The sequence below is a fragment of the Myzus persicae genome, unplaced genomic scaffold (genome assembly GCF_001856785.1).
Source record: "Myzus persicae strain clone G006 unplaced genomic scaffold, MPER_G0061.0, whole genome shotgun sequence".
NCBI classification, from domain to species: domain Eukaryota; kingdom Metazoa; phylum Arthropoda; class Insecta; order Hemiptera; family Aphididae; genus Myzus; species Myzus persicae.
In genome coordinates, this window is record NW_019103915.1 from 42,851 (window position 1) to 187,029 (window position 144,179).

Below are 144,179 nucleotides of genomic sequence, written 5' to 3' on the forward strand. Positions count from 1 at the left end.
AAATATCTAGAGTTATTTTTAAACTACAATCAAATAAGAAAATCGCTCCGTGACAAACGCGCTCATAAAAATTTAATTTGAGTTTCCGGTAGACATTTTTTTTTATAAAGGAAGACAAATTTAGAAAAATCTTGTATTACATTTTCAAGTAAATTTTCACATTAAGTTTTCGAACTTTTGGGCCCAATGAATACAATTTTATTGACATTTATAGAATAAAATACAACAAAAAAATTCAATTTAAAATAACTTTATGTGAGTCAAACATTTTGAAAATGTTATCATGTATAGAAAATGATAAAATAATAATTATTAATGAAAATTAGTTAGTTATACCTATGGTGAATAGTTATTAAATATCAAAATAATAAGAAAATCATTATATGATAAATTGTTAATTTACTTGTGGACGCTCGACGCTCGTAAAAAGTTATTTTGACTTTGCAGTAAACTTATTCTTGTATACAAATTTTAATTTTTAGATTTACATAGAACCATTTTTATGATTTTCTAATTAAATGATTTGCAAATTTTTGTGGTTTTGATGAATTTTGTCAAAATGTTAACTACAGACACTCTTAAAAATTATTGTAGATTTATTTACAGATTTATACTCAATTTATTTTTTAATAAACAATTATAAGGTTTTATTACATTTTCAAGTTTTTGGTCTAGCGAAAATTTTTTTATCGACAATAATTTAAAAACTAATGATTTTCAAAAGCGTCTCTTTCCTGTAAATAACTCTAAAAATATTGCAATATTTCTAAAATTGTATGGTGCATAGAAATTACGAATATTAACATTCAGTGAAAATTTCAGTGCATCAGTTACAATTACACTGAAAAACAAAATAGATTTTTTTAAAAACTGGTTTTGTGTAAGAATGTCAGTTTTCCTGACGCTTTTCAAAACTATAGGGAAGTTTTTGCTTTTTACCCCCCTCCCCCTCCCACAATGTAGCAACTAGATTCACTTTCTTTCCACCAAAAATGTTGTCAAAGAATATTGTCTCCCAAAACGTGATAACCTGAACAGACACAAAAAAAACTCATTTCATTGTAAAATCAATACCTCCTCCATATTGCCCTGCTCAGAATCTAAAACATACTTTATTGTAATATCAATACATTCATTACTCTGCTTAAAATCCAAAACATATTATGAAACATACTTTTTAATGTAGAATGACATATATGTACCGGCATCGTTCAGAATCGTTTTTTGTATGCAGCGATTGATTTTAATTTAATTCAAATGTAACATAGTAAATATAGTATACATTACAGTGACTTAATAGTCATAGTGGTGTAACTTGGACTCTATTTACGTGGAGCCAAAACATAATTTTTGAGAATCCCTACTCATTTACATAAACTAATTTAAATTTAATATTTATTATAAAACTATTTTATCATTTTTACAACCATTTTTCATTCAACTCATTTTAAGAAATCATTTTTTTTTATATACTAATATACTGAAGTTTTATATCAAACAATTATTACTTTTTTTATTAAACCATAATTTATATTAATAATTATATAAAAATGTCAAATTATTTTTATAGAAAACAACTATTTTGAAACATAAATTTGAAGCCAAAATTATTTTATTTTCAATCGTCTTCCTCGAATTATTGATTGTGCATCGAATTGGTCAATAATTACACCGAAATTTGGTTAAAATTTTGTTACTATACTTAATAAAGTCAAATCCTTTAGCTTTTCTTGGCCAATACTATTTCGAGTATAAGTTTTAAGACGGCGTAACGACGAAAATAAACGCTCTGATGAAGCCGCAGAGGCGGATTTAAGAATTTTTACGCCCTGGGAAAATATTAAAATTACTCCCAATCATAGACCAAGATTGAAAATATATCATTCCCTTTAATTGTTTTCTAATAAATGGAACTAAAATTACAAACATACTTTATGCTTTATACTCTATAATCTATAATATGTACTTTCGACAGTCGACGTACGCCGCCGATCGCGCAGCTACGCGATCTAATAATAGAATGATTAATTATTTTACGTCATGTATGATTTTATGTTTGTTTTTCATTATTAAGTGAAATAAAAATATTGTACCTAATAATACCTATTGTTTGAGTATAGATTGTAATTATATTTTAATAAAAAAAAAAATAATAAAAATTAAAAAAAAGAACTTCTAAAACCAAACATTAATTTAAATATACCCACAAAAAAATTATGCCCGGGGATCAATCCCCGGCTTCCCCCTCCCTAGTTCCACCTCTGTGAAGCTGAACTCATAAGAATTGATAAAAAAAGTTTGAATAGTTTATATAAATTATCAAATTATCTCGACAGATCTTGAAGCATAAAGTAATTAAGACGATCTTCAAGTTATCAAATACTTGTTCTCAAAACACATTTTACCAAACAACTTTAACTCTGCCTGTAACTCTTTAATTTCTATGTTATATGTGTTAAAAGCTTCTAAAATATTTTCATATTTGCAAATTTTGTAAAGTTAAAACATTTTGCACAGCATTTAATGTTTTTGAATTATTTTCAGAAAATTTAGTTTCTATATGTCAAGAATTATAATATCAAGGACAGTGAAGTAAATATTTAGCAGAAATTTTTCTTTTTCTTGGAACTAAAGGCAATGGGCAGTTTTCTTTAGTTGTTACTGTGTTTGTTTAAGACCACAATTTTTTAAAACTATTTTCACTCCGCAATGATTTTAGCTGAGCTACAGTAGCATTTGTTAAGCTTTTAACAGTAGAAAAATTTATATTTTTTTTTGAAAATAAAGGGTTTAGTCAGCTCTAAGACTAGTTAGGTTTTCATCAGATTTAAACATAATATAAACTCAAAATCTTTAGTATTCTTTAGAATGGAATTTGCTTCAGATTCATGTAAAGAATCTATGTGAGAAATACGCTCTTAATGGTTTAAAAAATCAAAAGAACGATTCGAATTTCGAAGTTAAAAAAAATTGTCAAAACATCTATACGACCGTCGTCACTTTAAAATTCTTACACGTGTGATGTTAATGTGAATAACTGATGAGATATTAGGGAATATCATATCACAACCAAAGTACCTCTACATAAATCACAGTATCTGTATCTATAAGCCATGGACACTATGTACAAATATATATGTATATATTTATATTATAGATGTGTTCTAGAAATTTTAAATGTTTATACCACTTAGCCTTAGAATTTAAGCCACAAAAGAAATATTAATATACTATTATATTTAGCTGAATATGTAGAGCAAATGAATATAATATTAGGTACGAATGTACTATGCGCCTCAGAACAGGATGCAATTAACTAATAGTATAGGGACAATGTCTCCCGAAAATTTCTGGTCGTGGAGGCAGCTGCTTCCATTCGCCCCCGCCAAGTTACGCCTATGCTACTAGTTACTCGGACTTACTCTTCAATGATGAGGTACGCTCGACATCTACAACTGTAGCTACAGCAAAGCGGCTACCGACTTTCTACCTTTTTAAGTCTTATAATAGAGCTATTTTTTTTTTTTAATATAGAATAATAATAAGTTATCTCAATAATTATAATTATTCTTGTAATCCTATAAACAATAAATTTTGTTTTCTACATTTATCGCTACTTATGCATAACGTATGATTTCAGCCTCCTAGCCACCTTAGAGTCTTGGGTTAAAGGATTATATAAGTTATAACTATATATGGCTACATAATCAACTCATGCAAAATATAATAAATGTTTAAATATATGAATATCAGTATTTATTAGAGGGTGAATAGGAATATTTGAACCCACACAAAAAAAAATTATGGATACCTACGCGACCACGCTACTGAAAATAACTGTAGCGTAAATGAAAATATGAGTAGTAAGCTTATACGTGTACGTACATATATATAGTGTGGTGGGAAAATTGTTTTTCCCTCTGGTTACACAAAGCAAGGGAGGCGTAGGTTAAAATCAAATTATGTAACGCTTCGTTAGATTTTATTTTGTTTCTTGAGCTCAGTGCCAAGTTGCGTATCATCATTCCAAAATGGCGGCTTCGTAATGAGACTTCTTTTTTTCTGCCGATCACGAATCGTTTTTATATTGAATTGTTTTATATACATCAAGCGAATATTATAGTATCACGCCTTCGTTTATAAATAACTTGTTATAGAGCTAATATTTCCTATTGGATCCTCAAAGATCGTAAAACATTTATGGTTTTACTATGTAATTGGAAAAAATAATGTTGTGTTAGTAAAAGTTATTTCAAGTTTAAGCATGATATTAATCAAATAGAAATGGTTCGCAGCTAATAAATATTTCTATCAAAAATGAACGATTGTTATTGTTTTTTCGATAATGCTCTTTAACCTATAAACTTTATAAGATGTTTATTAGATACATATATGTATTTACATAATGTATAAGTATTTAACAATATGTTCCTTAAATATTATATACAAATGAAAAAATATGATGTAATTTTAGTATATCTTATGTATTATACAGGTATAGCATATTATAATAATGTATATTGTATGCATATTATACCGTTACTACTATTCTAAAACAATTTTGAGAAAGGTAATTTAATACTATTATACATATAATAAATTCATATTATAATAGTAAATCATACTTAACATTTTTACTGTATTGTACTAACTTAAATAAAGTTATATCATACGTGATCATTAGGCTTAGGGACTTATATGCTCTATAAAACACACAAATATACATACAGACATGGACCGAAAAATGTGCAAACGTTTCACTAAAAATACCAAATATGCTCCGAGATTTTTTTATTTCGGAGTGTAAAACAAAAAATTGTTGAATTATTATAATTTGTACTTTATATTTATTTATATTATTATTATCCTGTTTTTGTATTTCAGATTTCTATATCAATATCTTCCGGTTCTTTAATAAAAACAAATTTATAAGTTAGTATTTTATCAATGGCGAGTGTACAAAGCTTGGAAAGCAAACAATATATGTTCACATAGGTACCTATATTATAAAAATATCGATAAAATATAGGAGTTTTAATTTTTAAATTATATTTTTACGAACGATTTTTTTTCCGTAGTAGATATGGTTAAAGAAAAAGCAATAATAAGTAGGTACCTACCTCGATCACAGTACTCTGTGTTAATTCAAAAGTGTAGCTGCCAATATTGTGCATACAAATATGTGTAGTATATACATTATACAATACATATATTCCAAGTTGAACGTTAAAACAATATTAATTTTACATTAATTTATTATTTTTATTATTACATCATTAGTACGGTACCTATAGGTACTATTATATGGATTTGATTGCTTAAGGTGGGGCTAAGTGCTAAGTTCGTACACCTTAAAATTTAAATTAACGACGTCATTATTCAGTTTCAGTACCTATACGCACTAACCTAAATAAAACGTTTACATTTATTTAGCTCATTCGCAACTTACTTAGTTTGAGAAATCTTTGATATAAGTTTTTATTATGAACATTTACAGAGAGAATTATTATATGATTATAATTTTTTTTTAATTTACCTTATATATATATGGATATTATAGATATAATTAGACTTAACATTAAAAAAAAAGATATTATTAAATTCTAATACTTTAAAATATTTAAATAAAAAATAAATCGATAACATTTTTTTAAAATTAGTATTCACTATATATTTATATGTATATGTTTATACGACGAACGAACTTATTAATTGAACAAAAATAATGATAGGTAACATACATATACCTAAATTATTTTTAGAAAAGATTAATATTTTAGTTTTTAAGAATTTATTTTAATAAATAAACATTTAAAGGGGTGATTTTTTGTAGAATAATATAGTTTATACTTTATAGTTTATCTTAATCTGTTTCAAAAATTATAACATACTATCATTGTACTTTTTTATAGGTCTTCTTAAAATTATTTTTAAATTGTTGAATTTAAATATCAGTTCCCCATTACTTAGAATTTAAAAATAAATTTTGACAGATCAATGAGCATTATAAGTAGGTACGAATAAAAAAAATCAGTGTCATTTTTTTCTTTTAAATTGATAATGTTTCCAAATATTTATATTGTTTTATAAATGATGTGAATTGTATTATATGATTTCAATATTATAATATAATAATATAAATTATAATCTTAATGAGTGTATGTGTACCTATTTTTAGACACGATAATGACCTACACACAACAGTGACTTAGTGACACCATATTATGATGTACACATATAATTCAATATATATATTATATATATTCGTTTTTTCTCATAATCCATTATTGCTGCAGTTTTTTTTTTGTAAGCAAAATATTTAGTTTATTTAAACATATTATTAACCATCAAACAACGATTTAACCATCAGCTGTAGGTACCTACATACACAAGCAATCAATATACCTACACGTCAATACGTGTATCTGTATATTAAAGCTAACCATAACGCAACAATTCAATTACACGCCGTTAAGCGATAGTATTGAAATTGAATTCGAAAAAGAAAATTATTGTCGATTTCAAAACAGCCGTTTATATTAGTCTCGAACGGAACAACTTATTCAGTTCAAACAGTTGTAATATTTCATTCGAACGATCACAATGGAGAATTCGTATACATTATCATGCGCAAACGACGCAAAACTTAACTATAAGTCGTCGTGGAAAACGATAAATAGCTTAATACTCGCACGCCAGCCTTCCCATTCGTACGTGACTGGAATTACGAGAACTATGTTTGTTTTTCGGCAGACCGTGCGGACTCTGATTAGATCAGATCCGCCGCTTATTACCCGTAGTCCCTGCAGGGTATATTAGAGCTTGATGTTCGCCAACAAGGCACAAATACACTTATTTACTCAACATATAGTTTCATAAAGTAAAAAAATAGAACGTAAGCCTCAAAATGGGTAAGTAGGTATCCAATAGCGGAAAAACATTCGTCTTTTAAAACATATATACGCATGACGACTATTATGGTGCAATAAAAGAAAATTTAATTGTAAATCAACATAGTAGATTGTATATTATAATATTAATGCCAATATAGCCAGTTGACAGTAACTATTTGGTCCAAGCAGTAGATACAATATCAATAAAGTTTTAATTTTTTTTTTTGTTTTGTAAAGTTGCTTAGTAAAATACCTTATACGTCCATACAATGACTGAGAAAATGAGGATAAAGCTTTTATTTGTACCGCAAAGCCACATTTACGTGGATCAATAAAAGTGTATTTATAATATTATGTTTTTACGTAGGTACACGCAATAACAATAATTTTAATCAGTAATACAAAGCATTTAATTCATTCGGATTAAAATGCGGAATAAAGTGGCAATACAGAGGGAAATTATAAAAAAATGTGTAAATTAAAAAGATAAATGTGCATTTTAATATTGTAATATAAGAGCTATAAAAGTATTTATATAAACATATACCAATAGTTACACAACAGTAATTTATTATAAACCAACTAGGTTTAATATATATAATGGCTATTAATAAATTACTATTATAAAATTATATATTGTATAAGTGTAGGCATATCACAAACGTATAATATTTGTACAAATTATGGTTATTTCTTAAAGCGAGTATAAAAAAATCCTTAACACGAGAGCATTGTTGTTCGTAATTTGGTTACTCATATTTTTGGCTACTCGAATAATGTTTGTTAGATTTATAAGCGTGACAAAAAAAAGGAAGAAAAAAACATATAAATAATGCGATATAAAATCACATCGTTCTCGTGAACAGAAATGAATAAGCCAAATAATACGACCAGTGCGTTTGGTAAAGATACTAACAAGTTGTTAAAAGCCCGTAACCCCGCATATATGCCAACTACTAAAGAATAAGAGATAGAGGCGTGGCCCTCTATACAAAACGGCAACCAATAAGGTCGTTCCGTTCGCTTCCCTTTTCTCACCCCATGTACTGGTAGCTGTATCGCCAACCCTCGTCCCCTTGTTAAGTAGCCGAATGGTTTTTACAATCGTTCTCTGTATGATCAACTCCATCTCGTAACAGTCGACCACATGTGCGCTGTAGAAACACATCAATTGATACTGCATTAAAGTGTTATTTCGCATAAAACAAATCAAATTAATTAATCATATTAATTATCTATATAATATAGTTGCTGAAAACGCGAAGCGTTCAATTATGTCACGGTCTGATGTTGAAGAAGACTCGTGTCCCAGAGTACGGTATTCGGCGAGTCCATTAGATTTGAAACAGAAACCCATAAGTGATTCTCCATCAAAGTCGAAGAAAACTTCGTTTTGTATAGAAGCGTTGCTAGGCCACCGTGAAGTTTCACGCAAGACATCATTGACAGCGTCATCAGACTGTTCGTCTACTCCTTGTTCAAGTCGTAGTGCTTCAATATCTCCTGGGCCGGAACAACAATTCGGATACGAAGGTAAACACAGCGACGAGAACGATGCAATTTCGACCTCGACAATGCGATCATTGACTTATAATTCCAACTACTTGAAGTCCGACTTCCCAATCACTTCATCTGCTACCGAACTTTTAACCCGCGACCATAGACGGAATGGTGGTTTTGGATTTATTCACGGATCTTCAGCATTTCAGCCATTACCTCGCATAGATACGAATACCAATAATTCTCCAAGCTCAACAATCGCAACAGTTTCAGCCACAGCTGCCAATCCCAATCGCTCAAATGTATCTGCTGGTCAATTGCAACAGATGCAACTTGAGTGGTTTGCTAGAGCAGGAATGTTTTACGCTGGACCTAGATTGCACGATTTAACAGGTAAAATATATTTTTAAGCTATGTTGTACGTTATTTAAATAAGCTCAGTGACTGAAATGCAATTCAAACTATCATAATATATTTTTATTTTCACGCGGAATAAAGATTGATTGAGTTTAATAAATATAATAATATTTCAAATGCATATAGGTATCTATATCGTAAATAAAAATAAAAGAATTTATTATTTTAAATACCTGCGTAACAAAATATCTTCATAATAGCGCTATTTCGTTATTAGATTCTAAAAACCAAAAAAAATTCTAAAAACTTCTTCTCTTCATTATTTAATATTTAATATCGATTTCAGTGTAATTACGCCTACAATTTGTGAAGATTTCATTTAAAAATGTAGTTATTATAATAATTTATGTTTTAATATATTATACATAATTATTTAAGTCATAATTAACATAACAACATTAATATAGTTATAATTTTTCCAAATATTTGGAAGTTAAATGTCTAATGAAACAAAAAAATAAGACCAAAGTTAGTTATTAAAGTAAGATATTTTAATAAAATATTTTTTTTAGTTCGAATAAAAAAGGATCACAGTTAAGGTTTATCATATTATGTAATTTAATAGGTATCAGTGGTATCACTAAATCAATTTTAATAGTCTTTCTAAAACCTACAATTTTATCATTAATATGTTTTGTAATAATGTTTTAGAATTGTTAACATTAGTATGAAAATAAAATATATTATACTTTGGATTTTGAAATGTTGAATTGTCCTATAAAAGTAGATTCCCTGCATACTTAGAAACAAACGTATTACTTAACAATATTATATACATTAATTAATTTTTATGTTTCATACTTTTTTTGGACGTTTTACCTTCTTAAAAATCAATACAATACATTTATGTACGACCTATAATAATTGTTATTAAATAAAATCCATTGATAATATTAAATATTCTTGAAATAGTGATAGATTCATTCACCATTTTTATTTCTAAATTGTATTCATTACAACTTTAAGTTATTGTAGTTACTTGATTCAAAATCGAACAGGTCTTTCTATCTTAATGTGTATGGACCAAATGAAACGAGTCTAATCAAATAAATTTGTCTCAAAAATAAGAAAATAATTTACTTTATTTATTTATCTGCAATTTCGAATAATTTAAAAAAAAATATTTTAAACACACATTTGTTTTTATTTTTACTAATATACTGAAGATTGTTTTAAAACAACTTTTATTTAAAAGCTTACAACATTAATAATTAGTGAAAAAGATAGAACTTCCATTGGAATTATAAAAATATATCCTTACTTTACCTACATAAAGCTGAATATACAAAACTGATATACTTCAAAGTCGAAGAGATATAAGCACTATATGCAATTATGCAAACCAGTGTAAGCAGATAATATTATTTCGATTATCCATAAACAAATCCAAATCCGAAATCTTAGACACACATCATTCTCAAGTATGGACCTACTTAGGTCAATGTATGTTATCTGTATTGATGGTTTTTTCTGTTTATATAATGAAATTGAATTAATTCGGACAATTCTAAACATGTATTGTATGGTACCACATTTTAATAATTTATTATTTTATCTACGTTCAGCTATCGATGGACAATGATTATAATATAATCAAATTGTCGATTGCTAATAAATCAACAATTGAAAACAATAGCAGGTTCAAATAAAATATGATGTTTAGTGTCTGAATATATCTGTAACATGACGCACTTATGTATTCATCATCCATCCGTATTCTATCCATTTCGACGTGGTTTGCTCATCAGTTAGAATATGGATTGCATTTTAACTCTATGATATCTTAACTGATAAACGAATTTTCTATGAATTGCAAAAGAACAAACTATATAATTTTTAATTGGGTTCTTTTAACGTTAGATATAAAAATGCCAACTCACGATAAGCGAAAATAGGTAATCAAATGGCTGTAGATCTCTATATGGTCTTAAAAATTTACCTATACATAATATATGTCATTCTGTGTGGTGGTTCACGAACATAATTGCGTCTAAAAATTTATTATAGGTAACCGCTAAACGAAAATAGGCAATCGACTTGGAATCCACATTAACCGAAACGAGTCGGTATCAATTCGGGAGTGTGTGAACTCTGAATATACAAGTATGCTTCAGCTATTTCATTCCTGAGGAATGATTCCTTCAAATCCCTTGTTCAAACATCTTATTCGTGCTCCGCTTTTATTTATTTATGTATTATTTCAGTCAACGTCAAGCGAACGTGTAAACAAACGCATTCCTCGGGTTTTTTTTCATGAAGTTCTTTTCAGTGTAAACGATACGACAAAATTCGAACCTGATAGTGATATTTTGCAAAATGGCGATTGTATTGATTCCACCGATTTTCTAGTCATATTCTGTAGGTATTGTAGTTGGAGAACGGTCAACCGGTCGGCGGACAACGGCTCCGTCTTTACTCGATTTCAGATTTGAACTAAGTTTGTTCCTATAGGTATTACATACACGGATGAGTAATGAGTATATTGAATGTATTTAATTATTTATTATATTTTTTCGTCTTTTATGTTCACAATCAATTGCACATATACATGCGTGCGATATAGACCAGAGGTCTGACAATTATTATTTGCATAAGTATGAACTTATTTTTACATTTTTGCTTTCAGTCGGGAGTATTCTTTGAGTTTTGAACTAATTGCAGCCCTTGGGCCTTAATATACCAAGGCCGCTTTGATTTGACTGTTCAGATAGGCTATGTGTAGGTATAGGTAAATACATTTGTTTGTTGCACCGTGGTCCGTAACCTGTTATAAGTTATAACCTTTCTGGATTGATCGAAAGTTTGGTTGGTTTGTAATTTACACAGCTCATTTCCAGTAGATACCTAGGTATTGATTTCAACATAACATCTGTAATTGCAAAACTTTTCTCCAAACTCAATATCGCACCTGACGTCTGATCTATGTAATACTACAATTAACTTGTTTTTCTTATCAGTTTATTGCATACGATTTAGAGTAAACAAAAGATAAAATGCACAAATAAAACATTATTAAGTTATGGAATGATAAACAGTACAGATAATACATTTTGATGTGCTGAGCTTTTATTTATTGATTTTGTATGTATGATTTGCTTCAATTAAACAACTGTTGTTAATGAGCTTTAAAAGTATAAAAACGTGTTCTTTTGTATGAACCATGTACCCAAACACATACATACATGCATTACATTTTGTTACAATGATAAAAAATTAAATGTAAAATATGTGATAATTGTCCATTATAACATGTTATTTTCAATAACATACTAAAAATATTATCTAGAGGGACCTTAACCTATTCAATTTTACTCGGTTACACAATTATATAATATCTTTTATACGATTACAGTTTATTAAGTAAAATGTATCAAATATAATATTATTTAAAAAAAAATTTTAAATCATTACTTCTTCCTCTTAGTGCTTTAGTTAATATGTACCTATTGGTTTACATGAAATTCGGTATTTTCAATAATAATTTGGTGGAACCTATACTAATTTTATTCTTTTAAATGCTTGATTATACAGGGTAAGTTTGAGGGAATAAAAGATTTTGGTTTGTTTTTATGTCTATTAATAACATTTTATTAATTTAACTACTGCCTTTATAAGTATTAAAAGTCCAATGTATGTAGATTGTCGACAGGCCTACATAAAATTGCTATATGTATGCTAGACTGGTGTAATAAATGGTTGTGGTGCTGATTTGGATGGTGAAATCGGGCAAAAATTATACAGAGTTGAATATTATTATGCAGGGCTACCAGTTCAAGCATTAAAAAAATCTTAAAAAAATACACTTAAAATCTCGAAAAATATATTTCACAATTAACTAATAGTAGGTGCACCAAAATCATAAATCAAACTCTATCAAGTGTAAAATATTTCTAGTTAAAGATATTATTACTTCAGTATTTAAGAACGTGCTAAACGTGTAAAATATTTATATGATGAAAATAAAAAAAACAATTAATGCGTGTAAGAAGTTTCATTTGACTGAGATTATTAAAAATATTTAAAAAAGTAATAATAAATGAAAATTTAACCTAAAAGTATCTAATAAATCAATAATGACAAAAATGTCTATTTTAAACTTTGCGTTAAGAAAGCTGTGTCTCACGGTAAACTAAAAATAATCCATTTTTCTAAAAATTTCTTTAAAATAAGTACTTCTAAAAATTGGAAACGAATACAATTTGGTATCATTTTTGATGTGTTTATTATTCGAAGTTTTCTAATTTTGAGTAAATCTAGGTAAAAAAGCAGTGAGATTAATCCATATTTAACAATCTTGTAATCATTTTTAGATAAGATAAACTGCTCTTAATCGTTATTCGAATAATACAAATTAAGTTTTTTTTCAAATCTAAAGAAACGATAACAATACCCCGATAACCTAAAGATGCTCTAGTAAAATTGTATACAATTGATAATTTTCTGAATTTAAATTGTATGTCTCTTTAATATATTTAAATTTTATACTCATACTTTGGTTGTAAATGTAATGTTTAATTGTTTTTGAAAGAACGAAAATCTTGCTATGGTTCATATATGGATTTTTATTAATAATGTGCCAAATAAAACTTAAGTTGCTTTGATGGTATCTGCATAAAGCGTTTACAAGAAAATAGACAAAATTAAATATATTATAACAGAAGCTATCTCAGTTTTGTACTATAAATACTGCCGTTATTTTTATATTTTATTCACACAATTTTCACTACTTCCGTGAAGAATATATAAGTATAGAGATATTTGCAATTTTAACAATAATTCTAAAGCAAAGCTAAACTTTGTGAAATGTCCATACACGAAGCCAAAATAGGTACGTTGTAAATAACTGCATTACCTACACTCTAATACCTACCTTATTATTTTTATTATATAAAATAAGGATAAATAAATACCAATGTTAACTTTCATTATTTGTTTTATGTTCGTTACTTTGTAATGTTCTGCATTACAATTTATTACAAATTTATTATGAAGAGTCAAAAGTTCATTAATAAATCCTTAACGCTGTCTTTTAAAAGACAATATTGCTGAAAAGTGAATAATTACTTTGTCTGGAAAATAAAGATACTATTGGCCGACAAAGTAAATGAACTTAAATATTAAATTGTACTTTATTAAAACATCATAAACAAGTTATACTAACATGTTTCTCAAAAACATTTTTAATTATTGATTATTGCGTATAAATTACGAATGGTATCAACAAGAATACAGATTATTATTATTCCTACATTTCAATTATTTGTTAGTTTGTTACTATCACTCTATATTTCAAATTACGAATTGCCTTTATTTAATTATTTACGTAAACCTTCCAAATTGTTCATAATACCGAGTTTGAAAATGGAATCTAGTTAGTTATCAAAACTAATAATCTGATACTAACAATCCAAAAGCAAATTTGGTGTTTGTTTTAAAGTAATATTATTGGTTTTGTCGTCTGGTTCCGCCGCCATGACTGCGAGAACTGCAGGGTTGCTATGGTAATAATTATATTTTCCTCCCTTTGACCATTTGTCCCTTCGCATTCCAGAATATAACACCGAGAGGTGTATCAAGCCATTCATTGAAATAACGTCTGAAATTATCATAAATAATGGTAAATAAATTAGGTACATAAGCTTATATTCTTTAATCATTTTTATTATGAAAATTTAAAAATACAATATTTTTATTATGCTATAAAATATGTATTATACCACCCGTTATAATAGATACAATTAATTTATAATTGCAATTATGTTTTAATTTCAAAGCAAATAAAAATGTATTGCAAGTTATTTAGAGTTATTCACTAATATGTTGTAAGTAATAGGTGGTAGACATAAAATGACTAATGACTAACCTACAAAAGTATATATTACAAAAAATACAAGTAAAGTTAAAATTGTATTAATTTGAGATGGTAAAACAAAACTTTAAATATATTTTACGTGCATACTATTATATTAAACAAGAAATCGATATGATACTAGAGGTAAATCACAATTTTAAGACCCGAGTCTGTGAAATGTCTGCTATGTTGTGAAAGCGCATAGACATTTGTCATAGGTTCCATTATTTAATGTAAAGTTATAATGAAAAATTATCTACTCATGATCCAGAATTATTTATACACAATAAATTTATTTAATAAATCATAGTTCAGCTAACATAATATTTAATGATAAGTACAACTTTCACAATTCTTAATTGAAGCTTGTTAATGAAACATAGCTCTCGATTTAAATTAAGTAATCGTACACATTTAAGCAAAATAACTTAAATAAAATACTTAAGAAGTTATATTACTGAAACTAGGCAAGTGCGTAGTGTACTTAACTCTTGAATTAAGAAAAAATACTTTTTGTTTGTTCAAATAGTTACACTTAAGTGACACATTCTGTCATGGGATTGATATTAATCTGTGCATATTTAAATAGAACACGCATTGAACATAAACAAATAATACGCCAATATTTAAAATATTACCTTAGATCAAATGAAGTACTCAGTTTTCTTACAATTGTTATAAAAACATGTCATACCCAATCAAGTTCATTATTAAATTAATATGAGACTTATTGAGACAATTACACCACGATAACTTAGACGTACAAGAGTAAAGAATAATATTAGATTACGTTTTGAGAAAACGTTTAAAAGAACACGGCAAAGTATTTCAAGACAATCAATTTCGTTATTGACTAGTTTCTAACCAAAGCACGTCATATTATACTTCCGACTGATAGCAAAAGGTTTCAATATAAATACTCTTCAACTAAATTAGTTTAATCAATAAGTACTTTGTGCATTTGTCAGTGATATACCTAAGTAAATACTCAGAAGGTAGTTTAAAAAATAAAATCCTCAGGGTATTCTCAATTTTGTTCATTGATCGAATATAATGTGAATTCCGTTATCCGTTACCTGTACCCAGCTATAATATGTTCTCTTCTAAAAAAATATTAGTTTAATTCTCTGCATAAAATGCATGCTGTATACAGTATACCTAGTGTGTATAAATGTATAATAATATGTTATTACTTATTAAATGTAGTATATATAGGTACACTTATTAAATATAAAAATAATATTAACTAAATTATTATTTCTACAAAAAAAAAATGGTAGAGCCCTTCATTTTATTATGTTGTTAAATAAAATTTATCAGCAGCAAATTTTAATGAAATTACCGTTTACAATACTTACTTAATTTAATTATTTTCGTTTATTCGAGTTATAAGTTCGGCAATTATTTTATTGCAAAGATAATAAAAGGATAACTACTTACATATTTTTGGATATAATTTTCACATATGGAAATGATGTTTAAAATTACATATACATTAATAGTACAATTTACATTTTACATAATAATCTACTTATGAGTTCAGACGTTTATTACCCAATAATTATAAGCTCTATGTATATTTTATTCTCACAAGTAAGAGTAATGTCGACAATGGTCTAAATTGTAAGTATTAAGTAAGTTTTAAATTTTAACTAAATGCAATTTTAAATTAGTATAGTTATCTACTAAGTTAATTATCAGTCATATGCCTTTCATTATTTATTATATATTACACCAACAAAAGTGTAGATTTCATCATTTAAAAATCAAAGGACAAATTATAAATAGAATTTAACTCAGTTAAATACTGAAGGTAACTGAATAGAGTATATTGGCAACGGTTAGAATTATTATGCAGATGGTGAAAAGCATTAGACTGTATAACCAGTCGACCAACGTCAGTTTTCAATTCTTGATGAGGGTACGAACCTACGACAGCGCTGCTTTGTCTTTAATTAGAAATGATAATGAATGTGTATACTTCAAATAAAAACTTTCATTATGCAATTCTGACTTGTCGTCATTATTTATACAACAGTTGAGGTAATCTTAACCGGGAGTAGTATTATAATTTTAATCGTGTTAATTAAAAAAGAAAAACGTTTGCACTACAAAACGAGACACAGATTGTATATCAGGTATAAATGTATTATGATATATTTGAAATACTATATTGTCATAAAATATATTTTATCAGTACTGAATTATGGCTTATAGTTAATGCGCTAATGAATAATGAATCTTTAAAACTATTTTTTTTTTAATTATCAATTGCATGATATAATAATTATGCTCAATACCTACGAGTAAAGAAAAAAATGGATTGAGATACTTACAATAATTAATTTTAAGTAAAAAAACATCGAACTGAAAACTGGTCGGACCTCTGATCTTTGAATTGAAAGATAATTTTAAAAACGATCAATATTTTTTTAGAAATGCTATTTTATAGAAAAAAAACTGTTATATAGATACTTAGATTTATTATTTATACTATATTTATATTCACCTTCGTAAAATCTGATAAAACTGTTTATTTTGTAAAAATAATACGTTTCATTCAAGTACGTTCCGGTGTCGTACTTACATAAACAGTAAATTATATTTAATTACTTTTCTGATGATTCAAAAGTTCTATTGTCAATTTACTATTAAGTGCATTATTATACATTAACTATTCAGTGACTTGTTTTTACAACTTAATATATAATCTTGATATCTTATATTCGGTGATGAATAAAATGTATGATATAGGTGCCCCTATTAAAATGATGAAGTAATCATACTTTTTTTCAAACATATATTTAATATCACTAATACCCCAAAACTAAAACAATGCAATTTTACATAATTTAATTAATCATTTACATCCTGCAAATGTAACTATATATATTTAATGTTGAAATATGTAAAACACTTATATTTATACCTTGAACACTGTATGATCATCAAAATGTAGGTACCTATAGATTGTAGGTAACACTACTAAAACCAGTACTACAAATATTCAGTTTAAGTCAAATTATGACTTGTATAGTTATATCTTATTAATTACACAAACGATATGCATTCTTCAGAGTCGAAAATTAAAATACTAAAAATTTGTTTTTAAAGACAATTAAAAAATAATTATAAAGTAAGGAAAAATACAATTTCTATCAAATTAAAATAATATTTAACATACATATACTTAAAGCATATATATATAATATATATATATTGATTACTATTATATTTATATATATAACAGATTTTTCCTGATTACAAACTGCAACTGGAAATGTACTAGTACATTTCGAATTATTCCATTAAATTATTTAAATTGGTTCTTTTAAATACAGTTAGAAAACAGGAAAGTACATACCACCTGCGTATAGATTTTCATTACGATAATTTAAAGTGCTTCGTAATTTTCACAACATGTTTTCCGCCATTCTTTGTTCTAAACAGTTTTACAAGTCAAAAATCTTAACTATAATTCCGTTAAGCTTTCTCAAAGGTTTGTTTATGAAGATTTTCAAATTATTATTAAAATATAAAAGACACTAAATGTCTACTGAATATTATAGAAAATCGTTATGACGACACAAACATTTTAAAGTTTATACAAAAAGTTAATCTTTTTTTCTGATTACTGCTAGCATAACTGAGTAGTTTGTGTAGTTTTGAAACATGTATTCTGTACAATAGGGGAAAAATGTACGAGATTTCATATGCCAGACTATTTGGAATTGCAGATTTTTTTTCCACGGCAGTTGCAACAGGGACGATAAAACGACTGAGCTGAAGAGAAAACATCTCGAGGGATTTTCATGTAAAATTTATAGCCATTATGCTAAGTATACCGAAAAACCCTAACAGTGACAGATAAACAGTTAACAAAGCTTAACTACAAAACATATACAATCAAAGACGATCAGTTTTTCAGCAGTTCAAAATGTTCTTAAATTCCCTTTACCGTTTCTTCTATTATAAAATGCAGTTAATGGTAATAGATTACATTATAATACCTAAAATCTTTTCTAATAATAATATATCAAAATGTAAAATAGCAATAAAAACTATTCTTAGGCAATAATTAAATTAATTTATACCTATAGGTATAATATTCTTACTTAAAGTGTATGGCTAGATAACCTTTTCTGTGGTTTCGTTAGGTTTTTATACCATTTGGCATTTACAAATACGTATTTTTAATTCTAAATATTCATACGGATTTATTCTCAATAAATAGATACTTCTCAATTCTCACTGTACTCAACGAAATACAAATCTGTGGAAATAATGGTGACAGATGGCGCGGATGCATGGCGCACAGACATGATAATATATAATATATATATATACTAATTTATTAGCAGGAGGTTAGAGTAATACGCAATTATTATATAAAATCACTGCTTGTATTTATTTACGTTCAATAATTGGATAATGTGATATAGGAAAAATATTATTAAATTGTTATAATATGGTGAAGTATAGTGAGCAAATAAATATCAATAAAAGACTGAAATCGCGTCCAATAAAAATGTACATTGATGGATAAGATGTTTCCTAAATTGAATTTACTTAAGTAATAAAATAAAATAAACTCAAGAAAGTAATATTACATTTTAATCTTATAAAAACCAAAAACCTTCGAACGTGGTGAGCAATCCAAATGCTTGCTATACGCTGCACCATACCTAACTATATACATTTTATTACTTAAAACCAATTTTCAACAAGTTCTAAAAAATATCTGAATGGAGTTTAGCGTGTGACATTTTAATTTAGTTCAAGAAAAAAGAACGGAGTCAAGTTGCAATTTTACCACATAGGCGTGTGCTGTGTATGTTTTTTATAATGACTGTTCCCAAAAATAATAAAGACTTGGTACCTGAGGCGTTATATTTACTAATTTATTTTCACGTTTGAAACGCTAGGAAAATATTTAAATGTTTATAAAAGATGTACCGTCAGTGACATATTATATTATTATTATGACGTACTATAGTTTTATTTTTATTGGAAACTTTGTAACAATGTATGGACTTGTGTAATATATAGAATGTCTTAGATACAACTTGAAATATATATGTATATATCATTACAGTAAAAAGTATTCCCATAAAAAAAGAAAAAACATATTATTTTAAGCTTTAACCAATAACTTTCCCACCATCAGATTGTAATAACATATAAAAGATATAAAAATATTTGTTTATGGGAATTGTACAATACATGGACCATATGAAATGTATTTATTTTTACTTTTTACTTTTGAAATCGTTTTATGATAATAATAAGGAAAAAAAACACAAAGTTTCGTAGGTATTATAAATACATTTTTCATGGTATTGGTTTAATGTGATTTAATAAATGAAAGACCATTTTAATATTAATATTCTAAAATAAAGTTAGATAGTTAATGTATTGAAATATATTTTTTGTTTTTATTATTTCTAATCATAAATAAGATACCAGAAAAAGTTAACTTTGAGTAAGAAACATTATTTCTCTTTCCAGAACTAGCCATTTCAACACGTTTATATATATAATAATAATAATTTCTAATATGTTGTTTGATGTGGATTGTATTGGAAATTTTTGAATTTCTTTCCCTTCAATTCGTGTTGTGATGGTCCGCAGCAAAGGCTAAGTGATTAAATTAAGTAGGCAATCCCGCCGTCCGGATTCGCTCCTCCCCCCCCCCTCGTCTTCTAAATGGCTTTTGGCTCGACAGAGTGCTACGCAGCGACCAGTTTTATTTGTTCTCTCCCGGGCGTCGTCCCTTTTTATATTGCTTTGAAACCCTGGTAGAAAAAAACGTTCAACAGATGCGGACAATTTGCTCTTTGTAAACATTCGGCAAACGTCCTAAATTACATCCCCAAAAGCGTCTATCAATTATGCCATCATTCTTCTATATTTAATCTGTATAGGCAAGAGCCAAAATTACCACAATTAAATTAGAAATTAGAAATTGAAATGTGTAGTTCAACACTCGTTATAGCGTGATTGTTATTAACAATAAATATAAAACAAATCGTTTAAGCTACAATTTAGTTTGTAGAATCGCATATTCGCATTACCGGGTTGTTAAAAATAATGCGTGAAAAGAACATTACACTTAGTCAATAATCATATATTACATTAAACAGGTACCTTAAACATTGTATTCATTCAAAAACAAAAAATTAACACGGTACATCGTTTTATTTTATTTTTATGAACAAATAAAATCATATAATATTAGATGTCGTCAGTAATCTCAGGCATGATATAAACGCAATAGTGGGAATAGGTATATAGTGAGTAAAATAAAATACATAGTAAAAAATTAATTATTACTCATAAGTAACAAAGTTATAAATGTAAATACAACGTATATAATTTTATCATAATATTATATAAGTATAATATTATAGTTTTAAATTTTTATATGTGTAGCCGTGTAGGCATTACAGTCACATTATTTGAGGCCTAAACCATATTACTGTATCTTAACTGTGAGTATACATTTGTTAAGGTTTATTTTCACTAGACAGGGTATTTTTTTTAAATTATTTTTTAAGTTGTTTTAATTTCTAACTACATATTTCCAAACTATTTTACTAAGAAATTATGATTGAATATATTTTTGTCTGAGTGTAATGCATTAAAATGTCGCCAAATACAAATTTTTAATTTATTGAATTTATTTATTATTTCCCAGGTATATAAATATATAATAGGTTTCTCATTGTTGTAACTTCTTTCAATTACCATTTTAAAATTGTTTAACTGACCGTTACTTGTGTTGGGTATTTCAAGGTAATAAATTTATAGTAAACTATGCACAGTGATTTTAACATTATGCTGAATAGGTTCAGATAAAAATATTATGTAGTCGAATCGAGTTGATTGTTGCAGACAATATAACAAGTATCAATATTCTTACGAATAAATCAATTAGTCAATGTACCAACAATCATTATAATTAGGTACCTACCTCTTTAATTTTTTTATGATCTTCGGGTTTTTGAAGTTTTAATTTAGCAAAGTTTTTTCCGTAGTGCAAATAACTTAGACGCCCTTTTTTTATCAAAATTTCTGTCTTCATTCATTTTGAAATTAATAAATCGAATAATCCCTCATAAAGAGAAAACCAGAAAATTTAAAACTTTATGAGTTAAGTATGTGTACCTATTTAGACATTTATTATTATACACTTCAACAGTACACATTATACTGAACATGGTGGTTATACGTAAAACGTTTGTGTAAATACAATTAAATATGATGTGCGCTTATTATTGACTTTTAAACTTTCCTGATTCAAGACGTATACATACAAAAAAGGATATTTTTTTTATTACCGCTCATAAATTATTTTTTTATCACAAATTTGTCATATGTACGAAATCCTGAGTATTTAATTGATTTATTTTCATTATAATATTACCCCAGTTTTAAATGACATTTAATAATTCAATGAAAAACTATTCAATGGATTATGGTAATTTAATTTAAAGTACAATTTATGTTACCTAAAAATATCAAAATCAAAATATTTTGATATAGGCATAGTAAGTGCGCTACAGTATGTTTGTACGCACTACAAATATGAAATAAACGATAGTAAAAATAATTTAAATTAGAGACAATAATAAACTGATATCCTCACGATTGAATAATAATTATAATAAGAAATGTTTAAAGTAATTGTATATTTTGGTTTTTTCAGTGTAGATATTTAAAATAATTCGTTTGATCCCAAAAAAAATTATGAAAGTTATAGTTATAGTGCTTAACTAAGCTATTAATCTACAGGTAAGTACTAAATACAGTAAAATCGATCACATCTTGATATAATTTTAACGGACGAAAGAATTGTTTTTAGCCTGAGCCTCTAGGTAGCATAAATTATAATTTATAGTTTATCTGAACTGGCTGTTATCTGTATACTGTTATAATATGAAGTAGGTATATTGAATATTGCAATAGCCAATAACAGTAGTTATATGAAATTGGTTTCTGCGGCAATCATCGGTTAAACTACCAATGTAAATACATAATTCAAATCCGATAAAAACAAATTTTAACTAAACTAAATTGTATGATTATCGTAATATGCATTTATTACTTATTATTATTAAATTACATTGTATTGTCTATTTGTACTCAATTAAATTAAATTTTCGTTATATTTCAAACTTTTGCTACTACAATAATTGTATTACTTAGACATGCAAGACAATTAAAAGTTTAGAATAATATCCTGTTGGCTGCTTAATACGTACAATATTCATGTATGTGTACTTACAAACATACATATATTATGGGAGTATTTATATATATATATATATATCAATTAAAAAGGGTAAAGCTACGACTAAAAGTATGCGATATAGGTACAAACATCATACATATTATGCTACTCTTAAAAGTACCTATATAAGGCTACCGCATACCTATACCGATCGCACGATGTGCTACGCAAATGTCCGTTTGATTTAAATTGAATTATCAAAGCGTATGTACCTATACCTACTACCAGCGCTATTATAATAGTTAACTATATTATACAAACATCGTCAGCACTCGAGTTTAAATGGAACCGAAAGTCAAATGTACGCCGCGCGCTCCAGGTATAGTCTTTACACGAGGATGGCGTTTTATATTATTGTGTGTGCTCGTGTGTACACGTATACCATGTCACCACAAGATTATAATATACTTTATCACTGACTCATATAGGTGCATGTATACATACATCCATATATATATATATATATACATACAAGTAAATGCGTATATATATATATGTGTGTGTGTGTGTGTGTGTGTGTATATAAACACGCGTGTAGCGTTCCCTCGTTGCAATTAGGAGGAGCGTCCAATTAATCGCGAGAGGGTCACGAGAGTAGCTTAAAACGGACAAGAACCATCACCGGTATAAAAGTGTGGGCGGGGGTGGGGGGTGGTTAATAGATAACGACAACATTGACTAAACGTTTAACCATTGTTCGCGACAGTTGCCATTGTTATGATAATTTAATTCTCGGATAAACACAAATCATATATAAAGGGTGCGATTAGAAAAGGCCAACCGCCCCATAATAAGCAGAATCACACACACACACACACACACACACACACGGCGGCGTACGAATATTATATTATATTATATCCACCGGGGCCACAATGGGACGTCATTTGGCGTGATCTTGTGTTTACTCGCGGCATGTGGTTCACGGCTATCGTGTCGGCCCGCCGCCGCCGCCGCCGGCTGACCCCATCGCGCACTTCTCATTATCGATTGTTCCGGCGCGGTGTACAAGCGGACGACAAAACTCTTTTCCAACGATGATAATAATAATAAACAATAATGCAATAATAATAATACGATCGTATTCCGCGTATAATGTATTGTGTACACACCGCCGCACTGCAGCAGTGACAAATTTGTCAACACAACTAATTAAGATCGTATTTTAAGCGAGCAGACGACGCGCGTGCTTCTCCAATACAATACTACGATTGTGATGTATATATTATATTATACTGTAAATATTTTTTGAAAATATATACCATGTTACGTATAACGGGAGGACGCTGGCAAACGGTTGATCTCTGATGGTTTCAAGTCGATTATCGGGCCTTTTTTAAAGTAGGTATTCTTATTTTTTACGTTTTTTGTTACAAAACCGTACAACTATTAATACATCTAAATAGGTACCGACTGCACATAAAGTGATATCATTTAGAAAAGCGTCATCGATTAGCTGCAGCGATCGACTGTCATCCAGATTTTCATCTACCATTAACAAGTGATGTTGTGCTCTTCGACTAAACATCAGCTCATCATATCATTATACTTAATCTCAATAATGTTATTACATATTATATTTAAATGGATAATGTTTATGTATTGATACTAGTTAATAATAACTTACACGGACGTATAAATCGATCTCCTGAAATGGAAAAGTATACACTCGGTAGATCTTTTACAAATAAAAATAATTTAACCACCCCACGTGTTGGCTGTTATACTCATTATACAACACCGGTAGGTACATGCTGAAATGTCTAATGGCGGCTGAAATGACCAAATATCACTCTCACTGTATAATATTATGATCTCCACTCGTATCACTTTCAACTATTTCCATTTGTTTTAATGTACCTACCCACTTATTTTTAAACCTATTCATAATAAAAATAAATGATTCGCGATCAACGATCGTACGATGAGCTTTGAGCGCCCAGTCAAATTAATAATCACATGTCTTGCACTCTTCCTGAGTACTTACCTAGGTACATTTATTAAGGATATGATTTTAAATATTCGTAACGCACATTGAAATAATAATTATATCTTAATCATATCTAATAATATTTATTTATTATTGTTTCAATATTATTTTAATTAGGTATATCTTTAAATTAACTGTAAAAAGAACATTTTCATCTAACTTGCATGACACATGTGTTACAAATATAAATAGGTATAACATATGCGTGCTTTTGGATTATTGGATTTATCACTAGGTAAACTATTCCATGACTTTACAAATGAAATATCATAGTTTATCTATAGATTTTTTAGTGAATATTATCTAATTTTAATACCTATTTGGTGATATTAGTACAATTCTTTATAACGATATAATATTATACGAGATTCTTATAGTACCTATAAATAATTATATATTATGCAGATTAAAAAAATTGAACAGTTAAAAATAATGACGTTCGTTATAGATATTTTAATCTTACATTAACCAATAATTTATTTTATAATTTGATTCATATTAATAATTGTTTTGTAATACGATACCCTATGCCCATATTATGATTTAAATTGATTTTACGAATGTAAAATGTAGAGAATCATATTAATATTTTATTTTATTTGTATAAAATGTATAACTTGATAGTAAAATAAAATTGGTAAAATAATAATGTATCATTACCTATATGTTATACAACATGCAACTCATACAGCCTGTAATATAATATTATGTAAGGCATTCTCGATTTCTGTTTTGTGCCATCATTAAAACATTTTTATTGGATTAAGTATTATTTTTAGGACTATATTATTATAATATTAAAAAATAATAATATTACATAGTATTTAAATTTATAATTCCTGATCGCTTGTTCAGCGCTGTATACACCTTGCAATGTTAGCAATCCGATGGGAAATAAAATAATAAACGATGAAAATTGTTGGCAATGGTGACATAGGTTTGGTATGTATTATACAGAGCAAATCTTTTATCATAAACTTTGAAATTAAAAAAAACTAATATTAGGTATTAGGTTGTCATCCAGCCTAGGGTTTATTTTTTTATTAGCTTGCAATATTTAAATTATCATAGCTCAACCATTACAACAATATGTATACATTTAAAGAAAAAAACAATAAAAAATGCCTAAGATGATCTGTAATAAAACGAAAGAAGAAGTCTTTTCCACCGAAATGTATACAGATTGTTTATTTATGAAATAGCTTGCAACAGAATTTTGGTTAATACCATACAGAGAAATAATCTAAAAATATGGATTTTGTTTGTAAACTTCGTGATTATAGTTGTAAATCCCAGAAATACATGTATATTAAGTTAATTATATAAAGAACTACGACGATTTTATCAAGCTTTTTATATAAAATATTAAAATGTACAATTTTGATTTTTGAGTTTTAATTGTTTTAAGAATTATGTACAAAATTCTATATAGACTATATTATTGAAATAATATTATAATCATATGCATATTGTACATATACAATTAAATTATGAAATATACATTAAATAGTTAATTATACTCGTTAATATATTGGTACAAATGAAAAACAGTCAGATTAGACATTTCATGTTTAATTTATTCACTAAAAAGTTATAAAAGTATAATGATTGTTCAAAATTACGAAGTCGTTTTACTGAGCTCAACTTCAGCACAATGTAACATAATAATATTGCAGTACTACAGTACGTACAAACAATGTTAATAAAATAAATAATAACATTTTTGAGGTTGCACATTATAGTCTCGTTTCTTTAGATTCAAACATGATGCTTGAAATTAGAAAAATGAGAAAATTAACGATTGCGAGATGAACTTTATAAAATGTTAATATTATTACCCGATGTAGTGCGTTACTTAAATTATTCTTAGTGATTACTAATTAAATTTTGTTCTTGCGTTTGCTAAAGGCACACTCGTATAATTGTGTTCAAACTAATAAATATTATGTGTTCATTCAAAACGAATAAGTCCTAGTATAATCTTATTCAAAAATTATTATATTTTATAATTATCTAATACTATTAGTCTATACTACGCATAAATAATTCAAGCAATATAGTAAATGAACAGTTTTTAAAAAGGGGGAAAGTAGGTGACCACTAACCAATCTGCTGCATAGTAGATGTCGTGTGTACCTCGTTATTGAGTAAGTCATTGTAATGTGTGTGTTAAATTTGAATTCAATGAAAAATCCGAAAAGCGATTCTGAACGAAGGTCTGTCAGCATATATTTTATTATACTAAGAATTTTTTGTAATATATTTATATTGCTTCTGTAGTAATTTATTTTACTAAAAGTATTTGGCACTAAATTGATATAATTTTTTCCGAAAATATTAAATGTATTGTATGATTAATATTTAATTATTATTATAGAATATATTTATAAGTTATACCATTGATCTTTTGAGTCAATACCGATTTACTGTTGGATGGTGTGAATAGGTTCATGGTATAAATAGTCGATAGGTAGCATAAGATTTATCTAAATTATTTATCATTGTGTATAATATATATTATATTATAATTATAAATTATGAGGAACCTTCCGTTTTCAAGCTTTTTTTAAAAATGTTTTATTGATTTTTATAGAAAAAAAATCGAGAAATTTTTTAACGTAACACGCTATCTAAGTAGTAGTTTTCCTCTGAAAAATCTATGAATCATAAATATGTTTTTGATGGAAAGGGACACTGAACTTTGACTATAAGCTAGTTAAAAAAATACCAATCACAAATAATTAAGAAATAAAGTCAAAAAATATAATTTTATTGAATTCATTGTTTAATTTATTGTATAATTTACATCATTATACTTAACACCGATCTATGATAAGGAAAATATGAAACGTGATTCATTGTAGTTAATATCGTAGCCACTGCTTGACATTTAATTTTGTTACTTCTCCAGATGTATTTACTGATTTGTTTTTCTGATGACGCTTAATATTGATTTAATTTTTTTTTGTTTTATTGTTATATATTTGTATGACAATAAACAAATCGTTACAAAAATTGGCTTCTCGAAATCTGTCAGAAAAAAATGCAGCCATCTCAAAAATATTTGTGGAATTACGCTCAACTCAGAATCTAAAAGAACTCTATTTACATTAACTATTATAAGATTAAGATATATAACTTATTATACGTATTATAGAGCAAGAAAACAGATTAGTCCCAGAGAAGTTTTGAAAAAGTTATGAATATTGTATAGATAGTCATTAATTGAATATTAAGTATTACGAATTAATAATTAATATAATGGTAAAAAAAGTTCTGTAATTTAAAAAAAAAATGTTGGTCCCTCATCGATTTGTTAGTAATACTTACTTGAACATTTTATAAATACAAAATGATATTGTAAATTCAGAATGTATAATGTAATAAATTCAAAGCTGGTATTTTAATGCTATGAAAATATTTTCGTTGTGTTTGAATCGAATAATATTTATTTAGTTTTTTGACAAAATCACAAATGCTTCACTAAATAAATATTTTAATGCGAGTCTTCAAAATATCAAATGAACCGATGATTTCAATATTCAGCGCATTCATATTAAATGCAAAAGGTTATGTATTATTATCAGAATCCGTTTTGGTTTTTTAAACTTTAATTAAAATGACTAGTTTTTATTATTATTTGTTTATTTATGACCATTTTAATGTTATTAATACTACAATATGTTATGCATGTTACCTTATATATTTTATACACTTTGCATACTATCTAGTTAGGTAGTCAGGTAAGGTTCCTGTTAGTTTAAAATTAAAGCTTTGGCTTGTTAATAAGGAATATATAATTTTGGAAGGAATTCAAAATTATTTAGATTAATTAAATTTACAATTATCGTATGATAATGCTTCAATATTTAAAGTTTACACTTTATAATTAACGTTGTAATACAAAATTTTACCTAAATTATAATCATATACTTATCATTTATCATATTATAAAATAATTACCTATAAGATGATATACATTAATAAATATTTCATAAATAAAAATTAACTATGTATATATTTGAATATTTGAAGTTTGATTTAGCAAATTTAGTAAATTTATTCACATCACAACAATATTAACTATATCAACAATCAACATACACAAACTTAGTTTCAGTATTATCGATTACCTACTTTAATCATACGTAATGTTGTCAATGTTAACATGACCCTCATAAATTGGTATGCAAATTTGGTTTATGATCACTTTAAGTTGGAAAAACGACAAGCACTTTAATAAACCGATCTTCCCTCAGTTTTATGTTTTCTACTCGATGATTCATCATTGCTTTCCAATCAAAAATTATCATCAGGACAATCGAAGCGTGATAAATTCTTAACACCCACTGTTTGTATATGTGATGGTTTTTTTTAAAAATAAATAATAATAATGAAATGTATACAAGCAACAAGAATACATGAATTTCACATTCTGGTTAGTGAAGGTTTCACAATCGATTTCCGTGTTTTCATCTCAAATGTGGTCACATACTATAGTACTATAATATGGGTTTCCTAACTAACATATTCCTACACCAACCATCTAACTTAAATGGCTGTCGGTAAATACATTTCAACAAATCAACATGGAACATTAATTATCCGTTGTACTTATGACATATTAAAAAATATGCACACCTACTTTTTAAATATATAACATTTATAAGCAGACAATTTCATGTTTACAGGCCCACACCCGCACGCTTTACTGGGGAAGACAAGACGGCCAAGAACTGCATTCACTAGTCAGCAGCTTCTAGAGTTGGAAAAACAATTCAGACAAAACAAATATTTATCCAGACCTAAAAGATTCGAGGTGGCTACAAATTTAATGCTCACTGAAACTCAAGTAAGAATATTTAAATAATTATCACTACTATAGGTAAAACCATAAGTAGGCAATCATATTGTTGAATGTTTAGTTCGTAATTAAAAATATATGAATCATTGAAAATGTATTTTTTCCACCATTTATCGGTAATTTTTAAGCTTTTGAAATATCAATAAAAACGCATTAAAATAATCTATATGAGAATATATACTTTTATAAATGGGTACCTACATTATAATTTTGAATCGACACTTTTTAGAAAAAAATTTAAATACATTTGTCTTTATAAATGTTTTTACACTGATTGTCTGTTTATAGTTGAACTTACGCACTTTGTTTTAATACATAAATTTAGGTTTCACCATATTTTATGAAAAACAACAAACTAACACTTTATTACATATAGGAACTAAAGTTTAACACTAAAATAAAACAAACTAAATGAGTTATTTCTTATTATTTACTATTTGTTTAAAGTATAAATTGTAAATTCACTAATATGGATATACAAATTACATAATAGATCATTAAACAATGAATAATAACAGTAATAATAATAATTTAGTTGTAAACGCATAGCGTGCGTTGTAGGGGCTTATAATTAACCCATTTATTGCAGAGCCACTGGGATTTTAGACTCGAGTATAGGTACACGGTGAAGAATAATACCTATTATTTAGGAATAAAACAACGATGATTTCATTTTTTGTTTTAGTTTTTTTTTGATATCAGTTTAACCTTCTTCTGAAAAATTTGAAATCAAACCATTTTTTTATACATAAGTATACATGTTTGTATATATATGTAAAATTCAGCCTATAAAGCTATGCATTTTAAATTAACGATTTTCATAGTAAACTTTCTTTAAGTCATGTAAATATGGTTTTAATATTTTGAATTCAAAACACTTTAATATTTTAATCTTATTAGTTATTACATATAGTTATTACCTACCTACACACATTCTAATTGATATTTATATCATAGCATGATCAAAAATCTTTACTAAATATGTTTTTTTTTCATTTCCTTATTTGAAAATTTAAATATAGTATCTTGGAATAGGTACTTTAGATATAAGTACGTTTATGCTCCAAGGTATATTAATAAATAAAAATTTTTCCGAAATTTTTCCGAAATTTGAAAGTATTTGAGTTATTTTATTATAAAGGTTGTTTTGGATAAAACGTATAAGAAAGTATCGAACTCCATAATCACTCATTAATGCAAACTAAAATGACATGAACACTCACTTATTCCACTGTAAATCTAAAAAAAAGTTAGCATGTTTACCGTGACTTTTATTCATTTTATAAAATAACTTCAACGTCAATAAATTATTAATAATTTATGTATTATACTATCATTAATAATTTCACAGTTTTCTCATACTATATAATATTTATATCAATATAATATTATATCATAAGTTATTTTACCTAATAATTATCACTTGATGTTTATGGTTTGAAGTTTAAACTTATAATATCTTCAATTTGATTAAATGTGGCAACAAAAAAATGCATCATTTATTCATTTCAGACTAGTTATATTTAATTAGGTTTATGCATAAAACAGAAACTTAGCACGTTCGTAGAACTTTCTTCATCTTATACTTGTATTTTTATAATTATATACACATCTAAATATTTATGGGTACCTCCTATATGTACACAGTGCGTACATACATTCGCACTACGGAGTCCCCTTTCAGACATAATCCTTATTCTGCTAAATTTCCTGAAATGTATATATTATACAAATGCTAATTGAAGCAGCAGTTAGGTGTAGAGACTATAGAGATACGTTGGGCGTTATATACTTTCACCGCGCTCCTCCGCGGCTTCAGAAAGTACCAACCTATTCATCCGTGTACAGTGTACGTATAAAAATATTATAAACCATCGACAGATATGAGGTAATTAAGAGAGAAGATTTAAGCTATAATATCTCAGTAGCTCATGCGGTCACACACATCATGACCTTTAAGTAAATATAATTTATAAAAACGTGTATAAATGTATTGTGTATAATTTAGTTGTTCGTATAACACAATAAGTGTTTGTTATTTATTAATAGATAAATCATCCTTCTCATTAATACCTATAGGTAGCTTATTAAGTAGTAAATAGTTAGAAGGTACTTTTCGATAGCTGTAGCCTGTAGGTAAGCCCAGGACCACGTCACCCATCAAAATAAGTTATCATAATTCATAGTTGAGAAAACATATCATTTTGGCAAAAAATAAACCTATAATATTTACCTGGATTATTATCGATTAGATGTACAGTTAGTAAAATTATTAAACATAATTATAAATCAAAACTTAATTATTTTCTAAGCTTTTCATCGCATGTCTTTAAATATTAAGAATAACATGGTTCTATGCTCTAAAAACTCATTCAAATATTCTTGTATACATGTATAAATACTGGTGTCTATCCACCTCCATTCCTCTATTGGTTTTAAATTTAGGAAAAGGTATTTTGCATTATTGAAAATCAAAATGGTTTATTTCACAAATTTAACGGTTCACAAAACATCGATTTGAATTTGATTAGGTCTTAGTAGTAAAAATCAGACTATATAAAAAAATAACGATAATATATTCATAAAATATTTTGTTACACAATGTAGGTATTCTTCAAAACGAACATTTTTATGGTGTTGCAAATAATATTGTGTATTTACTTATTCAAGGTGAATAAAAACTTATCTATTTTATGGTGTATGTATGGTCTCAGTAAAAACATGTAATTATGAAACTTCTTACTGAATCTCATCTACTTACTTGAATACTTAAAATGTGTATTATTATGAAGGATAATAGAACCATACGACTAATATATGTATTATTTGAAACTTATAAAAAGTTATTATTTTATAAATTAATGGAAACAATTTTTTAATTTATATTAAATATTATGACTTAGTCTCCGCGTGTCCGGGTAAACGGGGCACACTTAATTACTCATTAGATTTGCCTGTAAATATTTTTCAATTCTATTTGAGGGACATTAATTTAAATTTTAAACTAATGGATTATAAACAGAATTTAAAAAAATATTTACAGGATACTAAGTGATGAAGTGTACCCTGTTTTCGTAGACACGTGGCATAACTAAGTCATAATATCTATTATAAATTAAACACCGTGATACAATAAACTTACTATTATTAAAGTAGGTAATACATGATTTACTATTTAAGAAATACTACATTATTTTATTCTTACACATTATGAAACTATATAATTTATTATAAAAACATGTAGTTTCAGAAAAGACCTACCTTATTAGTAATTTAATACTAAGCTAATTATTTATTTTAAATATTAATTTTTATTCTGTTCGACTGTATTTCTGTACTAACGAAAATAACTTGATTACCCATCAGCATAATTACAGATAATAGTTTAATCCTAATATTTCATATTTTAGGTAAAAATTTGGTTTCAAAACCGCCGGATGAAATGGAAACGCAGTAAAAAAGCTCAGCAAGAAGCTAAAATATCTTCGAGGGATGATACGGCGTTGGAAAAACGAGGAACCGTAAATATTCGAACATGCGGTACAGGGAGTAATGATCTACAAAGTAACTCCAACATTAGATCTCCTGAAGAATCCCGCATAAAAATAGACTGCCCGACATCTTCCGCTGCCACAACCATTCAAACTCAATCTCATCACAATTCTACTGCTCAACTAAGCCATAATTATCACACTATAAACAATATTCGATCGCACGAGCAAGACGGAAATTGCGAGTCATTATACAGACCGTACGTATCATAACAGACTTTTGAGTAAATTTATTTTGTGTATAAAGTTCCGATCAAATAATAACAACATTGGTCAGTTTGTATTATAGACATTATTATCTGGTTTTAATTATTTTATAACATAATTATAAGATGATATATTGATATCGATGTACATTACACATACTATTATATTGTTTTTTATATGTCATAATATTGTACTATTATATGAAATAATAATTTAATATCATGATTATTTATTAACAAGACAATTAATAAGTAATGTATTCAACTAAACACATTTCTAAGCGTTTAGAAATTATTTGGAAAGCATTATATTAAATAAAACAAGTATAACTACCCAAATATTTTTAATTTTATGTAATGAATATTAATCTGGGTTTCCAGTAACTGGGTTTCCAGTAAAATATTTGTTTAAAATAATCGTCTGAACTAGTATATTATTATGATTCATGGTTCATAATATGATAAACACATCGTGCATTGTGCATACTTGTATTTTAGTAAAATATTGTTATTTACCGAGTATATTTACTTTTACATACATTTAATGTTCTTTAACGATATTGTAAAATATTTATTTTAGTTTTACGAGAGAGATAATTGTATGTTTTTGTGTGACTGTTTTTATTCGTACTTACTACCTACTAATTTAATATTATTATGAAATATTTTAATAATAGATAATATGAAACATATTTAATGAATAAATGATAGTACTCAATCAAAATCTGGAAATTGTATAAGTGCACGCTTTATTCATGTGAATTTTAAATAACTTCATGATATGTGAATGTTTAATAAAAATAAAATTACATATTATATAAAACAAAATGACTTAAATTTCTCATCAAAATCTGATGTAGGTACCTAACTGTAATAGATCCTATTGCAATATTAATTTATTGTTTACTCGTTTGCTTTAAATGACCTATGCCTTAGACTAAACCCGAATAGATTATTACAATTATCCGTGTGATTGAATCAATAGGTAGCTATTATAAATAATAGCTATAAATCTTCATAAAATGTATTTAGAATTCGCATTATGCATGTTGAATGGGTAAAATACTTTATCTTGTCGGAAGACTACATAATATGTTATGTGGGTCTCCATTCTTTCAATACATCATAATTGAGTGGGCATTATTGGTAATTTATTTTTAATAACTTTACTACAGTCGAATTGTATTAAAATGCAATATCTATTAATAGAGTGATTAGGTGTGGCTCAACTGAAGTTCGATTAGAGGAATGACCAATATAGATTTAATACAATTATACTTTGATACCTACCAGCTTTTTATACCTAGTTTTTTTACCTTGATCGACTTCTTGAATTTTAATTTTTAATTTTATTGAAATAAACCTCTATTCGAAAATGTTCAGTTATAGATACAATTATTATAATTGTAAATGTAGATACTTATTATAAGTATTTACATAAAAAGGCGATCTATCTCACAAAGGGGAAGGTTAACATATCGCCCGCTTAAATACACCAATGGGTGTTAAGATGTTTTAATCAAATGTGATCACAGTGACTTGAACTAATCAGTTACAGTTTTATACTTTTATAAGGCACATCTTTCTACATAAATGTACATCAATGTACATAATATATAGTTTATAATAGTAGGTATAGTAATTATTATAGGGTTAGTATAATATGTTTATAAATTTTTCATATTTTTTCTTTTACTCATGTAAATTGCAAAACAATTGTCATAAATTCGCTTTGTATGATATAGAATCAGATGCATTCAATTTCACTTTGTATATTTATGAATTAATAGGAAAAATAAATTTACAACACAAAAAAAAAAAGTGAACAAGCTACTACTTCAACGAAAAAAAAATTTTAAATAAAAAAAAAAACGAATTTATTGATAAATTGATAAATTTCAATGTAGGTACACACAAAAATTCCGTAGAATTTTTCATCATACAAAAATTTGCTATCTAACAACTGAAGCAAGTTGTTGTTGGAAAACCTCAAAAACATTCTCGTAATTCAAATCAATTTAGATTGTGTATAACAGCTAACCAAAAATAATACTCAAATAAATTGAATTTTTGTTTTCAACTAAATTAAAACATGTAGCCAACTTTTGTTGACGGGAACCAGAATAATACTATATTTTTCAATGCATTTTATGTTATGTTTGATTGTTTTATGGACATATTTTGATTTTGTTGTGCATTTTATGGTATTTTTAGTTCATTAACATCATAACCCTAATAATAAATTTAAATTTATTGAATGTATGATATACCTATTAATATATTAAGCGTGTCTTGAGAATTTGAGAATTTTATATTGAGTTTAATATAGTTACATTTAAATGAGGAGTGTTTACTAGTTTCACCATAATATATAATATGTAATATCTACAGTTATACATCATACAATAAGCACCTACCTAACATTACCAAAGGTACTATACTATGCAATACAAACACCTAACTACAATTATGGTACAGATATTGCGAAATCACTGTTCAATTAATTTAACTAGGTAGATTATTATAGTCCAGTAAGCCAGAGTTTAATAATTTGAATAAATTATATTTTATGTAATATAGATGTAGGTATACGCAACTACCACTGGGCATGTATAACCGTTAAAAAGTGTAACAATATATTAATAAATAGTAATAATATAAATTGTAATACAAATACAGAATTATTTCGTCTTTATTAACCTCATATATTTTAATAAACAAAAATCAAATTTTCATTAAAAGAAAAATTACGCTATTGATACGTCCATGTATGCATTAAACTGGCTTACGGAACACCAACAATGTGAAAATTATAATATGAGGTGAATTCAATTACTAAAATTGTGTTATTAATAACATATTTTACAAGATCAAAATATGTTCTCGTTAATTACAGTATAAACGCATTAATTCAATAAGTTAAATGTGTGACGTTGATCCTAAATACATACGAACGATGGCCCCGTTAAAGAAAACAAATGAGCTAGGGCGAGTTTACAATTTCCTTCAGAGATTAAAAAGTGGTTTTATGTTAGGCGGAGCAAGCAAGCAGCGGTCCACCAACGTGCCAATGTGAACAGGCGGCGTTTAGGGAGGAGGAGAGTTTTCGCCGCAGCTCTAATTAGCTCCAGATTAAAGTAATGTCGAGGGAGCTATTAGAGACATTTAGCTGTTAATTAAAACTGTTTTCCAGCCGGTCCAACTGCGGGCAAACGTGGTAGACACAGGGGAAAACGCTCGTAAAAACTTGTGATTAATGATCAACGAGAGAGGAATAAAACTATATTCTACTGGCTGGCCATTTGATGAAAACGACTATGGTATTGCTCTTCTTCTTCATTTTCACCCTCGTATAGTTTACATACACTACTCTAATTGAAAAAAACCCAAAAAGTATATTATTCAAATTCGATTTTTTCCCCTATAGGTAGGTATAGGTGTACCTATACTAATTTTACAGACAAATTTAAACAGACACGTGCTTTTACATTGTTTATAACTGTTAACATAACTTGTTTATAATTTTTTCGATTTTATGTAAGAATTTATTATTTTCATTTTTATAGATTAGTATTAAATGGTAAAAAAGAAATAAAAATCGATTCATGATGAGACCTAAAAAACGGAAAAATAATTACTGTCTTGTGGGTATATGTAATATGTTGTATGTAGTATATGTATGATGTTGTCTTAAATATAATTATTCAGTACTTATATAAATACTAACCACGAATACAAATGCCACTCAGAAAGTCATTATAAAATAATAATAATAAATATTTATTATTAATATTATATTAATTAATCATTATTTAAGTAGGTATATTAAAATATTATGTCACATATTCGTTTATATTTTATTACTAATTCAAAATAACTTATAACTTATAAATTATCACTATACAGTACCATCAATAGTTGTTGCTTAATTACTAAATTATTTAGAAAAACGGTTTTGTGAAAGAAAGAATCATAAAAGGCTACCATTTGATTTGTAGACAGTTTATATATATATATGTATATTATATCCTTATGAATAAAACCAAATTTTCACTAAACAAAAAAAGAACTTGTATAGGGTGCGATAATGTTTTTATTTTTTCGATATTACGTTTAGCGTATATTATTAGTGTATACGTTATTGTGTAAATTCGAATCGTTTAGTTCTTATCCGTGTGGAATGGATTTGAGTAGGAAATGTATGGACGCGCATCTTAGTGATATTCATAGGATTGTGAAAAAAAAATTAAATAATTTTAGATTTAAATGTTGTAATATAATTCAATTACATATTTTAGGCATTTAAGTGACACATAATTATACTTAAAGTTACTTCATAATTTTAAATGTAATTTGTGACACGAAATGCTAATAATGGAATTGTTGACTGAAGGTCTGAATAAATTCCAACAATAATTCTTATTTATTTATTTCTATAGGTACAATAGTACAATACATGAGGAGGGGGGAATGAAATAAGGAAATATGGTCTCGTAACAACTTATGAGGAACATTATAAAACACTTTCAACATTTTTGACTGAGCAAAAAAGTATTTATTGACAATAATTATTAAAAAAACTAAATAATCAAAAATTTACCATGCTTCTAAATAGTTTAAAAATAATCAACATATTTTGAAAATATTATCATAGATAGAATGTGGTTAAAAAATTCTTGGACTACTGTATGACTGAGTACATTAATAAGAAACTCAATTGAATATTTGAAATAAAATTGCTTCAAATTTGCAAATCAACAATTTAAAATTGTATGTATTATTTTTTTAACACACATAACAGCACAATTTTTATCAAGCTTAATGTGGTCAATACTAAGCCTGTAAAATCGAGAAGAAACATATAAGTAATTAAACGGGAACCAATTCGGATTACCTTAATAACGTATTTTTCAAACGGGAATCAATTCGACATATGGATTTGGGGCTCGGGAATCAATTCAGTTTTAGCCGAATAAAAAGGTACCCATCAGGTAATTTAAAAGCTTACAGCTAACATTTTTTTTTTTTAGTTTTTTTGTAACTAAAATCTAATGTAATTACTCCTGTGTGTATAATAACCGTAAAATATAAAATAAATTATATTTATGATGATAAACCTACAAAACTGAAGAGATTTATGTATAGTACATACTTAAACTTTAAAGGCTAAGTGTTTGGTACTCGTATCGCTTCACTCATCTTGGTTCAAACCAGTGTTGTTTTATTATTTTACATTTTAAGACTATGGTAAATTGCAAATTTCGTAAAGAAAAAAATTAGAAATAACTTCACATTTTCTATCGTTTTATTGCTTGCTAAATAAAGGTTAAATATTGTTTAAAAAATATGTTTTCATACAAACATTATAGGTATAATAGAGTAATTAATCGGTACTAATTTCAGGTTTTTGATTAATTCAAAAAATTTAAAATCAATATTAAGTTAGAAGTATTCCATTAAAAAACTAGAGTAAGGAACATTTTAATTTGGTGTAAATTTCAGTTTAGTAATTATCACTTGTCAGCATAGTTCTTATATAGTCATATCTGGACACCCATAATTTTTTTCTTGTGTAGAGTAGAAAGAGTTAAAACAAAATACGGACTGACGGACAAATTATTTAACCCGACACATGAGTAAAGTGTGCAAAGGAGTTCAGTTACCCATAAGTAACATAAACAATTTAAGAAATTATGTGTGCGTAAAACAGTTGTCCAATTACAATTTAATTTATTGCATTATTTGCAAATTAATTACCTACTGCAACTCACCGGGTTAGACAGAAAGCTTAAGCATGAGTTAAATTGTCCATTTTGGGCTAAAATATTGTACATAATTATTTCAATGAGGTATTAAATAATTTAGTTCAAATATTTTATTTAGTAACGTCGAACCTTTTCTTATTGCATGGATACTTTGTGAGCTTGTGACAATAAATTTATAATGGAGACACTTTTTTCGATGACTCTAATATCCACCTCATGTTATAAAAATAAAGAATTTTATAATTTTAAAATATTCAAATAATATTTCGTATACTATTATTCTTTAAAATATTTCAATATGATTCACACATAGACCATGTATAATGTATATCTACTATTTATGTATGAAATGTATATATTATGTTATTTAAAAACTTATTAAATAATCAAATATGAGAAACAGTTACCTACCTACTATTGTATTTAAAAATAGATAGATATGTTGTAACATTAATAGATATGGTTTTTTCACTTTTTTAAACATAGTATAACATTATAACATTATTGAATCATTGTTGAAAATAATATTATTTTCAAAATACAGCTTAATTTATATAAACTAAAGTTTTTATGGGTATTCTATAAATAATTGTAAAATTAAATATTTATAAATTATATTTTGGCAATAATAAAATATGAAAGCACAAGTAGTTACATATATAAATATGGGTAATACCTGCATTCTACATATATATATATATACATATATATGAAGTAAAGACCTTCTATAAAAGTAAACCATCGTACACTAGGTAATTGTTTTCAAAAATTGTAACGGTATTGCATTGTGCCAAAGAACCATAACATAAAAAGTAGAGCCATATTATAATCTTTGCGTTTCAGGCCGATAAACATTTGCAGGAAATTACATTTCCTGTTATTAAAATATTGAAGGCACAGCTCTTCTTAACATAAATTGTCTAAAATAAAAAATTACAAACTGTCAACTCGTGTTTACTGTCACAAAGGTAATTAATGTACAAAATATTATCGTTTCGTCGCTCTCAAATGTATATTATAATAATAATATGCGACGCATTAACCGTATATATTATATTGCGCTAGTGAGCGAATAGCGAGACGGCTCGTGTCCTGCTCAGTCGTCAGTCACATAAAGCCATACAGGTAGCCTGTAGATACATACCATTGGCGCGGGGGGGGGGGGGGGGTAGTAGGAAACCCTAGCTATAACGGGGTTCGACATTTTCGGTGATACACGACTGCGGACGGTTCTTATCGGGGCGACCTTTTTATTGACACGATTGCGAACGATTATAGTTTATCAGCGGACCCCCGAATATTACACTATTGCGGACACATGTTGCCCAATTTATAAATAATACTTCGATAATGTGGGTATGTGGAAATTCTGAGAGTGATCAGAACGTGGTAAAGAGTTAGTTCTACACAAAACGAATAAATATGGATTTAGGCGACTGCGGAAAGATGGAATTTTGAAATGGTTATGTACAAATTAATAAAGTCTGTAGTGCAAGTATTTTGACGGCATCGGTGGCAAAAAAAGATTTAGATAGAATCAACCTAACTATTCAGAGCTATAATGATAACAAAAATCACCAAAACGTGATACAATATTTAAAAAAAATTAGTTGTCATTACAGAGGGAAAAAATATAAATTTAATTAATTTATTATTATATTGAGCTCTTGACTTTAAATGTGTATATTATATTATTATATTGAGCTCTTGTTTTTTACTTTTTTTGATTTTCAATTTTTAACTGTGTTATTAAGAACTTTTATAAAATTGATAATATTTGGGCTTGGTAGACCGCGTCGCACAACTTGGCAACGTTTCATTAAATTTCGACCGCAGTCGTGTCATTTTTCGGATGCAACATAAGACCTTTTGTTCTATAATGATCGTCCGCAATCGTGTTGCAAAAAAGGTAAAGCGTCCGCAATCGTGTTTCACCCGACATTTTCTCGTTTATATTGAAACTCAATCAGATAAATAATTGTTATTCGATCTAATGTCAAATTAGCAGTAATATGAAGGTGCCTACTGGGAATATTATAAATTATAATGCCTAAACATTGCCATAAATCTAGTTTAGCGATCAGGTGAATTTTTGAATTTTGAATTTTTTGGAACCTAGGTAAATCAACGCTTTAAAAATAATAATGCAAAAAAAAAAAATTGGTGGAAATCAATAGTTCTTGAGTTATAACTCAAATCGAAGTTTTCAGATTATATTATAATAATTAAATACCCAGTATGCGATATCACGAATTACTTCAAGTGTGGAGCAGTGGTACTTTCATACCATGTGCCGGGTTCGATACTCTCTCTCAACTCTTACAGGATAAAATTATTTTATTAATAATTATTTTCTTCTTCTTTTTCAAACTTTGAAAACCATACGGGTCACACCATCAAAAAATAAAATCAATTTTAATATCTAATCAGTTTATTCAATTTATTTTATAACTAACAAAAATCTGTTTCGTATTCTGCTCCAACCTCTATCTGCTCAGGTCCATCGATAAAGCCTAAATGCAGTTTTTGACCTTGTGGCTTACTTGGGGTGGTGCTGCATAGCAAATCGAGGGTTATTTTTATTTTTAATTGTTTTTCTTTTTTTTTAAGTGAAAAAAAATCCATTATTCTTATGAAGGTTTCCATCTGACCCACAGAATAAGAGATGTATAAGGTATGAACACAAATAATTTGAAATATCGCATTCTGGGTAAGCAGGTACTTATTTAAGGATTATAATAATATGAACTGAAAACTTCGATTAGCTATAAGTCTATAACTAAAAAACTATTGATTTCCATCAATTTTATTTTTTGCATTATCATTTTTAAAACGTTGCTTTACCTAGGTTTCAAAATAAAAAATAAAAAATGTGCTTGGGAGCTAAACTAGATTTGTTCCAATTCTTAAATTGTAGAATGTGTATCTGTGGTACATTAGATAAATGATTCACAGGTATTCGTGGTTAATGCATTTGATGCTAAGGCTACTGACCAGGTAAGTGGTGTAAATATTGAATTGTATGAATGTATTTACCAGTCAAATTATCAGCGTACATTTGACATTTAACACCTTGAGGAATTGTTGACACTTAACATTAAATCATCGACAGAACACAAACAAACTTCATTAGGTATAGGCATTTGTATAAATTCTAAAATTCAATATTTTGTATTTTTCTATACCAACGCTGCGCAAATTAAAACAACCATCAAAAATATTAACTACCTACAACTTGTAATAGACATCACTAACTTTTCTTATTGCAACACCATAAGACTCTTTAAGAGACACATACTATTATACATAGATGTATTTATGTATAAAGTTTTATTAATATGAATATATGATTAACCAAACATTTGATATTAAAAAATAAAATGTTTAATAGTAATATCTCATTCAGGAAGGAGGAAATACCCGAATACCGTAATATAAGCATTAAGGGTGCACACGAAGTTCGTACGTTTTATTAGATTTAATTTTATGCCTCAGAAAATGCCATTAATGTCAGTACAGCGTTATCCGTAGACCATATCTAGTTGTAAAAATGTGAAATCGATTTTAGTTTAGTCCTCTGCGATCCAAAAGAATGTCAACTTGTCAAAACAATGTTCTCGCCGTCTCCATTATAACAGTCATGTGGCATGTACTGCGATCAACTAGTAGACAACTAGTTGAAACTATAAATGTATTACTCGTCAAGAGTAATACCTACTTACTTAATCATTTCACTTCATACAGTAGCATTGGTACCTGCGACATACGTATATAATTATTGTAATATGGTTTGCTTACAGAGGATGATCGATTATGCAACTATAATATAGCCACTGTATATTAATTTATATTCAATCCAGAGTAAAGATCTAAGGATGTATTTAAAACGCATTTAAAACGTTAGCTACTACGAAAAATATTTTTTTGCAGGTTAAGTTTTGGTTATAAACGTAACACATAATATCTTATTAAATTTCTCTATTAATTTTTTGTATATAATTTATTTAATAACTGCAATTCGGATAAACCATCGATATAGTAGGTATTCGATCATTGGATTAATATTATGTTTCTTTGAACAAATGAGGAAATGTGTGACTGGACTCTGCAATGGTATGGTCTCGTGGCTCTTACCAACCCCTTCACAACTGCATTCGCCACTGATTCAATCGAAAGAACTGATTTTTAAGTACATATGGGTACACAACGATTGGGTACCTACTATCAGCACGATAGTGCAAATGACGAATATTCAAAAAACGGAACCTCCAACGCATATAAAATTATTACTGTTTTAATTGAATTTCAAGTGTAATTTTCACTCTGGCAGCACTCTGTTGTCCATATCGAGTACATATTTGATATTTACACATTAAACATTATATCTAATGAAACAAAATAAAAGTAGTTAGGTATGAACTTTACAAAAATGTTTTTTTGAAAGTGGGTATTTTTTTAAGGTAAGTAACTGTAGTTTCCTTTAAAATATGAAATGCTATTGTTATTGTCTAACGTTTATAATTAAAACATCAAAATCTTTAATTTGTAACAAATAAATGGGACATGCCGTTAATAACCATCAAATAGTAAATAGACAAGCTTTAATAATTGTTTTAATGCACACTCGTACAAAATACCTATTAAAATTATGTTTCTCGGTAAATAATATGATTTATGAATCTTTATCGAATCAAAAATAAAATAACAATTGTTACTTCCAAAATAAATAAAATGAGTGGCGAGATTGTTTTTATTTTTATTAACTATTGTTGTATATCAGTGATAACCCAATTGTTTGCAATTACCATAATTTATTATGATGGTGAAAGTAACGCGGGCCAACTGGAACTGGTTTGCCCGAGCTTTACGTTTCATATAACATTGATCTTTTGGAAGTACAATAATTTCACCAGTATTATTTGAATTATTGTTCTAAACATAGATATTATTTATGTGTCGTCTTGGAATAGATATTTACTAAAGTAAATTGACTATAATTTAACTTGTTAATCAATGTTTTATTATTACAGCCTAACACATATTTAAATCAATAAAATATGTTTTCAATATTTCCTAAACCTTTATTTTTTGAAGATCAACTCTTCAGTCAAACAATTATTTATTTAATAAAAATCGCTTTAATTTCCTGACAAAACGAAATTAGCTTTTTATATGTTTTAAAACACAAATTAAACAACGAACGAAAATGGCGAAGGTATGTAATGTAATTGTTGCCCGTTACAGATGATGATCACAATACAAGTTATTACAATATAAACCTAAAGAAATACGTTCAAATAATTCTTCTTTGACAGTTGCCATTTGTGATCCAAATAGGACATACATACGTTGTTCCGAGTAATTTAATAAATTTTTGTGAACATAATTTCTTTACTATTTTGTGAATTTCTATAAGTGTATATTTATTTTTATAAAAACGTAAAATACAACTACTTAACTATAATTTTATTAAGCAAATTTTTAACTTTTGTAAAGATAAATTTTTAAAAAGTATATCGAAATTGTACAACATATTAATATCATACATTTATCTACTATTAGAAGATAAACTTCACTAAAATATTTTCAAGATAAAATGAAAACCTTCTATTTCCCAATGAAGACTGTTCTAGTATTTGCAGTATATTTAATCAAATGTTCTCTGGAACTAGATTATTCAAAAATACAGGTACCTATATTAAATTATTTTAAATCATTAATTTTTCTTTACTCTTCACTTAATATGCTTTACACATTTCACGCATATTGTTTTATTTATCATTTATATATTTTATACATATTTATATAAATATAACACAATCGTTCTAATCATATATTTTTATACATAATATTTTTTTGTTTTTATAACTAACCGTAACTGAGTATTTTATTTAACATTAAATAATAAAAAAGCTAACTAATTGGATTTTAATTTAAAATTGTATAACATATTCATATTTTGAAGTATGTAGTAATAGTGTAATAAATTTGAAAATTAAAGTAGTGTTGAGACTTATTTAGATATGAATTATGTATTTATCAAATACCTTATCTATAGATAAATATTGGTGAGTTATTTATAGTGTTTATCTTAGATGAAGAAAGCTTTATTCAGATAAATTTATCAATATAAATTTAATCCAAAACACAAAACTTAAAGTATCCAAAAAAATATTTTGAATTGTCATGAAATAATTAAAAATAATAAAAACTACCTATTTTGATGAAAATTTTATTTGAATTCATAAAAGTAATTCATATAAAAATATATGGGACCTAAGAACAAATATGAAACATTTTCGACAAAAAATGTAAACAATAATTTTATTAAAAACTTTCGTAGGTGTACAAATACATTGTTACATAAATGTAATAATTATGAATCTATCATTGTTTTCGATTATTTTTCAATACGTAGTTCATAAGTCATAAGTTGAGACTCATAACATACAGTATAAGCCATTTTGATGTAGAACCAAATAAATAATAAATGATAGTCATTAGCTACAATTTTTTAACATTTTTAAATTCAATGAAGATTTATTTATTTATTTTTTGTTTTCTGTATCTGTTTGTAAGTAGCCGAAAATTATTTCGCTTTAATTTTTAACTTCAGTATCTTTCCCGGTGGGAAAATGAATCTAGTTGGTGCATTCGTGAAGTAAAAATTTAAAATTCTCAGTAGTTTTCAAAAGTTTCGGAAAAAAACAAAAAAAAAAATTAAGGATAAACGGAAAATTTAACACAAAATCGATTTTGGTTTTTGGTGTAACTTATTATAACTACTGTAGATACATGAAATGTTCACTGAATGTTTATTATAGCATTTTGTATACATAACAACATTTTCAAAATATGTTTACTTGTTTTGTACTGTTTACCCATTTTTTTTAGTTTTTTTTTATTTATGTCAATAAAATTCTATTCGTTGGGTCATAAAGTTACTGTAATGCTAATGCCTAATAATAGTTAAATAAATTACTTTTATCACTATAATATCATCAAATAAACTAAGTAATATTATAGGCTGACCTCATTATCGTTTTTTGTGTACAAAGATTTTATATTATTGAATTTAAATTTAACACCATTCATTACAGTGGCCACTCGTAACTCACTGTACAGCAGAGCGACATCCACTTACCCGCTTTTTTTTACCTTGAGAGTAATTCGTATGGCTAATTAGTAATTAATATTATTTATGAACATTTAGTAAGCAATTTTGATCCAACAAGTAATTAATTAAATAAGCAATAATATAAATTAACAAATCATAATTTTAAAAGTAGAAAAACCTGAATTTGATTCAATAAATGATAAAGCTAGTGGAAGCTGACTAGAATATTTTAATTATGTGCACACTTTAATATTCACCCGTACTATACTAATGAACAAGAAATTTAAGTTACCTATCTATATTACTATCTGAATAACATGTTATTATACTTATCTTTATCTGTACTTAGATAATTTTTTGTTATCAAGAATAAACAACACTATTAATATATTTAGTTACTCATATTTAAATTAAATAATTTTTTAACGATGCAATTTTTTTTGATGAGTAGTAAAAAATTGATCAATATTTTAGGGGTTTAATACTAACATGGAAGAAGCTACACAATTCCTTCGTGAATGGGAAAATGAAGCAGTAGCCTCGTGCAATAGAGTGGCGATGGCACAGTGGACATACGCAACAAATATAACGGAATATAATAAAAAGCAAATGGTGAATCTATAACAATTTAAATATTTTTAATTTTCACGTTGTAATAACGACCAATATAAAATTAGTATTATTAAGTTAGCATTAGTTGAATAGTGCGGCGGTTGTCAAACTGTTTTGTTTTGCGTACCACTTAAGTATATTATCAATCAGTCGCGTACCACTGATGATTAAAAATAGAAAGATACTAACTTTACGTAGTTAAATACATTTATTTTAAATAAAAATGCAGTAAAATACTATAATGTGTAATACAAAGTTCTTCGTCAGTTTATATACTATTTTACAGATACAGAAAATAATACACCAGCATTCTTATTTTATAATCATTTAAAGTTCTAATTTCTACAAAATTTGTCAAAACCATACGATAATATTATACAAATTATTTTGTATTTAAAAATTCATGACATTTTCAATTTTAATAGTTAAGGCTTCAAAATGTAGTACAATAATCTTTATAAGTTTTTCTCCCTGAATTTAAAATATACATTTTGAAAATAGATTTTCACAATTTTTTTACAGGCTACTAAAATATTAAATTTTAACGAAATTGGATATTTAAACATAAAATATCGACTTTTTCTCTAACGACTTAACTTTAAAAAAAAAGTCAAAAAATATTAATCATATTTACTTGCAATTTTTCACTATTATGATTTAGGAACAATGACCGTTATTGTTTTCTATATCGTAGTAGGTATAATATGCATAATATTCAAGCTAATTTTAAGCAATGTATACCTATACCATGAACTTATCACTATTATAATGTGCGTCTAGACGTCAGTATTAACTCATAAGTTATTCACAATAATATATAATAAAATATGTGATACAATATTATAATAATTAAATTATTATACACTATATTTTCGATAAAAATTAGGTTAACCTACATAATTATTAATTACTAATATTCAAATAAATTAGCCATGCTTAGTTAAATAAATAAATAATAAAATAGAGATAGAAATAGAGTTTGACTCTCTCAAAATCTAACTAGAAAAGTAGATTTGTTTTGCATGCATACACAACTATAGTCAACTACACCTATATTCATATAAACTTATAAATTATAACTTTAAGCTATTTCAAACCCATCTAAGTCTCAATTGTCTATATAATGACAATTATAATAATTTCAATAGCGCTCGAGATAATTGTTAGTTTTGTACAGACCCGATGTCCACTACAGTGACCTTTTTTTATATTCCTGCTAAGGTCTATATAACTCTAAATTAGTGATAATTTGGAGATGAATAATATCCACTGTAATAATAGGTATATACTGTAATAATATGAACTGTATACTTGTGTTTGGTCATTTGAATTACATACCATTTGGTAGTTTGGTAAGTACCTATTTAAAAATGTCCATTTCAAAGGATATTGGGAAATGTTTCTTAGTATTAAAAAAAATAACATATTATTATTACATAAGATATCGGGTCGACAACACTGCAAAAGTAAAAATTGACTTGGGCACTAATGCAGTTATAATAACTGTCCATTGAAATGGACAATGAACTTATAGCACTAAAATATTTCCATCAAAATAGTTGTGCCTCAGAAGGGTATACTGCTGTTCATCTCGAATTATAACAAAATATAGGTAGTATATATAGTATATAATATAGTACGTACATATAATATAACTGGTAATTTTTTTAATATAATACTCAGGTAATAAACATATTACTATTAGTATTATTATAACTAGAAACCCAAAGTTCAAAAAATGTTCGTATCGTATAGACAAATAACCAATATAGGTATATTCAAGATAAGGTTATTTTACAACATAACGGTTGCAAATATTGTATTATGATTTTTGAGTGTGCTAAACTGAAACGTACTAATTACAATGTAAGCTTATTTTTTTTAGGTAGTAATTATTCGTCTTATTGAGGTCAATCTTTTTTTCATGGAAATTCAAAAATGTAATTACTTTGAAGAAATACAATTGGTTATTATTGTTTGAAATTCCTACGTAGATATAACTTTGGAAAAAACTCTTCACTGCATATTATCAAATACATTAATAAATACAATTAATTTATATTTATTTTTAGAAAATGTATGATACATGGGATCTATTCATCGTAAAACACACATTTTTTAATTTTTTTTTTAAAATTTTTATATTAAATTAATTTTTAAGAGGACGCTCCCCGTGTATTTGTTGTCGCCGTAGTCTTACACACGTACGACATGGCAAATTGTCGTTCCCTGGTTTCAACAGTGTTATCGAATTTTTAGGTAAAAACATTATCTGTGCTTAAGCATCGGTTATTTTTCGATATTTTAATTTCTAAGCAATATATTTGTACATGAAATATCACAAATTAAAAATGCTTATATCTCACTTGAAAATTAAAATATCGAATAAAACCCAACGTTCAGGCACAGATTATACTCTATAAAGTTTTATAATATGATAATTCACTCTAATATAAAAACTAACAGCATGCTATTGAAACTAGTGAACGAAAATTGTCTATGTTGTACGTTTTACGTCTGTAAGACAGAAACAACGAATGCATGTGTAGCCCCTCCTAAGTCATAAAAACAAAATATTCATAAAAAAGTATCATTTTCTTAATGTATTTAATAACAACATGTATTTTAAACTCCTTATTCTAAAACAAAATATTTAATTGGAGTACTTCGAAACATGAAAATCAAATTTTAGACTAGTAGTTAATTAGTTACAAATATTTAAAGTTTTTAGAAGAACAGAGTGGAGTGGTTACAAAAATGATGGTCTTCTACACCACTCATCAAAACGTTAAATACTTATAGCTAATTAACAATAAGTGTTCAAAATTGTATTTTTATATATCGAAATACTCTGAATAATATTCTACTTCGGAGTATGAAACTAAAAATGTATCTTGTCATTCAAAAGAGTAAAAGACTTCAAAAATCATAACAATAGAAAATATAATTATTTTCTAAAAATGTGGATTTGTAGAAATTTTCAACTTCAAAGTATGTAAAATAAATGTTTTCAAAAACATTATTGTGTTCCGAAATAGTGAGTATCTTGCATTAAATGAATAGTTATGAAAATTTTCAGAATTATTTAGATGTAAATTTTTAAAAAAAAAATATTAAAATCATCTTGATAATTGGGTACTCTTACAAATATTTATAAAATTTTAATTAATTAAATTGGTGCATGGCGTCTGGACCATGATATTAATATTATCTACATTTCAATTTAATTTAATGGTAATTTTATTAACGTTATAAGGTATTTCATTCTAATTTATAATTAAAATTTGCTAACAGATTGCTGATCCGCTGAGGTAACAGGTGGATAACTATTGACTTGTATACTAAGTAAACTTACCTACATATATTTAGGAATATTTAACAAAATCAGAACATAACCCATCACTGTGTATTTATTTAACCATATTTAGTGTCAGAAAAATTTACAGCATCAAATATGTACATATTATAATTTATATTATATTACAATACATTTAATTAGTATGATGTAGGTAAATGTGTAAAAACGGGAAATATGATGCTCCTACTAATATAAACGTCACCAAATAAATGCGTTATAAGTTGAGCTTGTGTAATCTATGTTACAAAATCATACTAAATTTAATTATTAAGTACCTAACAACTATACCATAATTGTTTTATTTCCTTAAATACATAATAAGTAATCGTATTAATACGTAGATAGCTATTTCCGTATTTACATTATTACAATAATCCCTTTATATTTACTACTTTTGCACTTTTACTATAAAGATAGATGAACAAAAATTGAACTCAAAGTTCAATAGAGTATCTTGGAGAAAAGCTTCTGATTTCATGTGGACTCGTATATCTGATCCTATTATACAAAGACAACTCAAAATTTTGGCACTGAAAGGCCAATCGAATGTACCAGATTCAAAACTAAATCAGGTAAAAATATTTGTATTCATCTATTCACTAAAAACAAATATTCAATTCTAAATCTACTGCTGTACAATTGTACAATGCTTAACTCAAAATAAGCTATGGACCAAATGCTCGTTTTTTGTACTTAAGACAAATGGAGACCTACTTAAAAAATTATTATTTAATAAAAGTTATTTAAAAACTCATATTAAAAAATTATTAACTGAGACATTAGCATAACTTAAGTTCTAAGACAACCATAAATTATTTATGGAAATCGTTTCGAGTGAAAGAGAACTATTCAAGCTATACAGTTGCAATTGAGAAACTAAATTTAAGCGATACAGAAGACAATATTTTCCGTGTCGTAATCTTAACGTTTTTATTTTTTTGATATCATAATAATTTTAAAGTTTAAATAAGTCTTAAAAACATCAAAATAATGAATTTAAAAAACTAATTACTTTATTGTAACAATAGCAATACATACCAACTAAGTCGTTAATTTTTGTTCAAAATAGTGTATATATTTTATCTCGATGTCGTATTTAAATATCCACTATGGTATCCAAATGGGAGTGCATGTATCATATTTAATATAAAAATTCGTATCAAAAAGTCATTAAAACTGCCAATCTCAAACCCCCTAAAAAGCGGACGTTCTTACTCCTTTTAATCAATTTATTAATTATTATTATTTATTATTTATTATTTTATTCTATAGATTATTTAGCAAACTCTTGTTAGGTATCGTAAATTAAATAGACGTGCTTACATTTAGTTTATGTTTATATTATCAACATATTTTATTTTAATGGATAACTTAGGTTAGGTTTAAATCAATTATCAAGAATCCTGACTAACAGTATTAAAACTTAAAAATTAAATCGGTGTCTTTTATGAACGTTTTAAATTCTGATTTCGAAAATTCTTGTATACGATTACAAACAATATTTAGACGTTCCTTACAACAAACTAAACCTAAAGCACTGTCCACAATAAAACTGCATAACTTGAATGTAAAAAAAACCATATTTATAGGTAGGTACATCTTATAGGCGAGAGTGAGCTATATAGTTTTCTTTCCTATGTATTATATTTGATGAAGCAAAATAAATGATTTTGTATTTCTATAAAATAAATTAAAACTTTATAGCTTGGGTATATTAAATAGGTAGGTACATTTTAATATTTTCTTATCTTGTAGATGCATTCGATTTTAAATGAAATGAAAGATATTTATGCTAAAGCGAAAATATGTCCATTCAGTTATAGATTGACATCGTATTGTGAACTAAGTCTAGAACCAGGTATCAAAAATTCATTATTTATATATAATAAACAGTCATGTGCATAGTAATATGATAATTTTGAAAAAAAAATACAAAAAGATTTAGTAAGAGTAATGGCTAACTCAAGAGACTTTGAAGAACTATTGTATACCTGGCGTTCATGGAGAGATAATATTGGACATGAAATTCGACCCAAATACATAAAATATATGGAATTGGTTAACGAAGCTGCAATGGCAATAGGTATTGTGATATTTTTAAGAATTGAAAACAATGAAGAACAATTAGTTGTGCTTTTATTAATGATGTACATTATATGTTTATATTATGTATATTAAATAACAACACATAATATTGTGTTTATAAGTGACTGGCTGGATGTGAACAACGATATATTATTGATATTTTAGATTCAAGACCGGTCAAAGAATTGAATATTCTTATGTAATAATGATGTGTATTCTCTCCCGATTTAAAAAATATATTTTGAATGTGTTTAAGTATATATTTTTAATTTAAAACTTGAAACTTTTTCAAACAAAAATAAAATAACCGGGATCATTAGAAATTATTTTAACATTTGAAATTCCGCAGTATAAGCATAATATTATAAGGTATTTAATATACATGAATGAAACCATCCAGTTAAAACATAAGCCTTCGTGCAATGCGATGAAAGGTCACATTATTTTATTTGTGACACTGTAGGGTTTGAAGATGCGGGTCAACAACAAATTGCCATGTATGAAGATGCAAATTTTAAAGCAAAACTTGAAAATTTATGGACAGCCATAGAGCCGATTTATAAACATCTTCACTCTTACGTTCGGCGAAAATTAGTTTCTCACTACGGTACACGCAGGGTTCGAGTCGATGGACCAATTCCAGCCCATTTACTAGGTAAGAGCCATACTGCCGTTTAATGACAATTATATAAAGTGAATAATAGCTACAATATATATGCTTAATGTACGATATGTAAAATATTAAAAATAATAACTTAATGTTAGGTATATTTAATTGTTTTTCAAAATGCTTTACAAAATTACAAATATAAAATAAAAATTATGTTCAAATGTAAATGCATTGGATCTACAATATGTATCTACGGTATGTACCATATTAGGGATACCTACTTGAAGTTGAACAATGTTATAAAATCTATTTTTATTTTTTTATTATGTCTACTTACTGATGTTTATAATATTATAACTTGCATTGTATTTTATGAAATTCTGTGTTTTTGATAAGGTAACATGTGGGCACAGAACTGGAAAAACATAATAGACTTAGTGATTCCATTTCCGAAGAAAAGACGTATTGATGTTTCCGGTGAAATGTTACGTCAAGGATACACGCCTTTAAAGTAATATGTCCATCCAAATTAATACATCTAAACAAATAACAATAGCGCTATGACCTAAATACATTATTTATTTTTGAACGTACCTATTAAATTATGATTAACAGGTCCATTTATCGTCTATTTAATGTTTGACTTTATGGTATATTATACTGAAAATGTTCAGTTATAATTTAGATGTCAATCAACATTATTTAATGTACAACGAGGCCCCACCCGTTAGAAATAATCATAAAATACAAATTTAATAAATTAGGATCTAAATATTCTGAATACATTATTTACAAAAATAAATAAAATTATCCAGATGGGTACCATAATTCATAACTTTGAAGGAAAAAAATGTATTTTCTCTAACTTTCAAGTTTTTCTAAAATTATTACTTAATAATGTTAAATTTTTATCTAAGGCCAATTTGTATCGAATAAACGCAAATAAATTCCTTACTAAAATATTTTAGTTAATATGTTTAATATATTTATTATTAATTATGCAAAAATATTTACTATATTATTGTACTCGTATAGTTAATTAACTGCTGTGAAAGTGGATCCCTCAATTCTGAGTTTTACTCAATAAACCATAGAATAAATATTGAAATCAAATATATAGTTTAGGTTAGGCTTATCAACACGGAATAACTTAATACATATATGATAAATGAAACCATATAATTACTCATAAATATTCCTATACATACGTAGTAATTGTTGTATATTAATTACATAATTATACAGCCAAGACTCGCTAAGAAGGCAATATAATAAATAATTTATTCGTTACTATCACATATTCTTTATAGTTTTTAACGTCAACTAATAAGCGAATATTTACATTAAATGTTTACTTTTTAGTACCTATCTACTTAACATATTTTGGTGTCACTATTTTGTTCACCTTTTTAATAAAATCGAAGTAAATGAATATTTGAAAAATCCATTAACATTTGGCTCTAATCAAAGTCAAAGTAAACCCTCTAAAACGTGGTAAATGTTAATCCTATGTACATATAGTTTTAACGTGAATAATATGTGAGTAGGTGTAAGTCAATAGCAGGTACCTACTGTTCTTTTGACCATTTAATTAAGTATATACATCGAAGTGATAAGGAAAATCAAATTATAAGCCTTTAAGCCATGTGCAAATACTCATTAATAATTCAATGATCGACAATAAAAATACATTTAATAATTCAATTATATTTTTATCAAGTTTAATAAAAGATATGAGTGTTTTAAGGTAAATAGGAATAATATAGGTAGACAATAATCATATTGTTAATACTTATTAGTTATTATGAATTTGAAATTACATACTTGTATTTAGATTCCAATAGGTTTCCGTATTATTAAAATGAACCATTACATCAATATAACCGAATACAAATATATCTATAAGTCTATTTAAACTCATATAAAATAACGAAAAACAACCAAGACATTTTTTTTCTAATCTAACAAAAATACATTTACAGTTCATCGAAACCAAATAAAATAATAAAATGATTATAATTTTAAAGCACGACATGTTCATTAAATCTAATTATATAGGCACCACTACATTTCACAAGATTTATCTATATTATTCATTTTTATGAAAACTAAATAATGGAAGCATTTTCCTTACAGTTCTAATTTTGGTGCCCAAACCTAACTGTAATTTACAATACTTTTCGTCCGAATCAACCTAAACCTGTAGCACATATACTTAACAACCACAACAAATCTAAATTCAAAAATTTGTTGAATCACGTTCAACTTTGTTGTAATAGTGTGAACCCTGTAAATGCAGTATTGCTATTTGTTAATTACTAGATTACCTATAGTGGTTCATTGAATTTTAAAAAATAGAAATCTTTATTTTAGACGTGGGTACGTTTCAGGTCACTAATTATTAAACCTGTAGGTACTCACTACAGTATACTAAACTTCTGGCTATACCTACATCGACGGATATCAAAGAATACTTTGGTTAGGGCCTAGGCCCTAGGGGAATAAGAGAATAAGGCCAAAGCTTAAATTTAAGCTAACTTTCATTCCATGTGATGATAGGTTATCCTTAAGGATTAACTCTAGGATTTCTCTAGCATACCTATTTCATATTCTTTTCCTTTAGTCAAAATACATCGGCTGTCAGTTATGCCTACGAGATTTGGCTCATATCAACTAAATTTAACAAAACAATGTTTTTTTGCATTTTTTAATCAAAGTGCATATAATTGCATGATTTAAGTTTTCTGATATTTATTTGAAAAAATTAATGCGAAAACATTTTAATTTAATACAAATTGGTAGTAATTATTGATTTATTTGTAGTAGCTAAATAAGTTTACTATTTATAAACTTACTTAATCTGTTATATCAAGTAAAAATGTTACCTTAGTAGGCTTGTCCGTCGCTTGTGGTTTATGGTTCTTCATGGGTTAATTTACTAATCCTTAGTATGATGAGTGTTTGTTGTCTTGTTGACTGTTGTGTTGATACAAAATTTTATATTTTGTGGGTGACATTTATACAAACGATTTCAAAGCATCATAACTACACTTACTCAACACTCACTTAACTTGTGAATACGGAATAAACAGAATGTATTTGAAATATTTGAATGCTATACACAATGTGTTAAATAAACCAAACGTTGGGTTAGTTCAAAAAGAATTTGAAATGTCCCACCCCCGACTCATAAGTAATTTTTACCATACATACTTTGCACATTGTAATATTGAAAACTATCCAAGATCAATTACTGTGTAGCCAGGTGGGCTGGACCGACACTGTGTACATTTTACACATATAATAATAACAATAATGAATATATTTTATTTTAAAGAACGGACAAGTTTTAAATGTATAATATACCTAAATAATTATAGGATGTTCCAAATTTCTGAAGAATTTTTCACATCACTTGGATTAAAAGCGATGCCAGTGGAGTTTTGGCATAATTCAATTTTGGAAAAGCCAACAAACAGGCCAGTTTCGTGCAAAGCATCTGCTTGGGATTTTTGTAATAAATATGATTACAGGTAAATATTATTATATATAATTACCATTAATTACAGCTTGGTTATTGTTCATCATATTTTTGATTTAGAAAGGAATTTGCTTAAGTGTATTCTATTTTTAAATAAAAATATCTTAAAGTCTTATATCATTTTAGTAGGTAAGTAATACAAGTAGGTAATACAAGTGATGTAGTCATAATTTTACAAAACATAAAATTATTAGATACTTGCAATTTTTATTAACTTGTATTATTGTTGTTTATTGGTAGGTATTTTACAAATATATCCTAGGGTTCATAACTAGTAAAGTATGATTTATTAATGAAAATTGACTACCTAGTGAAAACTTGAATGAAATCGATTCTTATTACGAAATAGAGTTTAATATTCTATTATTGTAAAATAAACTAAATGGTGGTTAACATCTTGAAATTGACAATTTAACTAGGTACCTACAAACTTGTAAATATTATTGAAAGATTATACTACGTTTACTGAAATATCTAACTTTAGTTTACTATCTCATTTTCTATACAGTTAATAAGGCTGATTTTTCAAATGTTATAGAATTGCAGTAAGTTTGAAAATTATAATTTATATTTTAATTGTCACCATAATTATAATACTTTTCCACTAATTTTTTGCCCCGATACCTATTTAGGAGAGTTGATATGATGTTAAATATTGCGTGTGTACGATAGTGGGCAAAGTGCATTTACATTGATAATTCATGTGAACGACAATTCTTATCGCAAAGGAACCGATAAGTAGAACGTAAGCCAATATAAGAGAGCCCAGAAGGCCAGAACAGCCCATTTTCAAATGTGATTTTAGAGAGCAAAAATGAGCACCTTCGTGCCATCGAGTTTTCGAATTAATATTTTGGACTTAGAAAAAAAATGACTAAAATCGGATACTTTCCATAGTTTGAATTAAATTACTAGAAAATTTTTCTATTGAGAATAATATATGATTTATTTCCCCGTTGAAATTTACCAATTGTCTACAACTTATTACAACTTCGAGTCATCCTTGTCCAGTTGTTCATCAAACGGTATCTACTCTGTTTGAGAGAATCACTACAATATACAGGATTAAAAGATTTATACCGTTAATGCATAATTATTAAATAAAACAATAAATTACACAAACAAGCTCCTGAATAAAATTTTAAAAATTGTTAAGTGACGAATCAATTTTTTTAGAATAAAACAATGCACTGAAGTTTCAATGGATGATCTATTTTCGACACATCATGAGATGGCTCATATTGAATATTATCTCCATTATACAGATCAGCCACTGTTGTTTAAAGAAGGAGCGAATCCCGGTATGTACAACAAATATTTTATTATTACATTTATTTAAAATTAGATCGGTTACAAACATATCAATTTATTTAGGTTTTCATGAAGCTTTGAGTGATGCAGTTATTCTTTCTATTTCCACACCACGGCATTTACATAGGATTGGACTATTGAATAACATAACCGACGATTATGGTTGATTGAAATTTAAACTTTAAAAACAAAATATTTTATATAACTCGGTTGTTTTTATTTTTTTATTTTTAGAAAGTCAAATAGACTTCTTAATGGAAATGGCTTTAGACAAAATTGCTTATCTGCCTTTTGCCTATTCGGTTGATTTGGTAAGTTGCACTGAATGATATATAATTATGCTAGGTAACTAATTTTATAGGAAGGTATATCTTAAAATAAAAATGTTTATCAAACCAAAACAAAAAAAAGCGATTAAGCTAGGTGGCTAGTTGGTCGTTTTCTAAGGAGTGTTGTCTAGGACGTTTAGGTAACTCATTATGCTTCTAATAGCTACCTAAGCATCACATAATCATCAATATATCAAAAATAAATTAACGTTGGTGTGTTCAAGGGTAAGTGCGCCTACATAATAAAATTATTATACTTAAGGCACTTACGCACTTACAAGCACACATAAAGTTGTTGATATTATGTATTTTATAACCGTCTTTTTTAGTTGTGAATTTGTGATAAAAATAATCTAGGACTGAGAATAATATCTAATTTAAACGTCATAAATAAAAAAAACGTAATAATTCACAACCGCTATTAATATTTATTTTTGTTAATTTGGTTGTAAATACTTAGTAAAATATTCAATTTAACTAACATATTAGATTGGTCTCCTTAATACTAATTATATTTTCCAACTATTCGTAACTCATTTTTTGATGGCATTACCAATTCAACTTTCAAAATATAAAGATTATGATATTATTGATTTTATTATCATTTATAAATTTATTCCATTTTAACTTTAATACTCTTAACAGTAATTTAAATAAATTTTTAAAAAATGTGATTTTGACTATTTGAAATGCCTTTAAGAACGCTTGTGTATCAGTACTAATAGAAACTTTTTTAAAAAAAATGATCATCGAAATTGTTGAATTGTTCATTGATTTTTTTAGTCAAAATATTCAGTTAGTTAAATTTAAAGTTTCGAGCTGGTATCTATTATTGTGATACTCCAAATAAATACAAGTAGGCACTTATATTATATCACGATACTCGTTTTTAAGTATCTTAGCTTCTCTTGCCTATTTTTGAAATATAAATGTAAAATTACAGTGGCGATGGAGCGTTTTTTCCAAAGGCGTACACAACTTAAATGCTCGATGGTGGGATTTAAAATTATTGAATCAAGGAATCATTCCACCGATTGCCAGGGATGAAAACGATTTCGATCCAAGTTCTAAGTATCATGTGATCGCTGATACTCCTTATATAAAGTATGTATGAAACCTACATGTAATACTGTAAAAATGTCAACAATAGTTATATTAGAATTCTGGTGGCTTTATAATTTTGTTTTGCCCCTAGCTGTAGAGACTAGATTATGTTTGCTCAATGTGTATTGTGTACTATACCTATTATGTAGGTACTCTAGCTATTCTAAACTGAATTCTCAGGTAGTAATACCTACGAAAATCAATTTGCACTTTTCAAGCACAGACACCCGATATAGACTGCACATTGCAATTTTGCTATCTATACAAATCAAAATATTAATTATTAAATTATCTGTCGACAAAAATTTATATTTTTTCTAAAATACCTATGTTAGTTCGTTGTATGTACTTATAACTAATAGGTAATCAATTATTACTAATTATGTGAGTAGTTTTTGTCAATTCTTTATAAATATTTAATTAATTATTACCTGCGTACATTGTTTATGATTTCATAATTCATTTGGAAAATCAAAAAAAAAAAATCATGAAACTTAAGGTATAGTACATTATGAGTGAACACACCTCACGAGTTGACCACTGTAATGTATTTGTTAAATTTGAATTTAATGATTAATCGTAACATACGAAAAACAATTCTGAAAAGAAAAGTTGTATAAGTTGTATTTTTAAGGATATTTTCTAGTTTATTTATATTACATATAATCAAAACTCAGATCGACTCCCAACCGCGATACATGTAATATACACACAAATATGTAACCACCGGTGACATCTATCGGTTGCATCCAAATATACTCTGTTCAAGTTAAAAAACACAGTCGGTGGCGACCAGTTGGCAGTGGCAGTCAGGCAACACACCCGTTTGTCAACCCCGCCAAGTCAACTATCTGTATACCTTCCGTATAGTATTCTTTTTTCGATGCCTATGCGTGGTTGATCTGCGTATATCATTTGATCAAATGCTACCTATTAGTAATTTATTTTTCTGTAAGAAGTACTGTAGGTAAATCTATATCTTGCCAAATCAATTATAATAATTATTATTATATTAGATACTAATGGTACTATGACTAGTTTATAACTTATATTTAGTCAATACCAATAACCAACATACCGTAGAACAGTGTGAATAGGTTTATCGTTTATGGTATAACTAACTTCTAATGAAACTAAATATTTTGAACGTTTCATGGTGTATAGAAAATAATAAAATACGTAATTTATAGTATCAACTGTCAAGTCCCTTAATATTTTTTGAATAATTCCACAACTAACTAAAATTGTTATATTTCTTTTAAACATCAAATTTTGTTAAAATTTTAAGTTCAAATGCTTATAAAAAAATCGAAACTTTCAATAATTTTTTTGTGTTGTAAAAAAAATTCATCTTATGCAAAAAACTATGTATTACATTTTTTTTCAAAACATAAAATGTTTACCTCACAACATAAGTTGTTATATAATTTAGACTTCTATGATCTGTAACTATAGATATTGATTGAGTATTTTAATCTATAAGTTATCAAATATTTCAGATACTTCATTAGTATCATTCTACAGTTTCAAATACATGAAGCCTTGTGTACAGCAGCAGGACATATTGGTCCATTACATACTTGTGACATATACCGGTCAAGAGAAGCTGGTCGAATATTGAGGTAGGTATCAAAATTCATTTGATTACATACTAGTGGCATGAGTGATTTTATTCGTGGTATTTGGCCCAGAGTACAATAACTTTTAATGTTCCGACTTACAACGAGAGACAAGGTGACATTATTTTAAATTACATTAAATATAAAACAAAAAATTACCTTTATGTGTATTCGTTTTAAAACTTGTGATATAGGCTAGCTTAATTTTCCTGTTAAAAATATTATAACTATAATATATAGTCAGGAATTTGATAATTTAGAAATCTATTTAAAAAATGCACGGCAAAAAATGTTTCGTTAGTAAAAAGAATCAAAAATTTATAAAAATTAATTAAATTTAAAAATAAATCGAAGTAGATTTATGATTTCACAATGAATTTAATGCTGGTTGACGATAAGAAAACAAATAGGTAACCATCAATACTGAAGCTGACGGCAGTTTTGTAATAAAATACAAATCATCAAATTATTTTTAATAAGGTTTGAATTGAATCTAAACCGGTGCCTGGGGTAAAACTAATTTATAATTTCAGATTTATAGAAATATTTGAAGGTCTGTATTAAATTACATATTATATCATTTTTTTGACAAAATAACGTGTTACATAAAAATATCTAACTCAAAACGAAAAAATACAAATAATACCAGCAAACAAATAAAGAAACTAAAATTAAAATTTCTATCATTGAGTATCAAACAAGAACACAAGAAAAAAATGCATTAAGTTTCGGGATTAAAGTAATTATAACTATATTTCATAGTCTAATCTTTTACTTATAATTTATTCATCGAGTTGATATTTTTTTGTTTCTTGAAGTCGATATAAACTATATTACAATATATTATGTCCCCTTAATATAACTACCCCAATAATTAACAAAATAATGAAAATGCATAATAACTGACACATTAGCACACTAATAATGATATTTTTGATTGTTGCCTTTCTCCAATGGGCCCACGATTCTAATCTAAAAAACAAAATGGGGGCCTTTACAATCACTGGGTAGCCGGCTGCATTGTGTGCAAGTACGACACTAAATAATACGTAAAATAATGTTAACTAATATCACACTTAGGACGAGAAAAAAGCAGTGTACTTTAAATTAATTTTTTCCTATTTATTAATTATAGTCAGGCGTGGGGGGGGGCAATTTTCTTTGTGAACCCCCCCCCCCCCTCCACACCCGAAATTTTTTTATGTATATGATCATAGTATTTTGTTTAAAAGAAGTATAGACTGTACTTTTTATACAGTAAAATCATAATTAATTTACTAAAAGTGTATACTATTTATAATGAGTCAGGTTCGTACCAATTTACCTTTATTTCCAATGATCTACAATTTATACTTTATCATTCGATCGATTTATTTTATTACTGCGTTATAAGTTAAACCCTTTAATTTTCAACAAATATTTTTATAAAAAAAGTCAGTCAATCTTTAGATAATAAGTCCAATCATTCCAACAACCGCACTATATAGTCATAGTGCAGTCAGCCTCTAGCGCACTCATTTACTCGTTTTGGATAACCTGCGTTTATTATGGTCAAAATATGTAATTTTCTAAATATATCCACCAAAAAAATATTCCTACCCGTATTATGGTTACAAAAAAGTCTTAAGAACATAATTAATTTACATAATAATGTGAGCAATGTGGGAGTTTTGACGGGACCTTCAAGTTAAGGTAATTAACTTTCGTTTGACACTACCACCGGTGTAAACGATCAGGCCCAGATATAACTAGGCAACTAGCTAGTTACTGAGCTTAACTCAATAAGTGTTATACATAATTGTTTTAACCCGTTTTAACAGGTTTGGGGCTGGTAAAAGTTCTCAACTCGGTGAGCCTGTACATACTCTATCCAGTACTGTAAACGATTTCTACTGTATATTGTATATACCTACCTACTGCCGGATACAATTAGTCCAATGACCGTTATTAATTGTTACAGCTTAGAAACTAGCCATTAAAATCATTATGTATACGACAAAGCTATTGCTATTTTGATAAATCCACATATAAAACTTTTTCCTTTTCGTCCACAGTATGAGCGCTGATTAAAAAAAAATCATTTATGTCTAACAAAACTCAACTATTTCACTACATATTATATATTATGTTTTGTCTCTATTAGTGAAATAATGTCAATGGGCTATTCAAAACCTTGGCCACAAGTTATTAAAATCCTTACTGGAGGAAAAACGAGTGAAATAGATGCGAGGCCTTTGATTGAATATTTTAAGCCACTCACACACTGGCTGATTAATGAAAATAAAGCAGAACGAATAGGATGGTCTAGATTAAATGAAGACATAGGTAAAACAAAACTAAACCAAAATGTTACAAAACATTAACCATATTTGTTTTATTGATTTCAGCACTGTTCGAGCCCTTATCAAAGGCTAACAATTGCTATTCAGTCAACAAATACTTAAATTTATTCGTTGTTTTTAATATATTAAAATATTTGTACCATTAATTTGACATATTTAATAATATTTTAAAATTTTAAATTGTAATTCAATAATGTAGTTTTAACCCAATTTGTTTTGTATTATTTAATGTTGAATGTTATTGTAACTCATTGGTAAAATGTTTATGTAAAATACACTAAAACGTTTTGATTTAATCCTATAATATAATTTATCCATTTACTTAATTTAAAATAAAATGAAGAATGTATGTTTAAAAAATGTGTTTTATTGAAGTTATACGTGTTTGTAATATTAATGACTACAAAGTACAAACACCTCAATATACTGTAAGACTATCAATTATATAATATTATAACCATAACCTATACATAAAAAATATGGCAGGCGAATAAATCTAACCACACATAAGGGGTCCGATTGACATGAAATATGGTGCTGACTACACAGACTTTCAATAACACCGGGAATCCAGGTAAACAAAGCCAAACGTTTGTACAACAAAAAAGGGACCAATTTGTTTACTATTGTTAGTTCACAAAATGGTTTTAAAAAAATAATATTATTATGTAATATAGTTACCTACTTAATCTTGGTCTAAATATCCTGTACTGAAGTATTAAAGTCATAAAAACTTAGACAAAAACGTATTGCAAAAATCAAATTATAAAAAAATATGGAAAATAATCAGCTTAAAAACAAAATAATAACAGGCAATTAGATTATTTGAGTATATGAGAGTCAAAATGTCAAAGACTTACAATATATTATAATTGTATGAAAAACTATAACTAATATCCATAATGTTATGTAAATGTACAATAGAGTCTTATAAATTGTTTTTAAATTTATTTTGAAAGAGTGTCAAATTCGAACTATGATGAATGTGTTTGTAGTTTCACTGTTGTCTAGTATCGTAATTTAATTCAATAATTAAATGTATGATATTTTGAATGAAGAAATAATTTATCGGTTTTACAATGCTGTTTTGTTATAATTATAATTATTATCTTTATTATAATATGTATAATGACGAAATCTTTATTGCAGTCTGGACGTTATGAATTTAACACAGGTGCATAGTTGTAATTGTGTTTGCCTAGCTGCGAGGCGTACACGTTATCGATGCTACTTCTATGATTTATTTGATCACCACAATGTTGGACAACACAGCCAGTGCCGTAACTAGAGAGTCAAAGACCCAGGTGCTACAAATGTACATTGGCCCTTCTTTCTTGAGATAAATAAAAAAGTCGGCCTGACTTCACACCATGGGAATTTTTTACTCCTTAGATAGAATAGTATTTGTGGATGTTTTGAATTTTAAAGAACCGATAGATAATTTTCTCGTTGAAACAATTCTACGAGAGCTTCAACGTAGTAGGTATACAGGATCACAATTTTATATTGAACAGATTTTATTGATAAAAAAAACTTGTAAAATAAACGACGTAGGTAGATAAAATAAATAAGTTAATACTTAAAATATATAATATGATTATTGATTCTACAAACATAATTTACAACAAAATATAACAATTTTAGTATTACTATTATTACGAAATAATGTACCTATTACATATTTTATAATATTTAAGTATTAAAAAAACATTTTCTTCCGAGCTTTAGCATTTGTGAAATCAGCAATAATTTTTTCAATATTTCATCAGTACGACCTCTTTCAATACTTAATACTGATACACTACTTAATCTATTTTGGGAAGTAGAACTATTCAAAAAAAATGTTTATCAATTTGACTAACCCTGAGTACGAGTTGATTGCATTTCTACTGTACACGATTCAGTTGATTTACCAGCAATCATTTTGCTATATATCCATTTAGTATATATCAATATTTTACATAATGAACATTTTAAACGCATAATAATAATTTACCTTCAACCCTCTATTTATTATAAAAACTTGAATTAATATTTTTTACTTAATGAAATTTTCAAAATATTTATATAGATACATTGTAGGAAATTTAAAGAATTTAAAAATGTTTTATTTTTATTTTAAATGTTGGTAAAAAATTATTTGCAGGTATCGGTCAAAAAGCTTGAAAATTAAATACAAGATACTACATAAGTTGTTCTTACTGTGATTCAAAATTATTAAAAAATAATTATAAATGAAGGTTTTTAAAATGTCAAAATTACAATAATTTGCAAATCATTTTGCAGTTAAAAATGTATAAAATTATCAATTTTTATAGCGCAGTCTTTACATCACGTAGTACACGGTTACTCTTAAGTAATTCTTCTTGAAGTCTGAAACTCAAAAATTTAAAAAGACATTTTAGACAAATTATAGTGAAAAAAGATATTTAAACGAAGAATAACAATTTTAGTTAATTTTGCTACCCCAAAAATATTATTATTAGTGTAAACTTGAATCTTTTACGTATCTATCTTTATTACTATATTTTATCATACACAATTCGAAATATTTAATTACATTTAGTAATTTTATATTATATTCAGATTAACAGTTATGACTTATGGCCTTATGGTAGTTTTGAAGTATTGAGTATTTTTAATTACAATAAATCTTTAATCCGTATACCTATCGAGTATCGAGTACCTATTTCATAAATATGTTTCATAAAAAGTTACTTGGAAACATTAATTTCTAATTCTATAGGTTAACAATTGTTATTACTTATTAATAGGAAATAGCCAATAGGAATAGTATTATTTAGTATTAGATAGCTAACTAGTTGGACATATTTTTATCTCCATTATTGTTAAACTGATTAGTATTAATATATTATCAAGCCGACCCCACACGACTCGTATATACTCGTTGAATATTCGTCAATCGTTGTGCATTACATGTATATAGGTAGGTATAGGAGATATTTAATCATAAAGCATAACGACTATTTTTACTCTCGAAGTCATTCGTGGTTTCACATCTACTGTAGCAATTTATAATCCGGTCTGTTTTTTACAGACACTCGCACAAGATCGGGATATATATATAATGTATCTCATCTTTTAGTGTATTACGAACATTTGAAGTGCCTATCTGTACATAACATGTGTGAAATTCAAAATAAATTCTTCTTCCCGTCCATTTTGGATGGAGCCTACTTGAAAAATTGAAAAACCGATGACTTTTATTATAATCAAATATTTATAACAATTATTAAGTTATATTATTTCAAATAATTAAAGCAAATATTAAAGGTGGCTACACTGCCCATTTGTTCTCTCCGTATTATTAGTGCGTAACATAGTGAACATACCTAATGTTACGCTCAGCAGATCACGTTTAGCTCTATTAGCTTAAAATTTAAAGCAAATTAATCTCTTATAAAATGTAAAGTTAAGATTATAATCAAGGACATCTCTTTTTATTATACATATAAGTGAGTTGTGAGTATTCTAACATATACAAACAATTTACAATTTTAAAATACTCATAACTTGCTTTAAAATTAAATTATAATACATACCTTATGAGAAGCCCTAGATAATCTTACCTTTAAATGTTATAAGAGATCAGTTCGCTCTAATTCTTAAACTAAACGTGATCATCTGCTGAGCTTGAAATATTTTAAGTTGCGCACTTGTAGGGCGGAGACAACAAATGTCAGTGTAGCGTCCTCTCAAATAATATCTTTTAGTATCATCTACTAGTGATTTGTATGTTTTACTGTTAAGCTACTTATTTTTTTTATTTTTTTTTTAATAAGCTTTTATTTACTTAAATTATTAAGCCAGCTTTTTAATTGTAAAATATTGTATGTATTTAAAATATATATTATAGATATCGAGTTTAAACGTTTATCGTATAATATGATACAGTTAAACTGATTAAATTATTAATATTAATTTTATTTTAATGTTTCGACTGGGTATTGAATACCCACACTGTTTTTAATTTTAATATTTCTACCTATTATACCAATGACTAGTTTAATTTAGTACCTAGTATTTGCTTGTTTTTTTAAGTATCTTTCCACAAATCAGTTCACACATAGCTGAAATGGTCACAAATCATTATTTATTTAATCATTACATTGGATCAGAAAGCTATAAGAAAAAATTCCTGTAGAAATCCAAAAACCTAACAATTAAATTATGGTCATATACTCATATATAATGGAATCAAGAAGTTGAACTAAGTTCGAAATAATGTCTAATGTAAGCTTCAAAATATGTGATGTTATCATCAACCATAAACATACCATATTTTAAGTCGTTATTAAATTATTAAATTATAAAAATATTTTCTATAGTTATATATATAAATATAATATATGTATATATATTTTTTAATTTAAATGGTTTAGTTGGTGCAAATGCCATCGCAGAAATTAAATATCACTGTAATGCTTGGAATTCAGTGTCTACTCAAAACAATCGACAATACATAGTAGTCAGTATAGGTATTAATTTATAATGAATAATAAATATATTGTGTTTCCAATAATATTTATCTTCTTCTTTAGCTATCTATTAAAAAATATTTTACCATAATAATACTCATATAATGTACTGATAACTGGTAACTGTGGTAACAGTTTAAAAAAATGTTATAACATGAATGTGACAGCTACAAAATTGGACAATGAGATATTTATCGTCAGTTTTACTAAAGCGGAATACCTAGGTAGCTACCTATTTATTATAGGTATACTATCGATAAACGGAAAATTAGTACTGTTATTGTGATTTGCACAAAATAAATGAAATATAGGCGGAATATTGGTACTATGAAATATATTATTTTCAGTGGTTCAAAAAATTAAATACAACTAAATATATGTTCAAAAATATATGTGTCAAAAATTAACATGTAGTTACAGTAAAAATAGTTCACAATAATTCACAATAGTTTCCCTCTCGTATTTTAAAAAAAGTCCATTGCAATTTCTCTATTTACGTAACTAATAATTATTTAATGGAGAAAATTTAAAAAATACTAATATTAATTTAATATTAAAAATAATCATCCAACTAGAAATATTGGGCATGATGGATGAAACCATTTGACTTGAAATTTCTCGTGTGTCTAAGGCTCTTCTTTTTTATTTTATGTTTAATAACAATTATTTCGTCAATTTTATTATTTGAAATGTGATTATGTGGCACTATATTTTAATAGTTTATATACTGAAATAAAAAATTAATGATTTCACTTTGTATAATACATTACAATACTTACAATAGTATAAATTATTACTAATTTAAAACTTACGAGTTTAATTTAATTTTTTGTAATTTTTTCCGGACATTTTAATGTTGTATTTTGTGAACATTTCCACCCAATAGTATTATTAATTTTCCTTAAAATTACATACGAATAATTCTCAGTAATTAGTAATTCATTTCCCTTTTCAGTTCTACAACTTTCCATTATGACAAAATTAAAAATGACACGTGGCAATAAGTTGTATTAGGTCGCATGAAACCCAATATACAATATCTTTATTCATCGTTATCGATATTGTCATTTGTCGTTGTATGGATCAGATTAATACTTCCCTAGTTCCCTACGATTTCATGTAGTACTTATGTAATGTTTAGATGTTTTATGATTGTTTTTTTATAATTTAAGAAACCCTGGTTTTTAACGACCGTACCAATTTTCCGACAATCTATACTATTAAATTATTGGACAACAACATATTACAAAATACAAATTGATTTATTTGATTGTAGACAGTGTATATCAAAAACTGGGCCACTGTGGACAAAATGTTTTATGATTTATGATCATAAATTTTAGATGCCTATACTTCATAGATTTTTGGCTATTGCACAATATCTAAATTCGTTATTTTTCGTTTAAATATCCCATTTCATAAATTTGAAGTCACTTAACTAAATTAGATATTATTATAATGCGATTCGGGCTATAGATACATAGCTTAAAATTAGTTTGAATATAATGCATTATGCATATTATACCTATTATAAATATATTATCAAATTCATACGATTTATGTTTTTCAATTTTTGATTTACAAAATTTAAATTTAAATCGTCGGAGGAAAAATTTGTTTGTTTCAATATTTCGTCGAAAATTGAATTTTAGCTGTTCGACAAAAAAACGTAACAATGTATTTTTGATGATTTTAGAATGCTATAATAATAACTTATGAAAAATCTTGGTTTAAATTTTCAAACCTTAGCTATAAAATCAAAAAATATTTAAACGCATAACTTGCCTACAATATAACAATCATAATAACTTGCAAAGTTGCAAAGTAGTTTTTGGTTAAAAATCTATACAATTTTCAATTTTAATAGCTCGGATTTTAAACAATTAATACAAGATTACTCACACTTTTCACATTTTATAGGAACCTAAAAATATCAAAAATATAAGCCTATAATGTTTTGTTAGACATTTTAGTTCAAATTTTGACAGAATTGAATATTTAAGGTTTAAACAAAAAATTACGATTCTTGTTATTATTCAAAAAAGGGATTTCAAACTTTTCTTCTCTGCGTATATTAATATTTACTATGCACGATTAAATTTTCAAAACACTTTAAATTAGTTTCAAGATATTTATACAATCATATTTTCACAAGCTCGTTCTACTGCTGTATGTTATTGCGTCGGTACTGACATTTTAGTTAAAACAGCTATATGAATATTACTAGTATTGGAATCCAATTTATGTGATTTTTTTTTTTGGGGGGGGGGGGACATAATAATCAGTTTGATAACATTTGATATATAAATTAATATAGTTTTTACTGTGTAAGAATTTATATATGGGGGGGGGGGGCTTGGAGAATACTTTCTGTATTACTAATAACAAGTTACTTATTGTTAGGTAGCCATGTAAAATATTATAAAAATATAACAACAAACATCCTTGGAAATATAGACTGACCAGTGATCACACAGAATTGATTATCGAATAGAATGATTCATCATTGAATTCAAATTTAACACATACATATATATTTTATTAAAATAAATGGCTTCAACACATATACTACCAACTCTACAATGATGAGTACTCGATACCTTCTATATAGCAGAGCGAGTTCTCCATTTTTTGTTAACTTAATAACTTATGGTCTCCCTAAGTACCAACTACATTTGATGACAGAAACTATCCTCAAGGCTGTTGTTTAAAGCATTGTTTCTGCTCCAATAGGATATTACTGACAAAAAATAAATATTAGTAAAAAAACACATAAGTCATCATTGTAATACTAATAGGTACACATCGGTCCGCTTAGAAAATAAATAATAAAATAAGAATTAATATTTGTAATGAATTTTCTATTTTCCAAGTCTGGTATTTACTGTCATAGAATTCGTATCCTCAATTAATATTTTGAGTATATCGTCTACTGTGTAATGTGTATTGTATAGTTACCTAACTCGATAAGCAACTGATGTTTAAACGTCGAATTGCAATTATCATCAAATTTGCACATCTCTCCGACATACATGAACTCGTCATGCCGTCATGGAATATAGGAACTTATTTCTACTTGTTTGATTCTAAGCACTTTATTGTTGCTATAATGAAAATTCAACCAAATCAACATTACTGAAACACATCAAATTACGTTTATTATAAAAACGAAATTAAATTTGATATTTGTGCATAATGCATACGGTCTTATGAATCGTGTTTATACTATATTTCTATAGGTACCTATATATTATGGCACGCGATCTTTTAACGGACCGACCAACTATCTTCTACTTGAGTTAAGTAGAAAACTAGAAATGCACAATAAATCAAATGTCCATTAACATCACAATAATATAAATAGCATAAAAAAAAATATTCAGTAAGAACACAATTATGAGCCACAGAATAAAAATATGCACCTGATTAAATTTACGATCAACATAATTTATAACACCGCTATAAATAAAAAAGGATTTGTCTTAAATCGTATTTAATGTAGACTAATAATTTATATTTTTTTTTTAAATGTCAACATGTAATAAACTTGTCAAATATTCGATAAAGTATTGTTCTATGGAAACTTACGTTTTTTATATCAAGTGCGGGAAAATCTGTTTTCGTACACTATTTGGCCAAGAGATAATGCTAGCGTGACCTACCTACGTATTATTCACATTTTGCAACAATATTGCAACTTTCATATAGTGTGTACGTGTGCCTATGATGTAAAAAACTTATGTTATGTATATAATTATTATATGTATACCTAATCAGTTTAATTTACAGTTTTATTCTATGAATGAAATATTTAATTTAATCTCAATAAAGTTGTAAAAAATGATAAAAAAAATGTGTTAAATTTCATATATATATAATGACTATATATGCCAAACATAGTTTGTTATTTCATAAAACATTTGATGGCATGTACTATATGTATAGGTATAAAATTCAAACAAATTTTTTCTAATTTATTTTATGTTCTTATTAGCGCCCATTATATTATACTCGTTGTTCCATTACACGTTTCATTTTTCGTCGAACACTTTATTTTAATATTGTGGTGGCGAAAAAATTCCGGGAAGCTGCTGAACACGACACCTCTACATAATAGTATGTCTATATTTGATGTTTACTAATTTAGTTTTCTTAGTTTCGTCGACGCATTTCCCAATGGGCTTTCGAGAACATTTAATATAACAGTAACCAATTATCGAACGGAAACCGCAAGCAGGCTCCCGCCTCGTTAACGAAGCCCTGATCATCATTGCGGGCTCTGAATTATATTATTCTCTAGAAATATGCCATTATAACTATATACGTGTGGGTCACACAGTAAGGTTGAGGCGGCTAATATTGATTTTCTCGAGGACCGAGTGCGTTTGCGCAAGCTCGGCGGCACCGACCGACCTGCCGTGAACTTATCTTGGCCGTAATAATATACTCTGACAATATTGAGTTGTTGGTCTCCGTCATTTAGCTATAGAAGGGACACTGAAATTAATTTTTTTTTTTAATCACAATTTTAACGTTTTTTTTGTTTTTATTTTACTGAAAAGACTGAAAACATGATTTTCTTTTATTTGCACGACACAACAGTTCTACAGCATACAAGGTAAGAAATAAACGATAACAACTTTCACTACAGTGTAATTTATTGAAATAAATATTTTTAACGCCTCGAAATTAAAACTAAATTAAGTTTTATGCTTAAATGTTATAAATGGATAAGCAAACAGCTGAACATTGTAATAAAACATATTATTATTATACATAAGTAGATATAATGTAGTAATTCTATCATATTTACTTACCTATAATATTATAACCTATGTTATTGTTTCGCGTATAAGAATGGTGTTCGTTTGTAGCGTTCAAAATATTGTCGCTATGAAACAATTATTGGAACGATTTATATTATTTATTTATTTAGGTGTATTGTATATGCAATAGAAAATAAGAGTGAAGGTATAAATTATACAAAATATATTATACAGAGTGATTTTATAACAATCATTTTGTCGGTAAATGATTATGTGTAGTGTGTTTAAAGATATTTTTTTTTTTGATACATAACAATTATTAGAAATCAATGGAATTTGAAGTGCGACCATAGTATGGAGTGACATACGGTCACAAGGGTAGGTTTATACCCTTCAAAATGTTGTTGCACTACTAAACTATCTTTATCTAACCTATGCATAATATTATGTAGCTAATTAACTAATGGTCAGATATTTCTAGGGATTTCAACCATTTATTTTCATCAAATTCAATTTCAAATCGTTAGTTAATTTGTTACATTTGTGTAATGGCTCAAAAAAGTAAAAACTTAAAAAACTGATATAAAATGGTAAAAACATTTTTTTTTAACTGTACTATTATAACTTTAAATTATTTTCAAAATGTGTATTTTCAAAATCAGATAAACTTACCTAGAAAATGTCTACTAGGAGGTAAAAGAATCACCTCGTATATTAGGTGCCTACAGGGGCGTATTTAATTGAGGTCACATGGGGCCCGTATTTATTACTTTTTTACTACCTATCTCTCTTACTAATTAACTAAATGTTATGTTTCTATCAAACACATGTATTTTGGTCATTTGAGTATAAATTATGACATTATTTTGAGATGGAAAATATGAGTTCTAACTTTTAATAATGTTTAATTTGGATTTTTTGTTTGTGCCCCCCCCCCCCCCCTCTTCAGCTATAAGACATTTCTAAATACGCCCCTGGGTACCTATGTATTTTATACTGGCTATACGTTTTAATAATTGTATAGGGAATATTTTATATGATATATACCAACTGTTACCAACCATTGTTTGCATAACAATCATAACATATAGTTAGGTATACCTACCAAGCAAATTGTCATCATTTAAATAATTCGGTGTGCCCTAGTTTCACTGCTGTTTGTTTTATCGGCACACCGCACGTCGTCGGTGCCTACGCCTACGTGTTTTCAAGGTTTTAACTACGATATACACACGTAGTATATCATTTGATGTGTGTTTGGATTTGTTAGTATGACTGAACCGCTCGTGCGTTATGGGGGAAAAAAATAGTGAATCGGGTCTCTGGTTGATTATTATGTTTGTTAACTTAGTAAAAAAATTAAATTAAATTGATTGAACACGCGTGATTAAGTGTTATCATCTTGTGACATTCATGTCATGTTAACCGATATCGGTATAGATTGTAAGCATAATTTATTTAAACAATACAAAGTGAAATTAATATTTTTAAAAGAGAAACATTTATAAACATAACTATTTATTTTTAAAATTTTATCGAATTGAACTGTTACCAAATATATTAAAATATAATATAAATAGATATGGAATGTATAATACCAGTAGAGTAGATAAAGAAATAGTAGGACGAATATACAGGAACGTTTTTTTATATAGTATACCAATATGGAATACAATAAAAATTGAATACCTATTCACTTTTTTACTGGAAACTATTATAATATATTCACCACTATTCGCATAAAAAAATATATCTGTACTTATATCATTATTGTTTTATGTAAAAATGAAATATCTATGGATCCATATTATATGTACTAATCTTTAGAATGTGATATCCCTTCAGAAGTTTTTTAATTACATTTTTATATTTACTTATCTAAATATAAATATTATTAATCTTGTACTCATACCTATTTATAACTGATTGTTATTTTCCACGTTTGTTAAAGATTTCAATTCACAGTTAGTAAAATCTATCTGTTCTTTAATATTTATTATCTAAATCAAAATGATTAGCTATTACTTATTAGGTACCTATAGACATAAAATATATAGGTAATCAATTACATAATTTTTCATAAACTGGAACAGTTTTATTAATAACAAAACCAGCATATTAACATTTTACCTCTACTGGAGGAATTTTTCAAAAATATGTATTACTATTACCATTTATTATATAAATACCAGTATTCATATTTTATAATCAATGCTATTACCCATTAATGTGTCGACTTATATTTATTTTTCCTATGTAGGTACCATCGTCTTATTCTGTAAACTGTTTATTACTTACTACCCACATAATATATTACAAAATATGTTTGATCTAAGATTCGACGACTGGAAAGTAATTATGAATAAAAATAAATAATACACATGAATTAAATTAGGTATCTACATTGTCTAATTTAGTAATTAGTACTTAGTAGGTACTTCCCTTTTAGAGGACACGCCGCACATAATGTAGATTTTCCAAAAATAATATATATATACTATCTCCTACCCCCCTCTCCGCCACTAAAGATTTGTATTTTTAATAAATATATTTGTTAAAAAATTGTAAACCAAGTATGAACTACCCTTTAACTACCTATAGGAGTTACAAAATAAGAAATAAACATCCTTCAAGTCTTGTATAACGCAATTGTGCCCGTAAAAAGTATAAAATATAGCACTTTATAGGCTTATCCTTGTCTAGATTTTCACAAAACCATTTCGGTAGTTGTTGAGTAGTAATAATATACCTAATAATATAGTACCTATATTAGCTACAAACATACATTCAACTTCATACTTGTTTTAATATATGATTTTTGTATTCAAAACCATAAACGCGAAGATTCAATACATGCTTTTAACTCATCTTCCCGAGTAACCAATGCCAATAAATACTAATTTCTCCTATTACTATTACAGTATTATAATCTGTAAGCTGTAATCGAAAGCAAACATGTATAAACAAAACTATCCATCCTAAATCTCAAAATCATTTCTTAAATGATCAATAAAAAAATTAAAGACCATTTATAGCACGAGTAAAATAGAATAGAAATGCTAATATTTTTGTAAAAATGTAGTTATTATTTTAATGCCTAATGATAATTATTTACAAGTATCAAACATTATTCCATTAATAGGTAGTCCATATTCATATAAATATTTTTTTTTATTAGTGCCTATCTGGTTATAATACAGTACATAATATAAAGTATCTATGATAAAATTCTAATTTCAATCATTTTTACTTTTTCTACATTGTGATGTACAGACTACAGAGCCACAGAAGCTTTTATTTTGCCTATTTTATCATTAGGCCATACAAACATAAACACATACACTAAAGGCCTAAACCACACTATAGTAACTATCATAAGCTTTTAAAAACATAATTATATATTTATTTAATGTTGAAATGGAGTTCTTATAACCGTTGTATTTTCACAAAAAGTTTAGATATGCATTAAAATTAAAATATTAGTACTTTATTAAAATATTAATTTTATTATTTGTCTATATTAATGTTATTTGGCTTATTTATTAATTATCATAATTGTCATTTTCCTTGCTTTTCGATACCAAACAGTGTCACAGTGAATATAAAATAATTGACAGCGATAATGTTATAGAGACAAAAAACAATTGAAAAAGCTTTACAATAGTGAAATCTAACACAATTTTCTTTGATTGAATATTAATGATTATTAATTTTTAATTTTAAAGGACAATTTTTTTTCGGGTCGCAGGCAGTTGCTTTTTCCCCTCCCCTTTAATATACTTCTATTATGTACTTCAGTGTTTGTATCAAACATCCATAAGATTAATTTTTTAATTTTTAATTTGTATATGTTCAAAAATCATTGTTTAATATATGTAGATTTACATGTAATACATAATTAAGAATACCTAATAAGAATATTTTGAAGTAAAATGTTAGTTTAATATAGGTACCTACTTTTATCAATATAAAACACAACATTTTCAATACTTGGATCACTGACATGTCTAGACTACAGACCTATTTTGCTCGTCATGTACAAGTTAAATATAGGTATATGAATATATATCTGGATAAGACATGGTGGTGATTGAGAGTATAAACCCTCAAATTTCGAAAAAAAAAGTATCGTAATTATCTTACTGTGAATACTGAAAACAATAACAAATAAAAAGTATAAAATATAATTTTAATTTATACTTAAGTACCTACACGAAATTATTCACTTTGATACATGTTTCGTAAAATTTCGCAGCCCGTGCATGTGCAATATGCATTATATTATACATGACCCGTATGATTATATAATATGTAATGACCTAAAATGTTTTATGCAAAATACAAGACCAACACGCTATTATTATGTTTAATGATGTAAAATAATTTATCTGGAGTCTTTGTTACAACTTGGCCAAAAGTAATATACTTTTCCTATACTTAATTTAAACAATGATTAACAAAACTTACGAAACCATTAAATATTAGATTGAAAAAAAAAATAAGAAATATTAGATTTTATTATTTTTATATTATTATTTTTATTTATTTATTTTATTTGACGTTTTGGAGTCTCGCTATGGATTTTATTCAAGCGAAAAAAAATTTAATGATTCCGAATTCAGTTAAAAATTATACAAGATTTAATCTTTTCAATTTGTTCCTCACAATTTAATAATATTTTCCTTGTAACGGAAAGTCCCAACCCCTGTTTACGATGAATTTATTTTAAGAAGACATATTTTTAAAAGTGTACTGCAGAGCACAGAGTATTTTGGGCACCAATAAGTCACTAGATGAATATGTTGGTCTCAATAGAATTGTATTATTCTTCAACTCATTATAAATAATATTAGATATATTATAGTATAATATTATACTATTATGGAATTTCCAACTTATTTTCCTTATTTCTTCTTAGTATATATTTTGATGAGTGCCATCATCATCAGACAAACAAAAGTAATTTTGATTATTCGTACAATATATGTTGACATTACAAGTCTAGGTTACATTTATAAACTTATTCAATATTTTTTTTTCCATAAAAATTTATTTTGAACTGTAGGTACCTATTGATTTGCGACGCTACCTCCATTTACCCTCGCTGAACGATATAATATTATTATTATTGTTCTTTATTACTTCGAATATAATATCATGTTCGAGTTTTTTCATTACGTATTAGTTATTACTCGTTGGCCATTACTTATTAGTTTATTACTATAGACGGATAACGATACTGTCGATACCTACCTACTGCTGTCAATCATCATTATACTTTTATACGTCATCTCTACAATAATATTGCCATATAGACAAAAAGCACGGTAGTGGCACTGTTATAAGCGATATTGATATATTATGGGCACAACTCGTGGGTACCTAAAATGTAAAACAACTTTTGAGGGTTATCCCTTTAAACTTTAAATACTTCAACTTTGGTCCAAATGGGGTGGATGATAGATAACAATAATTGTTAACAGAAATAGCAAAACTATTATTAAAACTAATATAGATTGTCTTAGAACATATTAAGTTAATAATAAATAACAGCTGATAAAACTAATAAAAACTGTTCTAAACTATAAAACCATTTTATTTTTAACTATGACCTAGAAAATGAATGTAGCCAGGTTAATTGATTACAGGGGTATCTCAACCATAAACATCGCATTTTGGAGAAAATTAGATACGTCTATAATAAACGTATATTATAATTCCGAGTCATGTCCATTGAGTGGATGGGTGACGCAGCGAAGTAACGGGCGTCAAAATAATACAGATAACACTATCATAATATACAATATTATTACTTACAATATACATTAAACGTATAGTACATTAGTAGTTAGTACATATCTATATATAATAGTGCGATAGGCTTATATCAAACGATGGACACACTGAAGTTTTAGTTTTCGTTACGAATTAGATGGATACCGTACTTCCGTCTACCGTGCATTTTATTTTAATCATATTATTATTGTTTGTTAGATTTTACACAGCTCCTTTGGTATTCAATAACGAATGCAAAACTTTTAATTTATTTATTTATCAGGTTGTGTGGTTTTTTACCGATCCCATCATTTAAAATGAATTTAATATAACGAATAATTAATTTAAAAGAATATTTTATTTAGGGAATGAGTTGTATTTGTACAGTATAAGTACCTATACTATATTTCATACTGACAAGTCAAACAAACACTTTCAGAAAAATTAAGTATCATAATTCTTTTTGCAAATATTTGTGGGTGGCTTATTAGTTATTATCTACTGTTGACATAAAATAATCTATTTTTAAAACTACGGAGGTGAACCAATTCAATTAAAAACAAACAAGGTTATCTTTGTACAAATATTTTACCCTATAAAATAATACTCATGAATCACAATAAAAATGCAGGGCTATAAAAATATAACAATTAAAAAGGTGGACAAGTGTCAAGTGAGTAGGTACCGCTGTGTTGTACATGTCATAATATAATTTCATTGCTAACGAAAAATGATTCTAAGTGAAGGTGGTTTATCAGCCTAAAAATGATTAAGTATATTTGATGATATTATTGTGATTGAAGTAATTTATTTAACTATTAGGCCTTGGTTCTATAATAGGTTGAATACATTTTTGTCTAATAAAATGCATTTGAAATTGTCATTGTGTACCTATATTAGTAAATTACACTAAAAAAATTAATTTGTTCAAGTTCACGTTCAGTCTTTAAAAAAGGAAAAATAGAAAATAATGAAAAAAGCATTTAGTGAAAATTTAAAGTAACTACAGTTATTGGTTTTTAAATTATAGCAAAATAAGAAAATCGTACTATGAAAAATCGTTAATTTACGGAAATTAATTTAACATTCCGGTAAACTTTTTTTTCTTATAGGATCCTAGACAAATTTAAGATAAATCTTTTGTTCAATTGTTAAATCTTAGATACTTTGTAAAAATCGTGAAAGGATTTTTTACTGCACTGTTCCATCACGTAGTCTACCATGTAAATATAATAATTGTAATACAATACAATATAATATTATAATAGCAGTTAATGCAGTGCAGCTATCTTATTGTATAATTACTGGAGTATATATTATTCTGGATATGATAAAAGAAGACTACCTATCCACCTTCATTAATTTACTAATTAGAATTTCGGTTTGAGCCTCGAGAGTCATCGTCTCATCTAGACTTCGTAAACTTTATAACATATCTATCAAAATGTATTTATTCCTCCGGGGAATTGCAACCATGGATATATTTTTGACCCTTAGCGAAAACGCCATCATTCTACACTACACCAGCTATGTCATAATTACTTCCAAATTCGTAATAGTCAAATTTAGTAGGTACCAATGTACCATTATTAAAAATATTAGCTGATCGCCATATTTGTGCCATTATTATCAAGACGGTTTAAATTTTAGTTTTTTTACTCTGAAATTATTTTACTAGAAATCAGTATATCGTGTATCGTCAAATCAGTACATTTAAGTAAGGTTTAATTTATTAGATTTATGTATTTCTTTACAATTAATTATTATGAGTATTATGTAACGCTTATGAAATAAAAGATATGCTGTATAATATAATTATAATGTCATCAAATAATTTTGTTTTTTATATACATCATAGTATAAACCTTCTGAATATTTTGAATTATTTATAAATGCATATTTAAAAAATTTCCATGAAATAAATGCATATTATTAACATTTTTATGGGTATATTAAAGTGCATATTTAGAACTCTCATAAGCATAACGCATATTTGCATTTTTTTATTTCGTTTATTTCGTTGAATTTTGACGCACATAAATGATTATTCATTTTTTTTTACATTTTTTCCGAAAATGTGCATGACAAAAATACTATTAAACGATAATAGTCTGTTATAGAGGGTTTAAATGTAGGTACAGATCATGCAAAATACATTGATAATTATTTTAATCAATAGTAGGTACACTAGAAAGAGTTTGAAACTTTGAAATGTGTTAAAATGTGTAAAAACCTGATCGACATGTATTTTATCATATAAGATGAATAATTTTATAATGTTATGATTTAAATAATATTTTTACAGAGTTTACAATTTATGAATGGCTATTAATGCTTGATTATGACCGACGAAAAATGTCAATATGTTTTCCAAACAATTCAAAAATTCTGTTTAGCTGCTGCTACGAAGATTTATGAAAAAAATGTCTTCAACAATGTAACATAATAACAGCACTCAATATTCAAATCATAATAATTTTTTTTATTATGATACAAACACTTCGGTGGCAGGGCTATCCGGTGATGATCTCACGACTGTATAATTACATGTTGAATTTTTCATAGTGTTCTTTTTTTGTTAAACTCTAAACTTGAGCAATACTTATTATATGTATGTAAATACGTAAGACAAAACAAACACTCCAAACTGTGATATAACTCCTATATTTTTGTTACATAAAGCTGCTTAGACAGTACATTTAGTTATCCAAAAATACATTTATATTATACCAAAATTACACTTACGTGCTATGAGCGAGAGCCAATTCTTTTGCCCTCGGCTGATCGACTATTTAGCTATCGTCGGAGCTCATCCCAATTCTTCAAAAAGAAGTTCTTTATACGAGTTACAAAACAATGGATGCAACAATGACGAATACAGCGGAGTTAGTTCAACGGTGTCCAGTAACGATGAAAACTTTTATATTCAGGTATCTACAATAACTTTTGTATCTTATTCTTTAATATTTAATCATTCAAGAAACTCTGTCAGGCGAAATACAAAATTTAAATGACCTATATGGTTATATGACCATATGTAAGTATTGCCTACCATCTAGGGTGTATAGTATTTATTTTGTGATAAAATATCAACTGATACTTGAAAAATAATTCAATTTATTTTATTTTAATGACGCCTCAGAGAAGAAGAGATGAGTTAGATTTTCTCTATTTTTTCGAACATTTTACTTTAAGCTTAGGGCCCTGATAATTAACTGCTAAGAAAAACAAAACTTGTTTTATTTATAGAAAAATTAACATTTACAATTTATGGATTTGGTTACCTACTTAAAAGCTGAAACAATTGTTAATTCTATGATATTGAAGTTACCCATCGTTATTCCCAAATCGAAATTTCATAATGGTATTTTTCCCGAATCAAAATTCTAGAACGATTTTAATATTTGAGCAGGTGGCAGTTGCGGCTGATCCTCAGATTGACTATCCCTGAATCACAACCTTCTTGGTTGGGGTCATATCATGATCGTCCAATGTTGGTTTTAGTATGAAATAATATTTATTTTCAGGAATATTGAACGCAGTAATAATTCTCGCTTTGTATAGTCTGTGTCAACTTTTTCCTACATCATTTTTGACATTCCTAGTATATTTGTCCGTTGACTGGTAATTTAGACCACAGACCGCACGTAAATAAAACCACCATAATATTTTAATTTTATCTCACCCTAAGTTCTAATTTCAGCCATTATAATAATGTAAAATAAAATTAATTAATTTAAAAATGTAAATAAAAATAATTTTGATGAATAATTCACATTAAAACGCACTCATTTTATCAATCTTAATTAATTATAATCTCAGAAAATATCGTTGAAGTTTCAAACACAGCTAAATTCTAGTAAAAAATATATAAGTTTCCCACCTAGCTGTTCTTATTATTTGTATTACTATAAATTATGATTACTTAATTATTAAAATTATTACTGTTCATCATACTTAAAGAATGTTAATTAAAAAAAAGTTTTTTTATTGCAAACTATATAATGATATATCTACTAAAAATGCATAAAATTATATTAACTTAATGGTTTGGATAACTTTAGAACCCAGAATTACTCCGACGGTATCCTGCAGAAGATCATAAAGATTTTATATTACCAGAAACAATGTCATATTTTTGTCAACCAGAAGGGTGTGTTTCCTTCAAGCATAGCCGATCTGAATCGAACAAAGTTACGTCATTTGTATTTACACTAACGGATAAAGATACAAGTTAGTATAATTCAGTTCGAGAAATCTAATCATTTTAATACTACTGTTATACCTTATACACGTCTACGTTATTTTATTGTTTAATAAATATTTTTTTCCCCAATAGCCCGAACTAGGTATGGCGTGTGTGTAAATTTTTATAGACGTGTTGGTCAATGTTATACAAATACTTCAAAGAATATCAACATAAATGATGAACAGAGTGCAAAGGATCCACAAAACAATCATTCGTCGGTATTTTTAAGATGGTAATGTTAAAAATAACTTAATAAACAGAACTTCAAATTTTGAAAATAAAATATAGATAATATAGATTTAACAATAAAGTCTCATTGTTGAAATTCAACACGTAATTTAGTTTGCAGTTTTTGCCTTGCATTAAATGCTTATTAGTTAATTAAACCTAAACTTAAAAACTCTTGTTTACTTTAAAAATAAAATTAGGTCTATGACTATTCATGAGTTTAAAATATGTTAAACTTAAGAATATCTTGTAATAAATATTTGTAGTTTCATACAAATTTAATATTCAACTTAAACTTACTTTTTTATTTAAGGTATTTAATAAATTAATATTTTTATCTTGGTGATTATAGTAAAACAAATAATATAATATCTTAAACCAAATATTTTGATACCAAAATATGTATTTATTTGTTTTATATACAGTCATTCTACAACTTCTTTTGGCAAATCAATGTCTCAAGAACATTCCTCAGATCAATCAAATGATAAGGTTACACAAAATATTTCATCACAGCCCGTAAGTGTTCAATTATTGATTTTCTTACAAATTGAAGTAGATACTTGAAGTTTTGAACACATTATGTATTTTTATTTACAGTCAAAGAATTCATAAAATTAGTCTATTTCATTAAAAAAATGTTCATACCTTTAAGTATTTAAATGTTCATAAAATTTCCATACCTATAAAAAATGATTAATTTTTGTTGTAAATTTCAGGAATCCCAAGATTTATATTCTCTTACATCTTTGTGTCTTCTTTCTCATCATCCTTTATTTTCTAGTTTTCGTACATGTTTGTTTTATTTAAAAAGCCTTATTGATTCTTGCAATAAAAAAATTAATCGTAGCAGAAAAGAAGGACATAAAAGGTACATATTAAAATAACACTTAACAAATTTCAAATTTCAAATTTTCTGTTTTATAATGAACGATTTTGCCTATAGAAAAGAATGTATATGGAGTTTATTGACTGGATTTTTAACTCAATCAAATTCACCTAGAATTATACAATTTATCAAAGAACTTGAAATGTGGATATTACGTTTGCTCAGCACTCCAGTTCCTGTACCTGGAAAAACCAAACTGGAAGTAAGAACAATCATCACACAGACTCTTAATTTAACAAATTGAAAAATAATACTTTGAAAATTAATGTTTAAATAAACATTTTTGGACTATTGGGTACTGGTTAGATCAATTGCCATTTAATTAATTACTATGTATTACTTTATTAATCTCCACTCTCCTGTCTGTGTTCAATTTTAATATTTATGGTCAATGGAGTTTATCCACAAGTATCATAATTTCATAAACTCTTGAAATTTTTCCGGAATAAATACTGTAAAGTATAAAGTATTTTAATTTTGAACCATCATTATTTTGTTTTATTTTTCCTAAATTTCTAAAGAATTGATTCATATAGGACGTATAGGAGTCAATTAATTGAAGATTTAAGTATTGAACCTAACTAAGAGTACAAAACACAATCAGCAAAAATATTAATTTTTTTAAACTTTTTATTCGGTTTTATATTTGTCTTATACTTAAGACAATTGGCTGATTTAAGTTGATCATGCATTTACACTTTGATTGGACTAAAAAAAATATAACTTTATGCCTAAAATTGTTGTAATTTATATTCGTATAGGTTTATTTGTTTTCACAAAATGAGCGACAGCTACCATTAGCCTTCGCGTTACCCGACCACACGAGGTTTTCACTGATTGATTTCCCTTTACATTTACCATTAGAGCTGTTGGGAGTAGATACCTGCCTCTATGTATTAACTATCATATTATTAGAAAGTAAAGTGAGTAAATACATATTATTTTACTTAATATATATATATGCCGGGTTGCAGGAATAATCATTAAACATTTAACAAATCAATATTGAGCTGATGGTCCCTTAAAAATTATTTAGTGGCCCATGATTGGTTCATCAAATTGATAAATTGTTCATGAAACTCGGCAATAATTATTCTGTTAATTATCAACTGCAGTGTATTTTACTAATGTTGCTATAAACTTTAGGTCGTCTTCCAATCAAAGGATTATAATGCTCTCACTATGTCAGTAATGGCTTTGGTGGCCCTTATGTATCCCTTGCAATACATGTTTACTGTAATACCATTGCTGCCTACAAGTCTACCAAAATCAGAAATGGTATAATTATGAAAAAGCCACAATAAATGAATATATTATTTCATACATGCATTTGTATGATAAATTATATAAATGAATCTCTGTTTGTGTAACTTTCAGCTATTCGAGAGTCCCGTGCCTTATGTAGTTGGAGTTCCGTCCAGTTTTTTTTTAACAAAACGAGATTTCAGGTTAGTTGTGAATAATCTAGTAACAAACATGTTGGTATTACAATGAACAATATTTTGTGTTTCAGATTTCCTAAAGACGTTTGGATAGTAGATTTGGATTCGAATAAAATAACACCTCCAATAGTTGTTAACCGAGAAGATGCTATACCACAGTTGCCCAAGTCTGAATCATTAACTTTGAAAAATAATTTAAAATCCGTAATTATCATCAAAACAAATAAACTTGTAAATATAATAATTCATTTTTATTTAATTTGTTTTAAAATAGGCTTTAAATGGACTTTCGAGAATAAATATTAACAATAAAGCAACAAATAGTTTTCCGGAAAATGAAGTTATGTCAACAACGCGGCCTGCAATGGAATTTACGAGTACAGTCGAAGATAACTCAAAAAGAAAAATGGAAAGTTTTCAATCAAGAAGTAATACGATAAACACTGATAACGGTACAAATCGAGGAAACGAAATAAGGTAGCAATAATATTTTTTCATTAGAATGAGTTCTGCTGTTAAAGCTATAGACATCAGATAGACATGTTTAAAGAATCTGATATCAAAATCAATTTTTTAATATTTATTTTTAACATTATTCTATATTTAAAAACATTGTTGTACTATCATAAATGAAAATCACATATTATGCTAAATTCAGTATTTTCAGATCAGATTTTTGAAACTATTACTGTTATCGGGGAAATGGTTAGGTACATTTGTTATTACTTTTTATTCAACATGGCTGTTTATAATATGTCCAATGACATAATTGCAGGGGTTTCATACACAGGCAGGAATATACATATACAGTTGACATTTTTACAAATTATTTTTCCTTCAATACTACGATCTTAACATGGCACATTTTTTTTAGAAGACAAACCTCAACAAATTCAACGTACAACACAGTCGATATCGATTCGGTGGATATTGCAATTAGGGTGGCTATGGTTCGTTTCTTTTTGTCCGGCGACGTATTAGCCAACCTAACAGAACATTCAAGAACACTAAGGCTCTACCCTAGACCTGTAGTATTCTTTCAAATCAATTCTTTTCTGAAGAGTAGGCCTAACCCGTCACTTTTCACATGTCAACTATCTCGAACACAAGCAGTTGATTATTTCGCCGAATGGGCATTGACACCAAACAATGTGGTCTTCCAACGAATTCAAACCGGAGTTAACGACCCATCTATGATTGGCGATAAGCTTAAATGGTTTGCGAATACCTTAGAGCCTGTTGTATTTACCGTCTGGCAAGAAAATTGTTCAATTCAAAATATAATGAATATCAATGTAAATTCTAACCGGCCTTCTTTGGCATTAGGTAATTGTATTTCTGATAAATAAATACTTAGATATTTTATAACATATAAGAGACAAATATAGATAGGTGAGTACCTACTCATTTCGTATTTTCGTAGCTGATGGGAGTCGTCGGTCTGACAGTGACGGTAGCAACAGCAGTAGCAGTGAAGACGAGAGACCAGAAGTTTATCACGAAGATTTTCAAGTCAACGATACTAGCGAACAAATTCTTAAAATAGGTATTTATTGCAATAGTTCGTAAATATTATATAATTTATTAATATTCAAATACACCCTGTATTACTGCCTTAAACTTTATACAAAAACGAATATATTATATTTATTTAGAAAGTCAAAGACTCAATATAGGACCAATAGTACAAGGAGTACACTCTGCTTATGAACCTCCAATAACATTACAATTCCCAATGACTTCAGACGATAGCCCAGATGAAGACGGGACCATAGAATCAATTGGCAGTAAATCTATTGGATCGTCGCCATCCAGTAGCCACAGTGACATGAGCTCGCCTATGTTTAAGCCCGAATCTATAATAGTTTGTATTTTTAATTAATTTATTACAGTCCTAAACTATAAACGAGTGCTTGAACATAACTATAAAATCAGAATTTTTAAAGATCGATAATCTATAATTTAATTGACTTTCATAAGCGTCATATCAAAATTATTAAACTATATCTACTAATGCACATAATAATCTAGAATAGAGTTACTCAGTAAAGTTACAAATAATTTAAATACATATTATAACAAAAAACATTTCACTGGATATATTATATTATATGTGGGTATTTTAATATTGTATACAAGCTTATTAGTGGTTAATATTAATAATTAATATATTCAATTACAATTTTTATTTAATAATATTCCATTTTATTAAATTGGTCAAAAATTCATGTCCAAAATGTTGGCTTAGAAAGACTATACATGAATATTTGTACCTACAACCATTATTGTAATAATTTTCTATTCGAATTATTTGTCATATTATCTAAACTAATTGTTCAACAAATGCATTCAATTGCTATGAAATAGAAAATTAATAAAATATAATAACAGTATAGTTCAGTGCCTAGCAATGCATACAATATTGTAATTATTGTTCTTATTATGTTTAGATTTATCTAGTATTCGTAAACTGTAGACAATAGACACTAAACCTATATAAAACTCAGCAGCCCGTCAATTGAGTGCGGCAATTTGAGCACATAAATGAGTAAAAGATTTTAGAGAGTAAATAATTTATTGAGATTGCATTATTAATGTGTATGTTATTGTCAAAAATATATTTAGATACATTAAGAGTAACTTACCTACAAAAAATAACTTATTAAGACTCAGATTTTTTTGTTTATTAGTAAAATAGCATGTGACTATATTGGTTACCAATTACCCTTTTAGTTTGATTTTAAAACTGCCACTATTATTGACCACAAGTTTGTTAGGTGTTACTTACCTAATATACAATTTTTTCTTATAAGTCTGCTATCATAGTTTTTAGAATTATCAGTTTAAAAAATTCAAAAAATTTCTTACTAATAGTTATTAAAATAGTAAATATACTTTTAATGCATAGGTATGGTTAACTTTGTAATTTCTCGAATCTTGACCTTTGTATGATGTGCAATCTGCCTACGATGTAACTAACAAAATACATACAAGTTTACAAGCTATAGAATAACACATTTGTTGAAATTTAATGTTTATGAAATATTGAAATATGAATGTGCTTAAATTGCTACTCTCAAATAGTTAAATTAAATACTTAGAAATGTAAAATATATATTTTATCATATAACTACTTTATTCCAAAGACTTAACGTTTCTTAACTTTATAACCTCTTGCTTCTCCGACCTTTTAGAACTTAACAATATACATTCTAAATTAAGCACATTTTTAAAAGCAGGTAGTAAATATAAATACTATCCACAAATATATTTATTAAATTGTAGGATATCGTTAGATGTAGCCAATTGCAACAATCACCTTCACAGTTGACTGCGACTGCAACGGGTAACAAACTTCTTCTAAGCAGACGTAGCACAGGTGGTAGTGATTCTGCTTTAAACCATGTAGTTGTAGCACAAAAACAAAATAGTAATTTTAGACCTACATCTCAAACATCTACAGTAAGTTGAAACTAAAACTGTATACTTAACATTATATTATTATAAAAATTGTACAAAAATTTATTAAATTACATAAGTAGCATTCATTTTAACATAATTTTAATTTTCGGATATTGTTTTTATATTTTAGTCATCAGAGTTCTATCAAACATTACCGGTAACAACAGAGAAGAAACAAAATATTATATCTAGTCCACCCACATCAAGAAAGGGAAGTTTAAGTAGCTTACACCAACAGTTGACAAGACAATCCAGTCAAAACAATTCAATATTGGAACATTTTGCTTTTCAAGCAAAAGAACTTGTTAGAGAAACAGCTAGGCAAAGTAGTCAAGAAGGAGCTGGAGGAATACTAGCTCATGTAGCGGACAAACTAACCACTCAAGCAAAGAAAGCTGCAGGTGAAGCTACAAAATCTGTACATGAAGCTAGTAAAAGTGCATTTGAAGCCAGTAAAACAGCGGCTGGTGTTAGTAAAAACACTTTTGATGATTTAACATATGTTGGAAAAAGCACAATCGGTGATCTCACAAAAAGTGCAAAACAAGTAGCATCCAAAAAAGGATTTAAAGTAAGAATTATGTTTGTATAGTTGTATAGAAAATTACATACCTATACCCTATATTATTTATTAAGCCTTCAATGTCAATGTTTGTTTTTAGCCGTTTCTAAATTTTTTTTAATAGGTAGTTTTATTACCAAAATATAAGCTAAAACATTAAAAGTAACTTCATAATTATTCTGTACACATAGTTTAAAAAAAAAAAATTGTCAATATACAGAAAAAACAATTTTTTTTCATTCGACCATTTGAGGAACTTGAAAAAAAGAGTTCCATTAATACTGATGATATTAATTAAATGAAAATACGGTATTCACTAAATTACTTATATCATATGGCACCTTATGCATTGCAAAAAAATAACTATAAATTAAATAGAAAAATTTAATTACAGTAAAAAGTTATAGAAAAAATTATTTTTAGATGAGTACAAAAATACAATACATTTTACTTATAAAAATAATGAGCATTATATAACATTTAATTTTGAACAAACGTAAATTGAACCCAAAACATTTCAGGTATACATATTTATGTGATAAATTCAATCCAGTAAATTTCAGATAAAAATGTTTTTTGACGTAAATTAAAATTATAGACTATAGTTAATATAAGACACATTTAAATACATCTTTGTTCACATAAACTAAACTCTCAATTTTATAATCATTTTGGGACAGGTTGGCCCAACTATATTATTGTATTGTTTTTTACTTAAGTTTAAAATACTGAAAGTTATATGAACTTTGTAAGTTCTACTCTGAAATCTATTATACATAGTATATTTATATAAATAAACATTACTTAGTGCATCTATATAGTATATAATATAAACAACATACATAATATTACTTATTATTGTGTGTCATTGTTTGTATTGATTTAAAATTCATATTTATTTTATAGGTAGGATTATTGGGTGAATCTACGTCTTCAAGCTTACAACTAAGTTTTGATGATGAAATAAATGAGAATAATCCGCCAACCAATCCAGTTTCAACCGGTTCTATTTCGGAAATTAGAAAATCATCAGTAACATCGATGGGTACTGGTGCCACAAAAGATTTTTTTTCAAATATATCAAATGATATAAATGGATTGGCAAATCAAACAACAAGCATGTTTACTGATTTATTTGGTAAGGATTTCAAAAAAAATAACAAACATTTTTTAGTTGCACAGAAAATGCTTAATAGTAATTTTGGATGTTTACATTATGAAATTTAATTATGTATTAGGTGGTAATAAACAACAAAAAAATAGTAAATCGTCTCTTACATTGCCAGTGACTAAAACTAAAGAACGAACTTCCTCTGGACCTTTTCCAACAAAAGGTAAATACAATTTTTTTTCTAACACATTAAAAAAATCATTATATTTATGTATATAATATTTTTTTTTTTTCAGCCGGGCGTAATGATTTAGTAGAAAAATCTAGTTTGATTCGTCACTCAAATCCAAGAAAACTAAGTGAAACATCAAAAATACCAAACAAAAAATCAGTCAAACCTAACAGTCACGTGGACAATGAAACATTTCTAAAGGATGTATGATGCACCAACTAATCATGTTTAATTGATAAATGAATATATCAACTAATTGATAACTGTAAATTTTAGGTAACAAAACAGATTCTTGATGGAGATGGGATAGGTTGGCTGAAACTCAGTAGATTCAAAAAATTAATGGAAGAAGAGGGATACCGAAATTTAGTAGTCAGTAAACTTAACCGGACATTGGATAATAAAATTAGTCCAAGTGATCACATTGATGATGTGGTAATAATTTAACACATATTTGTTATAAATTATTTCATTGATATAATTTATTGCAATTAAATAAATATTCATTTAATTATTATGGTGTTAAAATTGTATTTTCTCCCCTTTAGTATATAAATAGATTTGTTTGGAAAGGAATGCTTAAAGCCTTACTAGCAATTATCCATGGATTAGAAGTATCTTTTGGCAATCAATGTGGAGGTGGTTTAGCATCTGCATTCCAAGTATTAGAAATAGCTCATACTCATTATTGGGCCAAAGACATATCTATGACTGGCTTTGAATCTCAAGTAAATGTTCACATTTTATATTTTAATGTTGCATGGAACAATAGATTAATTATTAGTTTTAAACAGATGTGTATGTTATCATAAATTGCAATGAAATACGTTTAAGTAAGTGTTAATTATTATTGGAAAATATGTTCTAATCCAAAACATTAAATTGCAATTAGATAAGTACATAGAATTTAAAAAATAAGAATTATTTAAATATTATAGAGAACTATATTTTGAGTGGTTTAATAAGGCATAAAAAAAACAATTCTAAGCATGGTTCTACAGTTAATATTATTATAATAACATTAAACATGTTGTTGTATAATCTCTATTTCTCTCTAGTTTCTACTAAGACTATGTATAATTATACATGAGGTTTGGTTTTCATGCTATTAGGTACTCTTATTGATTAAAACCACTGAATGGAATCGAATGTGGGTTTTCACAATTGGATAGAGCTTGGTTATCCGACAAGGTTTTAAGTATACTTCTATAGACCCAACTGTTGTCCCTGGACAATTTAGCAATGAAATAGGACACCCACATGAATAGCCATGATGCCATTTGTCTGGTTTTTATAGCGACTTTTATACAAAAAAATGTCTTCAGAAAAACTCAGTTCACAACATGTTCACTTGACCTTGTTAAAAACATATTCGTTTATTTTTTCCTGGATGGAGGTACACATAAGCCAATTATCTCTTACAGTTATTACACTTAAAGCCTGAAATACAGCAAACGCTATATTACCCAATCCAAATTTGTCCACAAAGCACAAAATGAGGTAAACCAACACCAAATTGCTCTTGAACTCTGGTTACTAACGCTTAAACCGAATTATACCAAGTGCTGTATTTTGTGTTTATTGATTTTTTCTTGGGAAAAGTTGGGTAGTACAGCTAGTATATATTAAAAGTATATAAAGAAATGTAATTAGAGTATATAAAACTTTCTTTTCTTAATGCTCCACAAATAAAAGATTATTGCCAATGAAAAACATGTTTAAGTAAATTTATTTGATGCTGTGTCACTATTTTTCTACTGGTGATGTTATTACAATTGAGCAATAAACTAAATCTGTGTAGAAAACATATATTTTATAGTTTTTGTGTTGTATCATAAAAATAATACAATTTCTCAACTTCAAAATTTGTCTATTATTCTGTACACTTACAACAAAAGAAAGATCTAAAAAGTTTTAGGTATTTATTATCTCTGCAAAGTTTTTAGTAGGTACACATTCCTACAAGAAATACCATGGTAGATCAGATTGACTGGAATGCCATATTTTTAAGGTTCTTTAAAATTATTCTTAAAATAATATTTTGTTATTTTATTTTTTCTGAAAACTGTTAATTAAATATACCTAACTTATAGAATTTATAGATAAATTATGTATCCATCTATTTCATTATTATTTTTACATATAGATGTCCAGTCCATATAGTAGCCGTGAAAATGTACAATCACCACTGCAAAGTCCAAGTATTGCTGGTTCACCAATGTCAAGTGTTTATCAAATATCCAGGAAATCTTCTCAAACCAGTACATCTGGATTATCTGGTAAAATTCGTATATATGTTTAACTACGAAGAACATATTATATAATATAATATACAAGGTGATTCTTTTAACCCTAGTGGCCTAGTATACAAGGGCAATAGGAAGAATAAGTACTAACCTTAATAATATACTTTCATTGTTCACCATTCATCAAATTGACTATTATATTAAAATATAGGTTATTTCTGTTTAATTTGACATGTATTTTAAGCTACCAGCCAAAACGATGACGTGGGTCTTGTGGAAACAATAAAGTTGTACACAAAAATAAATATTGCCAAAACCTGTTAATATCTATTTTTTGAAAAAATGCGAATGTACCTTTAAAAGAATCACATTGTTTTTAATATATACATACTTGAACATACTCTCTCAAACTTAATAATTTTGAACTAAATCATTATACTAATCAATATTGTTGTTAGAATGTAAAAATAGCGGAGCTGGAAAATTTTCCCACGAATTTTCATTAGTTGACGATGGTGAAGGATCAACTTCTAATCCTTCATTAAATGAAACATTCAATGATTTAATGAATACTGATAACAATAAACAAGAACAAATTTCAACAAACCCTTTTTTGGAAAACGAAGTAAATAACATATTTAAATTTATTGTGTATTATATGATTTAACAATGGAAATTGTGTATATAATTTAAATTACTTTTCACTTATAATATATTAGAAGATATATGATTTATAAATGTTACGAATGAAAATTTTCGAAAATATCTTACTCGTTAGAGAATTACACTATGAGGAAATGTAGGAATTTAGTTAAAATATTTTGGTAATTAGGTACTTTTAATATGATAAAAATTACTTTTGAACTATTAAATTTGACAAAATTAAAAAAATTACATTTTAAATAAGTAAAATTTAAATTTCAAGACAAAAAGTATTAAAAAGTATATCGTGTATCTAATATTTTTTATAATTTGATCGTAAAATGTTGTCAATTCTAATGCAAAAAAAGATTTTGTGATTTTATTATTCATTATATTATAGCTACATAATATCTCATACTTAAAAGAAAATATAAAAAAAAGTTTTGAAAGTTTAAGAATTTCTAGAAAATATTTATGTGGAGTATAAATAAGTGTACCTAATATATAATATATTGAAGGGCTATATAAATTGCATCTCAGGACAAATTTTTAAATGCGACTCTAAATACGTTGGAAACAGTTAAGAATAGGCCATTATGGGGGCGATTAGCAGATTAAATCAACTATTTGCTTCATAATCACGAAGAATTCGAAGAAATAGCATTGACGATTGAAGTGATAATATAGTGTTTGGGTGAGATAACAAAGTTTTTGGATAATTTGTATTCTTTTATATTATTTCTTTTTTGATAATTGAGAGCAATTATATATATATATATATATTATATATATATGTTACTGTGAATGTCCGCATTGGTGAGTGCTGACAATCACCTAGTGAATGTTGACATACACCTAATAAATTGATGAATGTTGAAAAATTAAAATAATATAGACATGTACTAGTGGATGTTGACATTTACATAAGGATTTTGGTTAATGTTGGCATAGGTTGCGCTTTGCAATTACATCGTGTATACCCTTGCCCACCGGTTGATGAATTTGATGCAGAAGCTTGCCTTGAGGACATCTTTTGATCCATATGTACATCAGTGATTGATTTTTAATTTTCTTTACACACTGAAAAATGGTTTCTGGTGTATAATTTATTTATAACACCATTTTCGGTACCTAATTTTTTAGATACTAAATTATTAAATTTATTATAAAATACTTCACGTATGTTTTCCATTAAAAAATAAATATTTTGGTTATTGTGCAAATCACTATACTACGATAGTCGATAACACTGTAACTACGTCGAATGACAATATCATAAAAAATGTTAACGCGGCATTATATAATGGCATGCCGGTTATCCAGATATAATAAGTCGCAGGGTGAGAATGTGAGATAGTTAAACATTTTATTGAAATGATCAACTTGTACAATACCTTGTATAGTTGTATATTATTTAATAGGTAGGTACTAGAATGTTGGACGAGATCAGATTAAATAACATCGGCATTACCAACATTCACCAATATCGTTATATAAACGTCGACATTCGCTAGTAAATGTTTACAAACAGTACAATTATAATCAATATGCCAACATTCACCAATGACTTTGGTGTATGACGACATTAACCGGTGACTGTAAGCACTCACCAATTGCGGACATTCGCAGTAACATATATATATATAGTCATCACAGACATTTTTAATGCAAACGCATTTTAATAATCTATACCCCAAAATAATACTGCACCTACCTTTAATTTATTAAAATTTTGGATTCGTATATTTTTAAATGTAATAATTAAAACATGGATATACCAATGCCATCAGGTACGTATTTTGAATTAGATGTAATGAATCGTTATTGATGGTAAAATAATTTATACCAAAGATTTTTGGAGAGTATCTAAAAGTACATATATTCACTTATTTAGGGAGAATTATCGTCCATTGGGCCGATAGTAGTATCAGATGAATCCAGCTGTAACAGTAGTGCAGTTCTAGTCAATAATCCATCGTTTTATTTGAAACGGATGTCAAGTAATAACAGCAGAAATAATGCATCATTCTTTCGAAGTGCTGTATCTGACAGCGAACTTGATAATACGGGAGTAAGTATAATAAAAATCCTAAATTATTTCATGAATAGAAAACACATAGGTATGGTATATTTTTTAATTAAAACAAATACTTAACAATTAAAAATAAACCTAACAAAACCTAAATTATTTTAAACTTTACTTACAATTGAATTATAGAAAATACATTTTTCCCATTATAGCTTTTTAAAGCAACTAATAAAAATCGCACTCAAAGTATTTGGTCCAGTAAATCATCACTAAGCTCTGGATTTCGATACCATGGAGGTAATTTGTTGAATACTGCATCTGGGTCCCCTAGTCCAGAATCGGGACGTACTTATTTGTTTGAAGGTATACATTTATTAAAAATACATAAAAATAATAAATTAATTTTATAAAATAAATAATATAATGGTTATAAAACTAAAAAGTGCCGTAACTATGTTATAAAGGTATACTGGGAAAAGAACGAAGTACAATTTGGAATCAATTAAAATTTTGGGAAGATGTATTTATTGATGCTGTTAGTCAAGAGAGAGACATGATAGGCATGGACCAAGGACCAGTAGAAATGATGGAAAGGTTTATACAAATAATCATTATGATATATACATATATTTTTGAATTGTTGATGTTTTAATAATTGTCTTATAGGTATAAAAATCTAAACCAAAGTGAGCGGAAACGCCTAGAATATGATGAAGATAAGCTTCTGTCCATAATGATATATAATTTAATTGCATTTATGATCATGGTAAATGTTCCTAAGGAAAGTATCATGAAAATCGTTAGAACTCTAGTCGGGAAAAGTAGAGTGACAAATTGTTACGCAACTGAAATAACGAGCCTCATGTCTCAACTATCTAATTTAGTAAGTTCAAACTTCCAAAATGCTCAATTATTTACCTATTATAGATTTAACAATTTAAGTCTAGTTTATCATTCAATTAATACTAAAACAAAACTATTTATTTGTTGTACTATATAGAATGGAAATGACGTTGACTTGAAGCCATCAAATTCAAGACAGGCACATAGGCAAAGCTTTGCTGTACACTGTGGTGATTCTACTGGTGAATTGTTATTCCTAGAAGTTAGAGATGACGGACTAGTTTTGAGATCAGTTAGCGGAGTGATTGTCAGTAGATGGTGGTATGAACGCATTGTAAACATGACTTACAGCCCTAGAAGTAAAATATTTTGTCTTTGGAGAACCGCCAATGGTGGTCAACTTCAACTGAACAAATATTATACAAAAAAAGTAAGTGGTAATTACAGTACCTACCTAATAAATATATTCAGTAACGTGGTGAACTTAAATGAGTCTAGCATTTTTATCCAAGTTTCAACCCCATAGGTACAATTAGGGAGTGATGGGACTTGGGTGTACTTAGTATTGAGACTAGCACCCCTATCATTGTTTTCATATTGAGATTATATAGTAGCTGTCTATTACAACTATATAGAGTATATACTGTTTAAATAGTATATTCAATATTTATCGTTTTTTTCTACATCACAAACAATTAAAACATTGGTTAGAGCAGCGTTTCTTAAGCTTTTTCAGCCTTAAGGTTGTTAAAAAAAATCTACTCTATCTTTGTAGGGTTTTGTCTTTAAGCAATAGTAATGAATTTGATAGTGTAATAATTAAGATTTATTTAAATTACACGATGATACACTAAACTGTCCACCCTATTATTGGTGTTTTTATACACTAAGACTTTTTTAAGAAACATTAAGTATATTTTTCATTCTAAATGTTACGTTATTATACAGTGCAAAGATTTGTATGCACGCATTAAGCACTCCATGGAAAAGGCCGCAGAGAGAGGACAAGGTATCATTCCCGGAGTTGAATTAGGAGGCGAGTTTCCCGTTAAAGACATGGCAACTGGGGAAGGTGGTATACTACAAGTTTGCATGGAAGGTGTTGGTTTATTATTCGCTGATAGTAAGGTAAGTAATAAATAAAGTGCATGTCGCAGCAACAATGATATATATTACTATTATGCGTTTTATTGTTATTACTATTACTATTATTATTAAAATTATTGTTATTGTTGTTGCTGTTGTTATTATTATTATTATTATTATTATTATTATTATTAATACAATATCATTATTATTATTATTATTATTATTATTACAATATTACTATTAATATTATTATTTTATTATTATGATTATTTTATATATATATATATATATATATTATCATTATTATTTTGATTATTATTAATGACATTATTTTATTTTTTTTTTATATGTTTATTTTTTTTTATTATTATTATTTCTATTGGTAGTATTTTGTTTAAACCCTCCCTTCTCAATAAATTTGTGGTTAAAAGAAAAAAAAGTTTATATAGGTATATATATGTATATATTATAATATTTCTTCATGTAACTTAATAAGTAATAACAATGATAAATGGGATAAAGGAATGTTTACCTATAACAATATAAATATTACATGAAATATGGAAATCTATAAATAACAATCATTAAAAGATTACTACATTTTTAAACATCTTGTCCTTTAATTCTCATTTTTTTATAATTACAATAACAAAATTTCAAAAATTAGGTAGGTACCTACCTACAATACATCAGATATCTCAATGTATAATTTTATGATGATGAAATATTGTTTTACTTTTGGTAGTAAATTAGTTTTCTAACTTCTTTTCAAATCTTACTTATATTTTCTATTCTATAGAATTTTCAAAAAAGTTATATCAATGTACATATTATATACATATATATATATATATATATATACCATTTTCAATACCCCACACATTTAATTTAAAAAAACTTTTTTTCTTTTAACTATATTATGGTTACTAAACTTGCATACAAAGAAAGCTGTTAATTACGACTTACTACTACAAATTTATATATTTTTAAGGACCTCTCAAAACTTTCTTAAAACATTATTGTTGTGTTGATTTTAGAACATTAACACAATAAATACATAAATGAAGCTGCAATACATTTATGTATACTACATAGTATCTATTTATATTCGAAATTATCCCACTTAAAATTCGGGTCGTTGGTATAAATTAATTACACTTAATACAATATGATGTATACACGATAAAATAAAAAGTACCTAGTACCTACCTACTATCATATCATTGTCGTGAATAGGCGTGTACATTTTCATAAAGCTTTCTATTAACGCGATTTTTACAGAAAATTAGGCATGCGATACTTTATATCTTTTCTGATCTATATATTTTTTTTATATATATTTACATAATATATATTTTATTTTGTGTGATTGTATATACATATATATATACAGTGTGTCCTAGAAATACAGAACCATTCAAAATGTCTCTTTAACGAATAAATGTATTTTATTTATACGTTTATACCAGCAAACTTGGGAGAAAAACTATACTTGTTTTCAGCAGATAGTTTTGTTTTATTTATATTTTTTTTATCCCAAATTTGTTTTGATTAAATAATTAATATGAGTCATGAGTGATATTTTGAATGGACCATAATTATTATTTCTGAGACGTATTGTATAAGTATATTCAATATTCAATATTTTTGGATATTTATATTTACATTTTTTTTTTTAACAATTCAGAATGTTCAATACGCTTTATAATTTATTTATTTATTGTTATTTTTATTCTCAAAGTTTTATTAATAACACCACGCTCGTTAAAATATTATACTTCACACGTGTTTTAACGCTCATTTTTATCTACATATTTATAAAAATATATAGATATATGAATACATAATATATAGATATATGAATACATATATATATATCAATAAATGTATACAACGGTATGATAATTTATTGTTATCGCCTTGAATTAAATTGAATGTTTTATTTCAGTCAGATAAACACGTCGTGTTGTTGTTATTCCTCCTATTAACTGCAAAGTTTAAGAAACTTTTGAGATGGTCCTCGGTCAGGTCGATAATATAATGATTATCGAAACACGATATTATATAATAATATTAATTATTCGTGTTATACCTATTGTTTAGTTGTGTTTTGTTGATTTTCAATTGTCCTTTTTTTTTTTTTTATGAAATGTCATAACGCGATGGATTGTTGTCTCGTTCAGGACTTTGAGGTACCTATATTAGCAACATTTACGTTAAAAAAAAGTACGGTTTTGTCATTGGTAATAGATATTATAATATAGTTTTGATTTCCTGTTTGCTATAAATCAACCACTCTAGTGCATATTACGTATATACGATTGGACTGTAAAATATTTCGTTTATTTATTTATTTTTCTTTTATTACCTATATATACATATATATACATATATATATATATATTATATATATATATATATTATGCAGACGAGTAGCGTCGCTGTTTTTTTTCTATTATTATTGTTTTAAAAATTACTGTTCCTCGATCGTTCTACCCTACACACACACTAAAAATGAATAATATAGTATAATAATGATGCATTTATTTAGGAGTTTCTACAACGGGGAGCATGGCTGTAATTGCACAAAACGTTATAAAAAAAAATATATTTATATACATATTACATAACTACATTTATATGCATATAACATAGTACCTATTATGTATTCATATACATATACCTACTTACTTGATAAATACCTATATATATATATATGTATATGATGTGTTAGTGTGTGTGGGTGTGTGTGTGTGTGTGTGTGTGTGTGTGCGCGCGTGTGTGTGTGTGTCTATATAGCATGTCATTGAAAACTAAGTCACTCGATCAGGTATATATTTCAGTTCAAAAATGTAACGAAAAAAAAAATATATTATGTTTATGTAATACTTTATAACAGCTTAGTTGTTCAGTACCTACCTAATATACATACTACATATATATATATATATATATAACATGGATATCTGAAGCATGTATGTTTACATGTACCTACCTACCTATGTAGTACGTATATATAAATATGTTTATACATATATTTATATATGTGTATCATCAATGTGTATTGATAATGACTATGTGTAACGATTACCTATATAATTATTTACAGTAACTGCCTGGCCATCTCACTAGTTGACTTAAGCTTTGAATTTTGATGTTTGTGCTTTTGTCCGACATATTACATTTCATTATTTTTAATAAAAAAAAAATATATATCAAAACAATGTTCAACCATATATAATATGTTTTAAGTATTATCACTGTTCTGTGTTTAACTATAGACTTATTACCGTAAGTGTGTGTACCTATAGCCCTATAGTATAATTATAATATTATGTAGCTGCACCGAATTGTTTTTACATTAACTAGTTTGCGCTTAAATTTTGTATTACCCACTATTGTGTTGCATGTGTATTACTGTATTTAATTTAAATAATTACCTAGGTATATTAAATATGTGTTTGTGTTGTTATTAGGTACACTAGGTATAAATTATAAAATATAAAATATTTTAAGATTTAATGAACAATATCAATAGGTAGTTTACCCATAGGTACCCATAACCCATTGTTACTTGAGTAAATAGCTGCAAGTTATTGGTACCTATTAAAATCACATACACTGTATTATAACATATAAATTGTACTGTCGTTATTGCAATACGATGGTCAGAAGTTCCTTACCTTAATATCTTCTACATCTTCTTTATATCACCAGTTTTCCCTACAAAAATTGTTTTCCAATTTTTATTTAAATAATAATACTTCAATGTATAGTTTATTTCTATACCTAGTCGACCCTAAAATTATGTTGAACATTTTAATATAATTTGTTATACAACTAATAGTTACATAAGCATAGGTATTTACCATATAACATACAAATATGCGAAGAACTAGACAGTGTCCCAAAAATGTTGTTTTTATGTGTGACATGTACAACTTTCATTGTTTTAGTTAAATGATCTATAGTTATACCTTATGTTGGAGAGTTGAGTAGTATCAGTATGTAGGTACCTAATCATTTTTTTAATGATTATAATTCAAGCCTGGATTACAATTTTCAATAGCATTTCTTAGAGTATTGAAGAACTATCTACATACAACTAGGAACTAAATGAGGTTTGAAGAAATGTGGGCATCAATATAAACGTGGAACCTATTGAAGAAATAGGGGCAGAGAGACTAGATTGTGGTTTTTATCGAGCTTAGCTCAGAATCGTTCTTTGAATGCCATAACTTATTATTTACAAGTATCTACCTACTTTACTCCGGTACCTTGTTCAGCCTTATTTTTACTAACAATGGCAAATCCAAGTTCCTCACCAATTGTGATTTGTTTTTATATTATGTACTTATCTATAAAGTATAAATAAAACAATTATCTAACTAAAATTTATTATTGTAATATTTTTAACAAATAGTCACTATTGTCTTGATTAAAATCTAATTAATTAGTAGTATATCATATATATTAAGATCAATTAGGTGCACTTTTAAACCAGTGCCGTTAGCGAGTATACAATTAAATATTGAACAACTATACATAATACATTGCATCACCAGCACATCTAGTCACCTCACCTAAAATATTGTCTACACTAAAAACTAATAACTAATTGTTTTTCGTTTCAGTTTTTTGTTCGACTTGATCATGTGCGAAAGTGTTTTACAGTGCAGAAAAAAATTTTTGTTTTGGAAGAATACAGTGAGTAGTTATATCATTTAGTTTATGTTAAGCAACTATAACAAAAACCATAACTTTTAAATATGTTTAAAGATCCAAAATTGAAACATATTATTCAAAGGCAATACGAATCACCTATGGTAAGTTGAATCTAACTATGTTATGTTCTAGAACTTAGGTACTATATAATAAAATAGGTTGAAAATTGTTTTAAAATAAGTATGATGCATGCTCAAATAAATTGTAGGTAGGTACCTATATCGCAAGAATATTGCATGAACAATATTTGTTTATATTATATTATTATTTATTAATTATTAAACCTGAACATTTAGAAATTTTCAAACCCAATATCAGTTATTACTTTAAAACAGTATAATTTTTCAATGTAATTTATCAGTAATGATGTGTACATTTAAATAAACTAAAATAGATGGATTCAAAAACATTCACATTATATCTTAAAAGAAAATTGTTCATAACCAATTAATACATTACAATTAATATATTTTAAATTCTATCCCAGTTGGTTTATGTATAATACAGGGCCGTATTACCGCTTAGGCTGTGTAGGCTAAAGCCTAGGGCGGCAATTTTTTTTTTGGGTGTGACCCAAAAACTACGTTGAGATATTGGTAAAATATCAATGCCTAATTAGGCGGTAAATTTATTTCAGCCTATGGGCGACAAAAATCTTAATCCGGCCCTGGTATAATACCATTATAGTAAATTTCTATCCTATGTATTCCCCTAGGCGTGCACAAAGAGGGTTCATGGGAGGCAGGGTGAACTTTACTTTTATACAAAGCGACTATTTAAAATAAGTAGGTATATATACCCACATGCCAATTGTTCCGGTGTTAATATGGATGGCTAACCACCTCCATATCATCCCCACCGCCAAACAAATGAATACAAGTAAAAACATTATTCGTAAGTTATAAACAAATTTATTGTTAAGACACCTGCCCCTGTTAGTAATAAGTTGTTTTATCTAATGGATACCCAAGCTTTTTTGAATCTGTAATTGTTGAAACAAATTTGTTGAATACCATTGGTCAGAAATTGAGGAATGAGTGGACAAGCTTTTAAATATGTTTATAGAACAAAAATAAGCCTATAAGAACAATTGACAAATCATTTACATTTTTAAAACTAGGTCAAACATAAAATATACATAAAATTTATAAAAATATTTATTTTAAAAGTTTATCTAAACAAAGTTGTATTGTTATATTTTTATTTTAGGTAATCGTTTATGATTTCTATGTTAAGCAATTGAAACTTATGGTTTATTATAGGTCATGGACTGTTTTGCTAATTTAATTAAATATTTTAACCTCCTATAGGTTTGTATCTAAAAAACACTTTATTTTGTTTCAATGATATTGATTAAAGACTCTTAGATACCCTCTGTTTTACTACTACCCCAATCAAGAAAACCTGTGCACGCCTAATTGTATTACTATTTGCTATACTATGAGTATGATTTAACTGAGGCACATTTAAAAGTATAAAACAAAATGTCTTTTACTTAAGAGGACCCACATATGTTCTCTTTGTCTTACTAACACATAATATACCAAAATGTTAGTCCAGCAATTTCAATTTTATATTGTTCCCTAAAATATTGGAAAATTAGAGTGAATTCACTAATTATTAAACCTAAATGTGAGTACATTATCTGCGTTCTCTCAACGATTTTTTACGATACTTTAATTTTTAAATATTAATATTTTACATACTCATAAGTCACTTAAAAATTAAAATAAAGTAAGACCCAAAAAAAGAATAAAGATAATGTTCTTACATTCAAGTTTTAACCCTAGCCCTTGGGTACAATTCACCCTAATATTTAAGCTAACAACATAAAATTGAAACTGCTGGACGTACATTTTGATATATTATTCATTAGTGAGTCAGAGACAACTCATTCAGTTCGCCATCTTCAATAAATTATAACAATAACATTATTAAAATAAACTACTATAGCCTTATACCATTAGTTTAGTTATAGCTAAAGATTTATTAACTTATTCTAACATGAATCAACTGCATCTGCATGACAATTGTATTTGTGTTTATGTTTATGTTTCCAAAGAATTATTTTTGTTATGTAAAATGTATTGATAATTGTCGATGGTGATTATTTGACATCTTATTATTTTTTTATAGTTAACATTATGTTGTTTTAGGCTAGCGAAATGTTATTGTCTTTGCACCGCATCATGTCTATTGTATATACGCAAACATTGATGCTGAGAACAATGAAAGTCACGGAGAGCTAAATTATTATTATACTATAAACTGGAATGTTCTTGTTTGTCACTCCCATATTAAGGTTTTGTCTTGTTTTTTTTTTTTTTTTTTTATACCTTTTATTATATTATTTTATTACATATGATATACCTACTTTAATACAGAGTGATCTATTTCACTTAAAGCTACCTACATTCATTTTCTCAGTCAATTTGTTTACTTATGATTTTTCAACCAAAATTATTAACCTACCAATTATTTTTTAATTTTTGTATGGCGGTAATACATTTAGATTATTGATATAGTAAATTTATCAAAAGAATTATGTTCTTTACTACGTAAACTATATTTTATTCTACTCAAAGGCTTAAAATGTAATATTTTTTTTGTACATATGGAATGACTCTTTATATAAGACATATTATCTTATTCTGATACATGAATCGCTAAAACAGAAAATTAATACAATTTTATTAGTATTGACATATTACCAACAACCTTAGTAACTAAGGTTAAATTATCTGAGAAAATGAGAGTATAGGTTCTATAGTTATGTTATGCATAAATCTTTTTTTAATACTGATAATAGCTTAGTTAATGCTTTGAATTGCTTTGAAATGCATTAGTTCAGCAATAATTCTTAAAACAAATACATTTTCTAGTACATTCACAACTATTTTATCATATTTGTCTGTTTAAGGCTGGACAAATTTGTTATGCAGTACTATGTGTGTTTTCATATATTGCTGCTGGGCACAAACGGACAATTAGTCAAACGTATAAAGACAAAACTCAACGGAAATTGTCAACATATTCAGCAGAATCAAGTGAAAACAAATGTTAATGTCTCAATATTATAAATGTCAGACAATTATTACAGGTGTTCAATATACCTAATTAAATATGTAAAGAAAGAAATATGGTATTTAGTATTATGTAGAACGTCCTTTTTGTTTATTATCATATAGTTTTCATGTTCAAGAGCCATTCGTGTTTGAATGGCTAAATAACTTTCGTAACACCATTTTTTTAATTAGATTTATTCAGATTATTCATAACTTAACTGCAGAATATCTTTTTATTTAAAATATATTAATAGAATAAAAACTATTATAATAATAATCGTTATTATTATAATAAATATTACATTATTATTTATTATTATAAGCATTATAATATTAAGGAAAGAAAAAATCTACCTAATAACAGATTAGTTATATTTTTCTTAAACTTATGCCACTGTTATATTTCTTGCAAATACTTAACAAGTTTGAGCAACAATGTTATGAATATAAATATTGATAATTGTAGGTACATACATATGTTTAGGGCATTATAATAATGTATAGTTGTATCAAATTTTGTTTTAAAATTATCTTTGTTAAAGTGTTGTACATTTAGGTACAACATATGTTTAATGTGGTTTTAATTTTATCAAATAAAATACAAATGCATTGTTTACTACAATTAATGTTTAATTATTATTGTTGGTACCTATTAATTGCTATAGTTTATATTTAAGATAATGAACAAAATATTTAATTTCATATCAAAACCATGGATTCATACAGTTTAATTAAAACTGGAATTCCCATCAACCTTTTGTCTTTAATATTAAAAAATATGAACACTGATTGTTTTTAGATACCTTCTATTTAGTTATTAAACTTATACAACAATAATTATACAACTTGAATTGTTTCTAAGATTTTTGAGTGGTATTATGAGTTATGACCAATCTCTAAATTATAACCAAGACTAGTGAACGGTATTACATTCCATCTAGGAAAATACCCTGGCTATTTCTAGCTGCCAAAAAACTTTCAAACATTGTGTGACATTAATTGTAAAGACTGGCTGAAAACCATCAAACGAGATTCCTAGATAGATCATAAGTATATCATTACTTATACTTATAATTCGGTGTATCCAGTTGTCCACTATTGGGCAAAATGTTTTCCAAATGTGACTTAGATTTAATGGCTATACTCGTATTGGACAGTAGTTAAATAGCTATGTAGTACAGTTAGGTAATATTTTAAATTATTATACAAAAATATGTAATCCTTAACAAATTAAATTGATTTATAAAGTTTTATTTTGGTAAATTAAATACCAAAGATTGTGGATTAAAAACTCTATTTGGACATAAGAGAGCAATATTAGTCTTATACGTCTCTATTTAATGATAGAAAATTGAAAAACAATTTCAAGTTTTCGAACTAAAAATTAAGTATGAAAACTATAAATCTTACACAATAGCCACATTTTGAACGTTCAATTTGATTTAATTTATAAAACAAAAGTAAAGTACTGTCTAGTACAATTATATTTATAAACTGTCTATACAATGTAATTACGATATAAAATATAAACATTTCCATTTATAAATTATAATAGATGTGATAACATTTTCAATTAAGCACTATAAAATGTTGAAACAAATGTTGTTGTTCTTTAAACTTATTAGTAATAGTGAACTTGTACTCAATTTAATACCCTAACCATAAAATATATGGAAGTTTAACATTTCAATACAAAGTCCATAATATTGTTTTGAATAATGTTTTATAATCAATATTAATTACATAGTTAACTCAAAACCTATCCCATTATTTACTAAATGTTACCACTTAAATAATATAATAAAAGGCAAAGACTACATCTCACATAAAATAACAAACAGTCATTGTTAATATATTCATGTACAATTTGGCAACAGTAGGTTTTCAATTCACCTAATATACATGTGATTGCATTAGCCGCGTACTCAGTACAAATAAATATAATAACAAATTTAATTACATTAGAAATAAAAACCAAAATAATATCAACAAACACTTCAATATTTTTATATCGGTTGCTTATCGTCGACAATGAGATTAACAATGATTAACACTACAATTAAATTAATGTTATTATTTTGTTTTCGTTTTTGATGGATATATAAAACTAGTAAATGTAGATGGATATTTAAATTGTTGATACAAGCCACTTGAATTGTTGCTACCATTTTTACTATTTGTACCTGTAATTTTAAAAGATGCACCAGATTTTGCAGTTGATGTAGTAGTAGTTATATAAAATAAGTAAACTCGTAAATGATCACATATTTCTTTGCAAACAAATATAGAGTATATCGCTAGATCAATAACGGTCCATGCCTGCAATTATAAATTTCAATTTAACAGAAATATTTAACAGAAAAAAATAGGATATTTCAAATTATTACCATGCAAACACACAGCACATAGTATTCTGGCAATATAGAATCAAAATATTGATTTAAAAATAACATGGCTGGGCCAATAAGCGTGGAATCAACATACTCAATTGGACTTTTAGTCATATGAGCAATCTAATAACAGAAAATAAGACAATATTAAATTGTATAATAAAAATAAAAATTTAATACTGAATAAAGCTTATTTACCACAAGTTTATTTGTTATTTTAGCAGTAACTAAACCAAATGCCATAATGTAAAGTACAGGATGAGTTTCATAAATATTTTCAGTACTCTTGCAAGCAATGATAAACCCAGGCACAACCACTAACAGAAGAGGAATAGCAGGAGACAAAACACTGGTACCCTAAAATAAATAAATAATGAGAATTTATTTTAGTTGTAACTGGTTATTTAACTTACGGCTACTGAAGATCCATTTTTGCCAATACCACCAGTAAGTATAATAGATACATTTGATTTGGCTAAAACCATTGATATAGCTAATGTCGTAAGCAATAATATAAACTTCAGCTTGACATTAAAAAAAGGCATCTAAAAATAAAAAACAAAAAGTTCATAGTTTATTATTTAATAAAAAAAAAAATAACATTACTATAAAACACAAACGGTTTATAACATTTACGCATGTCTAATCTAAAAAAATGATTAACAAAAACTATTACAACAAAATAATGTCTTGTAAGATAAATATATAATTATTTTTAGTAATATTATAATATAGTACTTATTGGCAACAGAGCAAGCATATTTTATACATTATAATATATAATTAATAAGGTGCTGATTTTTTATTTATTTATTGAATGCAAATTTCTTAATTATAATTAAAAATGAGCTTCTTTCATTACACCCTAAATAAAAATAAACATATTTATTTTTACCTATTTACGTTTATATTGATGATAATCATTATACCATGGGAAATATGTTTAATCATACATAAATTGTTATAAATAAGTAAACAATTCACCATTTGTTAATTGTTATACAATCAATTAATCTAGTGACTAGTTGCCAGTTGGTCTCGTTTGATTGTTTATTTTGCTGTTCAACAATTTTTTTTTATAATTAAAAATGTTTAAATGAACATAAAAATACTATAAATAATATTTCATAAAAATACTATAAATAATATTTCATAAAAATACGCCCTAATAATTAATAAATAACCAGTTTAGTAGGTAAATATTAGAAATACAGTTTAACACAGTTGGACCATAGCCACAATACATTAGAAGATTTATTTATATTCAAAATCTACAATCCATTTTAAATTTACAAATTTATATTGGGCAATAGAGGAAAAACAAATAGTGAACTGATATTAATTTTCTTCAACATTATACTGTTCACATAACTCCACTCTGTCTCTTACTTTTAGGTTTTATATCTATGTAATCATTAATTTGTATTATTATTTTATTCCTTGTATTAATTGTACTACTTACATTGAATTATTTAAAAATGTGTTAATTGTCAAATATTATTAGACTATTATTGTTATCGTTATATACATTGTAAATTTGGACATGGTCCATTTAAATATTAATAAATAAATAAATATCTTCATAATGTGTTTGTGTATGGCATCCCTTGAACTCTCGGTAATTGTGGCAATGATTAATACACATATAATTATACTATTCTTTAAACATTTATACAATGATCGTGTTAATTTTCTGATTTACTTAAATATAGATGTTAGAAAACATTTTTTTTCCATATAATGCACAATCTTGCTTAATAAATTATCTACCTACTATCAAAGAATTTGGTACTTACTTCAATATCCCAAATACCGGTACCAAAAACAGCAGACATTAAATGAAGAAATATAATAGATAGTTGTGTTTCTGTGACATCAAATTTGCCAAAACGTAATGTACCTATGTCATAGGAAATAAACAGGAACAAATTATAAATACAATACTTAATTAGAATATCATTACTTTTTTGAAAAATTTTAACATACCAGAAACATAAGTCTGCCAATGAGCAAAATAAAATAAGGCAACTGCAAAAAAACTTTGCAAAAACATCCATGTTGGGTATTCTCCAAGTTTTACTGACACACAGGCTGATAATGTAATGAACACTGAAATACAAATTATTAATTCTGATCTAAAATAACACTTAAATTAATTTTACCAGTAGAAACAGAATCACAACCATGATCAAATAATTCTCCTAAAGGTGAAGAAGAACCAGTTCTTCGAGCTTGCTTCCCATCAATGGCATCTAAGCTCTGATAAACAAATAAACCAAACCCACACAAAAAACTTGCCCATCTAGGAATCTGAAAATGTTATTACAGAAGTTCAAAATTAAGACTTGAGTAAATATACAATTAAATCATAACAATATTTTAATTTCACAAAAAAATTCAAATTTTAACATTTCAAATCAAATGTTACATTCAGATTCAAAACTCATACAGAACTAGAACCTAATATTAAATCCTACACATGTGACCTAAACTCACTTCAACCACCCAAATATTTTCGAACAGAAATATTGATGTAATGAATCATGTTTTCTATACTCACTTAGTAATTAGCATATAATATACAACATATTATTATTCCATAAAGGATGTATTTAAAAAAAAAATTTTCATCAAATTAAATTTTAATTTTAAAAACAACTCTACTAATATGTAGCTTACGTAACATTATTTTTGATGAATCTTTATTGACGGCCAGAAATGCATAGTACTCTTGGTAGAACATATTTAATAATAATCTTATAGTGTAGCAAACTATTTGTTTACTGTAAAAATACATTTAGGTAAATATAACATAAGGTTTTTATAAACAATCATGGAGATTAAGAATTTAAGTTATACCACTTACATAACTGCAATGAATAAAATAACGACCATAACATATAATTGTATGAAAATAAATTGTATAACAGAGAAAAAATAATGGAAATAAAATAAATATTTGTTTGGTCTAGTTTAACTATAGTAATAACCTATTATAATATATACTTAAATTGTAATAATTCTAATTCAACAAATAATAAAATATAACATAATGAGTTTTATAATTTTATAAAAAAAAATTTTTTTGTAATTCGTTTAATACGTTGAATATGTGAACAACACATACATATATATTTAAGTATATATAATAAAGTAGAATATTATATGCCAAATTTGATAATACTATAGTAATGTGATTAAATTCTTTGTAATTCCGTTAATTAATGGTGATAAGCAATAAATCAAAGAGTAAACAATCAAAAAACTAAAAATATAAAACCAATATCTTCGTAAGTTTCACATTTATATGGCACACATAAATAATCACATAAAAAAAATTAAGAAATCGTTCATTCAAAACTTTATAGACTTATTAAAATAGTTTACATAGTTTGAAATGTTTTTATATTTGAAGACCAGTGTTGGGAAGGAATGCGTCCTTTTTATAGGAACGAAGCTCGTCCTATTTAAAATATAGGAACGAGGAACGGGAAAGAGTTCCTATTTTTAAGGAACGGGAAAGAGTTCCTATTTTTAAGGAACTTGAAAGAAAATTTCAGTTCTTCAAATAATGAAAAAAATAGTTATTTTAACACGTTGAGTGCCACAGTCTTTAATACAATTTATGAAGTGCATATTATAGTGTGTTTCCGCGCCAAAACTGAGCCGCGACGCCGTCGGTTGACTACGTGTCGACACCGGTTCCGCGCGCCATGGACCAATAAACGAAATACGTTCTCGATATTGATGTGTTTTACAAATAATCTGTATAACCAAATAATAATAATTTTGTCGTAGACAAATATGAATCAAATAAATTTTCATTTAAGATTCATTGTTTGAAAAATTAGTTCTTCTCAAACAAAACAAAATGTCAGTATAAAAATATTTTTTCATCTTTATTATAAAAAAAAATAATATATATATAATATTCTGATGTACATTTGTATAGACTATATCGAACACTTGTCCGACATATATTTTACCCCTTCTCCTTCAAATACATTACCTCCCCTTTTATAAAAAAAAATAATATATAAATATTTTGACTTTAAAGTAAATTGATGAATTGTTTTTTTCATTCTTCATTCCCATTTTTTAGAATAGGAAATAAATTGAATTTAAAAAAAAACAGATTGTTGTATTATACTATTATCTCTATGTCCTATACTACTATGGGCTATAACCTATAGCATGTCTCTATGTGTGGTGTATCGTGTATAGTATGCACTGTAATACTGTATACTATAGTAATATACATGTATAATATGCAATAATGCAATAATGCAATATTTTTATTTATATAGACAATGTTCATACTTCACATTATATATTTATATTTTATATTGGTTATTAAATAATAAAGAATTCTGAGTGAAGGAGTGCATTTTTAGTCGAAATAATAAACTTTTTACTGGGGAAAGTTTCAAATCTACGCTATACAACTTTTGAATTATAACAAATAAACCTAAGATAAATCATTTTTGTTAAAAATCGGTGATCCTTAAAAAGGAGTGAGTTAACCAATTTGAGTGGTGGTCAATGGTGTTTTTTGAGAAAAATTTTAAAGTCAGAAATAATCGGTTAACTCTCTCGGTCCGATTATTTCTGACTTAAAAACTGCGCAAAAAACACATTTGGCCACCACTTAAATCGTAAAAAATATGTAAAGAAACGGGAAAGCGTTCTTTTTCGCGAAAGGAAAGTGGAACGGAAACGAGTTCCTTTTTTACAGTAGGAACGAGGAACAGGAACGAGTTACTTTTTTACAGTAGGAACGCGGAACGAGTTCCTTTTTAAAAGGAACTTTCCCAACACTGTTGAAGACTTAAAAACTATAATGAGCTAGGTGCCAAAAAATGAAAAATTGAGTCAATCCCAGAAAATTGTGACAAGTCCAATAACATGTAAGACTGGCTTTGATTATTACTAATAAGAAAAAAAATATCTGTTAGAGAGTGTGTGTGGTATATTCAGCTGTTGCAAAAATAAAGAAATAGTGAATAACTCAAGATCAACTTTTTGGCACATAGTCTGTTATTGATTTCGGTCTTCATTTTTATATTTGATTTTAAACAAAAGTCGTGTAGGTCAAAATGTTCAGTTTGAAAAATTGAACCAAACTTAAATGTTTGGTTCAAATGCAAAAGTCAAAAATAGTTTTAAAAAACAAACTGAATCAAACTTAATGAAAAGTTTGAAATTCTATAATCATTCCTAACTCCAAAATAGTTTTAATTTCAAGAAAAAATACTAACTCCTAAAGAAATTTGAACAATGTTGTAAAAAAGATATTTTTACAGTATTTGTTTTGTCTATTGTCCATTTTATAGACAAAAAAAACACCCATATTTTGTACTTGTTAATTACTTTTAAAGTACAGTCATGCAGAGTTGAATGTTCATTCTAGTTGCATTATTGTTATTTTTAATTTTAAGAAAAATAAAACTAAAAGCATATTATTCTCCGAACAGAGATTATATCTTGTGTAATTGAATTGTTTATACTTTAGGGACTAACTGACAAACAAATAATTATTTAGGCTTTAAATTGCTAAAAAAAATTACAGTGATACGAGTGAGGTTTGATTTCGAATGAAATATTCAGTGCAACATGTGATTAAAAAGTTTGGTTTGAGGCCATATTTTTAAGTTCTACCCATCACTACAAAAAATACATTGTTATGAAGAAAAAGTAGTTTGTAACAACTAGAAGTGCAATTTGTACAATTGATAGCAATTTGATTTATTTTATCGATTTTTAACACTAAATATATGACATTATTTATGAAAATTTATTAGATATTATTCAATTTATTTATTTGTCCTCATTCAAACATTTCAAAATTAATTATTGGTATTAATTATTGAGGTATCTTATAACTTATTAAAATATAAGAAATACTGAAAACCAAATAATTTACATTAATTTACTATTTAAAGTTTTTAAAAATTATACGGCCATTATCTTAGAAAAAGTAAAAATCATTTTACAGAGTTGCGAGACAGTTGTAATTAATCAGGCTGTCTATAATCTTATATACTAGAATTGGTAATCTTGCAGATATCAAACTCCTAAATTAACAAAAATGCCAGATTATTAAAGTTTCATATAAAATCACATTTTCTGCAAAACCTAAATACCTGCAGCATTTTAATCCACATTTATCAAGTAATACAACACAATAACTAATTTATACATAATAGACACATCAACATTAACTGAATAAAAATATAATATCCAAACGGTTCATTCAGACTTAAATCAGTTACTTTTAACAGTTATATGGTCATTATAACAAAAAAATAGATGCATTACTGGACGTATCAGATTACTGCCCGCCCGAAATAACGAGTGTTCTGTAAATAAGAACAATACTAACAATATATAACTATACAAGTATAAAATAAATATTAATTGAAAAATCAAACAACAAATATGAATATTATTTCAAATTTAATAACCAAAATAAATGTATTTAATTTAAATTTCAGTATTTTTATGAAATTTTGTAATTGAAAATTACTAGTTAATGAACAGTATGATCTTTCTTAAGTTCCAGAACTCCAAAAAAATTGTTTTCATATTATTACTACTAAATAATAAGATTTATTTATACACAAGCAGGTATGTATAGAACCTAAAATTAGCAACATTCTTAAAGTAATAAAGTTTTTGTAAGTAATAAAGAAATATATAAACATCATGTTTACATCACAATAATATTATCATATTTATCCCTACTAACACTTTCCTTAGAAATGAAAAAAGTATAAAGAACAAGTTAAAATTTAAAAAAAATGTTGGTTTGCTTAAATGTAAAATAAAAGCTTGTGATTAAGAGGATTTCAGTTTAAGTGAAAATATTTAATCTATGTAGAGCATTAGTCTGAGAGAAAACAAACATTAAGCTGATATCATTTTAATGATTTTGGAAATTTTCGATATTCTTCTGGCATGATGTTGAGTTGAAAGGTCCAAATATTTTAATCAATTATTTTTAATGGTAAATACACAGTAAAACAGTAAATGGAATTATTGTTGGTACCTAGGCATATTTCATAAACACATGGATATAATTTTTATAAACTAAATAATTATTTTCAAGGGTTCTCTACACGTTTTTCTATTTTGATTTTAAAAGTGAAATTTAAGAAAAGATTTAAAATGTTGAATTTTTATTTGAAACAAATATTCATATAATCATGTAAGTTTCAAGTATTTAAGGTAGGATGCAGGTATATTTACAACTCAGCAGAAAGTAATATAAATAGTAGTAAGTCTACAACAAACAGTGATTCACTACTCAGTATAATTATAAAACAGAACAAAAGTAGCATGTTTTTCAAATAATTACTCACATATAAGGTTTTCGTTATTTTTTAAATAATGTTCAGTGAATAGGTATTACAAAAATAAAATACCATATCTACTGCACTTAAATATTATCATTTATATCATTTAAAATTGAATTGCTCATTTATAAAGCATAATAAACTGTTCTACATTTCATCTCCAAAAATACCTTACTTAGTGGAAAGAATATTTTATAATTTTTATTTAATAAATACTAGGTAGTTGGTTTTAAAATATATACATTTTTATTCATTGTACTGATTGAAATTGTACCCATTTGAAAAAATCCATCTACTAAATTCAACTAAATACATTTCTTATGTACAAAGATCATATAGACATATTAAGCAACAAACAATACAACATGTGATATTTTGATCCTTATAACAGTGAACATTTAATATTTTAAAAAGTACTTGTTGCAAAATTTAAAATATATCAAATTCTTACATACTGAAACCATTACGAAAAGTTCATAACTAAAGCTTAGATTTCAAGGTATTTGCAATTTTTTTTTCCAAGTGCATACTAATGAAACAATGATTTTTTTCTCATAACCACTTTTTGATGGTCAACTTGTTTTTAATACAATATAATAGATTATAAACCATATATTACATATTATATAATATTATAAAAAATACTTTTTTTTAAATTGTCTTTAAATGTTTAGGTTATAAATGCATTATTTGATTATTTAAGAACATTAAAATCCAAGCCATAGTAATAATGATATCATTAAAAAACATGAGAGGAAAACAATAAGGGTAATATAAAATGCTAGAGACTTAGAGATGCATTTACCTTAAATTGTCAGATAAGTTAATACTTTTAAAAATTATGAATCATTTCTGTTAAAAGAACAATATTGTGTATGATTAATTAAATATGATACATATATTTTTTTTAAATTATTTGTCTATGTTAATTTCAATTAAATCAAACGGAAATGTCCACTTACTTCTGAATTAGCATCCGGACTATAACGTATAATCACCAGTGTAGTGACAACATTTACGATCAGTCCAATAAGTGTAATTAAATTTGGTGCCATCCATATGGGTGTTTTTAATACAAGCCAATTCCAAAAAGGTTGCAGATACACATCGGTAAGACTTCGGCTTTCACATTTATATGTATGTTCACCAAGTTTCTTGAGTTGAACTGGTAAGAGTATTTTATTTTTTGTAAAACAAAACATTTTGGTAAAGATGCTTGAGTACCGACACTGCATCAATGACTAAGTAAAGATAGATGAGTAATGTTTATAAATTTTGGTGTCGCTACTGCATCGTGAAGATATGTCTAGAACAAAAATTTAGTCTCAGTACTCGTGTAACAAACAAATTTACAAAATCGAGGGAATGAAAACTGACTTCGGCATTGTTAATATTATGTAATAGTTGTATGATTGTCGTTAACAAAAGAAAAAAACAAAAAGGAATTACAAAAAAATTCATAGGTACTTACATCATATTATGTGTGGTCAACAGCGGGCCATTTTTATTCTTAGAAAAAGTATAACCATTGCATTTATCGCGACCTATCGAAACGTTTAAACTTTAACCTCTAACCGAAACACGATCGAGCTCGAGTAAAAAACGAAATAATAATACGTTTTAACACTATTGTGAAATATTACATGAAAACGATCAGAAGCCAGTACACTCGTTATCGATAAATGACGATAATGCTCGCCGGATATCAATCGGACCATATTCGTTGGACTAGTGATAAGGCCACCACCGTACCAAACGTCTCGCCAACAGCGTGCTTACGTCATTCCATGAACATTATAGTATCGTGGCACGACGACGGCGGCGGCAGCTGCAGCTGCTGCCTGAAGGCTGTGTTACGATTTCGGCATGACAAATCGCAATCGATTAGTTTCAACAATCGACAAACTGTCGGCATGGTTTTGGTACAAAAAAAAAGAACTATTGACTATTGAGTACGATTTTTTAATAAATAATTGTACTATTTTACAAATATCATACAATATTATTTGTATATAATACGACTAATCATCGTGATGTTTAACAAAAATATAAACCATATTAATATCATTACTTCTGTAAAAATTATTCGACTTCAATGTAATGATATTTTTAACTGATATTGATATATAACATTACAGCCATATAGGTTACCTACATATTTTTTATGAATACATTACAAATTCCCCAACTGAATTCGAAATCGAATAATAATAAATAATAATCTGTCTCACTGATATTATCATTGATTAAAATTTTCAAGCATAAATCATAGTAGGTAGGTTATTAGCTCTTTTTATACATTTTTTGTATACCTATATTATACCTACAGGCTACAAGCGGTTACAACCTACCTACATGTATGACTATAATATGTTTGAATGCTTTGAATCTGAAAGCGTTTGAAAAAATTGTTTTTGGTATAATTTATTAACTTGCAAAATGAAAAAAAAAGGCGGGTAAGTGGATGACGCTCTGCTGTACTCTGCATAATATTTTACAAGTGGGTCATTGTTGTGTATGGTATTAAATTTGAATTCAGTGATATATAATATCATTGTATACAAAAATGATTCTGAGCGGAGACAGTTTGTCAGCCTAGAATATTTTATATTATATTTAAATTGTTATTGTTACTTCTGTAGCCAGAAGGTTCAATTAATATTATTTGCATAGTATCATATTTGTATAGGTATAATAATATACATTAGAAATTTGAAGTACCCGCGAATAATATTTTTAAATTACAACAAAATTACCATTCTTATTTCAAATACCTAATTTCATTAAAAAATTTTATCGATATCAATAGAAAATATTTTTAAAAAAATAAACATTTCTATAAATAGCTTTAAAATAAGTCTAAATATGTTTTAAATGTTATAGAACAAAGGAAAATAAATGCAAATGTAAACATTCGGTGAACGTTTCATGTTCCTATGGTTATTTTTTTTGCTACACGAAAAATGAAAATTCATTTTCTTGAAGACGGGTTTTGCATGAAAATTCTCGTTTGAGATTCTGGGCGGAGCGATTGACTTAACAATGATATGTGTTTTTTATATTTTTATTTTTGTGTTTGTCATTACATTTTGGGTCAGTATAAAGTACTTTGATTTTCTTCAACAGAAATTTTTCTGGTATGAAAATAGTTGGTGCATTCAGAATTTGAAGTTCGAAATAGTTTTCAAATGCGACATGAAAAACAAATAAAACATTAAGGAAAAACAGGAATTTTTACGCTAAACCAGTTTTCTAAAAAATTCATTTTAGTTTTTAGTGTAACTCTAAAAAATTACTATAGATACATGAAATGTTCACTGAATTGTTGTGTTATTATTTTCTATACACCATGAAATCCTTAAAATATTTTGAGTTAGAAATAAATTTGTCTATTTATATCTAAGATTTAAAAATGTAATACAAGATTCCTTATCGCAGCTTGTCTACTTTCATCAGAAAAATTTCTACCGGAAAATCAAATTACATTTTTTAAAGCAAAGAGCGTTTGAAGTTGAAATTCTTACAACATTGGATATTCACTCGATTTCTCATGTAGCGATTTTCTTATTTTGTTGTAATTTAAAAACGAATTACTGTAGACACTTGAAATGTACACCATATGTTTATATTATCAATTCATATACCTTTTCAAAATACTTTGACTTGTTTTAAGCTGCTGACGGACATTTTCATTTTTTTTTTTTTTATAAATGTCAACTAAATTGTATTTGTTGACTTGAAAAGCATGAAAATTTAATACAAATACCAATTATTTTGAATTACTTTTATTCACCTCACCCCCATGTCCATGCAGTTAGGGTATTGATCGAAACACAATCAGAAACATTGACTAGAATCAAATCAATTCAACATAAGCCCATACAATTACAATTCGCTAAAGAAATTAAAAATAGAATTTAATAATTCAAAAAAATGAAAATAAGTTATAAATGATTTTTTTCGCGGAGCCCTTAGGGACAGTATTTTACCTGCCGAAATAGGTAACATACCTTTTTTAAAATTATTCAATGCAAATAAAATACTTATATCTAGACACCCTGTGATTGTTATACTGACAAAATAAATCGTAACAATTTTTTGAAAGATACAGCTAACGTATTAAGTTGGTACCTTTTTACCAACTAGATTGTACCAGTCACAATTTTTAACGATTCATACCGAGGTCTGAGGTTAATGGTTAATCGTTATTATTATAATTTAATAGAATCGTGTAAGGTGATTCGCTCTGTAGGTACCGCGGTGTCTGTCTTTGTTACACGCACAATATTTCTATTTAGACATTTACGATATTGTACAGAATTAAAATTTACATTTTAACTGTCAGATCAGGCTTCTCTGTTTATTTTCAGTCGTATCTTAATAAAGAGTGGATTAAATTGTATACGTATTATGTTTATCTGATTGCTACACCCAACGCTATAAGTTCTATCAAAGACCATAGTTGAAATATTCTGAATTCACACTATCATATTTTCTAATAATACTTGTATTAGAAAATTGAAAGCAATTTATAAACAAAACAATAAATTAAACAAATAGAAATGTCAAATGTGATAGTATTGAATATACAATAAAATTCCAAATGTCACTTTTGTCTGAGAGTTCAATAAGAACTTCGTCTACTGATATATTGAGTAATTACGATTTATGGACAGCATGTCAGAATAAGTATTATCCGTCTAAAAAAGTTTTAATCAACAATAAATAAGGAACCAAATTATAAATTTAAATAATATTTTGATGACGCCGGTATGCCCAGGGTCCTTACTTAAGGAGGGGAAGAACAACGGCCACAACTGCCACTACAGGGACATTTTTGAAAATTGTTTCACTTCTGAATTATTAAAACTTTCAAAATTTAAATTATTTTAAGATAGGTACTATATTATATAATATAATAGATAATTATAATATTTTATGCTGTTTGAAATTCGAATAACTAATGCATTTGCCATTTATAGCTATAAGCGATCGAGAATTATTAATACACCTAAAACTTAATAACAATTCCATTGAAAAAAATTTGTTGTGGCTAAATGGTCAAGTAAGCTATTTTAAAAATGTACTATAAACCTCAAAATATGCATTCCGTATTCTAAAACATCGAAAACTATGCAGGTACCTATTAAAACTTGATAAAATAATCCACATTTGTAATAAATAGGGACCTAACTTTATCAATAATTTAACTATTCACATTTTATACAATAATTGTTTCTATCAATATTATTTGTAAATAGTTATATATTATATGAAATATATAGCACTTATTTAGTGCAATTTAGAACAAAAGTTCTCATTGTTTGAAAATGAATTATTTCAAACTTGAATAACTTTGTTTGTATTTGTGATATCTAAAAAATAAAACGATGTTGCAAAGCAAATGTTTTCTTGTTTATAGTGTGAAAATTTGGTTGCTTAGCTTGGACTACAGCTCGAGTGGTTTTAATTCGTGCCAAATAGTATTTTCCATATTGTAGGTTTGTAAGACGGAGACAACACATGCGGGCGTGGCAATCTCTTAAAGTTTATTTTTAGCTTTCGTGAGGAGAGACAAGACGTGGAAGTATAAGTGAACACCTTATGATGTGATGAACTGTCATCAGCTCTAATGTATATAATTTCTTATAGTCTACAGAAATCAGCTACTTATCAACTATAGCAATAAATTCATAGCGTAAAATATCATCAACTATAGCTAGGTTTGTACTATACTACTATATTATCATAGTGTACTCGACAGTAAATTATGTAGCTTAACTTAAAGTACTTATACACAATTTATAAAAAAAATAGGCGGGTATTGGTGCTCTGAGGTTTAAAGCCTGATGTGTGCATATGCTGAAATTCTAGGATTCAGATGATTGCTGCTTAATAGAGTAAATAGTGCAAATCACAAATTTTATAAGCAACTACCATTATATATAATAGTTAATAGCCAATAACGGCAATAGGTTTATTTTATTTTATTTTTTTAATTACCTAACATTAATCTTAAAAATAATAAATTATGATAACACCTATATAGTTACTCACTCCGATAATTAATAATTAAAATCAAGAATGCTTGGTATTTTACCCGTGGCCATCCATTCATTACATGGCACCAGTGGCGTAGCCAGGAACTTTTTGTAGAGAGGGGTTAAAAAAAAAATAATAATATTTACAAATGATTCTATACACGTCATATTGTTATTACAAAATAATTTTATAATCATAATTATATTTTGTATAACTAATTATTTTGATTGTGAACCCGCCGATGAACGGCTATAAGTGTAACTTAGCCGACAACCACCCTGTTAGGCAATGTACTAAAATTCAATTTGATGCATTCTTAAACTTGATCAGCCCGATTAAGCAAAAAAATTTTAAAAAATACCTAGTTCTACTAAATAATTAAGAAAGTTGGGCGGAAAATTAGTTACTAATTCAAATAAACATGCAAATTGTATACCCATACACATATTGTATGGTACGGCGGCCGGCGGGTGACTTAAGTTTGTTTAAAAGTTTAAGCGTGATTACTTAAACTAACTTGATGAACAAACACTTATCAAAAAAATCAGTATAACATTTTTCATTTATCTACCGATTGATTCCACTGTCAAATGAGCACTAAGAAATTATATATTACCTGTTATATATTATAGATAGAAGATAGATGGATCTGTTTTAAATTATAAGCGATAAACGTGATGCCTCGACTAAGGCAAATAGGGATTTATTTTTATATACCTAGATGAATATAGATATGTTGTAGAATTTTAATTCTCGGAACAATTCATATTTACACGCCGATCAAATACATAGTTAGACTAACAAAAAGTTATGGGTGCATGTCGCTATGAAAATACCCACAGGTCGCCGTGCTGTAAAATATATATATAGATAAACAATTTGTATGTAAAGAATTTATTTTTATCGATTTCAACGGGCGACGTGGTGACACTTAGGAAGGTATTTGGAACAATTCTGTGAAAAAAATTGGAATAAAGTTAAATAGCGTCGTCACAAAATTGGTACATAAAAAGGCCTGTTCTTTTATAGGTATATATAAGGATATCGAAAAAATTTAATTCATCAATTTATTAGTTTTAAACAAATACAACTTATTAAACATTGTTAAAGTTTTTCATTGATAATCTCTCTGATATCGGTCGATCTACAAATTATTTCCATTGAAATATTTGAACGGGAATCTTATCACTATCATTTTGACTATTACTTGTATTTATTTCGGTATTTTGAAGTCTGGTTAACATTAGCTTTTTTGACTAAGGTAAAAAAAAATTAATTTTTCTAGTCTGCTTATTTGTTAGAGAATTTGCCTATAATAATAAATAATAATAATAATAATAATAATAATAATAATAATAATAATAATAATAATAATAATAATAATAACAATTTAGGAAATCAATAAAATAAAATTATGTATATTATATAATTTAATTTCATATTCCGAAGCAGAATATTTTTTAGAGTATTTCAATAAATAAAAATCAAATTAAGACGAATAGTTTGTGACTTATGAGTTTGGTCCGTTTCATATGGACGTATCATATGCGACGCATCGTCCACGCTCGGTTTTAGTTTACATTAATTAAGTTCATACATGTGAAACGGCCCTTATACCTAACTATTAAAGTTAGGAAACTTGGAACTAAACTAGGAACATAAATATTAGATATTAGAATATTTTCTGTCCAATTACTTAGGTATTCTAAAAATTAAATGTTAAAAATATCTTACCATAATGGAATGTTTAGACGTCTTAGAATGATGTCAGATTAAAATAAAACAAGTATAATAGAAAACAAATTTCATATATAAATGAATAAACGATATAAAATTAAGCAAAACAGTGAGACACCAACGGGCAAAGACCAACTATTAACTAATAACTAGAGTTAGGATATTAATGAAATAAAAACACACAAAAATGCCCTAAAAACTTCATAAAATTATCTTAAAAATCATCAAAAAACTAATTAAGTAAGTGAATAAAATTAAATTGTAAATAATAATTTTTATTAGAGATATGGGTGTGATAATGGGTGTAATAGTAATTTTAAATATGAATTATACATTATAATATTAATAAATAATATTATACGTTTACATTTTAAGCATATATTTTAGTACCTATTATAAATCCAAAGTAGATTTTAAAAAAAATTAAATTTGTTTCCAAACTTGGATTTAACACTTGCTCTAATCTAAAATTTGAGAAAAATGCCCTACATTGAATAAAAACTACAAAAAATGAAAAAATGATGAGAAATGATGAGAAATTACGTTAAAAAACAAAAAAATGCATTTATAACTAAAAATGACTAAAAATGCAAAAATATGCAAAATAAAATTAGAATATTCTGCATCAAGGGAGCATAAAACAAATTTTTAGCTAGGGTAGCTTTGTATAGAATCAAAGAGGAAAAAATTCAAAAGTCATCAACATCCTAAATATACTAACAACTATTAGTTTTATACAATAATGTGATATTGTTAAATGATCGGCGTGCCACGAATGCAATAGGTACCTATACCTAAAATAAACTTTGAATACAGACAATGATATCGCTTTTACCGCTGGTATAGTGGTATCGGGACCAGACGACCGTTTCAGCGAACCAGTTTAGAATCATCTGTTGTAGAAAACCTAAATAATATTATGTTCTCAAGCAAAAATTATCATAGTAGTAAATATGATCATAATATTATGACTTGTGTAAGTGTGTATGTGTAGCGGGTGTATAATACGTTTATAGTGTTTATACAAGCTATTAATATGATTTCCAAGTCAAAATTCTAAAATATAAAAATGTTAAAGAAAAAACCGTGTTTCATGTAAAAGTTAATTTACCATCTCGGGTTCGTGGGGGGAGGGGTCTGACATCCCTGACACCCCCCCCCCACCATGTATACGCTACTGCATGGCACATAGCAAAAATATATAGGTATAATAAGTATATATACCAATAGGATACAAGTTACTAACTGATTATATTTTTGTTGTTTTAATCAACGTTTACTTGACATTTCATTAGTAAGTACCTATTACCTACAACTTACCTATATAGTGTTAGTGTGTTACGACATAAATATTGTTATTTTACTGCTAAATAGTAAAAAAACGCTAAGGTACCTAATTTAAGTAATAACTAATAACACATACCAGTTAATTATTACTAACAATACATTAATAATTATGATTAAGGATATGATTTTATTGCACTTAAAAATGCATAAATATGCGATAAAATATGCTAACACAATTTAAAAATAATATTAATGTGCACAATATAACTCGGAACTATACGGCTATCGACCAGCGATTATTGACTGAGGTTTGGGTATTTACAAAAATAGTAAATTTTGATTACTAATTAGTAATTACCTATGTTTGAGTTGGTAAACGGTTCCTAATAATAACATATCTGTTATTGTAACTAGTAACGAAAAAGTTTCCAATAAAATAAATGGAAGAAGTCTATTATAGAATTAATTATTCTGACACAGAGAGGGATTCTAAATCGATTATAATATTTCAAAAAAGATTTCAAAATTGAGTATTGACTATACCAATGATATTCATAAATCATAATGCTCAATAACTAATTGATAAAGATGAAAATAAAAATGTTATTTAGACGGTCAAAAAATATATATTTATGAGTATATAAAATTGTAAAGGTGTTTCATATGAAATATGTCATAAAATATAAAAACACGACCAGGCACCAGAATCAGTGCATTTTTTAATTTCCCGGAACCTTCAACATTTAAAAAAAAACTTTTTTTCTTATAGTTTCTTAGTGTAAACTATTACAATTCGACAATTACAGGAAAAAAATAGCCTTTGAGTCTAAAATTTAGAAGCTATAACTCTGCTATATTTTTAAATAGGTAGGTAATCAACGGTTATGCAATAGCTAGAAGTTTAATCAGTTCCCTCATTATGATAGATCCCAATAAAGTATAAGCTATTAAACTTTAATTTTATTATTACCTATATAGTAATGTAGGTAGGTACCATCTATAATAATTATTAATCTTATCAAAATATTTTAAGCGTTTTTATCACCGTCAAACAGTCTTCATCGACCATGATAATGATTTATGATTACATTCAAACGTCAGAAAAATTAACACGGTACCTTTCATTAATTAGATATTTGACTTTGGAGTTTGATTAAGCTTGTTAGGTTAGGTCTCAGGACTATTAAAAATAATCATTGATAACGGGAATTAAAAAAAACCAGTTTTAAAATCGATTTTCTTATTTTGTTGTAGGTGATATTGAAACAAAAATCCGTTTTATTTTTATTATAAAGTTTTTGAAGTACAAATTATCTAGGTGATTTATCGGCTTATCGCATTATCGCCGATAGCTGATAAACTAAAACTGTATACTCGAAGAAGTCGACTGTACCTCGTCATTGTGTAGGTCACAGAAATTAATGTGGTAAATTTTAATTCAATGATAAATAATTGCATAGGTAAAGGTAGGTTAAAAACGATTTTAAGCGGAGACGTTTTGTCAATCTATTATCATATACCTACATGTATTGCTATTTACTATTAATTATCATAGTAATTTATTTTACCATTTATAGTACTTAATACGGTAAACTATAAATAGGTAATAATATAAAATTAATCTAAATTAATTGAAACCGTCCATTGTCATTATGTACATAAAACCATTTTAGATTAGAAGGGCTTCCTTATAAGTTATACTATAATAATAATATTGAATAAACTTTAAAAAAATGTAGGAATTGTTTGGAGGAAGCCTATGGAAATTTCGGGGAGCTTATCCTATATTTGAACTTAAGTATGAAATGTAATAATGTAAGTAAAGTTATCAAATCGACATAAAAATATTTTTAAATTATAAGGAAATAACTTAAATCATTATTCTTTATTTAAATAACGATTTTTGTTCAAAATGAACTTCAAATGTCTATGACAAAAATCAAGTTGTATATTTTTAGATATTTTGGTTCCAGTATCAAATACTTACAAGAATTTTTGATTTCATAATCAAATGTTCAAGCCTTAGCTACAAAATTTGAACACTACATACATTTTTAATTAAAAAAATAATTTCCAAATTTTCGTAGTTTTTGTAACTTGTAATTTTATCAAAATCTTAAATTCAAATGCTTATAAAAAATGTGCTTAAGTATCTTTTATATTTTTAAATGGCTAAAGTAAAAACTTATTTTATTTTTATAATAATTATAAACATAAAAACTTATTTTATTTTTATAATAATTATAAACGGGTCTGAAATCTTTTTGGAAATGTTTACAAATTAGCAACTACAGAGCTAAAAATGAGAAACCTTGTATAGTTGTATTACATATTTTTAAAATTTTTATTTATCAAGCAAAAATATTTATATAGATATTCATAAAATAAAACTAAAAACAAAAAAAAAATGTGAAATATCTATAAATAGCTCAGAGTCAAAGTCAAAACATACAAAATATTTCATATTATACTATTTCCCTAGATTAAATGTTTATATAAACATTTGAAGAACATTTCAAGTATATATAGCTATTAGTATTCGCCATTCGGATTATAATAAAATAATAAAATCCTTTAATGAATAATCGTTATTTCACTTGTGAATATTCAATAAGTTATAAAAATTATGTTGAACACCAGAACACTGTAGAACAAGTAAATAGTTTCAACTTTAAACGTTAATGAAAGGTTGACACATGGCAGTGCTGTAGCTAGGGGGAGTACCCTAGCCTTAGCAATAAAATATTGTAGCCCCACCCCCAAATAAAAATCTTGACTTAGACCTTTAAAATTTACAAGGGAGTAGAATAAAAAAGGTTGGGGACAACTGGACTAGAAGTCCCTTAAGGTTTATATTACGGTACACTGTATAGGTACTTGTATGACGAATAATTTTTTTAGGTAGTTCACATTCAAATTTTTCAGATAGTGCTTTTACTTGTGGATGCAATTTTATTGTTGGTGTTGTAATGAACTTTATATTTGAAAGCCCATCCTCAAAGCTTGCATAATATGAATGGTTATTTGTCTGTATGACTCGACTGGTGTTCAGCCTAGCATTGGTAGGAAAGCTTATGCCACAAATATGCTACAAATAATGTTTATCTTTAGGGTTGCTACTATTGCATGTATCAATACAAACACACATACAATATTATATATTTTCTTAATTGCATACAGACATTAGAATAGTTTTTCTAATGTGTCAAATGTGAATTTACTTTGCAGTAATTTTCATACACCAACAAGTCATATCGTATTAGGCATAATGCCCATGACCTGCTTATACAATCCTTTATAGAATATGACCCACTATATAGAACCCACCTAAAAATATGTTTAACTTAAAAGTGTGCAACTAATAATTAATGATTTAAATAATTGTTGTGCGTATCTTCAAAAACCTATTATAGTATACATATAGTACAAATAGTACAATAGTCATATCTCTATAAAGTTTCTAAAAAGTAAATTTTACAAAAGTTTCGGGTAGACTAATGAATGTATTTAAAATCTATTTATTTAATAGTTGTTCACTTGTTCAGTAAAATATGAAGGACACTTAAAAAAATATGTAGGAAGGATAGAATATTAGATACTCTGATGCAAAACCCTCAGTTACATTTGTTTCTAATTCCTAATCAATAGTAACAATGAATAAGTATTAATTTGGAAATAAGTTTGATAAAAACAATGGCTGAAAAGAAAGGCATAAATTAAAACAAATTTTATTTTTTTTTTACAAATTAAAAAATATATAATATATTTATATAGGTAATTTTAATTTTAATACAATATATTATATAAAACACATTTTTTAACAGATAAATGATGAACAATTTATTTTAGAATAAGAACCACTAATGTTTATTTCCAATTAAAAACAAAATAACAATTCCTAGTTAATCTTACTTATTACTAAATAATTATTAAGAGGTTAAAGTTAACAAGTTTAATTTCCTCACCATAATATATCTTTGAACCAGGATAGTGGAGTGTATGTTTCTTCTAAAAAATAACATCAAATTCATAAGTTAGGATTTCGTAGTTCTAAAGACATTTCTTAAAATAAAGCAAATGATTAGCATATATTGGTATTAAAAAAGGTCTTTCAAATATGTCAAATATAATGTTAATTTAAAAAAAAATCTCGACTAAGAACATAACTAAAAAACTAAAAATACTAAAAAAAAAATACTTAAAAAAGCAAAATTAAATGTGTGTTTTATTTAACATGGCGTGAAACAATTTTACTAATGATAACTTCATATTTAAATATTAAAAAATTGATAACGCTCTGCTGTATATTAGGTGTTTATAGATGAGTCAGTATAATGGATGTGTTAAATTTGAAATGATAAAAATATAATTGATATAAAATCCAATTGTTTGAAAAATAATTCTGAGCAAAGTTGGCCTTTGATATTACTAAGTATTTTATATTAAAATAATATTGTAATTAAATTAATTTTTGCTAAAATAGTTGCATTTTAAAATGTCATTGTGTGTACATAATAAAAAAATATGATAAATGAAATTAAATACTTTAAAGATTCAAATATGCACAAATAATATTTTTGAATTTCAACAAAATAACCAAAATTGTTATTCTTTGTTGAAATATAAAATGTTGTCTAAATTTGAAGTTAAAATGTCTGTAAAAAAGTATTGAACATAATATAATTTTTGGTTACAATATGAACTATTTATGAGAATCCTTGCTTTAAATTTTCAATCTCTAAATATAAAAATTGAACATTTTATAAATGTTTAACCACAAAATAATTTTGATGAAGAAAAATGTATTGACATTTATAGAAAAAAAAATATGTTTTAGACTATATTTTTTTAATTTTGACAGTATAATATAAAGAATGGTAGTATAAATATCCGTTGAAAATTTAAAGAATCTATAACTATTAGATTTTTAGTTACTCTGAAAAAATCAAACCGCTTTTGTCAACTAGATTCATTTTGCTATCAAAAAAGATGCTGAAGAAGAAAATTAAAGCATTTATATTGCCCCAAAATGTAGCAACACACAAAAAAACAAGCATCATTGTAAAATCAATACATTCATCTCTTTGCTCAGAATCTAAAAATAAAAAGCAAATGCCTAAATAACCAGAACTATGATAATACTATAATAAGGTAGGCAATGTAAAAATAGTAAAATATAAGTATTCTTAAAAAAATTGTATCTTATATTATTTATTAGAGATTTTTTACCTGTAGTATTAATTGAATTTGCTCCTGGGGTTATAGAATTTTCTTGACGATTTTGATGAAGTTGCATTTGAGACATATGTCTCTGTTCTTGATCACTAAACAACTCAGCATCTTTTCTATATTCTAGACTATGCAATTCTTCTAGTCTAGAATTAACATTAGTAAATAAATAGTATGGTTAATAAAAAGCTAGCAAGTAGGTAACTATCTCTCTGTTCTACCCATCAACCATTTATCCATATATTTTTATAATTTAACTTACATAATTAAATATGTCTATTTTAAATAGCTATAAATGTAACATTTTATTTCTGAACTTAATACTCTAATTAAATGTGAAGGCTGCAACCTATTGACTCACAAGTGTTTGGGTCGAAAACTAACTTAAATATTTTACTTTGAAAAATTGTTCTTTAAAATATTTTTATGATGCATAATACACATATGCTACAATACAGTTTACGTGATATTCCTGAATTGAAATAGCTTAATATAATGATATATGGTTTAATATCTTATATAAAATATATAAATTGCACTAAAAAATCTAAAATATAGAAGTTAATTCATAAATTATCATTCAAATTTATTTTTGATACAGATGACTAGATTTGGCAGCAATAGATTATGAATGAAATTATTATTCTGCATACATGAAAAACAAAATTAATATTTTCAAAACTGTTAAATTTTAGTATAAAGGTTAGGCATTGAATTTTTAGCAGAGAAAGTAAATTGATTAATAAATGGAGATATATTTTATAAGCTCTATTGACTATCCTAAATTTTTAAAATATTTTAGAACCTTTAATAATTTTCTTATAAAATACTTTACTTGTCATCCATGATTTTTAAATCAAATTTTTCATCCTTTAAATTTGATGTACTCAATTGCGGCTTATTGTCAGACAAGAATTGAATTTGTCTAATAGAGTTTGATAGTTTCAATTGCAACATATCACGTTCTTCTAATAACTAAAAAATAATATTTACATATTAAAACAAATTGTGTAATTGGTACAAAAATTAATTTTGAAATTATTTACCCGGGTCAATTCTAAAGTCAATTCATCACATCGAACATCTCTCTCGTGAACAGCTGTTAATGCTCTGTCAAGTTTGTCTCGTACTAATCTTATATCATCAACATTTCGATTTAAATTATCTAATTTAGATATTTTAACAGAAAGAAATTCAATTAATCGATCACGCTCAGCAATGGACCGTTGAAGCTGTTCGCTTTCTCCATTTCTTAATAAGAATGATTGTGTTGCTTCTTCACTTGAATTTGGAGATTCATTTATTGATGATTTTTCAGGGAAAAAGGAATTACTATCTTGAACAACATGATCTTGAGATAGTTCTGTATGAAGTTCATTGGTGGATTTATTATTTTTAAGAGATATTAATTCTAATAATGTTTCAGAGCATGATTTCAAGCCTGCCATTAAATCAACTAGTTCATTACTTGAAGAAACTTCAATAATGGATGGATTGGTTAAAATAGAAGAAACTAATTTATGAATAGTTTGAACACAAGTTTGTAATCTTTTAGCTTTTGATTCTTCTAAATTATAATCATCAATACTGTTAAAAGATCTAGCATCAACTATTTTATCTAATTTTTTTGATTGAACAACTACCCAGTCAGAATCATTTTCAATTGGCGGCCATTCGGAAAACACTCTTGAATAAGCTGAATCAATTAAACGTTGGGTTTCATTCAATTTTCCTTTAAGAATTATATTTTGTTCGTTAACATGAACTGAAGTTGTATCTGTATCATTTAAAGAATTCTGATCATCTAAATTACTTTTAAGTTGATCATAATCATTTTGCAATATTTCATGTCTTTCCTTGAGTGCTGTCAATTGACGATAAGCTTCAAGTTTTTCACTCATGAGATTTTCAATTTCTGACTGACAATGGATTATATCTGCTTCATGAGTTTCATTTTCAATGGTATATTGATCATTTAATTCCTTATACTTGGAATTTGCACATTCTAAATCATTTGTCAAGTTGGAAATTTTTTTTTCCAAGTCAATGGTTTTAGAGCGGCATTCTTTGAATCGAGATTTCAAATTTTTGTAACGGACTTGTAAATTCTTTGTATCACCATTTTCTGCGGAATTGCTCATTTCTGAATTAGGCTTCAAATATACATCTTCAGATGCTTTTTTCTTACCTTTGTCGCTTTTTTCAAAGTTTTCTACAGTTTGAACATATGCATTTTGTGTGTTTAAATTTGAATATTTCTCAGTTTGCCATTCCGTAGATTGTTCGAAAGTTTTCAATGAAATCAATTTTTGATGTTCATTAAACTGATTTTTTAACAGTTTATTTTCATTTTTCATTTCCTGTACATGGAACTTAAGAGTATTTAAAGAATTCAATAACTCTCCATCATCTATCTCATCAATAATTACTAAACCCAAATCTTCTCGGATATTTTTTAAAAATTGTTTCAACGTATCGTTTTCATTTTTCAAACTTTTTACATCAATATTTTCTAAAGATAGTAGATTGTTTACAGCAAAACCATTTAAATCTGTCAATACTTCTTTATTTTCTAGAGTACCAGAAGACATATTTAATTTTAATGTGTAATTATCATTTTGTAAGTTTTCTATTAATTTGAGTAATTCATTATTTTGTTTATGATATTCATTTTTTGTTTTTATTTTAACTTTTTCTACAGCTTCAGTTACAAATTTGTCAACTTCAGAGAGTTCAATTAACTGTGTCTTGCAATGCTTTTGAGAATCATTTGAATTTACAATGTATTTTAAAATATGAATAGAACCAAAGACAATTTTTTTAATACAAATTTGCAGTTCAGTATCATCTGAAATGGTGTTACTGCAAATTGAATCAATGACTTCAATTATATCAACATCAACCTCAACACCAACATTGTCAAAAGAAAATAATGACGCTAGACCCATCAAAACACAACGAAGTATATGTACATTATGATTTTGTACATTTGATTTGATTACAATTGTATTTAATAATTCATAGCATTTTTGAAGTTCTACATCACAGCTCCGTACCACAGTACTTATTTGTTTGTTACTTTGAATAAGATATGCAAATTGCTGATTCAAAACATTTATTTCTTTATTTAAAGAAGCAACTTGCTGCTGTAAAAGCGAACAATTACTTTCAGATTCTTTTAAAGCTTTGATTTTTACTTTCAGCAGTTGTTTTTGTTTTTGGTATCGATCCGTTAATGATTTATTATCTTCCATTGCCAAATTGGTTCCATTTAATTTTTCTGAAAGCATACTATTCTCTTTTTTAACAAATTCCAACTCATTAGTTAATTGTGTAGACAGTGTGTGAAATTCTGTAATAGCATTGTTCAGTTTAAACAATTCCATATCTTTTTTACTAAGACAGTCATTAAATTCTAAACGTTCGCATTTAAATGAGTTATTTTCTTTTAAAACAAAATTTAATTGATTAGTCAATTCATTTACCGATATGATGCTATCTTTAAGTTTATTATTACAAGTTGTAATTAAAACTTGATCATCTTCATGTTGTCGAATAAAATGTTTTTTATTTTGTTCATACTCATTTGAAGATTCTTTCATAGCTTTTTCAAATGTTTCGCGCATGTTTTCTATAACTGCCATCAAGTCAGAAATTCGTTCTTGATGTGAGCCATTGTCAGCCTCTAATAGCTTTACATTTTCCATAGATTTTTCAATTTGCTCAGTTAATTTAACATTAGCATCATTCAACTCATTGTTATTTATTTTTAATTCATCAATTACTTTTTCCAAAAGAGTCATACGTTCTTTATCATTGAGGTATGCATCTTTTAACTGAATCCAACGATTTTCTGTCTGTTGAGCATCTGTTATTTGATTTTGAAGTTGTTTGTTTAATTTTTCGTTTTCAAGATTCAAACGTTGAATCTCTGATTCTTTTTCTAAAAAAAAAACAAAATAAGTAGTTTAATAATTATATTAACAGAAGTTACAGAAACTATTTTTTAGCAAGTAGTTTAATTGTATTCTTCAAAATATATATAATATTTACTGTTAAGTTCCATTAAAAAATTATCATTCTCCTGAATAGGTATTGACTTGCTCTCCAACATAGCTAAATGGTTTGATAATATATCATTTTCTTGTTGTAAGCTCAGCAATTCTTTTTCCATATCTATTACGTATTTATGTAAACAAACAATATGATTAATAAATAATTATAGCATTATGGCAAAATACAACTTACCACCAATAAGATGCTTAGAAGTTTCTTGATTGTGTTGTAGAATCAATTTTTTCTAAAAAAAAATTTTTATTAGACTTAAGTAAACTGATTGATCAACTTTTAAATTGTTTTTAATATATACAGGTTTCTTTCTTCATATTAAACGATTATTTGACACTATTCCTTATGCTACTTAATAGGTTTTATCTTCTCTTTTAATAGGACTAAGAAATGCCATACTCATACATAGTGCATATAGCTCTTGGTCACCAAAATTGTGTCTGTTATTTGGAGACTAACAGAGACTACTACTCATATAATGTATTATATATTTTTACTAGTTTTTTTATCAGAACATCTATTTTAGTAAAAAATTAAAAACTAAAGAAAATTTTGCAGAAATAACATGATTTTGTATTATCTAAAGTCAATAGCTTATTTAATTCAAATTTAATCCTATTTGAAATAAACAGAATCATGAGCACCAACAATTGTTATATCTCTGCCTGTACATGGTTAAAAGGAAACATATAAGATCACAAAGATCTGTATTAGTTTATTAAAATACATTTTAAATTCAACGTACAGTAAACAAATCAATGACAATTATAATAGTTTAGATGGCACCTGATGTACTTAATTCTTAACATGTATTGGTAAAAAATATACCTATCTTATATTAAGACTACTGAACAATACTTAATTAATTTACTCTAGTCACTAATTGTTAGCTTAAATGTATGTAATGAATAGGTAGAACAAATATCAGTGTGATATTCAAAATCAATTTAAAAATTGAAACGAAAATTATTAAGAATCAATAACTTTGATATCAAATAAGCTAAATATTTTATGTCTAGTTATTACAAAATATTATAAAAACTAATAAAAATAAAAATTGAATCATAGTCTTAAACTAAAAGTAAAATATAAATATAATTCTTTACAATGCTGACATACTTGAACATTTTTCATAAGTGAACCATAACATTTAAATTAAATAAAGCAAAATTAATTTTTACAAATACAAATAAAAAATATCGAAAATGTTTGTTTACACTTAAATCAAAGCAAAGAAATTAAAATTGGTATAAATAGGAATGAAGTATGTATTGTTTCTAGTACATTCAATAATTATTGTGATCCCACAAACTTAATTGATGCTAGGCAACTACATTAAATTAATATCCATTAGGTATTCACTAACATAATTATCTACTTACTTCGTTCTCATAGCTTATACTTAATTTTTCGATTTCCGATTTTAGACTTATTTCCTTTTTCCTCAGTTCAGTATTTTCTTTATCAATTTTAATATTTTTTTTTTTTAATTTATCACAGAGTCTGTGGACATCCTCTAAGCTAAATAAAAAGTAAATAAAATGAGGTATGTAAATAATCAACTTATTAATTCTTAAGTGAATTCTTATTTTGTACTAACTTATTTTTTAATTCTTCTGATTCTTCTGCAATATGATTAATCTTTTGAGTACATCTTAAACGTTCTTCATTGATGACTTCAATATTTCTTTTTTTTAAAGCTTCCAAGGTTTCTAAATGTGTTTTTTTGTTTTGTACTAAAGCTTTATTTAATGACTCAATTTTCTCAATTTTTAATTGTAATAACATATCTTTTTCAGTAATATTATTCTATTTTTATAAACAAAAAAAAGTAGGAGAGAAATTAATTAACATTTTATAATAATTAATATATGTATATGTATAGTACAACTTACACGATAATTTTCAAGTTTTTCATTTAATTCAACAATTTCATTTTTTAAAGATTGTAGATTTTTTTCATGAAATTGTGCTGATATAATATCTTCCTAAAAAACAAAAATTTCCTCTATTAAAATGTTCTATGATAATAAAAGGAAGAAACATATTAAAATGAAAATAGTACTCAACTAGTTATTCATTAGGTTAAAAAATCTATTGTAAATTCTAATAAATGGTTTTCTTATAAATCCATTATAATGCATATATAATAATTATAATCACTAATTTTGTAACTGAAGATGGAATTTACAAACTTGATTTCTAAATCTACATGTTATTTTTTTTTTAAATAGTAATTTAATTTTAGTCGGATCCCTATGTTGACAGTTTATATTATATTAATGTAAACTGTATAATTTGTAATTTGAATATTCTACTTAAACAGCAGAACACTTATGGAATTCGCATTTGTAATAATTGAAATAATTAACTACAGTAATTTTGTCAATAGTTGATTAATGTTTAAGATGAAATACAGATAAATACTATCTTCAATATTAACCTATTTAGTTTTCACAAGATTAAAATACAAATGTTAAATTGTTGATGTCCCTGTTGTTAGCTTAATTGAAAAATGTACAACAAAATATATTTTTTCTATTTATCATTGCATATTAACTACTTATAAATTATAATAAATAGCATACTTTTACATCTACTAAGATATTAATTGATTTTTGATTTAATATACAGGTAATTTAAGCACAATTCATTACTAATAAAGTAAATAAAAAAAAAAAAAAGGAAAATAGTAGAAAACCAAAAAAGTTTAAATTACTAGTTCTAATTACTATTTAGGGTTTTCACCAGAACACCTAACCTACAAATTATAAGATGGATCCAAATTCAAATAAATTATAAATAAAACTTATGTTAGACTACTAAAATATTTAACATGTAAGAAAACTTACATAATATGTCGCATTAGATTTTTCTTTTTCATGTTGTTGCACACCTAATAAATTACCATCATTGGCTTGATCATCGTTATTATATTTTTGCTCATCTATTTTACTATTCTCAACTAACTTTCTGTAATAAAAATTAATAAATATTATAGTTTAATATATTTAAAAATTAACATTGAGTTTACAATGTATATTGTATGTTGAATTAATTTTTGTAAAAACCTAAAAAGTATATTATTAACATTTATAATAGGTAGTTATTATAGCATTATATAGTTTATTATTGTTATTAGCTTTTAAATTAGACATCATTTAAACATAATGTAGAATAGTATGAATAAGTTCATTGGAGAAATAGCTTAAATTAGCCTTAATATTTTAAATAATATATTGTGTAAAAATTACAAACAACAATATATCAAATTCCAAAATGTTTCGAACCCATAGGATTCTGCACTGGATATGGCAGAATTTTTTTTACAGTTTTTGTTAATAACTTTTTTTACAATAGGGTATTATATACAACTATGAGCTGATTGTATGAAACATTTATTTGAGATTATAATTATCCTACATATATTTTATTGTTGTTTTAATAGATATTTTTTCACCTCAAATAATTTAAATTCATAATTAACTTAAATGTAATATTAAATGACTATCAATCATACCTGTCATTTTCTAAAAATTGTCGGAATAACAAAATTTTTTCACTTGTATCAGAAATCACACTGTTGCTTTGTATAGACTCTATACTTTCTGCTGAAGTGAGTGGTAGAGGTGTGTTACATCGACTAGAAGATGTGTATCTACCATGATATTTTTCAATGCGTTTAGCAATTTCCTAAAATAAAACAAAAATCTTAAATTAGGTACTTAAATGGTAATTAGTTATTTGAGGTACTTAAATTTATAAATTTAAGTACCTCATAATTATGAATAAAAGTATAATATTATAAAATGTTGGTAATAAACATGATTTGAATTCTTTTACTGATCCAGGCATACTATTACGTCCAAAAAGTTCATACCAATCGCTGCTCTAGACGCACAATTACACTTCAGAATTTTATAATATGATAATTTGCAGGAACCATACAACTTTAAGAAACTCTGGTTCACATTATTTTAAACTTAAATAATTAGATCATATAGACCTCAAAATTAAAAAAAAAACTTTATTTTATGAATAATGTATCAAGCATCATGATTATATATTTCATAAACCTAGCAAATTTTTTAAACTTGAAGTACTAAGTAGTATAAATATTAACTAATATACCAATGTAACAGGGAACAATTTCAAATTAAATATTTTAATATCACTTGAATTTGTTATTACACTAGCTTGATATTATTAAATTATAAAATAGTTAAATTTACTTATTGGTCTGAAATCAATAGATCAGTAACTAAAAACAATTTTCATACCTATGTTCATATGACAACTCATTCAAATGTTTTCCAAGAGATGTCAAATCATTTTGTAGTATTTGAAAATTTTATTTTATAAATAGTTATAAAATATTACACATATGTAATGTTAAAAATGTAAAAAAATAATAAAATTGTTGTATGAAATATAAATTGATGTACTAATTTAGGATTAGATAATTAGATAATAGTGTACGATTTATGTATTTGTGTATTACCTATACTATTGTTGAATGGTATTTTACATGATAATAATATTATATATATAAATTAATAGTAACATTAGTGATAATCACCAACATGAAAAAGTTCAAAATAAAGAGCTTCACTTTATATGCTACAAATACAATACTAGTCAAAACGGATTCTTTAAACACCCATAAAAGTATTAGTCACAACTCTTTTAACTATTAAATAATGAAATTGATGATTTCTTTCAAATTCTGAATTTAAAGTTACAAACCACAACAAAATAAATCAAAATGATCATTTATTTTATATTCATCCAGTTTCCCAAAACTACACATGTTAAATCACCCAAAATATCAATATTTTAATATCTCATGGCAATAATATTAATGATCATAATCTATTCAAGAGGACGCTATACCTGTATGTAATGTTTCCGTCATACAAACACGTAACATATCAAATTTAAGCTTAGCAGATCACATTTAATACCGTTAGTTTAAGACTAAAGTTAACAACTTGATGGTAAGAACGTTATCTGTGTTCCTACGTTGATTTTTTTACAATAGTTCAATTTTTAAGTGAGTTATGAGCATTTAAAATTTAAGCTATATTATATACACATAACTTGCTAAAAAATGTAATTATTGTAAATAACCAAATTATACTACCATCCCTTGAATGAACTTTTATTTAATTGTTTATTGCTTGTACATATTATGCATTTGATATATTATATTGTACATGTTATACTAGTTGTTTTTATATATTGTTAACTAATAACTATTGATTAAGCTTGCTAATGTATATTTAACTCATTGTTACTTTATTCACAACTGTCACTATTAAAATTGAACAATTTGATCAAAAATTGAATAAAATAAAATAATTAATTCTACATGTCTGTTTTTACTTATTCATATTTTAATTTCATATAAATTACATAACATAAAAATATGTAATATACCTACTGTACATGTATATATAGTTATATTTATATACAAGTATTTGGATTCTATTAAAAAGCTGATTTTATAAAAAAACCTTAACATTTAACAAACAAGGTTGGGTTTTAAGAAAGCAATTCTACTAAACTGTTGGCTTTATTAACAAGGAGTTACAATAAGAAGTACTCATATAGTAATATATTCTAATACATGTTATTGTAATCATAATTAACATACAATTTATTAAAATAATTAAATAAAACTAACTTGGGCTTTAAGTTTTATCTGATTTGTTGTTAACTCCCCGTCATTATCATCACTATTATCTGAGCCTTTCTGTTCCATATCGGCAAGGCTTCTTGATGTCTTGGTTTTCTGTTTTCTAATTTATTCCAAAATGAAATTTTCTCTATTACAGCTAAATATATTGTAGAATAAGAATTGGAAATAGGTGTAATTTTTCAAGTAAATCATAATAAAAAATACTGCATTAAAATAAAAATGCAACGCATCACTGTCTAAACTTTTAAGTAATTTTAATAGCAACAATTTGTGTTAATATTATACAACTAAAAATGAAAAACACAATGTTTTCAGAATCACAATTAATATGGATAGGTAAAAGGTATTGTAAATTATAATATTAATCAATGTTTTAGGGGCACGTCACAACACGACATAACTACGAATAAGCAAATGTGTAGGACAGTCTTCCAAACATCAAATAGTGATTGTGAAAATGATAAGCCTCAAAAACACCACGAGATCATTTTTTGAATTGTTATTGATAATAATATAATGATAATACACGGTAATCAGCCGCTCTCTACAGCGATAATGATTATGATTGGTTGTTAATGATTTACCAGTTCATATTTTCATAATATTATCGGTAAAATTGTTGCACATTACGTAACTTTTAGCTAATAAATTTCAATTATCAGAAATCAGAATCATACAAATTCGTAGTGTTCCCTGTACCTACAACCCATAGTTTATTAGTTTAGTAAAGGTTCGAGTTAATCTTAATTTTTTGGATTAAATTCATAATACAATTTTAAAACACTGAAAGTGGCAAATTCAATATTCTATTTGTAATCAAAATATGTGTTACGTAATAAATGTTTTTTGTCTCATAATCTTGTGAAATACCGTTTTTACTTTTTATTATTTGAATTGTGATTTTCGTATGAATATATTAAGTTAAATTTGTATTCAGTTGACAACATTTTACTGCATAAAATGGAAGAAATTGATGCTATAATATTTTGTACCCTAAAAGATATTGGCTGGTGAGTTTATTTTACTTAACTTTAGACAAGTAAAAATTATTGCTAATATGTAGATATATATCATACATTAATGATATAACATTTTGTACAATTTTTAGTAGGTACTTATTGGCATTTAATAGTGGTTACATGTCAAAATATTTTTCCAATAACTTTGATTGTGATTACCTGCTCCTTAAGAGGACCCTATGAGTTCTCTCCGTTTTACAAACGCATATCATAGTAAATTGTACATTCTGAATAATTCATTCAATACTGTTATGTTTAATTTTAGAGTGAATACATTCCCAATTTTGCCTCTTGTTGAATATTTTTTATTTTTATTATTTTTAATGCCAGTGAATTTTAACTTTTCATTGTTTTCTCAGTGTAACCTTCTCACATAACACTTAACTGATTGATCCATAGATAAAAAAAATTAATATTATTTTCACAAGATGTTGAAAGAATTAAGAAAAAGTTGATTACCTAGTTAATCATTATGTTGTGTTCACTAATATTTAGAATATTTACTTTGGGTAAAATTTTTACTTTTTGAGAATGGTATGAGCTATTGAAATAATGTGAATTATTAGAGGTTGCAGAGATTTCAATGTATATGGTACAATATAATATTATACTTTATTTTTTTCAGTGAATTCTCAGAAAATGAAAATGCTTTTACAAATATAGCTCAAGAAAATTTAATAAAAGCTATAATAATGTGCTTACAAAAAATTCAGCCAACAATAAACTTATCTTTTACAATTCCTCGATCTATGTCTGCTAGATACCAATATGGTATAACTGTAGCAGATGCTTGTAAGGTAAGAATACAATTTTTTTTATCAATTAAACTACCTAATACAACTATTTATACTTTCTTTTAATATTTACATTTATTTAAATCAGCTATAATAGGTAATAAATAATATAATATCATAGTCATTTTTAAAAACTTTGTATTTAGCCTTTACCTCATTTTTGTTCATTGTTAATTTTTTATTTTGCTTAAAATGCCTTCAAATTGCATATATTTCAGTACACTGTACACCCATTATTCTATTTACACACTTCCCAAAATTTAATATATATTAAAACTTGATCCACAAAGCTGCAGTATGACTTAATTTTATCAATTTTTAATTAAAATAAATTTCTAATAACTTTTATATCATTCTTTTATACAAATAATATACCTGATTGTTTATAACATCATTAGCCCAATTGTAACTTCTAACTTATATACATCATTTTATAAATATAATCAGGTAACTTATGAATTAATTAATTTTATTTTCAAGTTAAGTTATTTTTTCTTAAAACTACAGAATTCAAATATATACTATTTTGTCAAAATTAATTCTATAAATAATAATTTGTAATAATGGTTTCAATATTACATATTCACCAAGTATGTTATATTATGTATCTATTATAAAGAGAAAAGTTATAGTTGTAACCACGTCATTGAGAAAAGAAAAATATAAGGTACTGAGAATCCCATACAAATATAGAGCGCGGATTTTAACACACTAAAAAGTAACAAATGCCATATAACGGCAGTTAAAATTGTGAAAGTATGCAACAAATATCCAAAAAAAAAACTTAAAATTGTCTTATATGGTAAAAATGTATAATTTAATATTAATATTATTAAGATGAATGCTCTCTTAGTGATGCCTTCAAAATGTATTATTTTATTTTATTTTTGTCAAAATACTATTTTCTAGTTATTTTTTTAAATTTTCACTTCAATATGCAATGGATTTTGAATTTTTGTCAAGATATATGCAGAAATATGGAATTAGTAAAGATTACTGTTATAAACAAATGTGAAAAAGAAAAATCTGCCCTCTACATATTTGTATACTTATTAATCTTAATTAATTTATGGTTATTACTTATCATTATATTTTTGTTCATTCGTAGAATTTACAACTGAATTGAATATTATTTCATATTATATGTGTAAGTAATTTACTATGTTCTCATAATTGATTTGGTAAATATAATTTAGTATATTGGTAACCATAAGGAAAACAAATACATACAAATTATTTTTGTGATATTTCGTCATTGATTAAAGTATTTAAGTACATAGGTATTTACAGAAATGAATTTTAATACATACATTTATTTAAAACTGTAAGACTGTTATTAAATTACTATGTTATTTGTTAGCTCTAAAAAAAAGTATAATGTTTAATTTGTATGAAAAAAAGTAACTTTTAACTTTAAATTTAGTTTACATTTTTCTATATTAACTTAACTTAAGGAATTGAAAGAAAAAAGTAAGTGGTTCCATCTTGATAATATTTCGAAAAATATGTTGATATAACCACAGGACACTTCTTAAATGAGATAAAAAATCTAAGTATTTGAATGTATGGTTTTTAAGTATACTCAAAAATTACAAGAATCATATAATTATTAAATGGAACAATTTAAGTGAGTATGCTTGGTGAATCACCCTGTAATTGTATAATTAATGTTAGTCAATATTCAATGATAAAAGTTATATTTATTTTCAGTCATTTTAAACTACTTTTATCTAAAAGATATTTTTTCCCCTGTTTTGAAGTCTACGTTTTTGAAAAATGTTATTTAATAAGAGTTTTTATTAACTGAATGTCAAAATAATAGCAAAAACTATGATGCATACAACTTGAGTTTACTAAATGCTTAAACTTATGTGTATATATTGTTTTAGAAAGTTGGTTTCAAGTCTGACATAGGATATCAAACAATTTTATATGGAAATATTGTAGATATGAGAAGAATATTAATGTTTTTAATTGAAAAATTACCTAAAGAAATTGAAAATACCATAGAATATAGAAGTATGTGCACATTTTTAAATTTAATTCTTATGTCTCTCCCTAGACCAGCTACAGCACTTGTGGCCATGTCAGATATATATAAAAATATTTGTATATATTAAAGTAGTAATATTAACAGTTTTATTTATTTTATTTAGGTAAGCGATGTACAATATTAAAAAAACTCAAAAAAAGCCTATCAACTGTAAGAAAACCATTGAACTCTTCATTATTTTCAAACTATTCATATGTCTCTATACCTTTAGAAACTGGTATAACTGTACCAGGGCATAAAAGAAACTGTACACCTGCTGGTAAGGATAGTCATTTATAAACCATATTATGATTTAAGATATTAATTTATGAAGTTATAATCTAGTTACTCAAAGTATAAAATGTTCTTCAAAAGAAAATATTTTAAAATTGTTTCCATGAAATTATTAAATTAAGTATAATGTTACTCACAAGATGGCAATCAAAAGGATACATCTCTATATAGCAGGGATAAAATAAAAATTGTGATAATTGACAACTATTTTTTACAATTTTTGTACACGCACTTTCTAGCACATTGCATAATATAATATAAACAAACAGTAATTCTGTGCACAGTGCAAGGTCATTTTAAATTTCTAAACCAATTAAAATATATTGTTAAACAAACTTATCAACATTGTCTAACAGTAGTAGATGTGAAGGTAATTTCCTAGTCATAGTTGTGAATGTATTAACAAAATATTTGATTTTTACAACATTGCCTATGTTATTTGTTAATGTCTAAACATTGACAATATTGACTAATTTTTAGTTTAAGTTTACGTTATTACCCGAATTATATCATTAATGGTAATATATAAAAATTCAATGAGTGCATAAATCATTACTCAAATGATAAAATAACAATATTTTAGATGTTAGTATATGTATAATACTTTTAATTAGAATTCACTTTTCTGCACGTTTTGGGTAATAAATTGTTATCAATGAAAAACTAATAATTATAAAGTATGAATTAGTTTTAACTTTGATTTCTTGATTGTATAGTCTTCTTGACTTTCATATTATTTTGTCTTCTCTAATCACATTTTATGAATTTGTTCCTATTATATGACTTTTTTAAAATTTAAATACAGTAAAAGTATATGTTAAATAACTTTGAAATGTACCATTTATTTTTCATATCTTTTAGTTTTTAATAAAATTCCAAAAATCCTAAATTTAAAACTTTGTTTAATTTAAAAAATAGAATTGAATCATACAATAAAAATATGAAGTGTGGGTTTCAAGATTATCTATAAACAATAATAGTCTTCTGTCAATACTATCTAAAATTATCACTGTTGAAAA

General features: G+C 26.5%; 6 protein-coding genes across 14 annotated transcripts in view; 4 read left to right on the forward strand and 2 right to left on the reverse strand.

The window, feature by feature from the left end:
- The first annotated feature begins 7,997 nt into the window (after positions 1-7,997).
- LOC111036289 (homeobox protein Hox-B4) lies at positions 7,998-34,305 on the forward strand. Its single transcript, XM_022318283.1, has 3 exons — positions 7,998-8,786; positions 29,636-29,796; positions 33,219-34,305. The coding sequence occupies exons 1-3, from the start codon at positions 8,168-8,170 to the stop codon at positions 33,570-33,572; spliced, it is 1,134 nt and encodes a 377-aa protein (XP_022173975.1). The 5' UTR covers positions 7,998-8,167; the 3' UTR covers positions 33,573-34,305.
- A 10,338-nt stretch (positions 34,306-44,643) lies between these two features.
- Positions 44,644-63,650, forward strand: LOC111036288 (angiotensin-converting enzyme-like). Its single transcript, XM_022318282.1, has 15 exons — positions 44,644-45,019; positions 46,922-47,059; positions 50,831-50,989; positions 52,173-52,275; positions 52,357-52,500; positions 52,966-53,157; positions 53,509-53,623; positions 56,493-56,645; positions 57,830-57,954; positions 58,028-58,126; positions 58,199-58,275; positions 59,237-59,397; positions 60,897-61,019; positions 63,160-63,341; positions 63,404-63,650. Exons 1-15 carry the CDS (start codon positions 44,927-44,929, stop codon positions 63,502-63,504), a joined length of 1,965 nt encoding a protein of 654 aa, XP_022173974.1. The 5' UTR covers positions 44,644-44,926; the 3' UTR covers positions 63,505-63,650.
- Positions 63,651-72,281: 8,631 nt separating this feature from the next.
- Positions 72,282-105,711, forward strand: LOC111036280 (MAP kinase-activating death domain protein). Of its 9 annotated transcripts, XR_002604753.1 has the most exons (35): positions 72,283-72,475; positions 80,704-81,328; positions 82,463-82,631; positions 82,738-82,879; positions 83,301-83,394; positions 83,595-83,746; positions 83,822-83,966; positions 84,526-84,687; positions 84,911-85,042; positions 85,142-85,212; positions 85,278-85,410; positions 85,481-85,683; positions 86,081-86,532; positions 86,630-86,752; positions 86,862-87,070; positions 88,492-88,668; positions 88,799-89,239; positions 90,137-90,368; positions 90,469-90,564; positions 90,638-90,777; positions 90,850-91,008; positions 91,122-91,301; positions 92,720-92,852; positions 93,278-93,444; positions 95,356-95,532; positions 95,703-95,853; positions 95,955-96,084; positions 96,157-96,373; positions 96,491-96,763; positions 97,282-97,461; positions 99,606-99,614; positions 102,057-102,129; positions 102,202-102,248; positions 104,304-104,449; positions 105,068-105,175. XR_002604753.1 is itself a non-coding variant. In XM_022318269.1 (34 exons), the coding sequence occupies exons 2-34, from the start codon at positions 81,149-81,151 to the stop codon at positions 105,209-105,211; spliced, it is 5,490 nt and encodes a 1,829-aa protein (XP_022173961.1). In that variant the 5' UTR covers positions 72,283-72,475; positions 80,704-81,148; the 3' UTR covers positions 105,212-105,711. The 9 variants fall into 9 exon arrangements, 7 of the variants coding, with proteins under 7 accessions (XP_022173965.1, XP_022173961.1, XP_022173958.1 ...); XM_022318269.1 differs by lacking the exon at positions 104,304-104,449 and having other exon boundaries at positions 86,084-86,532; positions 105,068-105,711; XM_022318266.1 differs by lacking the exon at positions 104,304-104,449 and having other exon boundaries at positions 105,068-105,211.
- Positions 105,712-106,918: 1,207 nt separating this feature from the next.
- Positions 106,919-116,667, reverse strand: LOC111036281 (cholinephosphotransferase 1). Its single transcript, XM_022318274.1, has 9 exons — positions 116,429-116,667; positions 115,920-116,263; positions 109,765-109,912; positions 109,589-109,711; positions 109,399-109,502; positions 108,016-108,147; positions 107,801-107,959; positions 107,600-107,725; positions 106,919-107,531 (listed from the first exon to the last, which is right to left on the reverse strand). The coding sequence occupies exons 2-9, from the start codon at positions 116,190-116,192 to the stop codon at positions 107,286-107,288; spliced, it is 1,311 nt and encodes a 436-aa protein (XP_022173966.1). The 5' UTR covers positions 116,193-116,263; positions 116,429-116,667; the 3' UTR covers positions 106,919-107,285.
- An 11,142-nt stretch (positions 116,668-127,809) lies between these two features.
- Positions 127,810-139,464, reverse strand: LOC111036278 (girdin-like). Its single transcript, XM_022318264.1, has 12 exons — positions 139,007-139,464; positions 136,841-137,013; positions 136,173-136,293; positions 135,216-135,308; positions 134,921-135,129; positions 134,703-134,841; positions 133,501-133,552; positions 133,306-133,428; positions 130,299-133,195; positions 130,088-130,227; positions 129,253-129,398; positions 127,810-128,031 (listed from the first exon to the last, which is right to left on the reverse strand). The coding sequence occupies exons 1-12, from the start codon at positions 139,082-139,084 to the stop codon at positions 127,985-127,987; spliced, it is 4,218 nt and encodes a 1,405-aa protein (XP_022173956.1). The 5' UTR covers positions 139,085-139,464; the 3' UTR covers positions 127,810-127,984.
- A 142-nt stretch (positions 139,465-139,606) lies between these two features.
- The window catches only part of LOC111036279 (coiled-coil domain-containing protein 22), a 10,319-nt gene continuing 5,746 nt past the window's right edge, over positions 139,607-144,179 (forward strand). The window contains exons 1-4 of the mRNA XM_022318265.1: positions 139,607-140,031; positions 140,666-140,837; positions 142,724-142,853; positions 142,991-143,146. Of these exons, the coding sequence (XP_022173957.1) occupies positions 139,982-140,031; positions 140,666-140,837; positions 142,724-142,853; positions 142,991-143,146 (508 nt within the window). The 5' untranslated portion in view covers positions 139,607-139,981. The remainder of the gene's footprint in view (positions 140,032-140,665; positions 140,838-142,723; positions 142,854-142,990; positions 143,147-144,179) is intronic.

Excerpts from the sequence above, each read along its gene's own strand:
- LOC111036289 (XM_022318283.1), top strand. The coding sequence starts at position 8,168 with ATGTCACGGTCTGATGTTGAAGAAGACTCGTGTCCCAGAGTACGGTAT. Across the intron at positions 8,787-29,635 it reads TAGATTGCACGATTTAACAG|GCCCACACCCGCACGCTTTA; the intron begins GTAAAATATATT and ends TCATGTTTACAG. Across the intron at positions 29,797-33,218 it reads TAATGCTCACTGAAACTCAA|GTAAAAATTTGGTTTCAAAA; the intron begins GTAAGAATATTT and ends TTCATATTTTAG.
- LOC111036288 (XM_022318282.1), top strand. The coding sequence starts at position 44,927 with ATGAAAACCTTCTATTTCCCAATGAAGACTGTTCTAGTATTTGCAGTA. Across the intron at positions 47,060-50,830 it reads AATATAATAAAAAGCAAATG|ATAGATGAACAAAAATTGAA; the intron begins GTGAATCTATAA and ends TTTACTATAAAG. Across the intron at positions 53,158-53,508 it reads AATTCCAGCCCATTTACTAG|GTAACATGTGGGCACAGAAC; the intron begins GTAAGAGCCATA and ends GTTTTTGATAAG.
- LOC111036280 (XM_022318266.1), top strand. The coding sequence starts at position 81,149 with ATGAGCGAGAGCCAATTCTTTTGCCCTCGGCTGATCGACTATTTAGCT. Across the intron at positions 85,213-85,277 it reads TTAACAAAACGAGATTTCAG|ATTTCCTAAAGACGTTTGGA; the intron begins GTTAGTTGTGAA and ends TTTGTGTTTCAG. Across the intron at positions 93,445-95,355 it reads ACCCTTTTTTGGAAAACGAA|GGAGAATTATCGTCCATTGG; the intron begins GTAAATAACATA and ends TCACTTATTTAG.
- LOC111036281 (XM_022318274.1), bottom strand. The coding sequence starts at position 116,192 with ATGCAGTGTCGGTACTCAAGCATCTTTACCAAAATGTTTTGTTTTACA. Across the intron at positions 107,960-108,015 it reads AAAATGGATCTTCAGTAGCC|GGTACCAGTGTTTTGTCTCC; the intron begins GTAAGTTAAATA and ends TATTTATTTTAG. Across the intron at positions 107,726-107,800 it reads AAATAACAAATAAACTTGTG|ATTGCTCATATGACTAAAAG; the intron begins GTAAATAAGCTT and ends TTCTGTTATTAG.
- LOC111036278 (XM_022318264.1), bottom strand. The coding sequence starts at position 139,084 with ATGGAACAGAAAGGCTCAGATAATAGTGATGATAATGACGGGGAGTTA. Across the intron at positions 137,014-139,006 it reads AGATAAAACTTAAAGCCCAA|GAAATTGCTAAACGCATTGA; the intron begins GTTAGTTTTATT and ends GTTTTATTTTAG. Across the intron at positions 130,228-130,298 it reads TGACTTTAGAATTGACCCGG|TTATTAGAAGAACGTGATAT; the intron begins GTAAATAATTTC and ends ATTATTTTTTAG.